At 36.9% G+C, this 144,179-nt stretch overlaps 1 protein-coding gene and 1 pseudogene across 1 annotated transcript; one reads left to right on the top strand and one right to left on the bottom strand.

The window, feature by feature from the left end:
* Positions 1–53,710: 53,710 nt before the first annotated feature.
* On the bottom strand, positions 53,711–123,979 carry LOC150004599 (endogenous retrovirus group K member 5 Gag polyprotein-like). Its single transcript, XM_090284912.1, has 2 exons — positions 123,818–123,979; positions 53,711–54,631 (listed from the first exon to the last, which is right to left on the bottom strand). Exons 1-2 carry the CDS (start codon positions 123,977–123,979, stop codon positions 53,711–53,713), a joined length of 1,083 nt encoding a protein of 360 aa, XP_090141038.1.
* Positions 123,980–137,829: 13,850 nt separating this feature from the next.
* LOC150004598 (interferon gamma receptor 2 pseudogene) lies at positions 137,830–139,196 on the top strand (annotated as a pseudogene).
* Positions 139,197–144,179: the final 4,983 nt, after the last annotated feature.

Genomic DNA, 144,179 nt, shown 5'->3' with positions numbered 1-144,179 from the left:
ATACTATAAAAATTGTGAATTATTGTGAAATTAATGCATGTATTTTAATATCTTCATTTAATTTCCAAATACTTTTATTAATTGAATTGCAAAATATTTGAAATATTTTGAAGTTATGCACAATGTCAAAAAATACAGATTTTTAATGGTGAATTTATTAGCACATACCTTGGAATCTTTTTGAAAATTTATTAAAAATTACATTTTTCTTGAAAAATAACCCTGAGTTAGGCCCTGGATGGATAACTCAGGTGCATAGTGTGTTGTTCTGATATGCCAAGGTTGGGGGTTCAATCTCCCATCAGGGCACATGCAAGAATTAACCAATGAATGCATAAATAAGCGGAACAACAAATTGATCTCTCTTTCTCTCTCTTTCTCTAAAATCAATAAATTAAAGAGAACCTTTAGTTATACAAAATGAAAAATTGTGTGGTAATTTTTTTTGCAGTTTTTAATATTCACATTACTTGTCATAAAGTCATCTGTTATCACATGATTTTTGACATTACTAAAATGAAATAAAAACTAGAAAAAGCATTAAAACTTTTGATGTTAATGTAAGAATTTAGAGATATAAAATAATTGAGCATGTGTAGTTCAGAAAACTGATATTTTGAGTGTTCAAGAAGAATATTTATGAAAGATTATATACATATATGGAAGAAATAAAAGCTGTATGTGACTGATGGTAAAAATTATACAGAAATTGTACATATATTCTGTCATTATTAATGGTATTGTTATCTTTGCCACATTTTTTAAAACTAAAAATATAATGCATGTAATGAAACATACTTATTAACTGTCATTGAAACGTCACTTCTCAAGGTCTCAGATTATTAAAGATAAAATAATTAAAGCTTTGAGTTTCATATAAAATAACTGAAATTACTCTTTTTTTTTTTTTTTTGGTTACCTTTGTCATTGACGTTTAGAAGAGTCCATATACCTTTAAATAAAGGTATAGTTCAGGTTCTCCTTAAGTAAAAAGAATGATATAGGTGGTCAGCAGGAACAATATAGGGAAAATTTCAGGAGTCAAAATTTTCTTGCAAATTTATGTGAATGTGTTGAAAACTGAAAATTAAAAGAGACATACAATCATGTGCAGATTTCTACTCTTTTATCACAATTCTGAGACAGCGTTATTATAGCTAGACATACCTTGCTGTGGTATCTTCAACCTAAAAGAAATTTTATATTCAATGACCTGACTGAAATTAAACAAGGCCGCGTATATATAACATGAATTGTTATGTTGACAAATAATTTACTTAGTACTACATTTATTATACTATGGTTTTCTTTGCTTGCTTTGGAAATGTTTGGTATTATTATCAATCATAAATTTTGTGCTGAAAACATTTCTTTTTTTAAAAAATTATTTATTTACTTGTTTGTTTGTTGATCTTTTTGTTTATTTATTTTTTAGAGAGAGGGGAAAGGAGAAAGAGAGGGAGAGAAACATCACTGTGTTGTTGCCTCTCACTCGCACCCCCAACTGGGGATCTGACGTGCAACCTCATCATGTGCCCTGACTGGGAATCGAACCAGCGACACTTGGCTCGCAGGCCGATGCTCTATCCACTGAGCCACAGGAGCCAGAGCTGCTGAAAACATTTCTGTCCTAGTATTATAGTATAAGAAGGATTGGTAGTTATACTTCTTTGAAGAAGCCACATTTTTGTTCTTGTGTTTTAAGAATATAACATTTAAAAATAGATGTAATAAATCTGAAAATAAAACATTTTCACATTGTGACTTGCATGTGCAAGCCTGAAGAAAAAACTCTCAAGTTAATAAAATATCTTTCCTCTAAGCACTCAAAATACTTTAGGAGTGCTCTCATTTATTGTACTATTCTTGTGTGAAAGACAATGGATTAATATTATGATGACATTTATTTTAAAGTGAAACAATTTTGTCAGTGGGATGCCACAAGATGTGTTCTTCTCCATACTGTAAACCAGAATCAGAATTAAGACAAATCTCACTGACTCCCAGGCTGTTGTTTAAGTCCACTTACTCTTGACACTTTTCTGGCAATATGAAATTTTTATTATTGACCCATAATATCTGGTGCAATAATTTTTAGTAATTTGTATCTCCCCAAATAAAATAAACCATCAATTATTACTTTATTACATTATTTAAATTATCTTTAAAATATAATTAATTTTAAATGTTTTATGTTTCTGTAATATGGATGAAATTTTTATTGTTTGTGAATATAGGTTTAAAGGATGGATTATATCTGCAAGGAAACATTGATCACAGTTGAATGGTTTAATTTTATCACAAAAAATATACCCAAGTTACCACTATAACATCATGATGAAGTAATAATTGAAATTTACAGCCTTGGCCAAAAAAGTATTGTTTAGTTTAATTGGATTTAGTTCCATTTGTTTACTTTTTTCCCTTTATTTCCCTTGCCCTAGGAGATATATCAGCAAAAATATTGCTATGCCAGATATAGGAAAGTTTACTGTCTATGTTTTCCTCTTGGATTTTTATGTTATCATGACTTATAATTTAAGTATTGTCTATTGTGAATTTATTCTGGTATATGGTGTAAGATGGTGGTCTAGTTTTGTTCATTCACTCTTTTTTTTCTTTCTTTGCATATACGAGCCCAGTTATCCCAACATCACTTATTGAAGAGACTATCTTTACTCCATTGTATGCTCTTGCCTCTTGTGTCATTTATTAATTGACTATAAAGTTATGGGTTTACTTCTGGGCTCTCTATTCTGTTCCATTGATCAATATGTCTTTTCTCATGCCAGTACCACACTGCTTTGATTACAGTAACCTTGCAGTATAGTTTGATATCAGGTATTGTGATCCCTCCAACTTTGTTTTTCTTTCTCAGATTGGTGAGGCTATTCAGGGTCTTTTTTAGTTCCATATAAATTTTTTAATATATATTCTATATCTGTGAAACATTTCATTAGTATTCTAATAGGTGTTGTGTTGAATCTATAGATTGTTTTGGGTAGTATGGACATTTTAATAATGTTAATTCTTCCAATCCATGAAGTATATGCTTCCACTAAAAAGCTTCTGCACCGCTAAACAAACCATCACAAAAATAAAAAGGGAACTGATTGTTTAGGAGAAGATGTTTGCCAATGATACAACAGACAAGGACTTAATCTCCAAAATATACAAGGAACTCATATAACTCAACACAAGACATAAAAATAACCCCATTAAAAAATGGGCAAAGGTCCTGAAAAGACCCTTCTTCATGAACATACAGATTTCTTATAGACATATGAGAAAATGCTCAACACCACTAACCAATAGAGAGATGCAAATTAAAATCACAATGAGATATTACTTCATACCTTCCAAAATGTCTATCATTAATAAATCAACAAGCAACAAATCAACCTAGTGCACTGTTGGTGGGAATGTAGATTGGTACAGCCACTGTGGAAGGCAACATGGAATTTCCTCAAAAAACTAAAAATGGAACTGCCTTTTGAATCAGCAATTCTACTGATGGGAATATAGTTGAATAATCCCAAAACACCAATCCAAAGAACCTATGCATCCCTATGTTTATAGCAGTGCCATTTACAATAGCCAAGTGCTGGAAACAGCCTAAGTGCCCATCAGTAAATGAGTGGATCAAAAAACTGTGGCACATTTACACAATGGAGTACTATGCAGCAGAAAGAGAGAAGGAATTTCTATCTTTTGTGCCAGCATTGATGGAACCAGAGGCTGTTGTGCTAAGTGAAATAGACCAACTAGTGAAAAACAAATACCATTAGATTTTACTTATAAGAATAATATAATGAATAAAATAAATTAATGAGCAAAATAGAACCAGAGAGTTACAAACATGGGACAGAGTGACAGCTGTAAGAGGGGCGAGAGAAGATGGGGACTTGTTGAAAGAAGGTTAAGGGATTGATTAGTCAAAGAACATATATGAAGGACCCATGGACATGGACAATGGTGAAGGGATTGATTATTAAAGTGGGAGGTGGCCTGGGTGCAGATGAGTAAAGGGGAAAAAAGTGGGACAACTGCAATACTATAAAAAGACTATTGTTTCATTTATTCAGTAGGCATGAATGAAGAAAAAGATTTTAACATAAAATAAAGATGGAATTAATCAACAATGATCTTTGTTCCAGGCTGCCTGTGTATACAGTTACTTACACAATTTTACATGACTTTAAAGGGTTTAAACAAAGGCACAAATAATACTACTATTTCCTAAGGGCAGTGGGTACTTACAGAGCATTCAATCTTACAGTTTTTTAGATGGAAATAATGGCATGTTTAGTATAAGTACATTTTTTGAGTCATTTATCAATCAGTCCAAGGCTGTGTAATACTATAGAGCCCTTGACATAAAATACTACCAAGGAACCTGTATAGGTGTACCCATGCAACAGGTAGACAAAATTCATCAGGTCTTATCTGTATATATTTGATCGGGTTTCTGGAAGGTTCAGATTAATGTGCTCTTTATATTGATGTCCCTGAACAAAAGAATAAAAACAAGCTTTGCTATTCTTAAAATATAATACAAAACAAATAAAAAAGCACATATATAAACCTCTTATCTTTACTTTTTAAATATTTCATCAAAAGTATTAATAATGGTACCGAAAATTTTCACGATATCTCAGACAACCTAAGTTCTGTAATTTTGGGTTTATTTTTGTGGTCCATCCTCCTTGCATGTAATTTCACCAAATCAGGGGACCATAGAGTTCCCCATTGACATAGGTTTTAATGTTACTTTATTAACTGCTATTAGGAAGTCCCTGAACAATTGGTTTGATAATCAAAATTATATACTGATGGTTTAACATCTTATTTTCTAGCAATAATATATGTTTCCTGGTGAACCACTAATATCAAATAGACATAACTTTTCTAGAACGTTTATTTTGGAAAGTATATTTCTTTCTTCTTAAATTTATTACTATTTATATCTCTCAGACTTGTCCTATAGAATAGAGTCAATGAATTCTGACGTTTTTCTCTTAAACTTTGGTCTGCAATATTTGTGTAACACAAATTTAAGATACTATTAGTGATCATGATTACATATATGTTCTCACTAAATTAATTTCCACTGGAAAGTAAGAGTTGACCATTGTTATCTTATTATAATAATATATAACATAACATTTTAGCACATAATTGAGTTTCAAGAATGTGCATTTTCTTGACTAATTGAACTTGAGAACCATTTAATATCTATCCTCAGCCAAAATTTAATATGTATATATCTATAGCCCATTTATGTAATGTAAGGATCTACAAACCTTACAATTGTCAGTCCTTTGTCTTATGACTGTTACCCTCTCCATCTCTAACATATGCCTATGCTTATGTTACCTTTTGCCAGACATAAAAATCCCCTCATTTCCAATATTAATGCTTAGTGTTAAGGACCACTAGTTCTGCTACCTTGCTATAAATTACAGTCCCAACATCAGTTACCAAGAGAGTTGCTGATAAAGCAGGATTATTCCATGTAGTCATATTTCCCATGCTGAAAACACAGTAATATTTTAATGCAAGTCTGGGTATGATGATCCATTTTAAAATCCCTCACTGGCTTTTCATTGTTATTAGGATAAGGTCCAAATCCATAGCTGTTTGCTCCCAAGCCTTGACTCAGTCTAGTCTCCTGATAATTCTCCAGGTCCTCCTCACAGAAGTCTTTAGCTTACTCTCTGGTCAATGGCCTGCTCTTCACCCCTCAAGAGCCTTTCTTCCCAATTTAAATACCTCTTTCCTGAAGATGTCAGCCCATCTTTCTCAGGCTTGGATAGGCACCTCACTGCAGTCTCTCAGAGTTCTCCCTCTGAAGCCTTTGCGTTCCTCATTCCAGCAGGAATTGTCTAACTATTCATGCAATTTAGTCTTAGTGACTTGTGTTTCTTCTAGACTCTCAGTGTCATGAGAGCAAGGTCATCTGTCTTGTTCTTCTTGAACTCTCTCTTTTGTGACCATGAAGTCTGGTATGTGGTCAATATTTAGTGGAATAAATGAAGGGAGATTCACTGTTATGCTGCAGAAGGCTAAATCAAACTGGGGAGTTTTCTGAACTGTGGGATTGTTTTGAAACTTAATATGCAAATTTGCACTTTGGCTTTCAAAGGGAAGAGATGTAGTAAAATTCCACATTCTCTTAACTGTAATTCCAATAGCCAAATTCCTGACATCATAATTGCTTTGCTGTGACTGATTTGGTAGAAAATCCTGACTTAAACTGATGGGAGGTGATCTAGAGCCTTTATCTGTTTCATGTTAGTGTGGATATTCATGCACAGTGTGTACAGAATTATCTCATATGTAGCATTCCTCTCAAAAATCAAAGAAAGTACTCTTAATTCCAACTAGCTCACCTAGCCCCCAAAGTTTTGGTTAAGGTATTTTGCACCTGAATATAGAATCATGTAACCTTATTGGCACTGAGTTGTTTTTTTTCCAACCACTCATCCTGAAATCACCAAGGAGTGCTCCAGGGAATAAACTTCTGGAAAAACTGGAAAGTGTGGCAGGGTGGAAATAGCTCTAGATTCCTTCACTTTCAACTCCTGAGTCAGGGAGGTGAGCAGAATAAGCCTTTTGATCTGGGTGGCCCACCAGTATGATTCAGTGCTTTGAGTTTTGGAGATTCTTTCTTTTTTATTCCTTGTGATTTCTGGCAGGTTGTTCACCAATAACACTATTTTCTTACATATATTTACTTTTACTTAAATATTTCCATAAGTATTTCAATGAGAAAACATAGAAGATAAATCATCAGCAGCCAGGTTCCACTCTCATATTCACTTATATTAAATTGTTTCAGAGAGAACTATTTAAGACAGATATGCAACAAACCATCTGATATAGGTTTAAGAGCTCTGTGACAAGATATATAATTTAACTTAAGCTATAATAGTGTAAAATGAAATACCCTTGGAGATATTGCTATAGGGCATAGAGTCTAAAGTAGACTGACTACATGATTTGAATCTGTGTTTATTACTTAACACCTTTGCAAAGTGGTCAGATTATTTTAATGTTCTGTCTCCTCATTTGCAAATTGGGGATAATAACTACCCTACATTACAGAGCTGTTTTAGGATTAAATCAAATAGAACTTTTGGTGATTGACATCTAAAGGTGTTAGCTGCACTATTTAGCTTTGGTGAATTTGACCAGTCACTTAAGGCATATGCAAAATCAATGGTGTATCCAAAGTTCATTTAATAAAGCAATACAATTAAACTTACCATGGTTATTTCCAATTAAAATCAAGTAAGATCAGAGAGATTTATTTATGTCAAGTATTTGTCATAATTATTAATGTATACTCTGAATATTTTAGTCAATAAAACATATGTATAAAATTTTAAATGGCCATTGACCAAGGATTATTAGTTTGTACATACCAGAGAAAATAATTCCAGATGTAAAAATATTCACTTAAAAATCTTTAAGTATTTGATTTAGTAATCTTTTTATGTCCCTATTAAAATCATTTGTTTATATTTGAATTGGCATCATTTCTAATCATATGTGATACTAGGTTAAAATATCTTCAGTTAAATTACATGAAATAAAGTAAAAGGAACATGACTATTGTACTTAAAACTATACACTGGATGTTTCAAATAAGTTTATCAAGTTTCTTAGATTTATTGTACATTCTGTCAAAAGTGATGTGATCCACACAAACTTCCATGCATATAGCAGTACTTAAATTTAGATAAAGTTCATTGTTTTGTTATTTAGCAAAGGTCTGCATTGAAGAATCATTGGTAGTACGTTATGGTAAGAGATGCTGCTAGATTTAAAAGACATAGTTTAAAACAAATTTTAAGTGACTAAGTGTCATCCTTTTATTATATTTAAAATTGTTGTCTATAGTAAAGAAGAAATATATATTAAGTAAAATCCTATTAACAAGAGTTGGCACTGAATCTTAAAGAAATCTTTACCATTTTACTGCATTTGATTTTAAATAAATTTTTCAAAATATATATTTTTTAGCCTAAGACATTAACTTAGAATAAACTCATGTGGTGATCTCAGACAAGTCGCTTTACTTCTCTGAGCTTCAGTTACCTGATCCTATATGACAATGCATTTCTTCAACCATTTATATTTCTGCTTCCGCTTTCATTTTTTTGATGTTTATTTATTTATTTATTTATTTAATTGTTTTTCAATTACAGCTGTCCCATTTTTCCTCCATTGCTACCCGCATCTAGCCCACCCCTTCACCCACAGTCATTCCCTACCCTGTTGTCCATGTCCATGTGTCATTTATACATGTTCTTTGACTAGACCCTTCCCCTACTTATCACCCTTCTTTCCCCGCCTCCCCCCCACCCATGACTGTTATTCTGTTCCTTGTTCAATTTTGTTCATTTGTTTGTGTTATTCACTAGTCTCCTGTATCAGGAGATATCATATGGTATTTTTCTTTCTTTGCCTGGCTTGTTTCGCTAGCATAATTCTCTCTAGTTCCATCCATGTTGTTGCAAATGGCAGGAGTTCTTTCTTTCTTCTGCATAGTATTCCATTGTGTAAATGTACCACAGTTTTTTGATCCACTCATCTACACATGGGCACTTAGGCTGTTTCCAGCACTTGGTTATTGTAAACAGCACTGCTATGAACATAGGGGTGCATAAGTTCTTTCGAATTGGGGTTTCAGGATTCTTTGGGTATAATCTTAGCAGTGGAATTGCTGGTTCAAAAGGCAGTTCCATTTTTAGTTTTTTGAGCTAATTCCATACTGTTTTCCATAGTGGCTGCACCAGTCTGCATTCCCACCAACAGTGCACTAGGGTTCCTGTTCTCCACATCCTCGCCAGCACTTGTCATTTGTTAATTTGTTGATGATGGCCATTCTTACAGGTGTAAAGTGGTATCTCATTGTGGTTTTTATTTGCATTTCTCTGATGGCTAGTGATGTTCAGCATTCCTTCATGTGTCTATGGACACTCTGTTTATCCTCCTTGGGGAAATGTTTGTCCTCTTTCATTTTTAATTCATTCTTTCCATCATTTAGTATTCTGAAATACCAGAAAGAAAAACAAAACATAATAATGTTTTTATTCTGTAATTTAATAACATTTAATATAAAACAATTATATAATATCATCCATATTAATTTATACAGAATAAATAATGTGTATGTATGGGAAATAATCTCTCTGCCCCATCTCCCAATAATTATTAGTTTTCATTTTATGTTAGTTTTCTCAATAAATCCTTTCCAATTTGTAATTAGGTTTAGATCTTAGTGTTCTGGAGCATAAGACCTGAGTCTTTCAGTTCAGCATTTTTAGTCAGCACATAAATATACAAATGAATGAATGATGCCTATTAGACACTCAATTCTAAGGTTGAAAATAGGATTCTATCCAAACCAGAAATACTCAATAATGATATCTTTTCATCTATCAAACCAATATGCTCTCTGTGTAATTTTTGATAGGGCCTAAGGCAAATGTAGAGATGAATTTCAAAATCTGATTTGTGCTGTACTTTTAAAATCTCACTCTTTATTTTGTTACTATATGGTAGATACTTCACATTAGATGTCAATTTCACAAAAAAAATGTGTTTCTTTTAATGATAGTAGAAAATATTTGAAGAATAGTTTTGTCTAAAAATTGGAATTAGGACTGTGTAGGTGAAGTCTCCTATTTCTCATGAATTTCCCAATTTTATTCATGGTTACCTAAGATAAATATGGTGACAATTTTTCAAGAATTTATCTCTGTTACATGCTTTAATGTCCCTATTGTCACTTCCTCTATTGAAAAAAAGAAAATAATATACTGTGTTAATAGGCAAAATACAATTATTAAAAATGATTTGTTAGAAAATAAACAATAAATACAAAAGACTTCAGTGGCACCAAATTTAGTTTCTTATTTATTGCTCTTATTTGTTCTATTCTCTAGTATATACATATTAGGCTTTTTGTGTTTTTATTTTGTTTAACACCCTAAATTTATAATAATCTAGTTCAAAAACTGACACCGACTGAACTTGAGTAGCATATAGGACCCTGCACCTCCCCTCACCTGATATTCACAAATACATCTCTACACAATAGTGGCCAATAACATACATTCATAATTATTTTTATTCTTTGTCTTTTAAATTCTGTAGTAATTAAAAGTGGAGTATAAATCAAAAATATAATAATACTGGCATTTGTATTTGCTATGTACTTACCTTTACCAGAGATCTCTGAGTTCCTAACTAGTGTGTAGTGCCTTATCATTCCAAATTTTAGGACTCCTGTTAGCAATTCTTATAAGGCAGACCTAGTGATGATTAACTACTCAGCTTTTATTTATTTGGAAAATTCTTAATTTGTGCCTCATATCCAAAGGATACTTTTGTAAGTGAGAGAATACTTTGTTAACAGATTTGTTTTCCCAGCACTTTCAATATGTCAATATGTCTTCTGGCTTCCGCCGTCCAATGAGAACTCAGCTGTTCATCATTTTTGAGAATCCCCTGCACATGATGAGTCACCTGTCTCTTGCATTCATGATTGAGGGCTGTAGTAGTTAACATTTATTTCAGCACCTTTCAAAATTATTTTTTGCAAAGACTGTATTCCTTATCATGACTGATCTTTGTTCCCTAGGGCTTTGTTCAACTAGAATTCTGACAGATTGTCTTAAACACAGGAGCTAAAAGTAACAAACAAAACAAAACAAACAAAAAACACCTCCCCCAGTCTTTTGCAGATTGTCTAAGTGCACTCATATCCCTTCTACACTGAGCCTGGCTTATGCTCACTCTGGGAGTCAGACTGAAATGAAAGATGAGTCTTCTCAGGTCCTTCTGTAGAATGCCTCTTGCTATGAGCAAGTACATAAACTTCCAAATTCCCCATGGACAAGGGTGCTTTTGAATGTCCTAATTTCACAAGACATTCTCCCTAGCTTTTGTTCCTGGGCCTTAAGCATTCAAAACATACTGAAATATTTTGCCTCAGGCACCTCAGATTGCAGTTTCATTTGCAATGTTTTCAAGTGATTGCCACCACTTTTCTGGTCTGAGTTCTAAGTTAGGTGAATAGAGACCAAACATACTAAATATTTAAGCCTTGTGTATGTCTTTTCCATATTTTCCATACAGAGTAAAACAGATAAAAACAATAATTTGTGGTAGAGCCATTCTCTGCTCCTCATGGAATCAGGAAAAAGCATTCCATTGGGAAACCAGGCTTCTGTTTTCAAGACTGGAGGGCATGGGGCAAAGACAAGTGAAAACACCACAAAGCCTTGATTCATCCTTCACTTGTTCTGCACCTGTGACTGTTTTTCCAAAGTTCTAACAAGTTGGTTTCTGCTTTATTTTAATGAAGAAAATGTGAGCAAGAGAGAACATGAGAGAGGACACAATTAGAAGGCAGCTCCATCCAGAAGTCATGGTGATAAAGGGACATCAATGACTTGTTCAAATATGCCCTTAACAACTAATTGGGCCTCCATATATTTCACTGGCTCAGCAGCAGCCAATTTGTGCTACCAAAAGAAAATTGACAACATATTCAATTCCACCAAGAGTCTTAGAAAGTAAAATGACCAAATTATGGGTACTTTAAGGCAATATAATGGATTTTAGAGGAGGGTCAATGAATTTACTACTGTCTTGTTCTACTTGTTCACTACTCTGAGTAAAGGAGCCTGGTGTGAATTGTGTCCTAGTGATAAAACATTTAATTCATTTGGATTATACTAATGGACTAAAGACAATCTGTGAATGATTTGACCCAATAATTTCTTTCCTGATATCTATTGTGTGTGATATCTCTGTTAGCCTCTCAGATGCACACTGACTGTACTTGGGTCTCTGAAGGTTAACTTGTATAAACCACATCAAAGGGCATCCATGGACTGAGGCTCCTTGTTTCATTTAGTCAATAGGTAAATCCTCCCAAAAATCTGTGAAAAACGATTTTAGGACATTTATTTTCTTGCTCCCTTATTTTTGGGTTGCTTATGTCCTTAAACCAAATAAACTTTCTCTTTCTTTTTCTAAATATATCTTTAATTATAGTTGATATGCAATATTATCTTAGTTTCAGGTGTACAACATAATGATTCATCATTATGAAGTGATCACTACAATAAGTTAAGTACCTCTCTGTCACCATCCATAGTTATTACAATATTATTGACTATATTTCCCTTCTTGTACATTATATCTTATGAATTATTTTATAACTGGAAGTGTTACTTCTTAATCCTCTTCCCCTTTTTCACTCAATCCTCCAACCACCTCCCTTCTAGCAACCATAAGTTTGTTCTCTGTAACTACGCATTTGTTCTGTTTAACTTTGTTTGCTCATTTGTTTTTTATTTTAGATTCCATTTATAAGTGACATCATATGATATTTGGCTTTCTCTGTCCAACCTATTTCATTAAACATAATACCCTCCAGGTCCATCTACATTGTTGCAAATAGCAAGATTTAATTCTTTTCTTTGTGGCTGAGTAATATTCCACTATACACATGTACCACATTTGTATTCATTTGTCATCTAGGTTGCTTCCATATTTTGGCTATTGAGAATAATGCTGCCATGACCATAGGGGTGCATATATCTTTTTGGGTTAGTGGGTTTTTTTTTCTTCAGATAAATATTCATAAATTGAATTGCTGGTTTATAAGGTAGCACTATTTTTTTTTAATTTTGAGGAACCTCCATACTATTTTTCCCTAGAGGCTGCACTAGATTATAATCCCACAACAGTGCACAAGAATGAGTCTTCTCTTCCCAGGGCAGCCTTCTGTGCAGGAAATTTCTTTTGAAGGTTTTAGAAGTGTTTCCTCCCAGGCTCATCAAAGAGGGCTACAGCTAATAATCACTCTTACTAGCATGATGGTCCTGGCTGTCTCATGCAGATTCCTGATATCTTGAGTACTTTATATTTAGTTAGTTTTTGAAACCCTCCTTCAATTATCCTAATTTTAACATGCTGTCAATTTTCAGCTGGGACCTTGACCAATAAGCATAAAAAGTACAAGTCTTTGAAACCTAACATATTTTAATTATCTATAAAGATAGCTACAGAAACAAAGACATAAAAAAGATAAACATCCAGCCTCCCTTTTAGAAGAGCCACATAAAAGTTTAGTACCAAAATGATAAAACACATTCTATACCTCATTGTGACTATATATTCACTCTTTAAATGAAAAGGTGTCTAATTGAAATTTATGCTTATATCTTCAATGTAATTATATTATCCATAACTATGTTTAGTGATTTAATAAGATATATGATACCCTGCCAGTATATTAAAAACAATATTAAGTTAATAAAATAAATGTATTTCTTCCTTGAATAGCATGTAAAAATACCAGTAGAATATACTTTCTACAAGTGATGTTACACTTTGAGCAATAATTAAACTCTATTAAATAAATAGCAATTCAGATATGTTAACTATTGTTTCTAAAGTAAAATAAAAGGAAAGAAAAATAACTTCCTCCACCATAGGGGTTTTTAAGCTCACATGAGTTTATCTCAGTTGAATTAGAATTTGAGATCCAATTTCAGAGTACAGTTGACAGGTTTAAAATCATATTCAAATAAATAAAATTAATATTTGAGATCTATCAAGATAATCATATTAAAATGGTATAAAATATGAAAGTAAGTTATGGGCAATTGTATAAGTAATGGTGTTTTATTTTTAAAAAACTAATGACAAATTGACTGAGTTCTAATGACAAATAAAAGTAGCACAGAGGGGGGAATAAAACATAACATAATGTGGGGTTAAATCGTGTCTAAAAATAACTTGTAAGCACCATAATAATCACTGATCCTCTTAATCATATAGAAGAAGAAGCTGTTATAAAACTTGAAAAAAATGCACATCCAGTGGAGGTCAGAAAACTGATCACCACTTTGTATAGTCCAGATTTCCTGAGTGCTGCTTATATTTTATTCCGCAGATTGTAGGTGTCTGGACTGACTGATGCGTGTTTAAATTTTACTGATAAAAATGCGCACTGGTTGAAATGTACCAGGATATTAATTTCAGTTCACATCCTGAGTCATCATTAATCATTTTTCTCTGGCATCACTCACAACAGATTCCCACTTCTCTTTGGCAGTGTCTATGGGAGACCCGTAATGACAGCTACTTAATAGCATGGATCACTCTTATGAGGCTGAAGACTCCTTGTGGGAAGCACCTCAATTATCTTGCTTGGCCCACTACTGAATACATGTTTTACACAGAGAAGGCACTAAATAAATTGTTAAAGAAAACATTGTATTAATAAAAGAGTAAGAATAATTATAAAATAAAAATATAAAATTTATTATTTTAGGTTATTCCCCCATTCAATTAATATTTTCTATCACTTGCCAGAAATAAAACTGACCTACTGGTATACAAGAGAGAATAGTTAGAGATTGAAGTAAGATGACTCTAATGGTAACCCCAACTCAACCAGTATATAACTCTGAAAGTGTATAAATATCACTGCATTTGATTTCCTGAGATGAGGGTTCTTGTAAAGTTCAGGAATCCAAATTAGGATTGGATTAAATATTCATAAAATGCTCTCTTGATAGGATTGCTATATTTTAATAAATGCAAATCAATTTATAACATATTAATTCAAATATATACATCCTGAGACCCCTGGCTGGTTTGGCTCAGTGGATTGAGCGTTGGCCTGCGAGCTAAGTGTCGCTGGTTCGATCTTCCAGTCAGGGCACATCAGAGAAGGAAAACTCTGATTCCAAAAAACCTCCGCTGCCTTGCGGCATACCTCTTCAGGGGAAAGGCTAAGGGAGTAAACCCCGACAGAAAATCCAGAGCCGGAGTCCCTAAGGCGGTTTGACGTTGTAGTCAACACCGGCAACTCCTGCGGCGCACCTGAAGCCAAGCTGTATTGACTCCGTCTTTCCCTTGGACCCTTCAGCTGCGAAGAGAGGGGGGGTCTGCTGCATGGGCAACAGCAGACCCTCCATATCACCCTGCCCAGGCTCTGTAGCTTCAGCTTCACTGGAGAGGACACTCCAGCGTCATTGCAAGATGTCGATTCAACACGGGAGGAGACAGATACCGTGTCACTCCCGAGTCGGACTGCACAACCATTCTCGGCGGTGCAGATAGACTCTTAAGAAGCTACACCATGGTCTCTCGAGACGGACGGCTGCCGACGACGACGACATCCTGAGATCACATTTTATAGATGTGTAGTATTTTATGGACTATATATTGCATGTTTAGCATATATTAAATGATATTGTTGGCTTGTTGCTGAAATATTGATGAATAAAATTATAAATACACGAATTTGATTAAATTTTATACAGAGTATGTGTATTTAAGTGTTGTGTATATATTTTAGAATTTTTAAAAAAATGTATATGGCTAACTTTTTAACTCATTTTCAATAGATAATCTAGAAGCACTTCCATTATCGATTCCTATTATCAAGGTCAGTGTCTTTACCTAGAGAATTTAAGCATACTAAAAACACTAAGAAGCTGGTTTTGAAAATTCTTTACAAAGACCGTTTTTAGTATGCATATTAGAAATCAAGATTTTTTTTTACAAACATAAAAAGCTGTATATTTAAAATCTAGTTTCACTTTATTGACCATTACTTCAAATATAAACACATTCCTTTCAATATTACCACTTAGTAATATCTCAGATTAATGGGAGAGATAACTAATCATTACATATTCTATATATTATCTGTTTTATAGTCTCCTCTTAGTGTTTACTTTTTAGCACAGATGGAAACAATAACTGTACTTCCAAATTTATAGTCAAATACCATCAGCTGAAACTTTCAATGTTCTTATCACTAGAAGACAGGTTTTCTGAGTAGCCTCCCCTCCTCCCCCACTGAGAAGCCTTATTGACTTAGGAAAATAATAACAGAATGTCTTTGGGGAGTAGTCAAGAGTAAGTTTTAATTTGTGGTTTCCTATGTGCACTTTATGTTCTGAGAAACAAATAATAAACACTGATTTTACCCTCTTCCTACCTCACTGCATCGTATTATAAAAAGAAGAATATCATAATATTGTAGAAGGGCCATAAAACAATTACTTCCACAATATTCTTGAGGAACACTAATTTTAAAGCCCTAAGCCTGTCAATAATGTATTTATCTTAGACTACTTGGGCTGCTATAACAAAATATTATAGACTGGTTGGCTTTAAAAACAGAAGAAAATTATTTCTCACAGTCCTAGAAGCTGCAAAGTTCTAGATCAAGATACTGGAGACTTGGTGTCTGGCGAGAGCCCTCTATTTCAAAAAGAGCCATCTTTTCACTGTGTTCTCACATAGTGGAAGGGGTAGGAAGCTCACTGAAGTCTCTTTTATGAGGTCACTAATCCCATTCATGAAGGCTCCACCTTCATGACCTAATCACCCCCTAAAGACTCCACTTTCAAGTACCATCACATTGAGAGTTAGGATTTAATATATTAATTTTGAGGAACACAAACATTCAGTCCTTAGAAATATTTTAGTAGGAAGCATAGTAGAAAACCTCTTTGGATTAAGCAATATAAATTATTTTCTTAGAAAATGTAACAGTGACTTAAAACAGTGATCATTTACTCTACAGTTAATGCTGGATTTCCTACTGAAGAACCCTTTGCCTTTCTCCATTGTGTGTGTCAGCAATTTTAAATGAGATGAAATTCAGTTTATATAACAATACCACACTGAGTTCAAAGAACCACCTAGACTGGGCGAAATTCAAGTCCCAGAGCCTAAAAAGAAAATGGGATATCAATAAAGCAGGTGAACTGCAGCTAAAGAGTTAATTGCATGAATATGGCAGAATTGATCTGATTATTCCAAAGAGCTGACAAATTACTGAAAAGACACAAGGAACAGAACGTAAGTTCACTTGTTAGAAAAATAATTCCTTTAAGGTTTGGACAATTTAAACTCTTCTGTAATGGAAATTTTTTTTTAATGTAGGTATCATAAGATACTTTCAGATTACCACTGACATTGTCAGAACTAATTTAAAACCATTTCAGGTTCACTAGATGTGGGGTTGATAAATCAGTACATAGAGTGTCGGCAGCCGTCCATCTCGAGAGACGATGGTGTAGCTTCTTAAGAGTCTATCTGCACCGCCGAGAATGGCTGTGCAGTCCGACTCGGGAGTGACACGGTATCTGTCTCCTCCCGTGTTGAATCGACATCTTGCGATGACGCTGGAGTGTCCTCTCCAGTGAAGCTGAAGCTACAGAGCCTGGGCAGGGTGATATGGAGGGTCTGCTGTTGCCCATGCAGCAGACCCCCCCTCTCTTCGCAGCTGAAGGGTCCAAGGGAAAGACGGAGTCAATACAGCTTGGCTTCAGGTGCGCCGCAGGAGTTGCCGGTGTTGACTACAACGTCAAACCGCCTTAGGGACTCTGGCTCCGGATTTTCTGTCGGGGTTTACTCCCTTAGCCTTTCCCCTGAAGAGGTATGCCGCAAGGCAGCGGAGGTTTTTTGGAGTCAGAGTACATAGAGTACATAGGTCAAAACACATTTCATAAACCATAAAAATAGTATTTCAACCAAAAGTATTAAACATCACAGACTGTTATTCTGTATTCACAGAGTGATTCAACAAATATATAACTACATTATATTTCTTTGGAGAACTAGTGAGATGATTTTTTTTCTCATGTATCTAACATAGAGTCATAGCTAATTTATAGTGCCTTAAGCTTACTTATTAATATGGACAAAAATGACCAGATCATGCAATATTTTTCAATCACTATGCTGTATTCATAAAAACACATATGTATAGAGTAGGTATTGGATTTTTTTTCTTCACAGCAAATATATATAATGATTTACAAAGTATATTAATTCCTCTGGGACATTAGAAAGTGATCGTTATAAAGGCATCTTCAATTTTTTAAAATATTACACTCAAAAAACCAAACTATTAAAAGAGGCTGAAACTCATTTAAATACCAAAAGTTCAGACTAAATTCCCTCAAGTGGTGGAAATTGTTAATTTAATTAACCCATTGCTCTGCATTATTTTCTTTTACTAAAATAACAGAAAACTTTAGTTGAACTGGTCAAATACCCATATAATTCACCCCAAACTACAGCCTATAAATATGTTGAAGGTATTTTTAGAATATGGGGAAACAGCAGTGGATCAATAGATGTATAAAATCTCTCCAAATTCACCCATCTTCAAACAGTCAAAATCGCTAAAAAATTTCTATGGGCCTTTTTTTCTTTTCTTTTCTTTTTCTTTTTTTCTTTTTTTTGGTCTGGTGGTTGGTGTGGTGGTGGTGGTGTCTACGGGTCTTTCTAATGATATTTTAAATTTTGTCTTAAAGCAAAAATTCTAGAAGCACCTAAAAGTAAGAACATCTGAAGAAAACACAAAAGAACAGCTTCTTAGCTGCAGAACATTAGGCTAACAAGGATGGGTGGTTAATCAATTTTTTCCTGACACATGGAAATTAAATAGTCATCTTTAATTTAGCAGAAAATGTATAAACGCCAGATGTTTCTATCCTGCTGTATACCATATAAAAAATGTTTCTTATTCAAATACCTAAAATTGAAGTTAAAGAACTTAGCAGGGTGAGTTTATCTTTATGTTAAAAATAAAGAAAATCCTGCCATAATGGTAGCATTTTAAAATTAATCTGAACAGATTAATTCACTGTTTTGCGCCATTAAGTCTTGAAAAGGCTATTAACAGTTAATTTTTACTGATCTATTTTTATTATATCTTTAATATATATTATATAAGGTACTTCAGTGAAACAGCACAAGGAACACTGAGAATAAAAATATGTAGATTATATGTTTGCCTGAAAACAAATTTAATGACTTCAAATCAAAAAGAACTTTTAGAGTTTACATTGTGATATGTTTAAGATGTATACATCCTCATATGGACAAACTAATAAGATGTCATTTGGTAAGATATGCTAAAATACAACGTTCAAATAATATGCCACAACTTAGGAATTTGGTTTATATGTGATGGTGTATCACTATCACCATCATCATTAATGATTTGAGGCATGTCTCTTACCTTCATAAAGTCTAAGAGCAACGTATTGCTGAATGATAATTATTGCAATCTGTTCTATATCACTAATTTACATGTATATTTTATTCTCCTTTATTATTCTTTGAATTATATTTGAATATACTTAGTTTCACTTGTTTTTTAGATTTACCATAATTGTGTATGTCATAGGTAGTGTTTGGGCACTTGCATCTTTACAGACTTCATTGTGTTGCCATGATTCATACATGTTATTATGTACTGTGGTAGCTCACTTATTTTCTTCACAACCACTTAATGATATTCTTTATTGACATATAATGGACATACAATATACTGGACATATTTAAATATACAATCTTATAAGTTTGACTGTGGATACACCTTTGAAACAATTAGCTCATTGTGATAGAACAGGAATGACTCTCAGAGAGCCCACCCAAGGACTATGGAGAACAAGGACTGGGGACTCAATTCCAGGGGCAGAAATGGAGCTGAAATCAAGAAATACCCCAACCCTACACTAGTGGAACCTGTAAACCTTAAGACAGCTGACTTTCAGAACTGCTGCTGAATAATGCTATACACTTGCAATCCTTGCCCTTTGTGAATGGTAGTGTCTTTAGGAGTTAAGCCATAAAATCACTGTACATTAGTTGTGTGGAAAGCAGATAACTTATCTTTTAACTCTATAGGTGTCCAAGTTAGGAAAAATATCTTCCAAGGGGACCCTTTTGGAGGTAGTATGAGAGTCAGGTCTTTGAGACTGATACAGTGATTGAATGGTTTATTAAATACCTTAGAAGATAATAAATTTTTAAATTTCTTTCTCACTACTTTAGGCAGAAAAGAAAATAATTAGGGTCAATGAGTAAATTATGGTAGATTATGTCCATTACCAGCCCCAGGTGATATCTCCCCACATCCTTGTCCTTTGTGCTCATTTTGTAGACTCTCTTAAACTCTTTTTCTTGGTTTTCTACATTTGTTTTAAGTATATAGTCAGGCAACCAGCTGGAGGGAGCTAAATACTTGAAGAAAGTGACTCTGCTTAGCAAAGCCAAGATCTCCTGGTTAAGAGTACCCTTATCATCCAGCTCAAAATTCTACTGACAAATCCCGAATGATGCAAAACAAAACATACAAAACAACCCACTAAATATTTAGAATAAATACAGAAAAATAGTTTTGTAAACTCAGGATAGGCAAAGAATTCTTAAACAGATTATGACTTGGACTGATCATAAAAGTCACCGATAAGTTAGACATTTTTAGAATTAAAAACTTTTTCATCAGAGGACAACATTAAGACAGTGATAAAGTATGCCAGAGCCTGGGAGAAGAAGATATATATATATATATATATACACACACACACACAAATATTTAATATATATATACAAATATTTAATTATATATATATAATATATATAATTCTACTACATTTATTATAATTTAATAAGATATATTTTATAATATGTGGTTTTATATTATGTATTGTCTGTGCATTATATATTTATAATTCATGTTATATAACATATCAATCCATGATATGTGTGTGTGTGTCTAATTCCTACTACACCTATTAAGCCCTAATATCCAACATATAAAGGACTACAAATTAAACAGAAAGTCTGAAAAACTAATAAAAACATGGAAACAAAAGCACCTTTTGAACTGTCATTTCACAATAAAACATTTGAGAAGGTTCTCAATTTCTCTAATCATTAATAAAATGCAATCTAACAACACAAAGAAATACCACCAAAGAAACTAAAACAAAAAAGACTGTAAATACTGTTCTAACAAAGTTGTGAAGCAACTTTTATAATGGCTGAAGGAATAATAAATAAAAATCATTTTGCAAAGGTTTTTTCTCTTATTTACATAAATTGATCATAGCATACCCCATGACACATAAATCTCCATTCCTCATTATATGTCCACATGAAATGCATACTTATGCATAGCAAAGATATATATTATATGTTTATGTCAGAATTATTCATAAAAAACTAAAATGAAATGTCTATCAATAAAAATAGAAGTTTCATCTTATCCATAAAACTAAATACAACAACCAGAATTATTAGGCTACTGATACGTACCACATGAATGAATCTCACAGACATTTTGTTGAACAAAAGAGAACTAAATAATATGAACTGCATGATTCCATTTATATAAATATTAATAATAAAAGTCTTTAATCCTTAAATAATAGAAATCACTAGAGTATACCTTTAGTAGTGGAGGCAGTAAAAACTTTGACAGGTTATAAAAAGGATTTATGCATTTTTAGCAAAATCTATTTCTTTATTTGGATGGCAGTAAAATTTAAGTTAAATTTGTAAAAAGATTGATATCCACACATGGTTTTGGGGTTTCTATGCTATTTTCTGTATGTTATAATTTTCTAAGTAAGAAAATAAACAGCTCTGTTAATACTATGCATTTACATTCTATCTAAACTCAACTTATTAAAGTGTTCTTTGCAAATTAGTTTCCTTATCTATAAAGAGTAAATAAAAACATATATTTTATAGTAATGTTAAAAATATGAGCAAAGTTAACCCATAAAATGCATTTATTCTGTTTTTCTACTAAAACGCAGATGTATATAACAATAAAATAAAATGTTATATATTTTATATAATAACATATATTTACTTTCTTAATTGCTTCCATCAATAAAATGTGAAATATTTGAAGTTGAAATTGATAGGGACACTAATGTTTATAAACAACTATTTTAGTTAATATGATTGTGTATTCTTGTGTAGTAACTTATCAGCCCTTATCCACTTGGGATGGCCAGAGACTCTCATTCAGTGTTTCTTCCACAGCATATCTGAGATTACATTAGGACCTGTTAAGCAAAAGTGTTACACAGACTATGTTAAATTTACTGACCCTAAAGCCATCTGTCTTGAACTGAAATGTTCAGAATTGTAAGTAGGTAGTTATTTATTTGATAATAAATGATGTAACATATAAATTAAATAAAATGGATAGCATAAGTGACCCCAAATTAGTCAGATAGAACCCTTCATTCTCCGAGTCCTGGGGCATAATAAAATTTGCTTAGCTACTGAAAAGGTTGATTGACCATATGTGCTCTGCATCTTTGACATAAAGTAATATATGACTCTAGAAAATGGACCAAATTAATTCAAAACTTAATGTACTTTTATGACACATTTATTCTGATGCCCTTGAATTATTAGTAAATATGTAGGATTTAAAAAACTACAAATACTAATAAAAAATCTCCTGTGTAGGCACCATCTAGCTTAATATACAAAACATTGTCAAAAGAGAACTGAAATGTGTTACAATCTAACTCATCCTCCTTGTTTTTGAATAATTTCAAAGTATTTTGGTATATTTTGGTATATTATCATTCACATAAAATATATTTACTTTTAATAATTACATACATATCGTGTGTATTAGGTATGTTATATATATATATATATATATATATATATATATATAAAATTCATATATGGATACTTGACTGATGACAATAGTCACCTTACAGATGAATGTGAAATACATAGTGTTGACTATTTTGTGTGGATTTTTATCTAGATTTAGAAGTTAAAACAAAAGCGTTCCAGTTGAAACACAAGCATATTCTAATTAAGGGAGACAAATATTTCTTGATTTGGGGGTAAGCAAAGATTTTTTTAACTTATTTGGGTGACATTGGTTAATAAAATTATATAGGTTCCAGGTGTACAATTCTATAATGCATCAACTATACATTGTATTAAAACATTAAGATGAAAGAAAAATTGCTAAATTTTACAATATTATATTAAATCATGAGTGAGAAATATCTGTGCTTTCTACTCAACTGTTCTATAAACCTGAACATGCTCTTAAGCAACAAGGGTAAAATTGGAACAAATGTAATAGAACAACAATAAAAAGAAGAAATTTAGCCCTGGCTGGGGTGGCTCAGTAAATTGAGCTCTGGCCTGCAAATTAAAGGGTCACTGGTTCGATTTCCAGTCAGGGCACATGTCTAGGTTGCAGGCCAGGTCCCCAGTTGGGAGCACACAAGAGGCAACCGCACATTAATGTTTCTCTCTCTTTCTTTCTCTCTCCCTACCCCTCTCTAAAAATAAGTAAATAAAACCTTTTAAAAAAAATTTCAAAGTCTATTAATTTAACAGAATATTTAATTAAAAAAGATAGATCTTGTGTTTATCAAAAAGCAACATGTAAACAGTGAAATGCAAGCAAAAAAAAAGTTTTATTGCCTATATGTGACATGCATAATTCCTACAAAGAGCAAATCCATGTTTGAACATATATCCAATAAAAAGTGCATGTATGTGTCCTTTAAAAGACATATACAATAGTATTCAGATGAACATTTTTTATAATAAGCCAAAACTGAACACATCAAATATCCACAACAGAAGAATGACTAATATTTTGGAATATATTAATACAATGAATTATTTTATAGCAGTGGAAATGAACAACTTACTGCTATACAGAACGATAATGATAAATTTCACAAACCTAAAATTGAACAAAAGCAGTTGGCTTTAGCAGAATATTGTCACCTCTAAGAAGATGAGTGAGAGTAGTGACCACAAAAGGTCATGGTAGTGGTTTCTGACATAATATTATAATAGTCTATCTTGGCCAGGGAGAAGGTTAAATGGGGGTCCACTTTATAATGATGCACTGAGTTCTGCACATTATTTGTGTGCTCTTCTGTGAGTATACTATATTTAAAATAGTTCATTTTTTAAACCGTGAGCACTGATGAATTGCACCATCTTTGTTTATCCTATTAACAGAAACTCAGCCCATAATAGCAGAACCATTTCATGTACCGTGTATATTCCAGTGATTTGGTTGTGACATTTGTACTGTTACATTCACAAAAATTATAAGGATGAAATCTAGACTTAAAGAAGAATGTCCAGGTGACTTAGTGTTTTACAGTGGAAAAGGACATTTAAGATTCATTGTGCTTGTGGTGAACAATATCTCAGGTTTTAATCAGTTCTTTTTCCTTCATTTCTTACAGGAAATTTGCTTTTGATGAACAAATTGTTAGACAATACATACACTGTCAAAACATTGTCTTCTAGGATGTTGAAGGGTCCATATTACAATTTTTTATTCTTTGCCTGTCTTCTCTACTCCACAGGGAAGAAGATAGTGTGTTTGATTCATTGCTGTGTTGAAAGGCTTAACAAAGTTCCAGACACAGAGTCCAAGTTTAATACACATATATTCTTAAATAAAAATTTAATGCAATGGAATTCACCTTGGAAAATTTGCTGCCAGATTCACAAGTGTTTTGAAATCATATGCAGGTAATTTAAAAAATCACATCAGCCAAGCCAAGTCAATCATGGTTTACATAATTCTAGCCTGAGTATAGACATGGACTTCCTAACTAGTACTGGCTTTTATTATGCTTTTTGAATATATTAGGTTTAATGTGAACTAAAACATTATTCATGCTAATTGTGTTTTCTTTATACTCCGCATATGCTTCCTGACAGGTAAAGACAAAACAACAATGTGATGAAACTCACTGAAATCGTCTAAAACTCTGTAGACAAGCCACTAAAGAATTCTTGAATGAGCATCTCAATAAACTTATCAATTTGTTTGTTAGTTTATTATGTTTATGCCTGAGTAATTCTGCTATTCTTGCAAATAGCTTACAAAAGTTCTTCTAATGAAGCATTTCAAATCAGTCAGGCATTCATCAATTAGATAAAGCTCTACCACTTTTCATATATTGACATGCATGCTGACCACTTCATGCAGCCACAAAATTGTGTAAATATGTCTTTGCAAGTACATAAATTGTTCTTTTTTGTGACATTAGTTTTAACTCTTTGTCCCAAAATAGAGAATAAGAAGAGGTATGCTTGCTCTGTGATAGCTAATAACATGCATTATATATCAAGTAATTAATATATACTGTTATGAATCAATTAATGCACTCAAATAATGTTATTAATAACAATTAAATATTAGTGTCCTTTCGAATGCCTAAGACTCCGTGTTTTGTTTCACATTTACATTTACATCTTCATTTTGTAGGAAAGGCAACTGAAGTTTACCAGTGTGGTATTTTCATCAAGGATATGGAACTAGACAGGAGCAGAGCTAGAAACTAATATTTGTCTATGAATGAATATTCCACCTAGTGGCAATACCACCACCATTAATATTTTTCCACCAAATTAACTGAATATTAAAAGTCAACATTAGGGCATGCAAGTGGCAACTGATTAATAAATATCTCACACATTGATGTTTCTCTCCCTCTCTCCCTCCCCCTCTCTAAAACTAAATAAATAAATGAAATTTTTAAGTAAGTATTATAATACACATAGGTATAAAATTTTGATTATTTTGACATTTCCCCTGATCATGATCACCTCTTGAATGGTTAAGTGGAACTGAAGAAATGTAAGCTATTTCCACATTAAACACATATGTAGAGATCCCTGATAAAGCTAGGAGGTTGTTCTGCAGAGCCTGAATCCCCAATCTCTATAGATATGATAAAAGTAAGTACTTTGGTTCAAAAATAACTTCTACACATTTTTTTTTTTACTTTTATCTTTCTATTTTAAATGAACATACAATTCGATATAAAAGTGGGTTTTTTAGGCATGCAATTTATGTGTTCTCTATACTCTTAGTAATCCATAGGTGTTGAGGGAAGTCTGAAAGATAGGTTTTGTTTTTCTTTTTTATGAAGGTGCATCTTTGGATAAAAAAATCTTACTAAATGTAAGGACAAAATTTTCTTAACAATACCTCACTGTAACTCTTAATAACAGAAAATAATGCATGGAATTGTCTTGGGCTATTTATCTTTTATTAGCTTAAGAAATATATTTTATTATTTACTTGTAGATTTACTAAAAGGTAATTTTTTACTAGACAAAATACAAATTTTGTGCTGAAATATTATTTTTTCCTGAGGAGAGTGGAAAAACATATTGTTTTTATATTAACTAGTTGTACAATGTTTTTTCATGCAGGCTTATTTAGGCTTTGAAAATGCACCCGAGTCTTCAAAATACCAGGTATATCTGTAATTCCAATTATTTGATTTTACATGCTAAACTTTATTTATGTATTCTGAAAGTCTGCCTCCTTAGATCAATGAAAGAAATCAAGTTGACTATTCAATAAATACAGATTAAATGTGTTGGGTGACATGGTCTGTCTGACTCCACTATTTTTCAAAATAAGCGTGTGCATTCTGGCAGAATTAAAATCCATACATTCCTACCAACACAAAGTAAAACTTTGGTTTTCCATAATTGACGGAGCAAAGTTTAGCTCAATCAAACAACTACCCAGCAGGCTCTCCTGGCCCCTTCCCTGACCAATCCTTTTTGACTTTTCTAGACCCATTCTAAGCTGGGCCACAAATTGGAGGTTAAATTAAGTTCACTCTGGAATTTTTCAGAAAAGCCATACAGTTGTTTTAGCTTTGATTCTTACTTTTATTTTTGGAACCAGGATTTGTTCTTTTCTGTTCCTATCTCTACTTGTTATCTCCCCCACTGAGTTTCTCTTTCTTCTGCAGCTCAGCTCCTTATGCCAGGATAAGATCTTTTAATTCACTGTTTTTTATCATCCAAACAATATATCTCTCTGTAATGGGAGCCCACCTGTGATTTATACCACCAGAACTAAAACTTAACTGTCCATGAAATTTATTGTATATTGTTTGATTCATTTACACAATGCTATGCAGACCCTGAGCTCAACTGTAAATTTACCTTCATATTGTTTTCAGAGTGAATCATTGGTCACAGTTCATATGCAAATATGAAGTTAGCTGGCTCTTCTCTAAGAATTTTTTATTGCTTCATAAAACTTAGAATTTGAGATGTTCTGATACTCCTTTCACCCTCTTGAAGGGTCATGTTTTATTCTTAGGAAATACATTTAGTTTTCCAGTCAAATTCTAGAAAAATAATTACGTTCAGCATCTTAAAAAGTTTTGTTTTTTTTTAATGAAAAAGTTTCCTGCCACACATCATACTAATCGTAAGTTGATTATCCAACATGAAATCTCCTACCAGGCATAAATTCAGGTGTGGCCTATTTCAGAGTTGAGTACTTAGAGCTGCTTAGATCGATGTCTGAACAACCAGTGCTTCACCTGGTGACTACTTTAAGAACTTGCTAATTGGCATGTATCACCCTAGTCTAGCTTCCTTTCTAGTCTGTTGTTCAATAGCCCATTAGCAACTATTGTATTCCATTAATGCCTATTTTTGTGAAGAACTAGGAAAGACTGTATTGTGGATAGCCTGTACTTTCTGAGAGCATTATTATACTAGCTCTAGAAAACATGAGGCTGGCTGGTAGTAAATATATAGCTATTTGAATTTGGGGGAAGATTATTTTAGCACCTGTATTTTCCTTGACTCGTTGTCATTGCAGGAAAAACACATTCTTGCAAATGCACTTATTAAATGCAATTCCATTCAGATTAAGGAGTATGTGTTTAGGTTCTTTCTGTTGGATACATGATTTTGTGATCTATAAGTATATAGTTGAGTTTTTCAATATATGATATTAAACTTTGAATAAAGATGATGACAAAGACCAGGTATATCCTTACCAGCTAAAGAAAAACACTGTCAGAGAACCCAAGTGTACTTTTATAAAATTAATGTTGGAAAGAGAGCAAGGTATTTACACCATAAATCAGTTTTTAGTTTCATTTGCATATAATGTTTATTTTACTGTTGAAATTTGTTAGCCACCCTATATTATAGCATTTACCTTAACAAACGTTATACTGTATTCAGCTGATAAGACTCTCACCATGTTTCCCAAAGTATAAAGTGTGTTTTCCCTAAGTGTTATTACTTCCTGTCCATTAATTTTTTACTATGAATTTTATTTATTTTTCATCTTTTTAAAAGTTTTGATTTATTTATTGTTTTTCTATTACAGTTGTCCCACTTTTTTTTTTTTAATGCTCTCCACCAATCCCGTCCTCCCCTCCTCCCAAAGTCAATCCCCACCTCGTTGTACATGTCCATGGGTTACTTATATTAGTTCCTTTACTAAACCCTTCCCCTACTTACCCTCCTTCTCTCCATCCCCTTCTATCCCCTGATAACTGTTACCCTGTTCCTTGTTTTCATGCCTCTGGATCAATACTGCTCATTTGTCTGTGTTGTTTATTAGTATCATGTATTAGGTGATATCATATGGTATTTTTCTTTCATTGCCTGGCTTATCATGCTAAGCATAATTCTCTCTAGTTCCATCCATGTTATTGTAAATGGTAGGAGTTCCTTATTTCTTTCTGCTGCATAGTATTCCATTGTGTAAATGTACCACAGTTTTTTGATCCACTCATCTACAGATGGGCACTTAGGATGTTTCCAGCACTTGGGTATTGTAAATAGCACCGCTATGAACATAGGGGTGCATAAGTTCTGTTGAATTGAAGATTCAGGATCTTCGGGTATATTCCTAGTAGTGGAACCACTGGTTCAAAAAGCAGTTCTATTTTTAGTTTTTGGAGAAAATTCTATACTATTTTTCATAATGGCTGCACCAATCTGCATTCCCACCAACAATACACTAGGGTTCCCTTTTCTCCCAATCCTTGTCAGCACTTGTAGTTTGTTGATTCGTTGATGATGGCCATTCTGACTGGTGTGAAGTGGTATCTCATTGTGGTTTTTATTTGCATCTCTCTGATGGCTAGCGATGTTGAGCATTTTTTTGATGTATCTATGGACCTTCTGTATGTCCTCTTTGGAGAAGTGTTTGTTCAGGTCCTTTGCCCATTTTTTTAATTGAGTTGTCTGTCTTCTTGGTGTTGAGACATGTAAGTCCTTTATATATTTTGGAGATCAATCCCTTGTCTGAGGTATCATTGGCCAATATGTTTTCCCATATGGTTGGTTTCCTTTTCATCTTGCTGATGTTTTCTTTTGCTGAGCAGAAACTTTAGTTTGATGTAGTCCCATTTCTTTATTCTTTCCTTTATTTCCCTTGCCTTACGAGATATATCAGTGAAATATTGCTACATGGGATATCTGAAATTTTCCTGCCTTGTTTTCCTCTAGGACTTTTATTGTGTCACGGCTTACATTTAAGTCTGTGATCCACCTTGAGTTTATTCTGGTGTGTGGTGTAAGTTGGTGGTGAGTTTCACTTTTTTTTGCATGTCCCTGTCCAGTTCTCCCAGCACCATTTTCCAGTTCTCCCAGCACCATTTGTTGAAGAGGCTCTTCTCATTCCATTTTAGGTTTCTTACCTCTTAGTCCGATATTAGTTGACCATATATACCTGGTTTATTTCTGGGCTCGCTATTTTCTTCCATTGATCAATATGTCTGTTTTTATCCCAGTACAAGACAGTTTTAATTACAGTGGTGTGGTAGTATCGTTTGATGTCAGTTATTGTGATTCCTCTGACTGTGTTCTTCTCTCTCAAGATTGCAGTGGCTATTTGGGGTCTTTTTTGGTTCCATATGAATTTTTGAAGTATTTGTTCTAGGTCTGTGAAATATGTCACTGGTATTTTAATAGGGATTGCATTGAAACTATAAATTGCTTTGGGGAATACTGACATTTTACTGACATTGATTCTTCCCATCCATGAACATGGTATAAATTTCAATTTATTTGAATCTATCTAAATTTTTTCCTAGTTTTTATCTGTGATATTTTATTGTTCTTTTACAGAAATACCTTCAATTTCTGAATATTGACTTTGTACCCTGCTATTATGCCAAATTCACTTGTTAGGTTGAATAGCTTTTTCATAGAGTGTATAGGGTTTTCTATGTACATTATCATGTCATCTACACATAATGACTTAATATACTTCCTTTTTTCCAATTTGGATTCCTTTTATTTATTTTACTTGTCTGATTGCTGTGGCTAGAACATTCAAGACTATGTTGTATAAGAGTAGAAAGAGTGGACATCCTTGTCTTCTTCCTGATTTCAGGGGAAATTCTTTCAATTTTTGTCCATTGAGTATGATGTTGGCTTCAGGTTTCTCATATATGACCTTAATTATGTTGAGGTATGCACCCTCTATTCCCATTTTGCTGACTATTTTTACATAAATGAGTGTTGTACTTTATCAAATGCTTTTTCAGCATCTATTGATATGATCATGTAATTTTTGTCTTTCATTTTTTTAATGTGGTATATTATGTTTATTCACTTGCAAATATTAAATCATCCTTGTATCCCTGGGATGAATTCCACTTGATCGTGATGTATGATCTTTTTAATGTATTGCTGGATCTTGTTTGCCAATATTTTCTTGAGGATTTTAGCATCTATGTTCATCAGTGATATTGGCCTGTAGTTTTCTTTCTTTGTTGTGCCTTGACCTGGTTTTGGAATTAGGGTAATACTGGCTTTATAGAAAGAGTTTGGGATTTTTCCCTCTTCTTGGATTTTTTTTGGAAGAGTTTGAGAAGGGTAGATGTGATTTCTTCCCTAAATGCTTTGTAAAATTCACCTGTGAAGCCATCTGGTACAGGGCTTTTGTGTGCCAGGAGCTTTTTATTACTGTTTCAATTTCACTCTTTGTTATCAGTCTGTTCAGGCTTTCTTCTTCTTGATTCAGTTTTGGAAGATGATATGTTTTTAGAAATTTGTCCATTTCATCTAGGTTGTCAAGTTTCTTGCCATACAATTGTTTGTAGTAATTCTTTACAATCTTTTGTATTTCTGTGATATAAGTTGTTATTTCTCCTCTTTCATTTCTGATTTTGTTTATTTGGGTCCTCTCTCTCTTTTCCTTGATGAGTCTGGCTAAAGGCTTGTCAATTTTGATTATCTTTTCAAAGAACCAGCTGCTACTTTTGTTGATCTTTTGAACTGTTTGTTTAGTCTCTGTCATTTAATTCTGCTATGATTTTGATGATTTTCTTCCTTCTACTCGCTCTGGGATTGGTTTGTAGTTGTTTCTCTAGTTCTTGTAGCTGTAGAGTTATATTTTTAATTTGAGATTCTTCTATCCTTTTCAGGTAGGCCTGTATTGCTATGAACTTTCATCTCAGGACTGCCTTTGCCGTGTCCCATAGGTTTTGGGCTGTTGTGTGTTCATTATCATTGTTTCCAGAAACTTTTGATTTCTTCCTTGATGTCATTGCTAACCCATTCATTATTTAATAGCATGTTATTAAGTCTCGATGAAATTAAATGTCTTTGAGTTTTTTTTCCTTGATGTTGATTTTTAGTTTCAAGGCATTGTCACCTGAGAAGATGCTTAATATATTTTTAATTTTCTTGAATTTGTTGAGGCTTGTTTTGTGTCCTATGTGATCTATCTTTGAAAATGTCTCATCTGCATTAGAAAAGAATGTATATTTTGCTTCTTTGGAGTAAAAACTTCCACAAATATCAACTAAGTCCTTTGATTTAGAGTGTCGTTTAATGCCTAAACATCCTTGATGTTTCTTTGCTTTGAAGATCCATCCATTGTTGACAATGGAGTGTTAAAATCTCCTACTATGAGTGTTTTGCTGTTGATATCCTTCTTGTAGTCTTCCAAGAATTTCCTTATATATTTGGGTGGTCCTATGTTGGGTGCATATATGTTTACCAGATTTATATCTTCGTGATGGATTGTTCCCTTAAGTATTATAAAATGCCCTTCTTTGTCTCTTTTTACAGCCTTTGCTGTGAAATTTGTTTTGTCTGATATAAGTATTGCTACCCCAGCTTTTTCATGTCCATTTGCTTGAAATATTTTTTTTCATCCCTTCGCTTTCAATCTGTGTAAATCATTTGTTTTGAGTTGTGTCTCTGGTAGACAGCATATTTGTGGGTCATGTTTTCGTATCCATTCTGCTACCCTATGTCGTTTTATTGGACCATTTAATCCATTTACATTTAAGGTTACTATTGACAGGTATTTATTTATTTTCTTTTGTACTTGTGTTCCTCTCCCTCTCTCTTTTTCTTCTTTTTCTTACAGCATTCCCTTTAGCATGTCTTACAATGGTGGGTGGTGGAGGTGTATTCTTTTAGTCTTCCTTTGTCTAGGAAATTCCTAAATTCCCCTTCCATTTTGAAACAGAGCCTTGCTGGGTAGAGTATTCTTGGTTTTAGGCCTTTGTTTTTCATTGCTTGGAATATTTTTTGCCATTCCCTTCTGGCTTGTAGTGCTTTTGTTGAGAAATCAGTTGATAGTATTATCGGAGCTCCCTTATATGTTATTTGCTGCTTTTCTCTTGCTGGCTGTAGGATTATCTCTTTGTCTTTGAATGTTGCCATTTTAATTATGATGTGCTTTTGTGTGGGCCTTTTTTGTTCATCTTCATTGGGACCCTCTGTGCTTCCTGGACTTGCATGTCTTTTTCTCTCATCAACTTGGGAAATTTTTCTGTCATTACTTTTTCAATTAGGTTTTCTATCCCTTGCTCCTCTTATTCGCCTTCCTTTATCCATATGATACAGATATCATTTCATGTCATTTTGGCTTGCAGTTCTTTTAAACCCTCTTCATTCCTTTTCGGTCTTTTTTCATTTTTCGCATTGTTTGGGAATATTTGTCTATGTTGTCCTCTAACTTAATGATCCAATTCTCTGCTTTCTTTAGACTGCTTTTGATTGAATCTATTGTGTTCTTCAGTTCAGAAATTGTATTCTTCATTTCTTCCTAGTTCTTATTGATATATCTATGTCTTTTTTTATGCTGGTGTAGTTCTCAGTAATTTTCTTGTAGCTTCCCTGGGGTTCTTTGTATTTTCCCTGGACTTCTTTGTAGTTCCCCTGGACTTCTTTGTAGTTTTATTTGTTTGTTGAGTTCATTGAGCTTCCTCATTGCTGTTGTTTTCAATTCCATGTCTGATAGTTCACTTGCTTCTATTTCATCTATCCCTCCTTCTGGGAATTCCTCCTTTCCTTTTGGTGGTGTGTTTCTGTTTGGTGGGGTGTTATTCCACCTCCCCATTTTGAGCATTGGTCTTGTTTCTGCTTCTTACGTTGATCTGCTTTTATTTTCTGCCTTTGTGATGTGACCTTCTTGTTTACAGTTGTTGAGCTGCTTCCTCCAGCTGATGCCACTTGGAGGTAACCAGTCTGCTTAGGTGATTTCTCCCATAGCACTGGGGATGATTCTGTACTGAGACCTAGTCCACTGCTTTCCTATCTCTTTCTCAAGAGCCAGTGCCCAAAACTTATTACAAAGTACCTCTAACTCACTTCACTCTCCTTTGGCCTCAGCCAGGGGAGAGTGCACTCCCTCGCGCCGGACACAGAGGGTTGACCCATTGCATACCGGTGTGGGCAGCTTCAAGACTCTTTGGCACACTGGAACAGGGCCAGCACTGGGCAGACCTGTTGCTTGTCTGTTCTGGTGGATGGGAAGCCCTCTGCGCACCAGCAGATGGGTTCATTTTTCTCCTGTTAGGATGGGCCAGGGGTGCCTGGGCACGGTGGCTGGTGGGTTGGTTTCATGCATGTTGAGGCAGTCCTGGAGTGCCTGGGCATGCTGGCAGGCAGGTTGGTTGTGCACCTGGGCGTTCAGACTGGGAAACTTCCATGTACACGCTCATGCGACCCAGGGGGAGGGTTGGGGAGTAGGCAAGTGAGCTTCTGCGCCTGTGTTCCTCAAGAATCTCGCCCTACCCCAGCCTCTCCTCCCTTCTCTGCAAAAAACAATCAAAAGAGAAAAAGGAAAAAGAAAAACACATTCATACACACACAACAGTACACTGTTCCTTGCCTCTCAGAGCCAGATGGCACCTGACCCACTCCTGGCTCTGCCAGCGGGCAGAGCCTCACTCTCCTCCTGACTCCTTTCTGGGGAAACCTAGGGTTACTAAAAAGTCTTTGTGCACTGCCAGCCACAGCTCCTGGAGCCAAGCCAGCCAGAAATCCTGTCTTGACCCTTTCCTGTCCACTATCCTCACCAGACAGGTCGTTTCCAAATGGTCTTCTCTGATCCAGCAGCGCCAAGGCTCAACTCCTGCCAGTGTCCAGATGTCAACTGAGATGTTCTGTCTGCAATTAACCTAAACTACAGTCAGGTGTCTTGGGAGCAAGCTAGCACAGCATCCCCTCACTCCTCCACCATCTTCCTAATCCCCGTGACAAATATTTGATTTCCAAGAGTTTGAATGTCAATGATTGTCTGTTGCAAATGCTGAGTACTGTACATGAAAGTTCTTCTCCTTATTAGTATTGCATACACTTTTCTCCACCTTTTCAATCTTAATTCTCACTACTTCTAATGCACTATTGAGGATTACAGAGGATCAGAAAAGTGCACAATGATCATGATCATGCTGTTGTTAATGCATGTTCTATTATAAGTCTTTTTGGGGAAAAAGCACATAAGTGCTCACTGTTTGTGCTCCAAGTGGACATTCATAGTAGAGCCAGCCTACTAATTAAATTAATCTCCCTGTCCCTGTCATCACCATTGAAGATTTGTCTTGCCCAGAAGGATGCCTTATACATTTTTGCTGCCACTTGGCCTTCCTTTTTTACTTTCTACAACTCCCTTTAAAGAAACAGTTTTGTTCCATTTATTTATTTTATTTATTCACTCAAACAATCGTTTATTCAAAAGATGTTATAAAGCACCTACCAAGTTTCAAGGACAGGGAGATGAATCAACAAGGCAATCTTATTTTTCATACAGTAACAAGAGTAACTTTTATTTAATATAAATCAAGTCATGTTACTACCTTGGTGAAACCTGTTAATAGCTTTTCATCTTACTTTAATTGAAAAAAAAAACTTTAATCATTGTCTCCTGCATTAAAGAACCGTAAAGTTGCTGCTAACTATTCAATATAATATTCTTCACTCTTCCCTCCCACTTACCAAGATCCAGACCCATACACCCCATAGTGCTCTACATTCTATTTGTCTTTCTAGAGAGAGGGGAAACTTTGCATTTCTCTATGTACAGATTTTTGCAAGGGTATCTTCTAAATACCAGTGAACTATCTGCGAATGTGACTTTTTAGAAGAGATTTCTTCTTCAGCAACAAATTTAAATTAGTTACCTCTCTCAATAACATTTTATTACATCATACTTTTGCATTTTCTTTAGCACATAAATGCTATTTAAAGTTTTCTTCTTATTTATGTGTTTATTTTTTGTCTTGCCCATTAGACAGAGAAAAGTTTGAAATTATTTACCTCTACATACTGGGACCTTCACTCCTAAGATCTAAATCTCAACCGTGAAGGAAGCCCTTCTCAAAGTCTGTTTCTTCCTTGAGTACTCTGCCTTAGTTGGAGAAGTAGTACCTACTCCCTAATTATGGTATTCTTTTGGATTCCTTAGAGTTCTTGTGGCAGGATAAAAATATCCCCTAAAAGATGTCTACCCCTAATCCCTGAAACTAGTGAATTTGTCACCTTTCATGGAAAAGGGAAATTTAAAGATGTGATTAGGGTTATCAGTTCTGAGACAGGGAGATTATCTGGATTTTGGGGTGTGTCCAATATAGTTCCAGTAGGCCTTCAAACCAGAGAAATTTTCCCAACTGCAGTAAGATAAAAAGATGATGATGGAAGAAGGGTCAGAAAGAAATTAAAAATGAGGATTAAACCATAACTGGCTTTTGCAGGGAAGGAAGAGGGTCATGAACAAAGAGTGTAAGAGATCTCTAGAAGCTGGAGAAGGAGAGGAAATAGATTCTCCACTGGGGAATAGAGCCCTTCTGATACCTTCATTTTAGCTCAATGAAACATAGGTCAGACTTCTGACAGAACTATAACAGTCAATTTTTATTGTTTCAAGTCTCTAAATTTGTGATTATTTATTAGAGCAGCTATAGAAAATGAATAATTTTCTGTAATGTTAAGCTGTAATTCCCCTTTCAAAGTTAATAAGTCTTTGTATTAAATTAAATTTTTATATTATTTATATTACTTTTTTCTATTCCAAGTAGTGCTATTTCTGTCTCCTGACTAAACAGAATAGGTGTTAGGAATGGTTCCAGGAGGTAGACTCTCAAAGATGGAATTTTAGTCTTGGTTTGGTGGTAGTCTTATCTTTGAGCTCAAGTGACCTACATCCTTTCCAATGGAAAATGGGATTCTAATAATCTGTGGCATGCAGTGGGATCTAATTAATGACTCTGCCCACTCTCAGTATTTGTGATGATGTGCCAACTTAAGCAAGTGTCTTGATACTCAAGTGGCTGCTGCACTTCACTGTTCTGGCTATGTTGGTCACAACAAGTACTCCAGTATCTTCACTGAACACCGACAGAAGGAAAGCGTCAAGCTCATGTCCTTTCACATTCATCTAAAATCCTGGTCTGGAAATTGGAGATCTTCTCAGATATCCCATATTTCTCAGATAGATATTATAGTAATATCTTATTGATACTGATGCAGTTAATAGATATTCTAGGTTAAAGATATTAGGTTGTGGAGTTGAAGGTGACACTACCACCTTACTTGGTTGCTTGACTAAAATTTGAATTTACTTACGGTCTACAATAAATGAATTAGTATTACCAAACTCTCAGGAATAACATGATAAGAAAATTAAAAAGTCTTGAGGGCAAAAAAAGTAAATTTTACAAGAATTAAAGCCTAATTTTTCAGAAAGGACATGCAGATGGCCAGTAGAAACTTTTTAAAAATATGGTCAACATCATTAATCATCAGAAAAATGCAAATAATGTACATTAAACCACATTGAGATACCACCTGTCAGAAAGGATATCATCAATAAAGCAACAAATAACAAGTGTTGGAGAGGATGTGGACAAAATGGAACTCTCATCCTCTGTTGATGGAAATGTAGATTGGTGCAGCCATGTGGAAAGCAGTATGGAATTACCTCAAAAAATTAAAAATGGAACTAAAATGGAATTAAAATGGAGGTGGACTCAGTGATTCCACCTCTGGGTATATATCTGAAGAAACCCAAAACAGTAATTCAAAAAGACATATGCATCCCTATGTTCATTGCAGCATTTTTTACAATAATCAAAATGTGAAAGCAACATAAATGCCTATCAGTAGATTTCTGAATAAAAACATGGTGGTATATATATATATACATGTGTGTGTGTGTGTGTGTGTGTGTGTGTGTACACGGGAATAGTCCTCATCTATAAAAAAGAATGGTATCCTACCACTATGACAGCATGGATGAACCTAAAGGGTATTATGCTAAGTGAACTAAGTCAGACAGAGAAAGAAAAATACCACATAAATTTACTTATATATGGAATATAAGGAACAAAATAAATAAACAGACAAAACAGAAACAGACTCATGGAAACAGAGAATAGAGTGATGATGATTGGGGAGCCTTATAAAAAAAAGGTGAAGGGATTAAGAAACACTACTTAGGCCCTGGCCTGTGTGGCTCACTTGGTTGGGGCATTATCATTCCATAGAACAAAAGGTTGCAGGTTCGATTCCCAGTCACAGCACATGCCCAGGTGCCCAGGTTGTGGGTTTGATCCCTGGTCAGGGAACATATTAAAAGGCAGTCAGTAATGTTTCTCTCTCACATAGAGGGTTCTTTCTTTCTCTCTCTCTCTCTCTCTCTCTCATTCTCTCTCTCTCTCTCTCTTTCTCTCTCTCTCTCAGCAATCAATAAAAAAATGTCATCCGGTGAAGATAAATATGAATAAATAAATAAATACTAATTGATATTAGTTAGTCACAGGAATGGGAAGTATGGTCAATAATATTGTAATAACTATGTATAGTGCCAAGTGGTGCTTGAAATATCAGGGAAATCACTATGTAAAGTAAATGATTATCTGGCCACTATGCCATACATCTGAAACTAACACAAAATAGTGTTGAATGTAAATTATGATTGAAAAATAAAATTGAAAAAGTAATTAAGATGGTAAATTTTTATGTATTTTACCATAACTGAATTTTTTTAGTATAGAAAATTATTAAGATGGTAAAAAAATGAAAGCATCAAGGATATAGAAATGTTGGCACAGATTTACCATATGTGACTTTCACACTCACCCTGAATACATCATACATCTTCCAAAGAGCACAGAAGATACTCATTTTACTAAGACATGAAGTAATGCATTAGTGAGTCAAGCATTTTTATTCTTGATAGTTAATTTCTTTTATAAGCCAGACATGGTTATTGAAATGCTATTTTTAGATAAATCCTCTGATTTTGATTGACTCTGGACAGCACAGGCTGAGTAGCAACCTGTAACTATTAAAGACAAGGTGGGCACATGACCTACTAAGGGCAGCAGCAATGCACCAATGATCAGAATAAAAGAGATGAGCACCCCATGAAGCAGAAGTCAGTAGACTGCAATGCAGACCAAATCACATTCTCCTCTAACTAAACTATTTGGTTTCTGAGAAGGAAGATGGCATCTTGGAGAGTCTGTGGAGTGTAGTAAACTTAATCAGAGGATGACTCCACCTGAAGCCACTATTTCAAATGCAGTATCTATATGGGAGCAAATTAGCAAAGACACAGGCAGATGCTATGCAGCTATTGGCCTAGCTAGTGTATATTTCTCTGTACTAATCTACAAGAACTTCCAGAGGTGTATTGTTTTTACCTGGTAGGTCCAATGGAATACCTTCATAGTGTAGGCTCAGAATCACATAAAGCCTCCTGGTTTCGACTACAATATTGTCCACAGAGATCTTCATCACCTTAACATTCTATAAATGTCACATTGTTCCACTACATTAATAACAGCTGACTGGAGCTGATAAACAGGAAATTAGAAAATAGTTTATCTGCTTTAGTAATACTAGAGAGTGAGAGAACCTCAGGTTTAGAGCCTACTGCTTCAGTGAGGTTTCTCGGGGTCTGTGATCTACTTTTTATGTAATTAAGAAAATAAATACCTAAAACAATATGCATATGCATGTCACAAAGTAGAAACATTGAAAGGATAACAAAAAGTTTAATTCATTACAAATAAAAATGCTCATGTTGAATAAAAAATAAATTAGATGTGATTCTTAGATTCTAGACTTGTAGAGGTTGTTTTTTAAAATGATAATCCCTTTGTTTATGGAGATATTATGAAATGGTCACATTTTTACACAGCTTACAGAAATATAAATTAGACTAATTGTTAAAATATAAATCAAAAGTATTTTAAAAAGTGTTATAAGTCAATATTGGATAACTTTTTATATTTTAAAAAGTATTACTAGTACTATATTGAGGATAGTAAACATATCCTTAAAGAATGTTGAAGCAAAAATTAAAGTAAAACAGCACAGAAATTATGGACTTAATGTTAGTATTTACTCACTTTTTAGTAACTTTTAAGACAAGCAAATTGCTAATTCAGCCCTACTCAGTCTGAGTAACTGAGAATGAGCCACAATATATTAGTTCCAGATTCAAACCATTCTCTGTCATCATTCCTGCTGAACTTGGTCCCATATCTTACCTTAAAACTCTTAGCAATTTTCATTTCTAAGCCTCAATGTAGCTCCTGCTCATCACTTTCTACTAACAGATTGATTTTAACTCTATCCAGGAATATTCACTTGTCAAATACAGTAACTTTCTTCAACCTTAACAAATATTCAGGAATTAATGTGAAATCCACCTGACTCCAGCTGTCTTTGCCTTACAAATTGCTCCATCCCTGTTTCCAACTAGATCAAACTAAAAATGCAGATGTACAGTTATTGAAAGTTAGACCCAGGGCCAATAGAGTCAGATAAAGACAATTCCTGTAGTAGACCTATAAGAAAAAGGCATATATTTTGTCTGGGCCAATGAGACCTGTGCCTTTGTGTACGGATTGATAAATAGAGCATAGATGGATTTTCACCCCACTATCAATTTTTCCAGCCATGTGCAGAGCACAGCTTGCATGACTGTGAACTGTGCCCAGGCTGGCCATTCTACTTAGCTAGCACTCCCTCGGTTTCAGGTCCCCTTGTTTTGCTGGAGTATACTTCCTCCCCCTCCCCAGTTGGCCCATCTCCTGGCCAAAACTATGGGGTTTTGATGAGCAAAGTTTCTAAATGAATTTACCATAAGAACTCCTCAAGGGACTTCCGGCCAAGATGGAGGCCTAGACTGACACACTCCATCTCCCTCCACAACTAAGAAGGACAACAACTATCACAAAACCAGAAATAACCAGAAGTTCTAGAAAATAAAGCTTCGTGGAAGTTCAACATATGAAGTTATAAACAAGTGGTGCTTGTCTGGATGGGTAGGAGGGGCAAAGCTAGGCAGAGAGGTCAAGCAGTGCTGGCGGCAACAGCAGCGGTGATGACGGCAGGATGGCGGTAAGCACAGACACCCATATTTAAGGGGAGGCGGGAACACCCCTAGCTGCAGACTAAACCCATCAGCTCACGATTCCAACATCAGGGAAAGCAGACCTCCATTGCCTCAGACTGTGAGGCCCAGAGGGAGTGGGGATGGAGGAGGAGGCTCCCGGTCTCTCATCAGAGAAAGAATGGCAGGAATCCGTCTTGGACCCTGCCCCCACGCAAAGCACCACAGTGTGGTGAGAAGGGTCGCCTGGTAGGCTCTACCCCCTATAACATAGGAGGTGTGACAGCCCCACCTAGGAAGCAAAAAAACTGCCAGGATTGCAGAGTTAATGATAGACATCCCAATCACGCAGCTGACCAGAAAGCAAATACATGAATTAATGGATGAGTAGATAGATAACCTTTCTGAAGCTCAGTTCAGAGCTATAGTTAACAAGACAGCTTACAGAAATAACAGCAGGACTTAATCAAGATGGGGAATGAAAACTAGTCCTGCTGAAATGAATGAAAACACATATAAAACAAATGGTGAGGGAAGAAAAACCAGGGATAAAATCAACAAAATCAGAACATAGGGAAGGAACAAACATTCAACCAGTGCAGAAAGAGGAAACAAAAAGTGAAGAAAATGAAGAGAAGCTCAAAAACCTCTTGGGCAACTATAAGAGAGCGAACATCTGAATTATAGGGTTGCCAGAAGGTAAAGAAGAAGAACTAGAAATTGAAAAATTATGTGAAAAAATAATGAAGGAGAACTTCCCTAACTTGGGGAAGGAAATAGACTTACAGGTCCAGGAAGCACAGAGAGTTCCTAAACAACTGGACCCAGGGAGAACTACACCAAGACACATTATAATCAAAATGTCAAAAATTGAAGATCAAGAGAAAATCTTAAAAGCAGCAAGAGAGAAGAAGAGAATTATGTACAAAGGGGTCCCAATAAGACTATCAGCTGATTTTTCAAAGATGGATCTGCAGACAAGAAGAAACTGGCAAGAAATATTCAAAGTAATGAAAAGCAAAAACCTACAGCCACGGTTACTCTATCCTGCAAAGCTGTCATTCAGAATAAAAGGGCAGAGAAAGTGTTTCCAGGACAAAGTAAAACTGAAGGAGTTCATTAGATCCAAACCACTGTTATATGAGATGTTAAAGGGACTGGTTTAGAAGAAGGAGGGTCAAAACTATGAACACTAAAATGAAAACTGTATCACAACAGCCAAGAACAGAAGCTAGGGAATTGAAACAAAGGCAAACTAAGTAGGCAATGAGAGTGGAAAATGAATTATAGGTATGGGGAACATATTGTGGGGAGGTCAGCAGGGAGGGAGAAGGGGGAAAAGGGAGGGAGATGATGCAGGAATTAAGAAGCGTAGTAGGAGGGAGTGGAGTAGACAGGAAGATGTTGAGAAGAACTATATGCACAACCAATGGGCATAGACTAAAGGGAGGGGGGACTACTGGAGGTAGGGAGCGTCACTGGGTGGAGAGGAGCAGAGGGAAAAGAAATTGGGACAACTGTAACAGCATAATCAATAAAACATATTTAAAAAATAAAGAACCCATCAAGTATGGTTCAGGTCTGTATTTTCTCCTACCTAAACCAAGACTGCAAGATATTAAACTTTCTGCAATTGATGTGTGCCTTTAGGGGTCAATTAGAAATTATTAATTTCCAAGATAAAACCATAAAAATGTAGCAAGGACAAAATATGAGCATCATTCATTCAGTGCATGAATAAAGGTGACCCTTTTGGTCATAAATGCAAAAAGTCTGAACAAGCCATACTGAAACTGAAAGATTACCTCAGTTTGCTTGTAACTATGTTCACTTGAAGTAATAAAAATAGTCACCTAATGAATATCTTATATGAGGACTCAGTCAATTAAAATCCTTGAAGGTACATGAAAACTTTTACTGCTTAGTCAGTATTTTGATCTTCATCGATTTCGGAATGTACCTTTAATATATTTGTATTTTTTGAGGAAGCTATCTGTACTGTTTTTACCTCTAAACTTTAAAAATTATATGCAACATTTAGCCATTAGAATTTTATTGACTGTGGATTGATGTCTTTTTTCTTAATGAAAAATGAAGACTATTTTGACAATTTTATCTCATTGCTAAATTTTTAGCTTCTTCTACTATAGGTTCCTACTGATAAATAATTAATTTTATTAATTACTAATTAGATTAAAATATAACAGTTCTTTATGTCTTATGCTTACATCCATAAAATAGTCTAAGAGATATCTCTAGAAAGTACTATGTGTCTATACTTAAAGGTAAGCAGTTGGATGAGACAAATTCTACTATGAGTTATAATTATCCCATAAAGTTAGAGTATCATTTGGAAGATACAAAACGTTATGACATGGAGACAGTGTTCTTTATACGGTCAGTTCCAATCAATATAACTAATAAACCTAGCAATAAGACTCTTCTTACTGTACTTAATGTTGAGAACTTTTTCTAATTTCACTTTTTTTTAATGAAAAAATTTTATTTTATTTTTCACATGACATTATACCTTTGTCTTTTTATTTAATTTTATTTTTGTTTTTCTGTTACAATTGTCCCACTTTTTCCCTCATTGCTAGCCCCACCCAGCTCACCCCTTCTCCCACAGTCCTTCCCGACCCTGTTGTTTATGTTCATGGGTTATTTATATTAGTTCTTTTGCTAAACCCTTCCCCTTCCCCCTCCCCCCTGATAACTGTTACTCTGTTTCTTGTTCAATTTTGTTCATTTACTTGTGTTGTTCATTAGTCTCCTGTACTGGGTGATAGCATATGGTATTATTCTTTCATTGCCTGGCTTATTTCACTAAGCATAATTCTCTCTAGTTCCATCCATGTTGTCTAATTTCACTTTTAAATGTTTCTTCTCTTGGTTCCTACCCTTAGTCTGCCTGGCCATTCTTGTCTGTTCCAAAAATAAATATTCTTAGTTTTAGAATTTGGACATATATTCTTTCCAATAAAAGTAACTTATCACACTAAAAGAATCAAAGTAAATTCAAGATTAGCATTTCTTATGATTACTTATTTCTGTGTAACACACTGCTCCAAATTATAGTGATGAAAGAAAAATTTTCATATCTCACAATGTTTTAGGCCAGAAATTTAAGCAAGTAAGGCTTATCAGTGGTTCTTCTTTACCATATGGTATTGACTATGGTCATTAAGTGGTATTCAGCTGTAAGCTCCACAGGTCTGGACTGTCCAAGAGAGCTTCCTTGGCTAGAAACCTGGGTATGGAACCCTCCACGGTCTGGACTGTCCAAGAGAGCTAGCCTTGGCTAGAAACCTGGGTATGGAACCCTCTTCCTCCCCATCATGTCTCAAGGCTTCTTCATTTGTTATTGTCAGAAGGAAGTCTAATTTCTCACATGGTGGCCCAAGACTCAAATGATTTTAGTCTCCTTAACAACCACTACTGCAACTGGCATAACTCCACTTTCACTATACCACATTGGTCAAAGCATCATATGGAAGCCCACACATAAGGAGAGGGAGCAGAATCCACCTCCTGATAAGAGAAATGCCATCTTTAATCTGACATAGTATTTCAATATTCTGATGGCATCTGCACACTGCACACTATGCAGTGATACTTTCCCCAAGCTTCCATTTCCTTTGGGCTGTGCATCTAAACATATTTGAGTCACAGGAATGGCTCCTGATAGAGTATGCCTGCCAAGTCACTTCTCATGAGACATAATATGATAAACATTTACCTTAATTGCTAGAAAATTATTTACCTAGAAACAAATTCAACATACTATGTTTCTGCCCTATGATACCTGAGGGCTATTGCTGATGTGCTCAGTGGCAGGTTGGCTCTCTGTTTTTGTTTTCCTGCCTTTGAACACATCAAGGAAAAGGATCACAGTATCACTGCCTGATCAATGGGCTCAGTAAGTCTCCTGGAATAGTCAGAGAAGTCCTAATTCCAGGACTGCTCTACCTCTTACTTGACTCTTTGAATGCCCCACTTTGCTCACAAACCAAGAGTTTAGAGGATGATTTCATCAATAGGCCTTTATCAAGATAGAATCAGCTACTGACAATTGGGGTTAGTAATGATTGCCATTTTTATTTTGTATTCATATTACTATAACAATGAGTCTTTTATCCAAATCATGGTAACAAAAATCTTTTCAAAGATTTTGCCCAAATTTTCAAAGATTTTGCTGAACTGCTACCTCACCCCTCCAACAAAAACAAGTGCAGGGTATTTAATTAAAAAGTACCAATATTACTGGAAAAACCTTAGCCTTTCTTGATTAAAATAAATTGAATAAAAAAAGTTTTGTTTTGTTTTTTGAGTTTAAATAATAAGAAAATTTATTAATCCACTTAACAAAAGATCTAGACATACTGGTTCCAAGTCTTATTAATTCAGTGGCTCTACAATGTCAGCAAGAATACAACTCTTCATTTTTTGATGACCTGAACTTCTTTTTAAAAATTATTGTTCTTCTACAGTTGTCCCAACTTTCCCCTGTTGTTCTCCCTTGCCCCACAGACCACCCTGTTCCCACAGTCAACTCCCACCCTGCCACCCATGTCCATAGGTTATTTTTACCTGTTCCTTGACTAGTGTCTTCCCCTTCTTTCCTGCCTTCTCCTCTCCCTGCTCCCTCTGGTCACTGTCAGTCTGCTCCTTGTTTCCATGCCGCTGGTTCTATTTTGCTCATTTGTTTTCTTTGTTCATTAGTTTCCTGTATTAGGTGAGATTATATGGTATTTGTCTTTTTCTGCCTGGTTTATTTCATTAGAGTAATTCTCTCCAGTTCCATCCATATTTTTGCAAATTACAGGAGTTCCTTCTTCCTTTCTGCTGCGTATTATTCCATTGTCTAAATGTACCTATTTTTTAATTTTATTTTTTGATTTTTCAATTATAGTTGTCCCATTTTTCCCCCATTGCTCTAACCCACCCAGCACACCCCTTCTCCCACAATGATATCCCTTCCCATTGTCATTGTCCATGAGTCCTCCATACGCATTCCTCAACTAAACCTTTCCCTCACTTATCGCCTACTCTCCCACCCCCTCCCACCTATTGGCTGTTATTCTGCTCCTTGTCCTATTTAGTTTGTTTGTTTATGTTGTTCTTTAGTTTCCTGTATTAGGTGATATCATATAGTATTTTTCTTTCTTTGCCTGGCTTATTTCACTAAGCATAATTATCTCTAGTTCCATCCATGTTGTCACAAATGGCAGGAGTTTCTTCTTTCTCTCTGCTGCATAGTATTCCATTGTGTAAGTGAAGCACAGTTTTTTGATCAACTCATCTACACATGGGCACTTAGGCTATTTTCAGCACTTAGCTATTGTAAACAGTGCTGCTATAAACATATGGGTGCATACGTTCTTTTGAATTAAGGTTTTAGGATTTTTCGGGTATAGTCCTAGCAGTGGAATCGCTGGTTCAAAAGGCAGTTAATTTTTAGTTTTTTGAGGTAATTCCATACTGTTTTCCATAGTGGCTGCACCAGTCTGCATTCCCACCAACAGTGCAGTAAGGTTCCCATTTCTCCACATCCTCGCCTGCACTTGTTGTTTGTTGATTTGTTGATGATGGCCATTCTGACAGCTGTAAAGTGGTATCTCATTGTGGTTTTTATTTGCATCTCTCTGATGGCTAGTGATGTTGAGCATTTTTTCATGTGTCTATGGACCTTCTGTATGTCCTCTTCTGAGAAGTGTTCATTCAGTTCCTTTGCCCATTTTTTTAATTGGGTTGTCTGTTTTCTTGATGTTGCGTCATATAAGCTCTTTAAATATTTTGGAGATCAGCCGTCTATCTGAGATATCATTGGCAAATATGTTTTCCCATATGGTTGGTTTCCTTTTCATCTTGCTGATGTTTTCTTTTGCTGAGCAGAAACTCTTTAATTTGATGTAATCCCAATAGTTTATTTTTTTCCTTTATTTCTCTTGGCATAGGAGATGTATCCATAAAAATATTGTTACGTGGGATATCTGTAAGTTTCCTGCCTATGTTTTCCTCTAGGACTTTTATAACATCATGGCTTACATTTAAGTTTTTGATCCATCTTGAGTTTATTCTCGTGTGTGGTATAACTTGGTGGTCTAGTTTCATTTCTTTGCACGTCCCTGTCCAGTATTCGCAGCACCATTTGTTAAAGAGGCTCTTCTCAATCCATTTTATGTTCCTCCCTCCTTTATCAAATATTAGTTGACTGTAGATTCCTGGATTTGGTAATGGGCTCTCTATTCTGTTCCACTGATCTATATGTCTGTTCTCGTGCCAGCACCAGACTGTTTTGATCACAGTGGCTTTGTAGTATTGTTTGATGTCTGGTATTGTGATTCCTCCTGCTGCGTTCTTCTGTCTCAAGATTGCTTTGGCTATTCAAGGTCCTTTATGGTTCGATATGAATTCTTAGAGTATTTGTTCGAGGTCTGTGAAATATGTCATTGGTATTTTAATAGGGATTGCATTGAATCTGTAAATTGCTTTGGGTAGTATGGCCATTTTGATGATACTGATTCTTTCCATCCATTAACATGGTATTTGCTTCCATTTATTTTTATCTTCCTTAATTTCTTACTTCAGTGTTACGTAATTTTCAGAGTACAGGTCTTTTATCTCTTTGGTTAAGTTCATTCCTAGGTACTTTATTTTTCTTGTTGCTATAGTAAATGGTATTTTCATTTTTGTCTCTGTCTCTGATATTTTATTGTTGGTGTACAGAAATTCCTTAGATTTCCGTATATTTATTTTGTACCCTGCTATTTTGCCAAATTCACTTATTATATTGAGTAGTCTTTTAGAGGAGTTTATAGGGTTTTCTATGTATACTATCATGCCATCTGCATATAATGATAGTTTTACTTCTTCTTTCCCAATTTGGATGCATTTTATTTCTTTTTCTTGTCTGATTGCCGTGGCTAGGACTTCCAACACTCTGTTGAACAGAAATGGAGAGAGTGGATAGCCTTGTCTAGTTCCTGATTTCAGGGGGAATGCTTACAGTTTTTGTCAACTGAGTATGATGTTGACTTCAGGTTTCTCCTATATAGCCTTAATTATGTTAAGGTATGCTCCCTCTATTCCCATTTTGCTGAGTGTTTTCATCATAAATGGGTGTTGTACTTTATCAAATGCTTTTTCTGCATCTATTGACATGATCATGTGATTTTTGTCTTTCATTTTGCTTAGGAGATGTATTATATTTATTGATTTGTGTATATTAAACCATCCTTGCATTCCTGTTTGCCAATATTTTGTTGAGGATTTTAGTATCTATGTTCATCAGTGATATTGGACTGTAGTTTTCTTTCTTTGTTGTGTCTTAACCTGGTTTTGGAATTAGGGTAATACTTGCTTCATAGAAAGAGTTTGGGATTTTTCTCTCTTTTTGGATTTTTTGGAATAGTTTGAGGAGGGTAGGAGTTACTTCTTCCCTAAATGTTTTGTAAAATTCACCTGTGAAGCTAACTGGTCCAGGGCTTTTGTGTGCCGGGAGATTTTTGACTACTGTTTCAATTCCCTTCTTTGTTATTGGTCTGTTGAGACTGTCTACTTCTTCTTGATTCAATTTTGGAAGATTATATGTTTCTAGAAATCTGTCCATTTCTTCTATGTTGTTAAATTTTTTTTTTTGCCATAGAGTTGGTTGTAGTAATTTCTTACAATTCTTTGTATTTCTGTGGTATCAGTCATGACTTCTCCTTTTTCATTTCTGATTTTGTTTATTTGGGTCTTTTCTCTCTTTTTCTTGCTGAGCCTAGCGAGAGGGTTGTCGATTTTGTTTATTTTTTCAAAGAACCAGTTCCTAGTTTCATTGATCATTTGAATTGTTTGTTTGGTCTCTATGTCATTTAATTCTACTTGATCTTGATGATTTCCTTCCTTCTTCCTGCCCTAGGCTTTGTTTGTTGTTGCCATTCTAGTTCTTGCAGCTTTAGGGTTAGATTTTTTTATTTGAGGTTCTTCTATCCTTTTCAGATATGCCTGTATTGCTATGAACTTCCTTCTTAGGACTGCTTTTGCTGTGTCCCATAGGTTTTGGGCTGTTGTGTGTTCATTATCATTAGTTTCCAGAAATTTATTGATTTGTTATTTGATGGGATAGTTAACCCATTCATTATTTAATAGCATGTTATTCATTCTCCATGAGTTTGTGTGTCTTTGATTTTTTTCTCTGACTTTGATTTTTAGTTTCAAGGCACTGTGGTCTGAAAAGATGCTTGATGTGATTTTAATTTTCTTGAATTTGTTGAGACTTGTTTTGTGTCCTACCATGTGGTCTATCTTTGAAAATGTTTCATGTACATTTGAAAAGAATGTATATTTTGCTTCTTTGGGGTGAAAGGTTTTATATGTATATCAGTTAAGTCCATGTGGTTTAGTGTGTTGTTCAATGCCTGTATATCCTTGGTGTTTCTTTGCTTCGAAGATCTGTCTTTTATTGATAATGGAGTGTTAAATTCCATTGTTATGAGTGTATTGTTAATATTCTTCTTGTGGTCTTCTAGTATTTGCTTTATGTATTTGGGTGCTACTATGTTGGGTGCATATATATTTATCAGTGGTATATCTCCTTGATGGAGTGTTCATTTAAGTATTATGAGATGTCTTTCTTTGTCTCTTCTTATTGCCCTTGCTTTGAAATCCATTTTGTCTGATACGAGGACTGCTACCCCAGGTTTTTTTTTCATGTCCGTTTGCTTGGAATAATTTTTTATATTCCTTTACTTTCAGTCTATGTAAATCTTTTTTTTTTAGGTCTGTTTCTTGTAGACAGCAAATATGTGGGTCCTGTTTTCTTATCGATTTCGTAACCCTATGTCTTTTAATTGGAGCATTTAATCCATTTACATTTAAGGTTATTATTTACATGTATTTATTCATTTCCCTTTGTACTTGAGTTCCTCTCCTCTCTTTTTCTTCTTTTTTCTTAGAACATTCCCTTTAGCATCTTTTGCAATGCTGGTTTGGTGGAGATGTATTCTTTTAGTCTTCCTTTGTCTGAGAAACTCCTTATTTCACCTTCCATTTTGAATGAGAGCCTTGCTGGGTAGAGTATTCTTGGTTGTAGGCCTTTCTTTTTCATTGCTTGAAATATTTTTGACCATTGCCTTCTGGCTTGTAGTGTTTCTGTTGAGAATTTGGTCAATAGTCTTATCGGAGCTCCCTTGTATGTTATTTGCTGTTTTTCTCTTGCTGCTTTCAGGATTCTCTCTTTTTCTTGAATGTTGCCATTGTAATTATGATGTGCCTTGAAGTGGGTTTTTTGGGATTCCTCTCATTGGAACTCTCTGAGCTTTTTAAACTTGCATAACTTTTTCTCTCATCAGGCTGGGAAAATTTTCTGTCGTTAGTTCTCCAATCAGGTTTTCTATTCCTCGTTCCTCTTCTCCCTCTTTAATTCCAATGACTCTGATGTTGTTGTTCCTCATGCTATCCTGTAATTCCCTTACCTCTTCTTCATACTTTTTCAATCTTTTTTCATTTTGTTGTATTGTCTGGGAATTTTTTTCTACATTGTCCTCTAGTTTACTAATCCCATCGTCTGCTTCATTTAGTCTGCTTTTGATTGACTCTACTGTGTATTTCAGTTCAGAGATTGTATTCTTCATTTCTTCCTGGTTCTTGTTAATAGTTTCAATGTCCTTTTTTATGCTGATGTAGTTCTCTTCAAGTTCCCTGTAATTTTCTTGGAGCTGTTGGTCCCTTCCTAGGAGGTTGTCATAGTTGTTTATGAGGTTGTCGAGTATATTGAGCTTCTTCACCATCATTATTTTGAATTTTGTGTCTGATAGTTGAGCTATGTCTATTTGATCTACCTCTCTTTCCGGGGATTCCTCTTATTTTAATTGAGAGGTTTTTTCTGCATCTTACCATGTTGGATTCTTCTTGTTTGTTTTTGTTTTTGAATTTGTCTGCTCTCACTTCCCACCTTTGTGGTATGAGATTCTTTATAGGAGATCTGGGGATTTCAGTGGTGCAGTCTCTTTGATCTCCTGAACCTGATGTTCTTGGTGTACCCTTTATGTCATTTGTTTATGCTCTCTGGTTATATTTCAGATGCTCTTTGATAGGATCTTTTCTCTGGCTAGTTGATTGAGAGTCACTCTGTCCACTTTGTCTTTAGTTCTTCTGTGGAGGTGCTGTTAAAAACATAAGCACACAGCCCCAGTTGGAGACCCACACCCTCAAAAATACCCCCACCCTCTATCCCACTATCATCAGCCAATGAGTCAGTGTTAATATAAATGTAGAGAGAGTAGAGCTTTTATAGTTAGGAAGAATAGAGAAGAGTTGTTTTTAAGGTGGAAAAATATGATTTTTGAGGGGGGGATGATAGATTAATAATAGTTGAGACTATGCAAGACAGTAGGTAATATTTACATTGTATGTTAATAACGATAAAAGAAAAGGATGAAAGAATGTAGAATACAGTAAGAAAGTGGCATTGTATAGTATTAGATTTATATAGTAGTCAATTCTATTTATTTAGTGTGAAAGGGAGGCTAAACTAGACACACAAACAAATAAAAATTAAAGAGGAAGGATGAGAAGGAGAGATTGAATGAAACAAATTAAAGATAAAATTTTCTAAGGAAAAAAATTTTTTTTAAAAAGTCAAAATTTAAATTGAATTTAAAGTTAAAAATAAAAAGTTTAAAAAGATTAAAATAAAATACAAATAAAAAACGAAAATAGAAATAAAAATTAAAAAAATATATAAAATAAATGTTTTTACTCAGTTCAGCCTTTGTGTGTCATCTTCTTTTTCTGCATCTACAGCTGGTCTAATGAGGTGGGCCAGAGGTTCCTGTTCCTTGCAGCAGTGGTTTGAGCCCATGGTGGCCAGTGCGGCGCGTTCCTTTGGCGCCTGTTGGGAGCCAGCTGAGATGCTTTTGGTTGCGCATGCCCATTCTCACGCAAGGCGGCCTGAGCGCTAGCCTCAGGGCTGTAGAGCTGTGCTCCTGGAGTTGGTCTCTTGCTTCTTGGGGTGGGGCCCCGGACACTTGTGCACAGTTGAAGTGAGCATCTGTGAGTTGCTGCCGCCCGCTGTTCCCGCGCTGCAGCCACCCTCAGTTTCTGTGCCACAGCCGCCAGCTGTTCCTGCACCTGCCTGGGTGGGCACAAGCAGAGCCTGAACATGTGGTTTGTGCTCCGGCCTGGCGCCCACCAGAGCTGCCCAAGGGTGTATGCGCAGTCTTTTATGTGCTCAGTGGGGCCTCCCTGCACCCATTGGGGCACTGATCTTATGTTTCTTGGGGTGTGTCTGAGGGGCACCTTGACGTGCGGCCCCTTGCATCTGGGCCAGTGAATGAGGGCACTTCTCTATGCATGCCCACACAACCCAAGGGAAGGGTTGGGGAGTGGGTGAGCGCACTTCTGCACCTGGGCTCCTCAAGAATTTTCTATCACCCCCAAACTTTCCTCCCCTCTCCGCAGTTCACAAGAGAAAAATATAAAGGAAAATTACGTTCTCACGTGCACAGCAGTATGCTGTTTCTTGTCTTTCAGTTACAATGCCACCTGATCCAGTCCTGTCTCTGCCAGAAGGCAGAGATTCGCCCTCTCCCCGATTCCTCTCTGTGGAAGCCTGTGGTCGCCAAAAAGCCCTTGTGTACTTCCAGTCACAGCTCGGGTAGCCACCCCAGTCAGAAATCCCCTCTTGTTCCTTTTTCCTCCGCTATCCTCACCAAACAGGTCATTCCCAAATGGTTTTCTCTAATCCAGCAGTGACAGGGTTTGACTTCCTGCCAGTGTCCAGCTGCTCACTGAGATGTTCTGTCTGCAATTGATCCAAACTACAGACAGGTCTTGGGAGCCAGAAAGCGCAGCCTCCCCTCAATCCCCCGCCATCTTTCAGTCTTCATTAATTTTCCTAAGGTCATGTACAAGTCTCCGTTTTACAGATTTTGGGGAAGTACAAAGATTGGAGTATTCCAGGGGCTATTAGAAGGTTCTGTATGCCCTGCCTCAAGTTGTTGTTGAACTAATTTGTGAAGTTTTTCTAATTTCTCCCCCTTTTGTGGCCACTGGTCAACCCACACCTGCGTGTCTTTAAGCCAGGTGAGAGGTAGAGGAGATTTGGGGACAGTGGCCATTATGGAAAATGTGGTAGGGTAATTTTCATTTCCCATTGAGTAAGAAGGTCTCTTCCCCATACATTTAATGGGGCAGTGAGGAAATAGGGTTGAATATACCCCTCTTGTCCATCTGGGCCATAACAGTGAAGTGACCAGGCGCTTCTCTTAGGCTGGGCAAGACCTCCTATGCCTGTTAGGGAAGTATCAGCCTCTATTAGTGGCCATTCTGAGGGCCAGAATTGGTTAGAAATCACTGAAACATCAGCTCCAGTATCTAATAGTCCAGGGAAAACTTTACCCTTAATTTTAACCTCAATTATAAGTTTATTTAATTGAATAGAGGTTGTCCAAAAGACAGATTGATCATTTGCACTTCTAACAGTCCCCTCTCCCTGTACAACATTCTGGATTTTAGGTACTATACGGGGGAGGAGAAGGAGCTGTGCTATACAGGTGCCTGGAGGGATAACATGATATCCTGAAGCCTGCAGCATTATTTCAATTCCTCCTTCATAGTCTGAATCAATGATACTTGGTTAAACTAAAATTCCTTCAGTAGTGACACTAGATTTTCCTATAATTAGTCCTATTGTGCCTTTAGGCAATGGTCCCCATACCCCTGTAGGAGCCAGAGAAATTTGATCTTGTTCCTTTAAGATTAAGTCCCAGGTGGAGACCAGGTCCATTCCTGTGCTTTCCCCTGCGGCAGTGCAGAGCTCTGCAACTCGGCACCTCCCTGAATCCAAAATAACTGGCTGCCTATCTCTGCAGAGCTCGTGTTGTGGGTTGGGGCGCCAGAGCTCGCGCCCCCCTGTCCGTTTCCCTGTTGTAAGGGGTTGCCATCCTTATTGAATTTTGATCGGCACTGATTGGCCCAATGCTTGCTTTTTCGGCAGCGGGGGCACATCTGATTAGGAGCTCTTTGTTTTTCTGAATTTTTAGGCACAGAATGGCATTCTCGCTGCATATGGCTGAGCTTGCTGCACCAAAAGCATTTCTGGCTTGTAGAAATGGCAGCAGCTAGCAAGGTAGCCTTGTGTTCCTCAGTCCCTATATTTTTGCATGCTTTTAGATATTGCCCTATGTCAGTAAAAGTAGATTTTACTGGGGTTAGTGCATTTTTACAATAATTATTGGCATTTTCATAAGCTAACTGAAGCAATAAGGTCTGAGCTGCCTCCTGGCTTTCTACCTGCCTCTGAATTGCTTGCTGAAATCTATCTATAAAATCCATATACGCCTCCGTGGCCCCTTGGAAAATGTTTACAAATGAGTTGGGACCACAAATGTTGGATTCCAGGACTCACCTCCATGCCTTCAAGGCGATTGCTGAGCCCTGGACAAAAACCTGGGGATCTAAAGCAGTTTGCGCTTTGGCTGTATGTAAGTTTGCGCCAGTGCCGGTGAGCATTTCAAATTCAATATATTCAGTTAGCCAGATTGTGTACTGAGCTGGAGTGAGAACGGTTCTAACTAAGCTTTTCCAGTCACAGGGAGTCATAGTGTACCCCTCTGTTATTGCCTCAATTATTCCAGATGTAAAAGGGGACTGGAGCCCATTCTCTTGAACACTCTTTCTTAGTTCTTTGAATACTTCAAAAGGTGAGGACTCATAAGTTACTTGTCCTCTCTGGTCTTGCTTTATAATTACAGGAAAAGCTGATATAGCTTTCCAATCACCGGCTTCTGCTGCTTCCTGCAGGCAGCTGTGCATAGCCATGGGGATTTCATTAACTAGAGGCAGAGGCAGAGGCTCTGGTGCTGGTGCAGGCCAGCTTTCAGGTTCTTTGTCCCAGGGCGGGAGAGGCACCATGGGCAGGGTGGTCCTAGCTTCCACCACCCCTGTGGGTGGCGGATTTAATGCTTTCTTGGCAAAGTTCTCATCATACATATTTAATCTCTTCTTCTCCTTCTCCTGAATATTTGAGAGAGCGGGATCATCCTCCAAACTGGAAATTTCCTCTCTGCTTACTTTGCTTTTAGTTTGTACTGAAGGAATATGCAGGGGAGTTAAAGCTGTATGAATTATACTCCAAATAACTAAATTCTGATGACCTATGGGGATCCCGTCCTCCTGGAGACATTTAAGTTTCTGTCCTACTCTTTCCCAGACCTCTGAATCATACGACCCTTTATCTGGGAACCAGGGGCAGTGTAGATTCACTGCTTGTAATAGGTTGAGCAAATTCTTTATTTCCACCTGACATTCTGCAGCTTTTAAAAACTGAAAGAGCCAGCAGAAATAAGCATTCTGTTCTTTAGAAAATAGAAAGAAAATAGAAACAGAATTTTTATGAAAGTTTTTTAGCTCTCTCTCCCTCTCTTATATATAAATCCTAAGTTGGGAAGCGCCACGGGGATAGGGCTGTGATTGTTTTTACAGTGTGCCTAGCGTTGCGTGGACTTTGTCTTCCGGCTGGCGGGAAACCTAGTGTTTCTGACCCGGTCCAAGTTCCAGCTAATCCTGTCATGGGAGTCTTGTATATCGGCGAGTAACCCTAGCGGGCATTTAACTACCTGTCCCGTGCCCGCAGTGGTGTGGCAATTTTTTGAGAGGAGAGTGAGTGAAAATGTATGTGAGTATATAGAAAGGAACAGAACAGCTGAGAAATTTTTAGAAAAGAAAGAAAATTTAGAAAAGAAAAGAAAGCTCCCTTCCTTTAATTAAACACTCCGGCGACCTTACCAATGAAGACAGTGCTGCTGTCCCTCTGTTTGGGATGATTTGGCCAATTTTTTCCTCTGTCTAGGCGTGCTGTCCACAGTCCTCGGCTTGTAGCCTGTGGCGCTTCAGCGAGTCCTCGTGCCCCACGTTGGGTGCCACCTGAGAGAGACTCTAGGTCCCTCGGAGTGGATGAAGAAACTACTCAGACACTCTCCATCTGAGGAAGGAAGGGAGGGGGTTTTCTCTAGTGAAAAATTGCCCCAATTTCTTTATTAGCCAGGGTTTTTATCCACTTTCCACATGCAGAAGTAATTAAGGAAAATATGCAGCACTTCCCCAAATGGTAGGGAGTGAAAGAGAAGTGCAGATCAATACAGGGTTGAAACATCCAGGTATTTTACACAAGGTCAAAAGCACTTCCTCTTACTTCATTGTTATGTTCTTCATATTTTACTGACAAGGATTTGAGGTTTTACAGAGAAAAACAGAGCAGGTTCCCTTTTCCTTAAAAGCCACTTTGGATTTCTATTCTATCTTTAAAATCCCCCCAGAGGGTGGGATTCAGAGCAGGACTGGGAGACAGCCTGCTGGCTAAGGGCCCAGCTCGGGGCGGCTCCACACAGTGGTCAGAGTCTCTTAAACCAAGCTTGTCTGCTTCCCACATCTCTCCATGTCTGTCTGTCCCCCACAATAATTATGTTATCTTCTTGCTTTATTACGTCTTTTATTAATATATAATGTCTTTCTCTGTCTTATGTAAATTATCTTATTAAAAGTATAGTTTGATATTAATATGGCCACCATTGCTTTCTTCTGATTATTTGCATGAAGTATCTTGTTCCATTCTTTTACTTTCAACCTATTTGTGTTTTTGCATCTCTTGCAGATAGCATACAGGTCAGTAATTTTTCTTATCCTTCCTTCCAGTCTTTTGATAGTTTAATTCATTTACATTTAAAGTAATTACTGATGTAGAGGGACTTACTTCTGTCACTTGTTTTCTGTTTTCTATATACTTTATAGCTTTTTGTCCCTCATTTTTTATGTTACTATATTTCTTGAGTTTATTTTTATAGTAAACATTTTAACTCCCTTTTTTATTATTTTTGTGTATGTTCTATAACTACTCTTTGTGATTACCATTGGAATTACATTTAATATTCTAAAACTATAGGACTCCAATTTTAATTTTACCAATTTAACTTTAATAACATACATAGTCTACTCACTTAAAGCTCAGTCACAACACTTTTCAGTAACTGAAGTCACATTATGTGACCAAAAACATAAACTAACAATTGTTTTTCAGTGCTTGTAACTTCTGAAACAATGTCAACAAGTGGATTTGCCTTGCTTTCTTATTTGATGTTAAACTGATGATGGCATTTTTTATTTAGGGGTAAGTACATGGTTAAATGATTATGAACAATTCATTACTAGCCTTTGCAAATAGCCCAGTCTGGGTTTAGTTAGAGTTTCATTTTATATTTGATATTTACTTGTCATCATTTGATATTTTCTGAGCAAGGTATAATTTTTAATTTAGGTCCTATATATATTTGGTACCTACAAATCTAAGAATGAATGATTTTTAAACTATTTCATTTTGAATGAGAAGACTGGGATTTATTCTTAAAAAGCACATCATTTTCTCCCCATACAACTCTTCTTCAGTATGTCTGGTCATCCTTTTCTCTTTTTCTCACTTCAGTTCATACATTAAAATGTGTGTGCTGTGTTTCTTTTTTATTTTTATTGTGTTTTTTCCATTCTCATTTAGTCCCCTTATACCACCTCCTCCCACAATCACAACACTGTTGCCCATGTCCATGTCCCTTTTGCTCAATCCCTCCACCCTCTAACCTCTCCCTGCCACCATAGCTGTTCATCCTGCTCTCTATGTATGAGTCTGTGTTTTTCTTGTTAGTTCAGTTTTTTCATTAGACTCCACATATGAGTAAAATCATATGATACAGTATTTCCTCACTTATCATGGGTATTATGTTCTAGACTCCTCTGCGTAGCAGGAACCTTACATTTATTCTACGCTCTTAAACCTACGTCACTTTAACAACATACATATACAGTACCACAAAATCACGCAATATAGCAAAAATTCCACGATAAAAAATTAAATATAATTTTTAAAAAAATGCCACGATACAATGAGGCCACAATATGTGAACCATGATATAGAGAGGGACTACTGTAATTGTCTTCTCTGACTGGCTTATTTTACTAAATATAATGTCCTCCAGGTCTATCTATGCTGTCACAGAAGATAAAATTTTCTTCTTTTTTACAGCTGAGTAGAATTCTATTGTGTAAATGTGCCATAGTTTTTTTTTAATAAATGTTTTAGCCATTTCTTATACAATAAAAAAACATGAAGAAAATTATAATATTTATGTTCTAAATGCCCATCTTAAGAAATATATCATTACCCATATAAACCCACAAGCTCTTATTTGAAATCCATCATGTTTTTAAATTTCAGAACAGTTCAAATTTTGAAAAGCCTAATATTGTGTATATTCATCATATTACATAACACTTCCAGTCAGGTCTGGGACCATAACTAGTTAAATACATTACTATTTCTGCAACCTAAATGTTTAACTATTTAGCCTAAATGAGATAACTTTAGACTATAACTTTTCATAACAGGTCAGATCAGATCAAATTTTCTTTTTCCTCCTAATGAGTTTTGGAATTTTGCAATTGTAATACGGATGGATGTATATAACAAATGTGGTCTGTGAATCTTGTCCTGATCACCATTTTCCTTGCTGCTACTATAGATATCTATTTCTCAAAATTAGGGGTTCATAATACTCAGGCATTCCTTTACAACTTTGCTATAAGTCTTTATTTTCTATATATTGTCTTGTGTTTTACTAATATGAGGGGCAAATTTTCACATGACAAATGTTATTGGAATCTGGAAATTGATTTTCTCTAACATATTCAGTGTCCAAATGCAGCTTGTTTACTACGTTTGTTCTACCCCCCCCCCCCCCACCACCACCACCAGTTTTATTGAAATATAATTGCTATATAACATTGTACTAGTTTTAGGTGTAATTTTTTTTTTTGTGATGAGAACTATTAAGATTTATTCTCTTAGCAACTTTCAAATATACAATACAGTATTATTAACTATTGTCATCATGTTATACATTATATCCCTATGAGTTATTTATCTTGTAACTAGAAGTTTGTTTCTTTTCATCACCTTTACTCATTTTCCTCACCCCAGCCCCTCACCTCTGATAACACCAATCTGTTTTCACTAGTTTGTTTGTTTTTTCTCTGTCTGTTTTATTTCACATGCCTTAAAGATTCTTTCATTTTTGTGAGTCATGTTTGTGGGAATTCTTCAGATAGCCTCTATAAGAAACTTGGCAATGTATTCTCTTTTTTCAAGAGAGATACCTTCTCTGACCTCATTCATTCACACCTCTTATCCCAATCTGCATCATTTTACATATGCAATGTGGTTTTCTTATTTTTAATGATTTCCAGGGGTTAAAATGGCAACATTCTTATTCAGCTAATACTAGAAGTGGCTTATTTATTCACTAATATTTATTGAACCTAACAGATCAGTTGTTTCTGATATTTGGCTAAAGTTAAAATTATTCAGATAATATATATATTTTTTTAGTTATTGTTTTTCAATTACAGTTCTCCCATTTTTTCCCCATTGTTACTCCCACCCAGCTCATGCCTTCTCCTACACTAATATCCCACCCCGTTGTCCATGTCCATGAGTCATTTATACATGTTATTTGACTAGACCCTTCTCTTACTTATGCCACTCCTCTCCCTCCCTTCTCCCCCTATAACTGTTATTCTGTTTCTTGTTCAATTTTGTTCATTTATTTGTGTTGTTCATTAGTCTCCTGTACTAGGTGATATCAAGTGGTACTTTTCTTTCATTGTCTGGCTTACTTCATTAAGCATGATTCTCTCAATTTCCATCCATGTTGTCACAAATGGCAGAAGTTCCTTCTTTCTTTCTGCTGCATAGTATTCCATTGTGTATCCCACAGTATTCCATTTTTAATCGACTCATCTACAGATGGGCACTTAGGCTGTTTCCACCACAAAGCTATTGTAAACTGCATTGCTTTGAACATAGGGGTGCATAAGTTCTTTTGAAATGGGGTTTCAGGATTCTTTGGGTATAATCCTAGCAGTGGAATCACTGGTTCAAAAGGCAGTTCCATTTGTAGTTTTTTGAGGAAATTCAAAACTATTTTTCATAGTGGCTGCACCAGTCCGCATTCCCACCAGCAATGCACCAGGGTTCCCATTTCTCAACATCCTCGCCAACACTTGTTGTTTGTTGATTTTTTGGTGATGGCTATTCTGACAGGTTTAAAGTGGTATCTCATTGTGGTTTTTATTTGCATCTCTATGATTGCTAGTGATGTTGAGCATTTTTTCATGTGTCTATGGACCCTCTGTGTATCCTCCTTGGAGAATTGTTTGTTCAGGTCTTTTGCCTATTTTTTAATTGGGCTTTCTGTCTTCTTGGTGTTGAGATGTTTAAGTTCTTTATATATTTTGGTAATCAATCCTTTGTCTGAGGTATCATTAGCAAATATGTTTTCCCATATGGGTGGTTTCCTTGCATTCTTACTAATGTTTTCTTTTGCTGAGCAGAAACTCTTTAGTTTAATGTAGTCCCATTTGTTTATTTTTTCCTCTATATCACTTGCCTTAGGAAATGTATTGGTGAAAATATTGCTACATGGGATATCAGAAATTTTTCTACCTATTATTTCCTCTAGCACTTTTATGGTGTAATAGCTTACCTTTAAGTGTTTGATCAGTTTTGAGTTTATTTTGGTGTGTAGTGTAAGTTGGTGGTCTAGATTCATTTTTTTGCACGTTCCTGTCCAGTTCTCTCAGCACCATTTGTTGAAGAGGCTCTTTTCACTCCATTTTATGTTCCTTCACCCTTTGTCAAATATTAGTTGACTATAGCAACATGGGTTTATTTCTGGGCTCTCTATTTTGTTACATTGTATATGTTTGTTTTTATGCTGGTACCAGACTGTTTTGATCACAGTGGCTTTGTAGTATATTTTGATGTCTGGTATTGTGATTCCTCCTGCGGTATTCTTCCATTCTCAAGATTGCTTTTGCTATTCGGGGTCTTTTTTTTTTTTCCATATAATTTTGAAGTATTTGTTCTAGGTCTGTGAAATATGTCATTGGTATTTTAATAAGTATCGCATTGAATCTATAAATTGCTTTGTGTAGTATGGACATTTTAATTATGTTGAATCTTCGCATCTATGACCATAGTATACACTTCCATTTATTAGTATCTTCCTTAATTTCTTTATTCAGTGTGACAGTTTCCCGAGTACAGATTTTTTATCTCTTTGGTTAAGTTTTTTCCTAGGTACTTTATTTTTCTTGTTGCTATAGTAAATGAGATATTTTTCCCTAGTTTCTATCTCTGATACTTTATTGTTGATGTATAGAAATGCCTTAGATTTCTGTATATTTACTTTGTACCCCGCTATTTAGCCAAATTCACTTATTATGTCGAGTAGTTTTTTAGTGGAGTCTACAGAGTTTTCTATGTATACTATCATGTCATCTTCACATAACTATAGTTTTACTTCCTTTTCCCAGCCCTGGCTGGTTTGGCTCAGTGGATTGAGCGTCGGCCTGCGAGCTAAGTGTCGCTGGTTCGATCATCCAGTCAGGGCACATCAGAGAAGGAAAACTCTGACTCCAAAAAACCTCCGCTGCCTTGCGGCATACCTCTTCAGGGGAAAGGCTAAGGGAGTAAACCCCGACAGAAAATCCGGAGCCGGAGTCCCTAAGGCGGTTTGACGTTGTAGTCAACACCGGCAACTCCTGCGGCGCACCTGAAGCCAAGCTGTATTGACTCCGTCTTTCCCTTGGACCCTTCAGCTGCGAAGAGAGGGGGGGTCTGCTGCATGGGCAACAGCAGACCCTCCATATCACCCTGCCCAGGCTCTGTAGCTTCAGCTTCACTGGAGAGGACACTCCAGCGTCATCGCAAGATGTCGATTCAACACGGGAGGAGACAGATACCGTGTCACTCCCGAGTCGGACTGCACAGCCATTCTCGGTGGTGCAGATAGACTCTTAAGAAGCTACACCATCGTCTCTCGAGACGGACGGCTGCCGACGACTTCCTTTTCCCAATATGGATGCCTTTTTTTTCTTTTTCTTGTCCGATTGCTGTGACTAGGACTTCCAACAACTATGTTGAACAGGAGTGGAGAGAATGGACAGCCTTGTCTTGTTCCTGACCTCAGGGGGAATGCTTTCAGTTTTTGTTCATTGAGTATGGTGTTGTCTTCTGTTTTCTCATATATAGCCTTAATTATGTTGAGGTATGTTCCCTCTATTCCCATTTTGCTTAATGTTTTTATCATAAATGGGTGTTGTACTTTATCAAATGATTTTTCTGCATCTCTTAATATAACCATGTGATTTTGGTCTTTCATTTTGTTTAGATGTTGTATTATATTTATTGATTTGCAAATATTAAACCATCCTTGCATCCCTGGGATGAATCCCACTTGATCATTGTGTATGATCTTCTTGATATATTGCTGGATCCTGTTTGCCAATATTTTGTTGAGGATTTTAGCATCTATGTTCATCAGTGATATTGGTCTGTAGTTTTCTTTCTTTGTTGTGTCTTGACCTGGTTTTGAAATTAGGGTAATGCTGGTTTCATAGAAAGATTTTGGGATTTTTCCTTTTCTTGGATTTTTTGGAATAGTCTGAGGAGAATAGGAGTTATTTCTTTCCTAAATGTTTTGTAGAATTCACCTGTGAAGCCATCCCATCCAGGGCTTTTTTGTGCCAGGAGATTTTTTATTACAGTTTCATTTTACTTCTTTGTTATTGGTCTGTTGAGGCTTTTTACTTCTTTGTGATTCAGTTTTGGAAGATTATGTGTTTCTAGATATTTGTCCATTTTCTCTAGGTTGTTAAGTTTCTCGCTATACAGTTGTTTATAGTAATTTCTTACAATCCTTTTTATTTCTGTGATATCAGTGGTGACTTCTCCTCCTTCATTTCTAATATTTGTTTATTTGGGTACTCTCTCTTTTTTTTATGAGCCTTGCTAAAGGCTTGTCGATTTTGTTATTTTTTCAAAGAACCAGCTCCTACTTTTGTTGATCTTTTGAATTGTTTGTTTAGTCTCTAAGTCATTTGATTCTGCTCTGATCTTGATTTCCTTCCTTCTACTCGCCCTGGGCTTTGTTCTTTTTTTGTTGTTGTTGTTTGTTTGTTTGTATTGTTTTAGTTCTTGTAACTGTAGGGTTATATTTTTTATTTGAGATTCTTTTATCCTTTACAGGTAAGCCTGTTTTGCTATGAACTTTCCTCTCAGGACTGCTTTTACTGTGTCCCATAGGTTTTGGGCTGTTGTGTATTCATTATTATTAGTTTTCAGCAACTTTTTTATTTCCTCCTTGATGTCATTGTTAATTCACTCATTATTTAATATCATGTTATTCATTCTCCATGAGTTTGAATGTCTTTGATTTTTTTCCTTGAAGTTGATTTCTCGTTTCAAGGCATTGTGGTCTGAAAAGATGCTTGATATAATTTCAATTTTCTTGAATTTGTTGAGGCTTGTTTTGTGTCCTACCATGTGGCCTATCTTTGAAAATGTCCCATATGCATTTGAAAAGAATGTATATTTTGCTGCTTTGGGGTCAAAAGTTTATATATATCAGTTAAGTCCATGTTGTTTAGTGTGTTGTTCAATGCCACAATATCGTTGGTGTTTTTTGCTTCGAAGATGTGTCTGTTGTTGATAATGGGGTGTTAAAGTCCCCTACTATGAGTGTGTGGCTGTTGATATCCTTCTTATAGTCTTCTATTATTTTCCTTATATATTGGATGCTCCTATGTTGGGTACATATATGTTTATCAGGGTTACATCTTCTTTTTTTTTTTTAGTATATTTTATTGATTATATTGTTACAATAGTTCTAATTTTTTCCCCTTTGCTCCCCTCCGCCTAGCACCCCCCTTCCCCAACAATCCCCTCCCCAAGTCCATGACCATGGGTCGTACATACAACCTCTCCTGCCTCACCCTTTCATATATTCTTCTTCTTTTTTTAAAAAACAATTAATTAATTAGTTAAATATTTTAACAATAAAAAATAACAATCCCTCCGTCTCAGACTTAAGACCCTTTACAATCTTATAAAGGACAATGGACGAAGGTCTCGAGCTCCTCTAGCTGCTTCAAGCTGGACATGGTCGTCGTCCTACCTACCCTTGGGTCAAGAAATCCCTAATAAGAGTGGGGGTGTGGAGGGGAGGGTGGCCTTCCTGCAAGGGGAAGGATCGTGCAGACTCCAGGTTGGTTGGCTGTCTCTGGACAACGGCATGCTTGGTTTAACAGGCTGGCATCCTTGTTGTATTCTGAGGGCAACAAGGTTAAAGGACATCATTCAATCCGTAACCACTAGATGACAAAAAACAGGTATTAATTTTTCAATGTCCCACATTAGGGAAAAGAAGGGCTTCTTTGGAGGAAGGTATGCCAGGTACATCTCACCTGTCCAAAACCCTTTTGCCCATTATACTTAGTTTAGACTGAGGGAAATATTTTAGGTTTCCCCCCTCTCAGGCCTCTGGGCTCTTTCTGTCCAAGCCATTAGGATAGAAAAGAGAAACCAGTTTTAAAGTGAAGTCCACAAACCACCCCGTTCTTCACCAACCCAGACACTTAGTTCAGCCAAACCATTGAGTCTCAGGAGGCAGCAATGCAGACAGGATTAAGTGAGGCCTATACATACAGACAATCACTCAGGTAATGAGATCATAGGCTTATGCCCTTTGAAAACAGAAAACACATGTTAATTTATGTAACATAACCCCCATACAAGTCTCTAAATCTGTAGGACTCTCTTATCGGAAAGATATCTAGTTGCAAGGCACTTAACATTCCTCTTGCCTGTAAATTAAACATCTTTGATAATGCCACAGAGATAGTTTAACTTTCAAATGAAAACAAATTTTAAATGAAAAGAAACTTTAAAGACGGTTAGCTGCTCTACTTTATAGTCTACCACTGGGCATTGTGAGCTTCCTTGAATCGTGATTTTTCTCCCTAAGATTACCCTCCTTGTCATTAAAGGGACTGCATTAAGTTCATTTTTAATTTATCCTGTTCATTTGCATAAACATAACAAGAGCAGCAAATGATCACTTATGATCTTTAGTTCTGCTTTTCTGGAACTTACGCAAGGAACATTTAGGGTGACCTTCAGTCTGCCTTTCAGGGCACAGAAGCTAAGCCACATACCTGGCATTCAGCCTTGCCTGTACACACCTGTCTTTTCCAGGTCCTCCTGGTTTTCCATTGTGCCTTAACGTCCCTTCTAGCCATCTTTCAGGAAAACAACCTTCATTCCTTCCCTGGAAAGATTGCTATGGACCGCTCATCCATCCAAGGTACCAGGCTTTTTATCTCGTAGACTTTTAATACCTTTGAAAGTCAGTCCCAGTTGCTCAGGGCTTTTTGGTAACAACCAAAGCCCAAGCATGTCTCCTTTAGGCATGACATTCCATTCAAAGTCTTAGTTAAAAAAAAATCCTCTATTAACAACTGGTCTTATCAGTTTTATGCAAAGAAACTTAGGTCATTACTTACTTCTTTAGAATGCCAAATTCTGGAGGGATCAGATAGGGAGAAAATATATACAGTGTGAAGAAAAATCCTTGTCCTTCTAATATTCACTGAACTTGCATTTCTATTCTTTATATTTTTATTTCCCCCCCTAAAATTTTTTCTGTTTGTTTTTCCATTACAGTTTTCTCACTTTTTTCCCCCTCTTGCTTCCCTGCACCCTGCCCCCCCTTCTTCCACATTCAGTTTCCACCCAGTTGTCCATGTCCATGGGTCATTTATACATGTTCTTTGACTAGACCCTTCCTCTTCTTACTACTTCTCTCCCTCCCATCTCCCCCTTTGTTACTGTTAGTTTATTCCTTGTTTACATACCTCTGGTTCAATTTTGCTCATTTGTTTGTGTTGTTCATTAGTTTCCTGTAATAGGTGATAGCATAAGGTAATTTTCTTTTGTTGCCTGGCTTATTTCGCTAAGCATAATTCTCTCTAGTTCCAATCATGTTGTTGCAAATGGTAGAAGTTCCTTCTTTCTTTCAGTACTTATTCATTGTCATTTTCCCCCTTTGTACTCGTGTTCCTCTCTGTCTCTCTCTGTTTCTTCATCTTCTTAAAGCAGACCCTCTAGCATCTCTTGCAATGCTGGTTTAGTGGAGATGTATTCTTTTAGCCTTCTTTTGTCTTGGAAACTCCTTATTTCACCTTCCATTTTGAATGAGAGCCTTGCTGGGTAGAGTATTCTTGGTTGTAGGCCTTTGTTTTTCATTACTTGGAATAAATTTTGCCATTCCCTTCTGGCTTGTAGTGTTTCTGCTGAGAAATCTGATGATAGCCTTATTGGAGCTCCCTTGTATGTTATTAGTTGTTTCTCTCTTGCTGCTTTTAGGATTCTCTCTTTGTCTTTAAATGTTGCCATTTTAATTATGATGTGTCTTGAAGTGGGCCTGTTGGGGTTCATCTTCATTGGGGCCCTCTGTACTTCCTGGACTTGCATGATTCTTTCTCTCCTTATGTTAGGGAAGTTTTCTGTCATTAGTTTTTCAAAGAGGTTTTCTATTCCTTGCTCTTCTTCTTCTCCTTCTGGAATTCCTATGATACGGATATTGTTACGTTTCATGTTGTCCTGCAGCTGTCTTAGAGCCTCTTCAGTCTTGTTCAGTCTTTTTTCGTTTCGTTGCACTGTCTGTGAGTTTTTGTCTACATTGTCCTCCAGCTCGCTGATCCGATCTTCTGCTTCCTCTAGCCTGTTTTTAATTCCTTCTACTGTGTTCTTCAATTCAGAGAGCGTATTCTTCATTTCCTCCTGGTTCTTATTGATAGCTTCCATGTCCTTTTTGATGCTGGTGTAATTCTCAGTAAGTTTCTTATAGTTCTTCTCGAGTTCACTGTAGTTTTTCTGGAGTTCTTTGTAGTTTCTGCTGAGCTCATTGAGCTTCTCCATAATCCATGCTTTCAATTCCATATCTGATAGTTTGCTCCCCTCTATTTCATTTAGCACTCTTTCTGGGGACTCTGCCTTTCCTTTCAATGGGGGGTTGTTTCTCTGTCTCCCCATTTTTGTGACTCCTATTGTTTGTTGGTGCTTCTTAGAATGATCTGCACTTCCTGGATCTGCCCCTGGTGGCATCAGATCTTCAGGGTTACATCTTCTTGATGGATTTTTTCCTTAAGTATTAAGAAATGTCCTTCTTTATCTCTTTTTATGGCCTTTTCTGTGAAATCCATTTTGTCTGATAAGTATTACTACCTCAGCTCTTTTTCATGTCTGTTTGTTTTGAATACTTCTTTCCATCCCTTCTCTTTCAGTTTGTGTACAGCTTTGTTTTGAGTTGTGTCTCTTGTAGGCAGCACATTTGTGGGCCACGTTTTCATATCCATTTCTTTACCCTATGTCTTTTAATTGGAGATTTTAATTCATTTACATTTATGGTCATTAATGACAGGTATTTATTCATTTCCCTTTGTACTCGTGTTCCTCTCCGTCTCTCTCTGTTTCTTCATCTTCTTCAAGCATTCCCTTTAGCATCTCTTGCAATGCTGGTTTTGTGGAGATGTATTCTTTTAGCCTTCTTTTGTCTGAGAAACTCCTTATTTCACCTTCTAGTTTGAATGAGAGCCTTTTTGGATAGAGTAGTCTTGGTTGTAGGCCTTTGTTTTTCATTGTTTGAAATATCTTTTGCCATTCCTTTCTGGCTTGCAGTGTTTCTTTTGAGAAATCAGTTGATAGCCTTATTGGAGCTTCCTTGTATGTTATTTTCTGTTTTTCACTTGCTGCCTTTAGGATTCTCTCTTTGTCTTTGAATGTTGCGATTTTAATTATGTTGTGCCTTGGAGTGGGCCATTTGGGTTCACCTTCACTGGGACCATCTGTGCTTCCTGGACTTGCATAACTTTTTCTCTCTTCATGTTACAAAAATTTTCTGTCATTACTTTTTCTGTCAAGTTTTCTATCCCTTGCTCTTCCTCTTCTTCTTCTTGTATTCTTATGATTCTAATGTTGTTTAGTCTCGTGTTGTCCTGCAGTTCTCTTCAAGCCTTTTCATACTTTTTCAATCTTTTTTCATTTTGTTGTATTGTCCGGGAATTTTTTTTACATTGTCCTCTATCTCACTGATCTGATCCTCTGCTTCATTTAGCCTGCTTTTGATTGATTCTACTGTGTTCTTCGGTTCAGAAATTGTATTCTTCATTTCTTCCTGGTTCTTATTAATAGTTTCTATGTCTTTTTTTAATGCTTGTATAGTTCTCCTTAAGTTCCTTGTAGCTTCCTTGCAATTCTTTATCATTTTCTTGGAGTTCCTTGTAATTTCCCTGGAGTTTGTTGTCGTTTTCTTTGACATTGTCAAGTTCATTGAGCTTCTTTATAACCATTCTTTTGAATTCCATGTGTTATAATTCACATGTCTATTCAATCTATCTCTCTGGGAATTCCTCTTTTTCTTTCATTGGGAGGTTGTTTCTATGTCTTCCCTTGTTTGATTCTTCCTTTTTGTTTTTGTTTATTAGATTTGTCTGCTTTGATTTCACACCTTCGTGGTATGAGCTTCTTTATAGGAGACCTGGGGGTTTCAGTGGTGCAGTCTCTTTGATCTCCTGAGCCTGATGCTCTGGGGATGCCCTGTATGCTGTTTGTTTAAGCTGTCTGGTTGTATTTCAGTTACTCTTTGGTTGATCCTTCCCTCTGGCTCATTGATTGAAAATCACTCTGCCCACCTTGTCTTGAGTTCTTTTTGGAGATGCTGTAAAAACATAAACACACAACCCTGGCAATAAACCCACACCCTCAAAAATATCTCCCACCCACAATCCCACTATCAGCCACAAATGAACCAGTTAATATAAATGTAGAGAGGTTCAGACTATGATACTATAGGAGAAACAGATAAGAGTTGTTTTAAATGAAAGATAGACAATTTTTGAGAGGGAAGATGATAGAATAATAATAGTATCAAGTAAGATTAAGGGTATGTGAGACAGTAAATAATATTTACATTGTATGTTTAAAAAGGGAGGGAAGAATGCAGAATGAAGTGAGAAATTGGAAGTGTATAGTATTGGTTTACATAGCAGTTATATGCTATATGTTTAGTGTGAAAGGGAGGATAAACAAAACAGACAAATAAAGAAACAAACAAAAATTAAAGAAGAAGTATAAGAGGGAGAGAAGGTAGGAAACAGATTAAAGGAATGGTTTTTTTTTTTTTTTTTTTTTTAAGAAAAGAAATAAGAAAAAAGGGGAGAGGGGAAAAAAGAGTTTTTACTCAGTTTAACCTTCAGGCGCAGTCTTTTCTGGATTCACCCCTGGTCAAAATTCCATGGGTTTCAAATCTTCTCTGGCTGGCTGGCTGTGAGGAGATCCAGCTTGATTCTGGCGTTGCTAGTCTCTCACTCGTGGGCCTGCTGCTGCTCTGCTGTGAGCTGCACTTAGTTGAGTCTCCTCCCCCCTGGTCCTGTGGCACCCTCTGCCCTCCTCAGGCTTGTATAGCAATGCTGTTATGCTGGTGGGCCAGCATGCACATGCCAATAATCTTCGCTAAGCCTCATGTCCTGTCTCCATTCCCAAGCTGCTGCTCTGGCTGGTGTTCCTGCCTGTACGCCTGTGCATTATCTGCCCACCTGGGATCTCAACCGAGTTTGCAGTTCCATTACAGCTTTCCCATATGGGCCCTTCTCTGTGGCTGAGTTCTTATTTGTTTGGTGGGGCCCTGGTGCTAGTACCCAGAGCACAGAGCTGTCAGCACAGGGTTGCCAGCCAAGGGAGTCCCCACCTAGACTCAGCTCATACAGTTTCTCACAGTCCAGGCTGTTCACTATCTTCCCACACCTCCAGCTATTTCAGCCAAACCTTCTCACTGACTCCTTCCAGGACTTTGCTGGTCATTGTGCCTTTGGCAGGGGGAAGCCTCCAAGCAGATCTCAGCTAATGAACTGGTCATCAGCTTCCCCTTTTGGGTGCTGTGAGGCAGAGTAGCCTGGCTGGGAGGCCCAGCAACTCAACCTGGTGACTCAGCCTGGAGAACGAGGCCAAACTTTCTGCCCTCCTTCATGCCACTCCCACGCTCCCTTCCATGTTCATGCTATCTGAAATCCATACTCACTCACTCCTCTCCATGTTTGCACTCCAAATCCTTCCACAATGGGAGCAAGCAGACAACAACCCTACCTACTCCACCGCCATATCCAAACCTATATGTGCCATAGTTGTTTTATCCACTCATCTACTGATGGACATGGGCTGGTTCCAAATCTTGACTATTGTAAATACTGCTGTAATGAACATAGGGGTGCATATATTCTTTCATATTAATGTTTTGGGCTTCAGTACCACTGAGAAAAGAAAAGAAAGGAAGGAAGGAAGAAATAAATTTATCATTACAAAACAACTATAAATGAAACTGAAGTTTTCTCAGTGGAGAGAACTACCAGCATTTCAGACATAATTACTGCACTTATATTCACATCCACCACAGACATCTCCCTGGAAAGGAATGTATGTGTTCCCATGTATCTGGTCCTCCAGAACTTAATGCCTACAATGATGGCATTTCCTATCAGGGTAACCAGGTAAACAGTAAATCAAACAAAGAAAAAAAAACTCACTCAATTAGAGCAACTGAAAGAACACAAAATGAAAAAAAGTGAATATAGGTAAAGGGACTTATGAGACAATATCAAGCAGACTAACACTGGCATTATAGTGGTCCTAGATGGAGAAGAGAAATATAAATGGGCAGAAAAATTATTTAAAGAAACCATGGCTAAAAAACTTCCTTAACCTGGGGAAGGAAACAAACATCCAGATCCAGGAATCACAGAGAGTTCCAATTAAGATGAACATAAAGAAACCCATTTACATTATAACTAAAATGTCAAAAGCTTAGACAAGGAGAGAATCTTAAAAGATGCAAGAGAATAATGACTTCTCATATACAAAGGAACCCCCATAAGACTATTAGCAGGTTTTTTTTAGCCAAAATTTTGCAGGACAGAATGGAGTGGCATGATATATTCAAATTGAAAAAAAAAATTCAAGCACTCTGAAGTTTCCTTAAAAAACTAAAATAGAATTACAATATGATCCAGTAACTTCACTTCTGGTTATACATCCAGAGGAAATAAAACCATAATATCAAATATATATCTGTATGCTCATGTTCATTGCAGCATTATGTACAGTAGCCATTTTTTGGAAACAACTTTGTCTTTCTGTAGTAAAATAAAAAAAAATAAAGATATTTATATACAGAATACTATACAGTTGTAAGAAAATAAGAACATTCTGCCATTTGAAATTACATGTATGTACATTATTCTAAGTGAAGTAAGTCAAAGACAAATGCTGTATTTCACTGATATGTGATATCTGTCTGCTTCTCCTTTTAATCAATCTTATAGATACTATCTCCTAATTCTAGTATTTATTTAAGCTATAATAACTGATACATAGTCTCTAATACTTACTTACTTTCATCAATGTTATTCCTGTCAACTCATCTAGATATTTCAAATTTCTTTTGGTTAGCCTTGGAATAATACATAAACATCATTAGGAAATGCTTGTTCATTGATTGCTTTCGGGTTGACTTTAATGTGATTTATCTCCAGACATATGTGTTTCCAGTAGACACTAAAGTAATCTCAAAGGGAAGGATCTATATGAAGTCAGAGCCAACCAGAAAGAGGAGACACACCCAGAAAGTACTGAGATTCCCATGTCTAGAAGGGTTGAAAGAGATTTTGATTGATGTCTTCAATTATGAACAAGGATTGGAGTGGATGGTTTGAAGTACCATTTAATCTTTGAGATTCTTGGGAAAAGAAGAAATCATGCTTATTCTAAAAACAAGCACATTTGATTGGCTGGGAAAATTATTTAAAGAAATAAAGCCCAAAACCTCTGGGTTGGGTCTGAACCCTCCAGCTTATTATAGGCTCCACCATTCCCTGACATTTTAACTCTGTCTTATTTACCTATTTATGCTTCCTGCTAAGCCACTCTAAGTATTTACACTTTTGTTCCTTCTTGTACAGGTTTTATAGTTGCCTAAACCATTTGCAGTAAAATTGAGAGCAGGATATCTTGTCTGTCCAGTTTATTGTATCACTAGCATGGAAAAAAATGCCTGGGATACAAAAGGTCTTAAAATTAATTTTCAAAAGAATCAATATAATACTTCTTTTCTGTCATAAATCCTTGGAAAAAGGCTATTCCAACTTTTATTTTTAGGAATGACCATATGTTTTCTTACAGAAATGACTCCAATTAGTAATCAGAAAACATTAAAAAATAAAAGTTGTATCTTTCTTAGTTCAGATATTCTCTTTTAATATTTTATTTATTTTTATTTTTAGAGCGAGGGGAAGGGAGAAAGAAAGAAGGAAAGATAAACATCAATGTGAGATAGAAACATCAATTGGTTGCCTTTAGTATGTACCCCAACCAGGGACTGAACCTACAACCAAAGCATGTGCCCTGACTGGGAATTGCACTGGCAACCTTTTGCTTTGTGAAATGATGCCCAATTGAGCCACAGCTGTCAGGGCTAGTTCAGATATTCTAATAGAACCTGCTACTTATTTTAAATGGTTTGAACTAAAAAATTTCTCTCCAGTCCCCAAGCATATTGAGTCCTGAATAGTGAGAGTGAAGCTTGGATAAAATGGTAATGATATAATCAGTTTTAAAAGCCATTGAATTTAATTGAGTGGCTAAAATTACTGCACTGTGACAACTGTCTGTTAACTAAGACTGTGCTCTTAGAAAGTTGTTTTAAATAAATCATGTCAGTGCAATCGCCAATCTGGCAACTTGGGGAATGTTTCAATGTGAATAATTTGCAAAGGTCTAATGGTACTTATCGTTATCGGCAGCCGTCCGTCTCGAGAGAGACGATGGTGTAGCTTCTTAAGAGTCTATCTGCACCACCGAGAATGGCTGTGCAGTCCGACTCGGGAGTGACACGGTATCTGTCTCCTCCCGTGTTGAATCGACATCTTGCGATGACGCTGGAATGTCCTCTCCAGTGAAGCTGAAGCTACAGAGCCTGGGCAGGGTGATATGGAGGGTCTGCTGTTGCCCATGCAGCAGACCCCCCCTCTCTTCGCAGCTGAAGGGTCCAAGGGAAAGACGGAGTCAATACAGCTTGGTTTCAGGTGCGCCGCAGGAGTTGCCGGTGTTGACTACAACGTCGAACCTCCTTAGGGACTCCGGCTCCGGATTTTCTGTCGGGGTTTACTCCCTTAGCCTTTCCCCTGAAGAGGTATGCCGCAATGCAGCGGAGGTTTTTTGGAGTCAGAGTTTTCCTTCTCTGATGTGCCCTGACTGGAAGATCGAACCAGCGACACTTAGCTCGCAGGCCGACGCTCAATCCACTGAGCCAAACCAGCCAGGGTATCTAATGGTACTACAGGTGGATAATATCTGTAAATATGTAAATAAATAATGTTCTTTTTGGCAATCTGAGTTCTGAAATATTTTGGTAACCTCAGCTCCACTATTTAATTACGTGTGTGAATTTGACAATTACTTAACTATTCTGTTTTGTCATTTATAAAATAAGGTTAATGACTGAGAACTGCATGAGTTAATTCATAACACATTATAATTCATAATACATAATAAATACCCAGATAATGTTCTCTGTTTTTATATAATAGCCTTGAGAAATGGGAACATATGGTTTACTGACAACATCAGTTTACAGAAGTACTTTACACATTTTAGCATACATCAACACATCCTGTTACCAATATGAATTATTCCTACAATATGCTTCTGGAAACCTCAATTAAACAAGCACTTATGGGACACAGGAGACAGACACTTAAGACCAATTCATATATTCTTTTCCAAATAATTGGAAGCTGTTTCATCACCCAAGTCAGAGTATCAATCTCTCACTCAAGTCAAAATGTCAATTTTGCTAAAAAACTATTGTACAACTTGATTAGTTTTAAAAATGTAAAATGTATTTATGATCATTTCTCAAAGAGTTTATCTGATTTTAATTGTTTCAAAACTGAGTTAAGAAATGATTAAACTACTTTCACAAAAACTGTTGTTGAAGAATGTAAATGATTGAACTATATACCAGAGAGAGAGAGACAGAGACAGGGACAGAGATTCTAAATAAACCATTTTAAAACAGAATATTTGTGGAAGATTTTTTGTCTGTCTTATTCGGTAATTCATCAGAGATAATACATCTTTTATATAAAACATTTCTAAATAGAAATATTCTTTATATTAAAAAGCAAACCACGAGACAAGACTAACTAGGCTGTCAAAATGTCTCTAGTCTTCCTTTAAATACAATACACTTTTCCCTCAGGAAATTACCTAATCCTTTTTAACTGTACATATCACTAGACCAAGAGATTACCTCTCCTAGAAAGTTTTATAGTTTCAGAATAAATAAAATTTTAGAAAAAAAGTTTGCCTAAAACTGAATAATAAATTTGATTAAAAAGTGATTGACTGAAAATACCTAATTTCTCATAATACAGCCAAGGGTACATGTGAAACCTGCTATCAAGTCTGGGTATTTCCACTCACATGTCCAAATACACTGCAACAATGTCACTTTAAAAAAAAAGTTAGGCTCCCAATAATGCCATCAACAAAAATTGAGACTCAATGTCTAAGGGAAAGCTGACATCTCTCTTTGGTGCTAATGCATGCAAAATTTTGGATATTGAGTTCTAAAAAGGATTGGAGAATGAAGATGCATGATGTTTCCAGATAAAACAGAAAAATAACCCTTCTTTAATAATATGAAAAAAATAAAATGTATTTTTATATTATATTATATATTATATATAGAAAAATGGTTTTATGAGTTTTTAAATTTAAGTATAGTTGGTATAAACAAATCTTTTAAAGGCTATTTAGTTTATAATGGTAATTACAAAATGGAAACCCTTTTGGAAGAAACTATGAAACATAACCTAGCATTATATATAATGAGAGCTTACTTTTGGAGCATTATGACTATATAAATTAGTTATGGTTTGAACATTTCAGAATAAATCAGTACTAATAGTGTTAGAAACAAGGTCATAGTGACTCCCAAACCAGTAGCAAAGTCATTGGTAACAAAAGGCAAATGTAATTAAAGGCTCTTAAGGGCAAATGTAATTAAAGGCTCTCTGAGAAGGGAGTGGATCGTCGGCAGCTGTCCGTCTCGAGAGACGATGGTGTAGCTTCTTAAGAGTCTATCTGCACCGCTGAGAATGGCTGTGCAGTCCCACTCGGGAGTGACATGGTATCTGTCTCCTCCCGTGTTGAATCGACATCTTGCGATGACGCTGGGGTGTCCTCTCCAGTGAAGCTGAAGCTACAGAGCCTGGGCAGGGTGATATGGAGGGTCTGCTGTTGCCCATGCAGCAGACCCCCCCTCTCTTTGCAGCTGAAGGGTCCAAGGGAAAGACAGAGTCAATACAGCTTGGCTTCAGGTGCGCCGCAGGAGTTGCCGGTGTTGACTACAACGTCAAACCGCCTTAGGGACTCCGGCTCCGGATTTTCTGTCGGGGTTTACTCCCTTAGCCTTTCCCCTGAAGAGGTATGCCGCAAGGCAGCGGAGGTTTTTTGGAGTCAGAGTTTTCCTTCTCTGGAAGGGAGTGGATAACATTAGCATATTCACAAATCACAATAGGGGCATTTAGATGAACGCGTTAGATTGTACCTCCGGAGTATCCAGTCATGGAGAAACAGGGAAGGAGGAGAGGGGAGGGGAAACTAGTTGCGTTAGGGTGGGGAAGCTAAGACTATAAAACCAGGTTCCTTTGTCTACTTGGGGCGCACATTCTCCTGGCTATGAGGGTGCGCCCGGCTCTGCAGACTCGTGAATAAAGGCCTCGCTTTACTGCTCAAGTCCTGTGTCCTGGTTTTTATTGTGAGCGTTTCTCACAATAGTAATACTTTGGATAAATACTAATATAGTGCCAGGTATAATAACGTATTAATGTAAGCATCATTATCAAAAAGGAGGGACTGAATTCCAAGCTCTATACTGAGAGCAAATTACCTATTCTTATCACATTTGACATCCACAAAAATCTACAAATTTCTCCCTAGGTCTCAGGTCATAGTATCAAAAATTTTAATGTACACAAGTTTATGGTGATTATACATGGATTTCAATGTAGTTTTTATTTGTCAAAGTATATTCCCATATATGATGTCTATTCATTAACTAAACTCATAAATATGAATCTTACTTTTTTATTTTAAGTGACCTTTTAAATTAATCAACCAATTTATAGTTTGGAACACACAAAATAAAAAAGTTTATATTAGAAAATATTTTTCTTCATATTTTATTTTAAGTTTAAATTATTAAAGTGAAAAAGTAAAAAATGCTATATGGTAGCCTTCATGAACTATGCAAGCTTCCTCTCTTATTTTAAAGTATATTTTATTGATTGTGGTATTACAGTTGTCCCAATTTTTCACCTTTACCCCTCTCTGCTTACTACCCCGCTTCCATCCAGCAATCCCTCCCTTTAATTCATGTCCATGGGTCCTGCATGTAAGTTCTTTGACTTCTCTATTTACTTTACTATTCTTAACCTCCACCTGTCTATTTTGTACATACCAATTATGTTTTTTATTCCCTGTACCTTTCCCCCTACTCTTTCCCTTCTCCTCCCCACTGATAACCCTCCATGTGATCTCCATATCTATGATTCTGTTCCTGTTCTAGTTGTTTGCTTAGTTTTTGTTTTTTAGATTCAGTTGTTGGTAGTTCTGACTTCATTTTCATTTTAATGTTCATAATTTTGATCTTTTTTTTAACATTTCATATAATAAAGGCTTGGTGATGATGAACTCCTTTAGCTTTACTTTGTCTGGGAAGCACTTTATCTGCCCTTCTATTCTAAATGATAACTTTGCTGAATAGAGTAATCTTGATTGTATAATTTTCTTTCAACTTTATTGAAATATAATTGACATACAAGAGGTAACCCCTCAGAAAAATCCAAAATTATCTTCTGGAGGGCTGTTTACTTGTAGTACAGGCTTCCCCCACTAGGTGAGTGTTCTAGGAACCCATCTGTATCAGTGTGCCAGCTGGCATTGTTGTGAGATGCTGCATTTGGTTTCAGTGGGGTTTTTTTTTTGAAGTCTTTCAATGCATTCTCCCAATTCATGATGGGTTATTTAAGAGTAGCAAACCTACCCATACTGCACTGAGTGTTCAGCAGTTTTTGACTAAAAATGGCATGACCCCCATGTCTGACCCTTTTTATTCACCTAATCTTGCCTTGAATGCCTTTTTGTTTTGTTTTGTTTCCCTGGATTAAAAAAGTTCTCAAAGGGAAATGTTTTGCTGATGTGGAAAAAAATGGCAGAAGCACTAAAAGACATCAAAATTAATGAGTTCAAAAACTGTTTTGAGCAGTGGAAAAATAAACCGCAATAGGTATATTGCATAAAATGGAGAGTACTTTCTAGGTGACTTAAGTTTAAACATGTAAGAATAAATACATAACTTTTATAAATAAATCCTGGGTTTTTTGGCTCCCCCTTCTTATAATGTGTAAATTTAAGGTGTACAACATGTTGATTTGATTACCATTATAGGGTTATTTAATACCTTTATCATGTCATATATTACCATTATATTTTTCTAGTGAGAACATTTAAGATCTTCTCTCTTAACAGCTTTCAAGTATATAGTTGAAAGTACATTATTATTAACTGTAGTCACAATGCTGTTCATTAGATCTCCGGTATTTATTTTCTAAATATAAATGTAATCCACATATTGTGTGACCTTTTGTGACTGGCTTCTTTCATTTAGCAGTGTTTTCAAATTTCATCCTGTCATAGTGTACCAGTATTTCATTCTGTTTTTAATGGCTGAATAATACACCATTGCATGAATATTCAAAAATTTTTATCCACACGAGTTGACAAACATTTGAGTTTTTCCTTTTTTGTGATATGAATAATGCTGCTTAAAAATTCATTTACAACTTTTTGAGTTCACTTGGCTATTTCTCTCATTGTATCATTTGGTAACTCTACTTCATATTTTAAGAATATACTAAATTATTTTTTTTAAGGCTTGTACCACTTCACTTTCTGAGTAATAATATAAAAGGGTTCCAGTTCTCTCACAGCCTCATTGGACTTACAGCCAGTTTTGTGGATGTGACATGGTATCTCATTTTATTTCTGATTGTATTTCCTAATGACTGGTGATATTGAGCATCTTTCTGTTTGCTCACTGGATATTTTGATATCATGAAGGAAGTGTCCATATTCAGAAACTATGCTCATTTTTCAGTTTGTAATATAAAACCCATATCCTGAGCCATACCAGTCAGGGCTATTATGCCCATTTTTCATTAGATTATTTGCCAATTCATTGTTACAAAAAAATTTTAGTATATTTTATTGATTATAATGTTACAGTTGTCCAAACTTCTCTTCCATTTGCTCCCCTCTGCCCAGTATCCTCCTCCAACAGTCCCAACCCCCTTAGCTCATGTCCACGGGTTGTGCATATACGTTCTTTGGCTTCACCTTTTCCTATATTATTCTTAACATCCTCCTGTCTATTTTGTACCTACCAATTATGCTTCTTGATCCCTGCACCATTTACCCATTCTCCCCCTCCGCTGTCCCAGCTAATATCTCTCCAAATGATCCTCATACCTATCATTCTATACCTACTCTGGTTGTTTGCTTAGTTTGTTTTTATTTTATTTTATTGATTTAGTTGTTGATAGTTGTGAGTTTGTTGTCATTTTAATGTTCACAGTGTTTATCTTCTTTTTTTTAAATAAGTCCCTTTAACATTTCACATACTAATGGCTTGGTGGTGATGAACTCCTTTAGCTTTATCTTGTCTGTAAAACACTTAATCTACTCTTCCATTCTAAATGTTGGCTTTGCTGGATAAAATAATTTTGTCTGTCGGTCCTTCCTCCTCATTACTTTAAATACTTATTGCCAGTCCCTCTTGCCTGCAAAATTTTTTTTCAGAAATCAGCTGATAGTCTTACAGGCACCCATTTGTAGGTAACTCTCTTCTGCTACTTTTAAGGTTCTCTCTTTCCTTTTAACTTTTGGCATTTTAATTATGATGTGTCTTGGTGTGGTCCTCTTTAGGTCTAGCTTGTTTGGGACTCTCTGTGCTTCCTGGACTTGTATGCGTATTTCCTTGGCCAAATTAAGGGACTTTTTCTTCATTATTTTTTCACATGAGTTTTCAATTTCTTACTCTTCCTCTTCTCCTTATGGCACCCCTATGATTTGGAGGTTGGCACATTTTAAGTTGTCCTAGAGATTTCTAATCTCGCCTTCTTTTTCTCAATTCTTGTTTCCTCATTCTGTACTGATTGACTGTTTATTTCTTCTTTATGTCCCAAATCACTTATTTGAATCCAAGTTTCCCTTCTTTCACCTTTTGTTTTGTGTGTATTTTTCTTCATTTTGCTTAGTATAGCCTCTACTTCTTTCATTGTGTTTGCTGTACTCAGGAATGTCTGTGAGCATCATTATCATCAGTGTTTTGAACTCTTCATATGTTAGGTTGGCTGTCTCCTTGTTGCTTAGTTCTCCCATTGGAATCTTGATCTGCTCCCTCTTTGGGGCCATACTTTTCTGTCCTCTCAACTTGACAGCTTCCTGTGCTTGTCTCTGTGTCTTAGGTAGAGATGCCACACCTGTTACATTGCTATGTATTTGTCAGTGAGAGGTGACCTGTTTCACCACATTGTGGCACTGTAGGTCCGGGAGGGTTCTAAGAGGGAACAGTGCTGCTTGCTTAGCACTGCCCATTTTCCAGGCACTTCTCCCACTTTCCATATGGGACTGCCACTTCTCTAGCTGTTGTCCTGGTTGTGGTACCGAAAGTGTATGGGTGTGTGGATGTTCTAGGACCATAGAGGCCCTCTAAACAAGTGGACTCTGCTGAGAGTCCATCAACTTCTTCCTCTGCCCCAAACCCCACTGGTTCTCACAGTGAGAGGCAATGTGGTTTTATTTTCCCTGGCACTGGAGCCATGAGCTATGTGGTTTGGTCTGGTCTGGTCTGGGGCTGGTATCACTCCCCACGTGTCCTTCCCTAGTTTTGGAATATGTGACTGTGCTTTCTGCCAGCAAGGCAAAGTCACACTGCCTCACTGCTGTTGCCACTTCCGCCACCACTGCCATGAGTTGCGTAGTCCTGTCTGAGGTTTGGATCACTCCCTTGCTGCCCCTCCCTATTTTTTAAAAATGTGTGGATGCCCTTGCCACTGGACTGAGCCACTGCCTTGTTACTGCTACCACAGTTGCCACCACACTGGATCCTCTCCACCCCAGCTTTACTCCTCTGACCTGTCTGGATGAGTATTTCTCTTAATTTCTTTGTTTGTTGGACTTACATCCATTTCAGTTTGCTGGTATTTCTGGTTATTTTTAGTTTTGTGGTAGTTGTATTTCTTCTTAGCTGTGAAGGGAGACTCAGTGTGTCTACTTATGCCTCCATGTTTGCCAGAAGTCCATCGCCATAAATATTAATGTTAGCTCTGATACAAGATGGCACATGTGTTCCTTTCTCATCTAAGTTAGTCAAAAGAACCTTTCTAGATGATTCCAGACTGGTGAGTGGATTTCAAATTTTTTATGCCTGAAATGAAGTTTCATATATTTATTTAGCTGAATACCTTATAGGAAGAGTGTCAGGCATCTTTGGTGTATACAGATCGGATAATTTTCAATATGTGTTTATTGGCATTCTGCCTTGACACAAAATATAAACATTTTTATTTTATATAGAAAAATAATCAAAGCATAGAGCTGCGTGGGTTTGCTTTTTTTTCCATCTCAACTTATAAACAATGAATTCAACTGTTCACATGAAAAAACATAAAAAAAAATTATTCTTCAACCAAACCATTACTGAATTGACTTTGGAGGTCTAAATTTAATTTCTAATTTTCTTTTTATTTGGTATCCTTTTATGTCACATTCAAAAGAGTTCAAAATAGAATTTTAAAATTTTTATTTGCTACAGAGCACTCTATATTTATTATGCCAACTGTGAGGGATAAAAGGGGTCTAGAATTGCAGCCATACTTTTGGCCATCTTCATCCTGCACCTCAGAGACCCGAAGCAATTTGAATACCTACATTCACAGTAAAATTCCCTGTGACTTCCAGAAATGTGAAGAATAATAATTAATTTAATTCTACTACTTACTTGCAGTATGTTTTTGGAAAATACCATCTAACATTTCTGAACTGTTATATAAGATTGTTTTGGAGGAGAATCAATATAATTCTAAGTACTTTAAAATTTTTGCTTACTATTATCTTCATTGATTTGTTCTTCTTGTCAACTTAAAATCAATTTAAATAATTATACTTCCATGTTAATAAATTCCAAATATATCTTGTATAGGTGTGATGCCCATCCCTAATCCCCAACCCCATTCACCAGAAGCCTATTACCTGCCAAGTATTTCAGAATCTGATTTATGCATAGTGTGAGTTGAGCCCATAAGGGATTAAACAATTTAACTAACAACACTCAGTTTTAGTGAACATACATCACTTCAATATACACTTTTCTTTCTTTCTTTCTTTCTTTCTTTCTTTCTTTCTTTCTTTCTTTCTTTCCTTCTCTCTTCCTCTCTCCCTCCCATCCTTTCTTCCTCCCTTTCTTCCTTCCTTCCATCTTCCCCTTTATTTCAATTTCAATATGACAGCCTAGAACTGCTTTTTGACCTGAGGAATACTAGTTTACTATAGCAAAGACCAATCTGTGGTGTCTCTTGGTTCACCAAATTACATCTAGATTAGAAACTATAGTACAAAATTATTCTTAACTCTCCAAAGAGAAATTCCATAAACACTGATCTGTTGTGTCAATGACTTTACCAAATTAGGGTCATAGACTATTCTGCAAAAGAATTAGTCATTTTCTGGTCTTGTGGCATTTACAACTTCAAATCCTTCTTATAAGTTATTTTGATTCTATCTTATGGTAATTAATACTGACAACCTTATGACTGTCTTAGTAGATCAGATGAATGACCTCAAGAACAGAGCCCCTTTTGTGTGCCCTAAATCTTGGCAAGGCTCAATCTCTCAGAGCCCACAGAAGGACATCCTCCATTTGCTAGGAACTGTGATTGAGAAAGGTGCAGTTGAGTGGCTGCACAGTAGTTAGACTGAGAGCTGATGAACACAGGCTTTCTAAAAATCTTTTCAAATTACCTCCCACATTACATTGGTGTTAATGATTGTGCAAATCTGTCATTCCCAACCACTACGCTTAGATTAAAAAGGAATTTTCAATACTTTGGGGGAAATATTTTTATCCATATTAAGAATAATTCTTTCAATATCTATGTTCTAGTTCCATCTCTCAGCAAAATCCCCCAAGATGAGCTGTTCTGCATTTGTTTCTCAATGCAAAAAAAGACAATTTCTCAGCAATGCATGGTAACTTTGAGGAATGTGTAGAATTAAAGTGGAAAATGTATGCAACAGCAAGATGAATGGACTGTCTCATCCACACACAATAACCCATCCTTAATGATTAATTTTCCTCCATATAAATTGAGGAATATGACAGGGACATGGAATGCTTTTCCCTTACAAGGAAAAAAAGATACCAGCAAAAATATGCTAATCATATTAGGCTGATGTATCCATTTGTAGCACATCATTTTTGGTCTATGTTAGAAATCTGCCTCTTTATTGCTACTGTGAAATTAAAAGATAGAAATGAAGATTTTTTAAAATAAAAATTTCTTATCTTTATGTTGCTGGAAGGGGGCTGGGGGGACTCTGTAACTATAAATTCGGAACCAAAGACAAGAAGATAAATAAGAGTTAAGAATTAGCTGTGGATATTAACTTTGTAATGCTTTTATTAGTTTGTCATAAGATTATTGCTAGCTGAAAATTATACTAGTAATGAAGATATTTGCTTTTCTCTGGCTATAAATATATATAGTTCTCTTATTTTGCATGAGCCAGGCTTTCATCTTTTATCTGTTTTCTTAAAACACTTGCCCTGAGAACCAAGAATTAAATAGAAGCTATTTCTATTTCTCTTCATTCTTTTCTACACACAGAGTATTCTTTTTTTTATAATTTATTTGTTTGTTTATTTTATTTTATTTTTAGAGAGAGGGGAAAGGAGAAAGAGAGGGAGAGAAACATCACTGTGTGGTTGCCTCTCACTCGCACCCCCACCTGGGGACCTGATGTGCAACCTAGTCATGTGCCCTGACTGGGAATCAAACCAGCGACACTTGTCTCGCAGGCCGTCGCTCAATCCACTGAGCCACAGCAGCCAGGGCCACAGAGTATTCTTTGATGTCAATTCTAAAGCTGATTCCTTTGATTGGTTAAACTCCCAATTTACACTCTAATCAGGTTTTATAAAACTGTAGTCCTTCATTAACATTATGTATATGAACACCAAGGTTCAGCTAATGAGCTAGGCTGAGTCAGATCCCCATATATTTTTATGTTTTTTCCCCTCAGTCTGTCTTTATTTCAAATTGAAAACTCCCTTTACTTAGCCAATTTTTTAAGTGAACTTCATAAATTTCCTCATGCAAAGCACAAACAGCAGAATTTATTTAAAGTAGAAAAGTTTTTCTCCCAAAGCACTTCTGTAGATTTTGCTGTAAAGGGAAATGAGTTTTGAAGAGGCAGACTGCTTTGCCTTGAAAGAAATTAAATTCTTGAGTCCCCATGCATACTGCACACGTGCCTTCCATGTGATTTCTACCTGCATTATTATCACTCAGTCCTGGAAAAGCTCAGGGGCAAAACAAGGTCAGGGAGATACAAGGAGGGCAACAAATATTGAGATGAACTAAAAATGACTTAATTTCCATACATATTTCATCCAAAGAGGAAGCACTAAGAGAAAAGCGTTCACTCATCTTCCTTTTTACCAAAGATTTCCCTGCAGCCACACTTCAGTTAAGTGAGAGTGAAATAGGTTTCTTGCATTGAGATCAGTTAACTTTTTTCAGATATGTTACCACAAGGAATTTTTTATTTGCCAGTGGCTCACTTGTCAATTTCAGATACCAAACAATAATATTAGGGGGTAAGTGAAGAGCATTTTACAATTAAGTTATCAGAGGCTGTGACCATATTTGTGTCATTTACTCCTTGGAAAAAAAACACCAAAAAAAGATTCATTTTATTATAATTAATGAGTGAAAAGTTGGCTGAGAGGTTACTTAATTTGAACAACATCTAGAAATGATCAATAAGGAGTAGTTAACATTGGTTTTCAGGTTTCAAACCCATGTTATTCCCAATAGATCAAACTGCTTTGAAAGGTCCCCTTGCATATCTTTTTATGGACAAATATTTGTCTATGTCCTGAAAGATGGAAGGTCTTTCCTGAAGTCCCTCAGGCCATAGGGAGTACTCTTTAGTGAGCCAACTCTTTAAGGCTCCATTTTATTTGTGAACTTGTGGCAGGAATATTGTGCATCTAGGGTTGAGCAATACTGTTCTGTTTTGTTTTTTCAAATTTAACCTTTTAATTTAAATTAAAAATTAGTGCATATATAACCATTACAAAAAATACCAATAAACAAAAATAAGAAAATAAAAATTAGCCATCTCTCTGCATGGGTGCTTTTTTTAGTTAACTTTCAAAAACTAATTTTAGACTTTTTTTTTTAAGTAGCACAAATAGTAATGAGAGAGCTCCCAGATACCCTTAGCTAATTTTCTTGAATACTAGCATCTTCTATAATTATAGTATCACTATCAAAACCAGAAAACTAAGATTGGCCAATATTATTGATTAAAAATCAAATTTTTAAAATATTATTTTTAATTACAGTTTTCGTGTTACTTCACTGATTTATCTGCTAATGTCTTTTTGTTATCCCAGATTTTATAACAGGGATCCCACATTGCATTATTTTCATGTCTCCCTAGTCTCCTCCAATCTGCCTTTCACAAACTAGACCCTTGGAAGAACACTGGTCAAGTACCTCAGTTTTGGTTTTTCTAATGATTTCTCATGATGAGGATGAGGTCATGTGTTTGGGGCCAGAACAACAGAAATGAGTGCCCTTCCTAGTTCATCTTTGTTTATATCTTATTACTGGGAAGTTAATATTGATTTATTGATTAAAGTAGTATCTGCTAGGCTTACTCACTCTAAAGTCACTATTTTCCCTTTGTAATTGATACATCTTTTGAGGAACATTATTTTGAGACTATGTAAATATTATCTTTCAAAAATCAGCTCACTAATTTTAGTCTCCATTAGTGGATCCTTTTTACTTATTGTATTATTTTTTCATTAGCATTACATCCCCTTATACCTCCCTCACCCCTACCTCCAGCAATCACCACACTGTGGTCCATGAGTCCTTTTCTTTTTTGCTCATCCCTCCACCCCCTACCCTCATCCTCCTTAGCTGTCACCCTGCAATCTATCTTTGAGTCTGTCTCTGTTTTGCTTGTTTGTTCATTAGATTTCACATAAGTAAAATCATATGGTATTTGTCTTTCTCTGACTGGCTTATTTCATTTAACATAATGTTCTCCAGGTTCATTCATACTATTGCAAAGGTAAAATTTTCTTCTTTTTTATGGCTGATTAGTATTCCATTGTGTAAATGCCCCATAGTTATTTTATCCACTCATCTACTGATGGAAATTTGGGCTGCTTCCATATCTTGGTAATTGCAAAAAATGCTGCAATGAGCATAGTGGTGCATATATGCTTTTGAATTAGTGTTTTGGGTTCCTTCAGATATATTCCAAGAAGTGAGATTTCTGGGTTAAAAAATATTCATTTTTAACTTTTTGAGGTATATCCATACTGCTTTCCACAGTGCCTGCACCAAATCTACATTCCCACCAACAGTGCAGAAAGGTTACTCTTTCTCTACATCTTTGCCAGCACTTGGTATTTGTTGATTTATTAATAATAGTCATGTGACAGGTGTGAGATGATATCTTACTGTGGTTTTAATTTGCATTTCTCTGATTATTACTGATGTTGAGCATCTTTTCATATGTCTGTTGGCCATCTGTATGTCCTCTTTAGAGAAGTGTCTATTCAGGTCCTTTGTCCATTTTTTAATTTGGGTTCTTTGATATTTGGTGTTGAGTTGTATAAGTTATTCATTAATTTTAGATACTGACCTCTTTCAGATATATTGGTGAATATGTTCTCCCTTAAGATTGGGAACAAAACAGGGAAGTCCACTCTCACCTCTCTTATTAAATATAGTACTAGAAGTCCTAGCCACAGCATTCAGACTAGGAAAAGAAATAAAAGGCATCCAAATTGGAAGGGGAGAAGTAAAACTATCTTTATTTACAGATGACATGATACTGTACATAGAGAACCCCAAAGATTCTACCAAGAAACTACTAGAACTGGTAAATGAATTCAGCAAAGCAGCAGAATACAAAATTAATATCCAGAAAGCAGTGGAGTTTTTATATACCCATAAAAACTAACAGAAAGGGAAATTAAGAAAACAATACCATTTAAAATTGCTTCAAAAAGAATGAAATACCTAGGAATAAACCCAGCCAAGGATATAAAAGAACTGTACACAGAAAATTATAAGACACTGAAGAAAGAAACAGAAGATACAAATAAGTGAAAGCACATTTGTGTTCATGGATAAGAAGAAGTAATAACCTTAAAATGTCTGTACTACCCAAAGAAATATATAGCTCCAACACAATTCCTAGAACAAATATTTCAAAAATTTATATGGAACCACAAAAGGCCCTGCATAGCAACAGTGATCCTGAGAAAGAAGTACGAAGTTGTAGAAATTATGTTACTGGATATCAAACTATACTATAAGGCTATAGTAATCAAAACAGCATGCTACTGGCATAAAAACTGACCTATAAATCAATGGAACAGAATAGAGAGCTCAGAATTAAACCCACACCTTTATAGCCAATCAATATTTGACAGAAGAAGTAAGCCAATACAATGGATTAAAGACAGTTTATTCAATAAATAGTGTTGGGAAAATCGAACAGATATGTGCAGAAAAATGAAACTAGACAACCTTCTTACACTGCACACAGAATAAATTCAAAATGGATCAAACACTTAAGTGTTAGACCTAAAACTATAAAAATCCTAGAAGAAAACATAGGCAACAAGATCTTGACATAGCTCATAGCAATATTTTATCTGATATATCTCCCCAAGCAAGGGAAAGAAAAGAAAAATAAACAAATGGTACTACATCAAACTAAAATGTTTTCACACTGCAAGCAAAAACATCAACAAAATAAAAAGACAATATATTAGTTGATCTTGCTTGCAAGAATTATTACTATGGTGTTTGCATTTCCCTCATCACTTCAATATTTATCAATTTGAATTCTAAGAAACATTTACCGAGTTATCCCTTCCCCTTACTTATGTACCTATTAAAGTCTTTATATATGAATATCTCAGTCTAGATTCACATGTAATTACTCAATAATATTATAATAAAACAATGCTCCCCAAGAAATTCCCATAATCTATGAATATGTTCCCCTACATGGAAAAATAACTTTGCATATGTAACTCAGGTAAAGCCAGACCTTGAAATGGTGGTGTTATCCTCCATTATCCACTAGGTACAATCTAATCACATGAGTCCTTATAAGTGGAAAACAAAGGAAGGATGGGTCAGAAGGATGAAAATGAAGGACAACCTGTTCAACTGGTGTTGAAGATGGAGGAAGAAGTCACAAAACAAAGAATTAAGTGGCCTCCAGAAGCTGTAATCAGGCTCTCACTGACCAACCATCAAGAACATGGGCATATGAGCTCTATAACAGCAAGGGACTGAATTCTGCTAGCAACACAAAGAGCAAGGAAATGGATTCTCCCCTAGAGCCACCAAAAAGGCATGAAGTGATGTGGACACCTTGATTCCCTGAGAGAAATGTGTCAGACTTCTGACCTACAGTGTTGTAAGACAGAAAATTTGTGCTAAGACCCTAATTTGTGGTAATATGTAAGAGCAACAATAAAAAACTTTTCTTCATCAAATTGGTCAAGCTTTGGAAAGGGAAGGAAACTTCATATGAGCAAGGCATTTTGATCATTTTGATGATTGAGAGCATTTTCCTCATTTGAATTTACTATGCAGTCAGTCAACTTTATTAGCAGGGAGGTGAAATAATAAGTCTGATAATTCCATACTAATAGAATTCATCTTAGATTACCTCTACATATTCAGAAGAAAACAATAAAATGTTGTAATTTAGACAGCCATTATAATTCTCTTTTTAAAACTTTTTGTATTACTTTATTGTGATTTCAGCTGTACAGCCTAGTGGTTAGAAGTAAAGTGTTCCCCAGATATTTCCAGAACCCACCTGGCACCATACATAACTATCATAATATTATTAACTATATTCCCTGTTCTGTACTTTACAATGTCATGACTATTTTATAACTATCAATTTTAACTTCTAATCCTTCACTTTTTTCACCCAGACCTGTAGCACCCCTCCCCTCTGGCAATCATTAGTCTACTTTCTGTGTCTCTTAAGTCTGGTTGAATTTTATTTGTTCATTTATTTTGTTCATTAGATTTCACATATAAATCAAATTATATAGCATTTGTCTATCTCTGACTGACTTACTTCACTTAGCATAATATCCTCTATATCCACTAATGCTGTCACAAATGGTAATATATTATTATTTCTATGGTCAAGTAATATTATACATATATATAATCACAACTTTAATCCACTTGGCTATTAATGGGCACTTGGGTTGCTTCGATATCTTCTTGACTAATGAACCTATGGATGCATATATCCTTTAAAATTAGTGTTTTGGGTTTCTTAAGAAATATACCCAAAAGTGGAATGGCTGGGACATATAGCAGTTCCACTTTTAATCTTTGAGGACTCTCCATATAGTTTTCTTTCTTTCCTTTTTTTAATATGCTTTATTGATTATGCTGTTACGGTTGTCCCAATTTCTTTTCCCTTTGTTCCCCTCCACTCAGTGATCCCCCTCCCTCCAGTTGTCCCCCCCCCCTTAGTCCATGTCCATTGGTTGTGCATATAGTTCTTCTCAACATCTTCCTATCTACTCCACTCCCTCTTACTATGCTTCTTAATTCCTGCACCATCTCCCTCCCTTCCCCCTCCCTGCTGACCTCCCCCCAATATGTTTCCCATACCTATAATTCTTTTTCCACTCTCGTTGCCTACTTAGTTTGCCTTTGTTTTGGTTCCCTAGCTTCTGTTGTTGGTTGTTGTGATACAGTTTTCATTTTAATGTTCATAGTTTTTATCTTCTTTCTCCTAAACAAGTCCCTTTAACATTTTGTATAACAGTGGTTTGGATCTGATGAACTCCTTCAGTTTCATTTTGTCCTGGAAGCACTCTCTCTGCCTTTCTATTCTGAATGACAGTTTTGCTGGATAGAGTAATCGTGCTTGTAGGTTTTTGCTTTTCATTACTTTGAATACTTCTTGCCAGTCCCTTCTGGCCTGCAGAGTTTCTTTTGAGAAATCAGCTGAGAGTCTTATTGGGACCCCTTCGTATGTAATTCTCTTCTTCTCTCTTGCTGCTTTTAAGATTCTCTCTTTATCCTTAATTTTTGACATTTTGATTATAATGTGTCTTGGTGTGGTTCTCCGTGGGTCCAATTTTTTTTGAACTCTCTGTGCTTCCTGGACCTGTAAGTCTATTTCTTTCCCCAAGTTAGGGAGGTTCTGCTTCATCATCTTTTCACATAATTTTTCAATTTCTAGTTCTTCTTCTTCACCTTCTGGCAACCCTATGATTTGGATGTTGGCCCGCTTATAGCTGTCTGATAAGTTTCTGAGCCTCTCCTTATTTTCCTCACTTCTCGTTATCTCTTTCTGCACTGGTTGACTGTTCCTTCCCTATGTTCTGATTTGTCAATTTGATCCCTGGTTTTCTTGCCCTCACCACTAGTTTCATATGTGTTTTTGTTCATTTCAGCAGGACTAGCCTTCATTTCTTCTCTGTCTTGTTTAAGATCTGCTGTTACGTAAGTGCTTTTATAACCAAAGCTCTGAACTGTGCCTCAGAAAGATTTCCTATCTACCGCTTCGTTAGATTAGAAATTTTCTGTCTGGTCAGCTGCGTCACCAGGATCTCTGTTATGATCTGTGCCATCTTGAACAGTTTTGTGTATACCTTTGCTTCCTGGGCGGGGCTGTCACCCTCCTATGCTATAAGGGGCAGAGCCCCATGCACTCGTCACAACTGGGTAACCAGTCTCACCAGTCTCACCACGCTGTGGCGTTTTCTGCAGGGATGGGGGGGGTCCAAGATAGATTCCTGCCGTTCACTCTCCACTGAGAGACCAGGATCCTCCTCCATCCCCACCTCTTCCGGGCCTCACAGTCCAAGGCAATGAAGGTCTGCCTTCCCCGGCTTTGGAATCATGAGCTGACGGGTCTGGTCTGCAGCCAGAGGTGTTCCCCAGGTGCTTCTCATCTCCCCTTAATTACGAGTGTTTGTACTTACCGCTGTCCTGCTGCCGTCGCTGCTGCTGCCTCAGACAGCACAGCTTGACCTCTCCTCCCTGGCTTTACCCCTCTTACCTGTCCGGATGAGCACCACTTCTTTATAACTTCATATGTTGGACTTCCATTTATTTTCTGGAACTTCTGGTTATTGCTGGTTTTGCGGTAGTTGTATTCCTTCTTAGTTGTGGAGGGAGACAGAGCATGTCAGTCTAGGCCTCTTTCTTGGCCGGAAGTCTCCTGTGTTTGTTTGCTTCTATGCCCCAGGTAGAACTGTCACTCCTGTTATATTGTAGCAGAGGAGCCTTAGGGATTTGTCAGTAATGGGCGACCTGTTTTGCCACGTTGTGGTGCTGTATGCAGGGGAGGGGTCTGAGAAGGAACAATGCCATTTACCCAGCATTCGCACCTTTTCCAGGCACTTCTCTCACTTCCACTCCAGACTGGTGCCCCTCTAGCTGCTGCCCTGGCCATCATTCCCAGAGTGGGTGGTTCTGTGGACATTCTAGGACCATGGGGGCCCTTTAAACAAGCAGATTCTGCCGAGAGACCAGCAGTTTCTGCCTCCGTCTCAACCCCATTGGTTTGCAAAGTCAGAAGCAATGAGGCCTGATTTTCCCCGGAGCTTGGACAGTGAGCTGCTCTGCTGAGGAGCTGGGAACACTCCCCAGGTGTCCCTCCTGACTTTTTAAAACATGTAACTGCATTTTCTGCCAGCCTGCTGCTGTTGCTGCTGCTGCCACCACCACACCACGTACTCTCCGCCACTCCTACCTGTCTGGATGAGTATTTCTTCTTTATATCTTTGTTTGCTGGACTTCCATGCACTTTGATTTTCTGGAACTTCTGGTTGTTTCTAGTTTTGAGGTAGTTGTATTCCTTATTTGTTGTGGTTGTAGACACATCGTGTCTGTCTACGCCTCCATCTTGGCCGGAAGTTTCCATACAGTTTTCCACAGTGGCTGTACCAATCTGCATTCCCACTAACAGTGCACAAGAGTTCCCTTTTCTCCACATCATTGCCAGCACTTGTTTGTTGGTTTATTGATAATAGCCATTCTGACAGGTGAGAGGTGATACCTTATTGTGATTTTAATTTGCATTTCTCTGAAGATTAGTGACATTGAGCATCTTTTCATGTCTATTGGCAATCTGTATATCCTCTTTGGAGAAGTGTCTATTCAGGTTCTCTGCCTATTTTTTAATTGGATTCGTTTATCTAGTGTTAAGTTGTAAGCACTCTTTATAAAGTTTGGATATTAGCCCCTTATCAGATGTATCATTGGCAAATAATCTCCTCCATTTAGTAGGGTCTCTCTCTCTCTTGATAGTTTCTTTTGCTGTGAAAAACCTTTTTTAGTTTGATGTAGTCCCATTTGTTTATTTTTTCTTTTGATTCTTTTGACTGAGGAAATATATCAGTAAAAATATTGCTAAGAGAAACTTCAGAGCTTTCACTTCCAATGTTTTTTTTTTCTAAGAGTTTTATGATTTCGAATCTTAAATTTAAATCTTTACTCCATGTTGAGTTTGTTATTGCATATGATGTATGAAGGTGGTTTAAGTTCATTTATTTTGCATGTACCTCTCCATTTTTCCCAGTACCGTTTATTGAATAGACTGTCTTTACCCCCATTGTGTGTTCTTGCTTCCTTTGTGAAATATTAACTGACCATTTAGGTATGGGTTAATTTCTGGGTTCTCTATTCTGTTCTATTGTTCTGTATGTTTTTGTTATGCTACTATCATGCTGTTTTGCTTATTATAACTCTGTAATATAATTTGATATCAGGTTGCATGTTATTTCCAACTTTGTTCTTCTTTCTCAAAGATTGATGAGGCAATGAGGTCATCTGTTGTTTTGTATAAATTTTTAGAATATTTTTTCTAGTTCTGTGAAATACACCATTGGTATTTTGATAGGAATTGTATTGAGTCTATAGATTGCTTCATGTAGTATGAACATTTTGATCACATTAATTCTTCCTATCCATGAACATGGTATGGTATATGCTTCCATTTATTTGTATCTTCAATTTTTTGTCTTCAGTGTCTTATGATTTTCTAAGTTCAGGGTTTTTACCTCCCTGGTTAAATTTACTCATAGGAATTTTTTATGCAATCCTAGGTGAGATTTTTTTCTTCATTTCCATTTATGATAGTTTATTATTGTTGTATAAAATTCAGCTAATTTCTGAATATTTATTCTGTTTCTCTACTTTACTGAATTTGTTTATCTGTTCTAGTAGTCTGTTGGTGGAATCTTCAGGGTTCTCTATATACAGTGTCAAGTTAGCTGAAAATAATAACAGGTTTACTTCTTCCTTTCCAATTTGGATGTGTTTATTTATTTATTTCTTGTCTGAATGGTGTGGCCAGGACTTCCATCACTGTGTTGATTAAGAGTTGTGAAAATAGATGCCCCTGTCTTATTCCTGATCTTAAGGGAAATCTAAAAGCCCCACACTTTTCAGCCCATATGATGGTGCCTCTATTTCCTAAATTATGTACCTCAGCTTCCTCATCTGTAAATAAGTGTAACAAGATATTCCCTCGCCCACTTAACAGGGTTCTGGGGAGAATCAAAATAAGATTGAGTCAGAGAAAACCCAATGAAAACTCTGAATTACAAGAGTTCGCTCTTACTAGTATGGATAACAATTAGTAGCAGACCAGCACTCCCAAGTTATAGTCACTCATATTGGATTACCACCCAGGCTGAAATACTTATATGTATCATTCTCTTTCATATTCCGTGGCACCCTCACTCTTCTTCCAAGGTGACAACTAGATAATATGATAAATTAATGTCAAGGGGCTAATGAGAAAATTATTAAAAAGTGCTCAAAGCACTCCACTTTCCATTCTTCCTCCCTCCCTCTTTTCCTCTATGTTGTTCTTCTTATCTTCTCCTCCAATTTTCAAGATTAGACAACCATTATAATTCTTAAAAACTTAATCTAAATTACTGAAGTACAGAGTCATTGGTCCTTGGAGTCATTTTCCTACTTTATTAAAACCACATTTTCTGTGTGTGTGTTTCTGCTTTTATTAGGTCAGAGACTAATTGGAAATCTAGCAGTAAGTCAGAACTTGGGATAGAGAATTGTTTAAGAACTAGGTGAGAGGCAGAGGATAAGATACCCGCTAGCCCCTGTCTGACTCAGTTGATAAAAGCTACCCTAAAGTGGCCCTAAATCTTCCTTATCTGTTCAGGATAACCAGCATGTCTCCAATGGTGATGAATTATTAGATTTTTACAATTCATGGCTTGAGACGTAGTACGTATTCTCAAACAAAGAATACATTAACATTAATTGTTTTAAGTAATTTATTAACAATGTCTAGTCCTTATCAAAAATTGGGTTTTGCATGAGGATGGTATGGAGGATACAATGACACTTAAATAGGGAAGTGGAAAGGTTACCTGAAAAAGTAATATACTACACTACTGACCAGAAATGGTCTACACCATGATTTGTCTGACCCTGTCATTATGAGGATCTCATATGACTCCAGACTCCTCCTGCAAAACTTTACTACTCTGACAAAAATGCATTTCTTAACTTTTCTGAGGACAGGAAACTCTGTGTTATTTAACTTTGATTTCCCAGCTCAGTTCCTCACACATAGCACATTCTCCATATATGTTTGTGGAATAAATAAATGGATATAAGGATGAATAATGATTTTAAACAGTGTGGGTGCATGCAGAATATCTACCATAGAAAATGTTCTCCACAACAACTCAAGCATCCAAAAACAAAGAACTCACATTTTACAATGCCAATTACCGGTATAGGTCAATACCTTATATGCAAAACTTTGTGTTTTATATTTTATTTCCTTTCATAATGTGCTGGTATGATAATTTAAATTTTAAAAATATTCATATAACAGAATAAACCATCTCCATTGATATTAAAAATATGAGAGTTTAAAAAATAAAAATAAAGTTAAATAGTGAAAGAAAACTTTTGAAGACTTTTTCATGCTGAGAAAATAAACCTAGATGTGAGATGATTAATAAAAACGGATACCATAGGCACCACATAAAAAAAGAGATCATGTCAATTTGATGTTAAAGCAATATGCTGTATATGATCATTTTTGCTTGACAATAACTTTTAAAAAGTCTGATTTGAAAGGTGCAGTGAAATTTCTGGATTCAAAAGTTGACTAATCTTTTAGGATTTATTTTTACTCAATAGCTTTCTCCTTCAACCTTTTTCTTCCTCTCTTTTTATTAAGCTACTTTTCTTGTCAACAGATTCCACAGAAGGTGTTTGAGAGAAACAATCCATAAATACTTTTGCTGTTTTCAGTCCACTACATTGTTAAGAATATGAATGGGGACAAATAAGCAGTGTAGAAAAGAAGTCAGACTGGGCATTACTTGATCACTGTCAGTGTTATTTCCTATCATTGTTGTTTTCAGGATTTAGGGCCTGGTTAGCTGCCCAAAGAAATTTCTCATTCCAATAGTCTGTTCCAAAAACAAGTACTAATATTTAATGTTTAGTCAGCTATTTGTGTTTGGCTCAGAAACAAGTATGTACACTTAAAATTAGCATTGATGAGTTCATATGAGTTGCTAACATCCATCACCTGAAAAGTACTTTCCCTTTCTCAGTATCTATATCTTTGTTTCTTCATTTCTATCTTTTTTGGGAGTTTCACTGTTTCTTGTTTACATCATAGAAGCGAAAATGCATATATACCAACTTATTTTTCTGTAATCACATTATATAGTGATTTATAAATCTTTCCCCATGTGGTAATACTTAGGCCTGTTGCTAACCTGAGCAACTTCCATTAACTTGAAATTTCTCATATCCATTTCCTAAAACATCTTCACTCACCAGAGTTTGTTGGCCTCTAAATTGCCTAAGAAATGTATTTTCCTACAGCAATTACTTGGTGCATAAAATAAAATACAGCTTTAAATAAGAACTCTCAGTTTCTCTCTGCCTTTGCAGATTTATGAAAATTTATGTTCCTGTCATTTTCATGGTATTTCAGGAAGAATGTAGGTAAACAAATATACTTGGCTTGCCCTTTTTTATTTGAAGTCCTGCTGCTAGTCTAAAAATTGTCTGTATTTTCAGTTTAGAAGTTGTGTCTGACATGAAATATAATCACACTCATTCCTTAATTTCCTTTCCCTCCAGCTTTGAATACTGGATCAATCACTTCAGCCACTGTCTTATCAAAACTGCAACTCCCTTGCTCCTTTACTCTGTTAGTATCTTCCCAGATAAACAGCAGCACTGTCTCTTTTCCTACACCCAAGTGATACAGGTCATACAAATAAATAAATAATAAATAAATAAATAACACAACTATCTCAATAGTGTAATAATCTCAGAAACACCAGTTAGTTCCACAATATTGACCAGCAAGTAAAATGGGTCTTTTTAATAATTTTTCTCTTTACATCTCCAAAAGTAACACTTCAAACATTTGTTAATACCTTCTAGCTTCAATCTATGCTATACTATCTCTTTTCACTTTCTTATAAATTTAGTTAAGACTTACTTTCACAGAGAAAATAAAATTCAGGAAAAGATGCTCATTTTTCAAGAGATAACAGTTAAAATCACCTTTCCCAAATGTACTTCCTATTCTATTACCAAATGTTATAGATACTTCTCAGGCCTAATTTTACTTCATTTTTCAGCAACACTGAAAAAAGTCTCTCCTCTTTATTTCTAGAAAGGAAGCCTTTCTGTTCTTGCTTCCTCACTTCTTCCTCTACTTTGTCTAATTCTTCTCTAATGTCAGTCCCTGTTTCTCTTGTTAACCAATAAATGTTGGAATACTACTGGTTTCTTTCCTGGGATCTCTGCATTCCCATCACCCACTAGCTTCCATCATGATCTCATCTACTTTTCAGACACAAACTGCCGAAATTTAATCTGTATGAGTGTTCAAATCCAGACCCACACACAGAAGTGTCCTATTTATTCCCATACTAACATTTAACTTCCAGGCTACCATTGTCTCTCACCTAGACTCTGGCTAATTAATTTTCAAAATCTGTAATTTTTTTAGTAATACTTGTTGCAAGTATTAGCATTGTATTATGTACAGAAGTTTTTCTATTGCTTTATATTTTTTGGCTATAGTCATTGCTTATTAATATGCTAATTTAATCACCTCATGATATTAAGGGAAGCAAATTTACATGTACATGACATCATGTTTTCTCAGACTCTATTATTATGAAACTCAGACTTCAATCTTCTTCAGGTTGAGCATACTCTTACATGCAATTTTAAAGTTCTCATTCCACTTAAGAATAACTTCTTGAGCAATTAATTTTAAACATTAATATTTAAAATCCTTTCAAAGCTTTTAACATAAACATATAATTTTAAATGTTTAAGTGTATTTTCCAGGTTGATACAGAGGGTTAAACTGATGAAACATTCAAACTCCATGTCATAACATGGCTGTCAGGTCGGTGTGGTCTGTGGGAGGGAGTGCGGCTTCTACCATGGCTTCTACCACAGCTTCTACTGCAGCTGTGCAAGCTCCGTGCACCATGTGGCTCATCTCATCCCAAAATGTTCCTGCCTCCAGCCCAGTTCTTTCATGGCATCTGAGTTCTACACTACCCATTTGTTCATTGTCAAAACATGGTGGTGGCTGGACTGCCCACCAGATTTTTGACAAATTAGCCATGTGCAAATTAACCCAGTCCCAACGTCCACCATGGGAAATGGGAGTGGACTTTGTTTGTTCCCAGAAGAAACGTTGATGGACCGAGCATGACTGGGGAAATGTAAATAATTTTTTGAATATATTGGTGGGTAAAACTCATCTTAACCAAAATGTATGTTTGGAAAGATGTGAAGACAGCATCTGCAAACGCAAAGCAGGAAACTCCAGCGGGCTCTTGAGGTGCACCAGGAGTTCTGCTCTAACCCCTTTTCCTTATTTTTCTCAATAAACCTAGGTGTGAAACTTAGACTGTTCTCCGGGTGATTTCTCAGAGCAAAGGCATCCTGACACTCCACTTCAGTTCGCACTCAGTGAAGAAAACAGTAGGTTGAATGCCCAAAGTTAAGAGCTATATTCAGGCAGCTAGACAGCACACAAGTGTCTTTAGTGTGATGAAGCTCTCACAGTGTCATTTTTGCAGAAAGGAGATACAGTAGTCCCTCGCTATATCACAGTTCACTTATTGTTGCCTTATTGTATCATGGAATTTTTTAAAATATCATATTTATTTATCACGGGTTTTTCACTATATTGCAGGATTTTGCAGTACTGTATATGTATGTTGTTAAAGTTACATAGGTTTAAGAATGTAGAATAAATGTAAGGTTCCTACGTCGCGGAGGGGGTATGGAACGTAATACCAACAATAAGTGAGGGAACACTGTAATCCTCAAACCTCATAAAGACTACTAAATGTGTATCCTTATTCATATATTTTTGATTAAAGAAAATAAATACACTAGTATTTTTCATCTATTTTTAAGTTAGTGCCTAACTAATCTCAAATAATTTTCAAATACCCTGCTACTGATTGCCAGTAATTCCCAAAGACTGATGCACATGCTATTGTATTACAGGAGGTGATGGAATAGAAGTTCTCTATTGTTTCCAAATAAGTGGTTGCCAGACAACCTCTTAAAAATTGCATATTTGAAATACTGGTTGCGTATTGCTTCTAGGAGGCAAGCTTTGAAATGGATGAAACAAAAACCCTTTAAAATGGGAAAGTATATTTCCTGATCTCCTTCCTTTCAGCCACCATACATGATTATGATTATTATAACTTAGCCATTACAGACCTTTTCAAATGGATTGTGCTTAAGCTAAAAACTATAATTACCACCATATTCTGAATTAAGAATCAAGAACAAAGATTTCATCAGTGAGGGTTCTCAGCCACTCTACTTTCTGTTATTCTGAACACTAGAAGATGAAATGGTCAAGCCCAATAACTTTGCATACTGAGTAGTTGTTTCACACAACATGAGGCACTGGTATAGGCTGGAGACTTAAACTGCCCCTGGGAAAGGCGGAGCTACTGGCAGTTGTGAGAGGGAACTTTCCCAGGTGTCATTAAAACTGTGTATGATGTTACTATGAACAATGAATCAGACACCAGCTTCTGTGCTTGGAGGAAAGCTCTCGTTCAGGAAAGAATATTAAATTCAGAAGATAATACCATAGAGAAAGTTTTTATTGAATGTCCTTTTGCCATTTGCTGATTTTTTTTTTTTCCAGAATGGGAATAGACTGTGGTTTAAGTGACATTTTTTACATTGAAGTTTTTATTTTCCAAATACTTTGTGTGGCATTTAACAGCAGACTTATATACTCTAGGGCATTTGATAATAATGAAATTTTAATGCATATCTAAAAACTTCTTTCTTGGATCTTTCACAATAAAAAATGTTCCTAAATTACTATTATATTTATGGAAGTACTTTTAAAAGTATTCTTTCTAAATAACCACCAAGGATTGTCTTGTTACGATTAGTTTCAGTCTGAAAGTGCAGTAAAGTATAATTTTCTATACTAATATATATTTTTCAGGAGTTATAAGTGATAGTAAGATAGTTTTTAAAACTTCAGTCCCCTGATGAGTTATTCTGTTTTCATATCACTTTAATATATTTAAATTATAAGAGGTAAGGAAGAAAAGCAAACAAAATACAATAGAATCTCTATACTTTTATAATTCCATCTCAGTTATTTCAAAAAACTGAACTTAAAAAAAATAAACTTATTCCAGAGAAAGTACAAAATATCAATGTTATGTTGACTGTAGTGTTATGTTTGCCTAAAAGAAAAAAATTTTAGTGTTTTATAGTTAAACAATCTAATAAAGTTAAGAGCATAAGCACTGCATTAAATTAAATTTTTGTTAGAATTATTCTTAATATACAAAACCTTATTAGCTGAGCAAATCGCACAGATTTATGTATATGCAAATGAATCACTTTCTTTTAAATGTGACATAATCTGTGACAAAAAATATAATCAAGCTCTTTTATGTAATATAAGAATTTAGGGCAGTGAATAAGAGTGAGCATAAAACACTGGAACATTCACTGATTTAGACACTTTTAGTTTTGGTTTGTTTATTTCCATTTTACGACAGTAACAGCAGCATTCTTTGCAAAATGTGTGTGTGTGTGTGTGTGTGTTACATACCATTGTGTTGGCCTCGAATTCTGGGGACCCCTTCAATGAGTGACATCCACAATGTTCTTTCCTCAACAGCCCTGCTCAGCTTCTGCGGTCATCATGTTCAAACTATGTTCCTCATATATGCATGCCTGTCTCCAAATCTCTTTCTATAAGGACACCAGTCATACTGAATTAGGACCTACCCTAATGACTTAATGTTAACTTGAATAATTCTAGAAAAACCCTTTCTCCCAATATACCACATCCTGATGCACCGTGGGTTAGAGTTCAACATAAAAATTTTCAAGGGATGCAATTCAATCCATAATAGTAAAATTTTACCCTGTCATTTTAAATACTTCTAAGATCTTAACGGGAAATTTGAGGCTTTCCTTAAGTGGATAGTTAAGTCCATGTACTATTATCCTGGCTTAAAAATGTGACAGTAATAAATAACACTTATACATTTCTATTCATCACTTTTCACTTTGGAACCCCTCTCACATCCTAGTTAGAATATCATGTAATAAGTTTCTTACATTTTTATCTGCTTTGTAAGTCTTTCCAATATACTTCAATATTAAGTATGTACTTCCAAACACCAAACACTAAGGTTGACATCCTTAGTCTGTGAAGTGGCTCCTAGGAGTGAGTAGGCAGTGACTGCATAATATCCTAGAAGGGCCTCACATTTGTCCCTGGTGGACCAGAGTCCAGAAAGAGTTCTTTGACTTCTCAGTCTCTAGGTTGGGGGTGACACTGGAAACCAGGAAGGCCCCTACCAGCTCCTCTTGGAGGAAGTAGGAGAAGAGGATACGACTCCTCTACCCTATTCAATAGGCCTCACTTGGGCAGAGTTAACTTCCTAGTAAGGCAAAGACAGGGCATTCAGAAACTGAACCCACCACACAACTGTTCTTATATAAAGGGGAAGCCGACTTGTCCAGTGTAACCTCTCCCAAGGGCTCATGTCCCACTCCTGGGTTTGGGCAACCGGATCCTGACCCAGGAGCCCACTGGGTTGCACGGTAGACTCCAGAACTCCTTTGCCCCCTACAGCGACCCTCCACCCTGACTGCCAGCACTTCCGGAGAACTGATCTGCTTCCAAGGTGTCAGTCTGAATCCAGCCAGTGTACCAACAGGTAGCATGAGTACCCTGTGCCTTCCCAGATCTAACAAGCCCAGAGACGTCCTATGGCTCCAATGGCCTGGAAGCCTCCATTAGCAAGGCCCAGCCAGGCACTGCTCTGGCCCCAAAGCTGTTCTCGAATGTACTAAAGGTCACACAACTCAAGAGGACTTGTGCCTTTGAGGCCCTCAGGAACCCAGTGGTAGAACAGGCTTCGTCAAGAATATTGAAGAAGATCTAATTTGTCTCTATGTTTTTTTTAAAGATTTTATTTATTTACTTTTAGAGAGGGGGAGGGAAGGAGAAGGGGAAGGGAGGGAGAGAAACATCAATCGACTCTTGCATGCCCCCAGCTGGGGACAGGACAACCCAGGCATGTGCCCTGATTGGGAATCAAACCGGTGATCTTTCGGTTCGCAGGCCAACGCTCAATCCGCTGAGCCACACCAGCCAGGGCTGCTTCTTTGTCTTTAAAATTCATCATTTGAACAGTTCTGCCAACATTGGGCTATTCTGTGGAAATTATGCTGCGTGCTTTCCAGAGCAGATAACCTCTTTGGGAGGGACGAGGGAACAACTAGTTGTTTTAGAGCTTCCAAAACTGTTAGTTGAAATAGCTCAATTTATACGTTGCTTTCAGCTTCATTTTCTGGAATTGACAGACTTTTCTAACTGCCTCTCCGAAGAGGCGGCCCGTCAGCTGTTTGATGACGCTTTCCCAAGCACCTGAGCTACAGTCGGGGTGTTGAGGGCGGGAGGTGAGCTTCCAGAACAGCTGAGGAGCCTTTGCCCACAGGCTGGCCTGGAGCAGGGGCTGCCTCTCCCTCTGGTTCCTTCTCCTCAGTGGGGACTTGGGGTTTGGAAAGGGATTCCTCAAACGGCTGCAAAGTCCCCAGCTGTCTTGAGAGTTTTTTTGTATCACTTGTCACACTCTCACACTAGTAACCCTTACCTACTGACTAGCTGGCAGCTGTGCTTTAGCTTTCCCAAGAGTTTTTAAAACTTATTCTCAAAAATCACTATTACCTTGCCCATATTTTCAGAGAATCTTTACGAGCACTGTGTGTTTAATGCCTCTAGTGTATAGTAGTCATCAAAAACCCCTTTTTTGGATAACAAATGTAAGTCAGAATTGCCTTTAAAATATTTTTAAATTAAAACATTACAGAAATGCATAAAGCAGAAAGTAGAAGTTCTTCATACCCTTGCCCCCCCCCAAAGAGAATCACTGCCACTATTTTGTTGAATGTTCCAACTTTTTTCCTACACACACATAACATATGGTTTCTTTTTTAAAACATGGGATCTTTTTATTTATAGAAAAGCTGGGAAAGATAGAAAAGAGTAAGTGAGAACATAGCCTCAGGGGCTGGTTTCGGAGGTCTTTGATGCTGCCTTGTCCCCGTGCCACCCAAGGAAACGTGTAGTCCCAATACAAGTGTGTGCTGGTACGGCCAGGGCAGCTTCAAGACCCTCTTCTCCCTCTCTCTTCCCACGAGATTACCAGCCCTCAGCCCCTCCATTCAGAAAACAGTTAGCCACCATTACTGTTTACTATAGTGAACATTCTTACCACATTTTCTCCAGTTTTTAACTAAATTGGAATCATATCCATTTAGGGCTTTTCCAGTAGTCATGTCCAAGTCCCGGTGCAAGACACATGTGGAAAGCCCTTCCCATTGCCCAGGTTTTGTCCCTAGTAGCACTGTTTCCAAGAGACTGAAATCACATGTCAGGGAACTTTGTTTTAACTCAACCCTGGGAGATGCTTTCACTGTGCCGGTGGAGAAGCTGAAACGGAGGGACAATGACTTGCTTAAGAGCAGAATAAAACTTTGCCTTAGCTAGACTGACATATACATGCCTTAATGCCCAGGGTCACTGGCTTAATTGCTGAAGTTCACTAAAACATTTGGAAAAGAGAAGAAAGGACATTCCCAGATACTGAATTCTTCCTTCTCTAGCCTGGTTATCAGTTGCTTAGTACCATTTAGTACCAGTTGCTTAGCCCTGGCTGGTTTGGCTCAGTGGATTGAGCGTCGGCCTGCGAGCTAAGTGTCGCTGGTTCGATCTTCCAGTCAGGGCACATCAGAGAAGGAAAACTCTGACTCCAAAAAACCTCCGCTGCCTTGCGGCATACCTCTTCAGGGGAAAGGCTAAGGGAGTAAACCCCGACAGAAAATCCGGAGCCGGAGTCCCTAAGGCGGTTTGACGTTGTAGTCAACACCGGCAACTCCTGCGGCGCACCTGAAGCCAAGCTGTATTGACTCCGTCTTTCCCTTGGACCCTTCAGCTGCGAAGAGAGGGGGGGTCTGCTGCATGGGCAACAGCAGACCCTCCATATCACCCTGCCCAGGCTCTGTAGCTTCAGCTTCACTGGAGAGGACACTCCAGCGTCATCACAAGATGTCGATTCAACATGGGAGGAGACAGATACCGTGTCACTCCCGAGTTGGACTGCACAGCCATTCTCGGCAGTGCAGATAGACTCTTAAGAAGCTACACCATCGTCTCTCAAGACGGACGGCTGCCGACAGTACCGACTTCCAAACACCAGGAAACTTTTAATGTTTAAAGTATAAATAAAATCAATTAAAAAAAAAAGGACTGACAGTAACTAGGGGGGAGGAGGGAGGTTATGAAGTGGGTAAAGAAGGGAAAGGGTCTAGTCAGGGAACATGTATAAATGACCCATGGACATGGACAACGGGATGGGGATTGACTGTGGGAGAAGGACCGGGTGGGGGGGGGAACTATGGGGAAAAAAGTGGGACAACTGTCATAGAAAAACAATAAATAAATAAACAAATGGTGTACTAACTCAGGGAGTGTTAGAATATTCTACAAACTAAAGATCTTTTTATATAACAAGGAAATGTGTTATTCACACATTATCTCTACAAGAAAGAATTGTCAACCATATATTTACTTTTAAAAAGTTAACATATAACCTGGCTGGTGTGGCTCAGTGGATTGAGCGTTGGCCTGCGAACCAAGTGTCACTGGTTCGATTCCCAGTCAGGGCACATAACTAGGTTGCACATCAGGTCCCCAGTTGGGGGCACATGAGAGGCAACCACACAGTGATGTTTCTCTCCCTCTCTTTCTCCTTTCCCCTCTCTCTAAAAATAAATTTAAAAAAAAACAAATAAATAATTTTTTAAGTCAACATATAATAATACATATCATTTCACAACTTTCATGAAATGGTTGAGTAAAACAGACTGGTCTAAGGTTACTTACATGCTGTTAAATTTATTTTGAATCTCATGTGAATGATATCTTTAATTTGTAAACCTCTCATTTATCTAGCTTTGTGTTTTACATAAATAGGGAAGTTCGCATTTCAAACAATATTTGAAAATACTGTAGCATAAGCATAGGATGTCAGGGGTTTAAGGACACATATGTTCAATTCCTGACACCATCACCTAACCCCTGGATGACCTAGGGTTGTGTGTTAATTTAAATAAAGATATATTTTATTGGCCTGTGAACTTCTGGCCAAGATGGAGGCCTAGACAGAGGCACTGCATCTCCCTCCACAACTAGGAAGAAATAGAACTACCTCAAAACTAGAGACAACCAAAGTTCCAGAAAACTGAGCTGCATGGAAGTCCAACAAACAAAGATATAAAGAAACACTCATCCAGACAGGTAGGAGGGGTGGAGCCAGGGTGGAGAGGATGCAGTGTGGTGGCAGCAGCAGTGGCAGCACCAGCAGACTGGTGGAAGGTGCAGTCAAACATTTTAAAAAGTCAAGAGAAACAACTGGGGAGCATTCCTAGCACCAAACCAGACCACACAGCTCATGGTTCCAGTAGGGAACAATAAAGCCTCATTGCATCTGACTGTGCAAACGAGTGGGGGTTGGTCTCTCAGCAGAGTCTGCTTGTTTAAAGGGCCCCCATGGTCCTAGAATGTCCGCAAACCCACCCATACTGGGAACAGTGGCCAGGCAACAGCTAGAGAGGCAACAGCCTCATACAGAAGTGGGAGAAGTGCCTGGAAAAGGGGATAGTGCTGAGCAAGCAGCATTATTCCCTCTCAGACCCCTCCCCCACATACAGCACCACAACAGAGTGAAATAGGTCACCCTGTACTGTTGAATATCTAAGGCTCTGCCCCTTACAACATAACAGGTGTGACAGCTCTGCCTAAGACTCAGAGGCAAACAAACACAGGAGCCTATCAAGATGAGGAAACAGAGAAGTATGACCCAAAAGAGGGAACGGATCAAGGTTCCAGTGGGAAACTTAGTGATGAGGAGATAGTCAATCTAACAGATGAGGAGATAGCCAACCTAACAGATGCAGAATTCAAAACACTGATGATAAAGATGCTCACAGGCTTGACAGATATGCTTGAGTATGGCAAATGCATAAGGGAAGAAGTGAAGGCTATGCTAAGTGAAACGAAGGAAAATCCACACAAAACCAATGGTGAAGGGAAGGAAACCGGGGTTCAGATCAGTGATTCGGAATATAAGGAAGAAAAACAGTAAACCAGTACAGAATAAGGAAATAAGAATTGAGAAAAATGAGGAGAGGCTTAGGAGCCTCTGGGACAACTTTAAATGTGCCAACATCTGAATCATTGGGGTGCCAGAAGAAGAGGAAGAGCAAGATATTGAAAGATTATGTGAAAAAATAATGAAGGAAAACTTCCCAAACTTGGTGAAAGAAATAGACATACAAGTTCAGGAAGCACAGAGAGTCCCAAACAAGCTAGACCCAAAGAGGACCATACCAAGACACATCATAATTAAAATTTCAAAAGTTAAAGATAAAGAGAGAATCTTACAAGTAGCAAGAGAAAAGCAGAGAGTTAACTACAAAGGGGTACCTACAAGACTATCAGCTGATTTCTCAAAAGAAAATTTGCAGGCAAGAAGGGACTGGTAAGAAGTATTCAATGGGATGAAAAGGAAGGACCTACAACCAAGACTACTCTATCCAGCAAAACTATCATTTAGAATGGAAGGACAGATAAATTATGTGCTTTCCAGAGAAGGTAAAGCTAAAGGAGTTCATCATCACAAAGCCATTATTATATATAATGTTAAAGGGACTTATTTAAAAAAAAGATCAACACTATGAAGATTAAAATGACAACAAACTCACAACTATCAACAACTGAATCTAAAAAATACAAACAAAAACTAAGTAAACAACCAGAGCAGGAACAGAATCATAGGCGTGGGGATCATTTGAAGGTTATCAGTTGGGAAGAGGAAGGGGAAGAAGTGGGTAATGGTACAGGGATCAAGAAGCACAACTGGTAGGTAGAAAATAGGGGGGAGTTAAGAATAATATAAGAAAGGGTGAAGCCAAGGAACTTATATGCACAACCCATGTACATTAACTGGGGAGGCGGGGGGGGGGTGGTTGCTGAATGGAAGAGGGGCACTGGGAAGAGGGGAGCAAATACAAAAGAAATTGGGACTACTGTAACAACATAATCAATAAAATATACTTGAAAATAAAAATAAAATAAATAAATAAAGCTATATTTAAAGTATTTAGAAGAGTGTTTGGTCCAAGGCACAATCTAAATGTGTGTTAGTTGTTTTACTCTTGAAATAAAGCTTGATTTTTTAACTTCAGTCTTTAATTTTGTTTGTCCTTCCAATTGTGCAGAGGTCACATACAATTGCACCGTGGCTACATGATGTAAAATGCCTTCTATGTGAACTTCACTTTGAAGATGGCATTGAGAATATATTTTCTGAAAATAAAACAAAGAAATAGTAGAAGATGATAATTAAATGCCTTTAGGGAAAAGTTTCCTTTTTTGATTTTTAAAAAGAAAGCAGCTATAAGAAAGAAAAGAAACCTTTTTATTACCGCTTAACTGCTAATAATATTTGGTAAGAAACAAGGTCAGGTGTTCTCCTACAGAAGCAACATAGGCAATAAATACTATGGTTTATTAAAAAGATAAGAACCTTGGCAGAAGAGGTTGTATACCTAGCATATAAGCATAACTTGTTTGATTTTAATCTCATTCTATTGTACTTGCTATAAATGTCAAAGACATGGCATAAATGTAAAGATTTTAAAAGTTCTAGTAACCTGAGATAAGCTGGGCAGGGTTAGAGAATGGGATAAAGCTTTCAATGCTCAATGATATTTAAGGCTGAAAACATATTTGGATATAGAATTCAGAGGCTTTATCTTGGAACAGAGAGTTAAGATGAAGCTGGTGAAAAAATTAAAATTAAATTTAGTAATAAGTCATTCTAACAGGATGGCAGACAATGTTTCTATCTTTAATTGAGAGATAAGCCAAATAAAATCAAATAAAAAATTTTAAAACTTCTCAATTCTTTTAGAAAGCATAAGAAAGCAGCTGAATGGTACTTCTCAAGTATTGACACTGGTACACGTTTGATCGGCAACAACGAGACACATTTTCATTATTCAGAGTTGCTGTTTTCATTTCTTGGTTTGTTGATGAAAGCACTCATATTTTTGTGTTCCTGCTATATCATAATACAAATCTTGGGCATACACTTTCACAGAGAGCTTCACAGAGTTAACTTTTTTTCCTAATTAAGAAATTGCCTTAGCCCTCGCTGATTAGTGCTTAGGCCAATAAGGCATCGTGATTGCATGCTGCCTTCAGTAAAATAAGCCCATGGTCAAGGTTAGAGGTTGCCTGAACATTAACCTATAGGAGATCAGCAAATGTGTTTGAATGCATAAATTATTAAGTGGAAATGCTAGACCTTGTGTGCCATAACTGTTATCTTATTGGTTGCCACATTAATTAAAATGAACATAGTCTCTTAGATGATTTACATTGACTAATAATGTGTCACACACACAAAGTTAAGGTTTATTTCAGTTCATTTTGTCACTTTGTGCTATGGACTATTTAAATCTTGAGAACTGAATTGTTTTAATATGCTGAAGCTAGTTTTGATTGATAAATTTTTATTTCATTTTACTTAGTGTTTCTTTATAGTGATCATCAGATGAAAACTGACCCATTGACAGATCATTTGCCTAATGTAGTTTTTGCAGGCACTCAAATATGTCCTGATAATTTATGTGAGGGTACACTCTTCATGCCCATGACTATCTCCCTGCTCAGCTTCCTAAAAAGGTAGATGACACAGTCAGCTTCCCTTTCACGCTCTGCCACCCGTGGCATTGTATGGACAGCACCTTCCTGCTCTTACACTTTGTGACTAAGCCTGTTCATGGTCAGCCTTCACTCCTCGACTTTCATCTAGGAAAAAAACTGTCAGAGGGCCCCTTTATTAAAACAGCAAATAGTGTTAGCAAGTGACCTAAACTGAGCTCTGCACAGAAAGAAGGAAAATAACTGGGGATGTCACAGTCCATATTGGCTGGTACCACTTGTAAAGAAAGGATTGAAGAGTCTCTAATCTGAAAAAGAGACCACATTCCAAGTTTTAAGGAAAGGTTTCTAGAAACTTTCTTTCTATGTATTTATCACTTCACTGTGATCCTACAGGTTTTCCCCTACTTCCTGTTTCTGACACAGCCTCCTAGAAGGGGATTCAATTTTTACATCCCACCTGTACAACATCACTAATTTCTCTCCTGGTATTTTCTCATTACCACAAACCTCAGCAACTATGGCTGGTCTCTGTCTGCAGCTCTGCCCAAAGAGAGCATGGGATCACAAAATCAATAACTTCCTTTGGGTTTTCATGAGAATGAGACCAAAATCATAATAACTTATATTGTTGTAACTAGTATTTTAATCTATTCTCAAACTATATTTGAGGTCATTATGCTTCTTTTTCCTCATTGGTCCCTTTGATCAGTTATGAAAGTAAAGAGCACAGGTGTAATTGTCACTCACTCCTACATTAATTTTTTTATAATCTGCTTTCATGCTCAGAAAAAAAGTCTCTAAACTGTCACTCTTTAAAATGGACATTAAGATGGACTTAAATCAGAAATGTTGTGTGTATTACATAAAATTTGACAGTAATGGGACTGAATTACAGAAAAAACATTTTCACTATTATAGATTTAAATCATACTCATTGAAGAAAATATGTATTCTTCTTTGTTTTCTATATATGGACATATATAACTTACATAGTTCTCAATATTGTATTATATATAAAGTTGTACACCCTTCATTTTCACTTGAAATTTTATTGCAAGAGCTTCCAGATATCAGTTACAGCTTCTGTAAAACTTACCAAAATAGTACTGTCTCTTGATGGCTCTGGGTTCTTGTGGCTGCCTTCTGGCAGCACACTAACAGCTGTTTTCAAGAATTGTCTATAGTTTATTAGTAGTAGAGCTTTGAGGAATTGTTTTTTTTCTAGTGTCTCTAGACACACGAAGCACTACCTAATTCCTGTGGCTTGACTTCTGACAGCCACCACTCACTACATCCTGTTGAGCCTGTTGCTTTTAGTGACAAGTGCTATGCTGTATACTTCTATCAAATCCTTGAAGACTGTGCCCAGGAAACCCTTTGTATAATGATACTAAATTATATATTCTTACTTCTCAGTTTTCTTTTGTCTTGACTAAAAACTCCTGGCTCAATATTTTTTCATCTCTTGGTAAGACTTACTATCCCTTGAAGAGTGTGTCTTTCTTCCCCAATTTTTCTTTGTGGAGCCAACAATGACCTCATGAAGATTTCCTATTGAGTAGATTTGGAAATAACTCCACATTTATTTTCCCTTGAACTCTCTATTTCTCATCTTCCTGATAAAGCACTATGAGTAAGTGGAATTCAAAGTATATCCATGATTTTCTCAAAACTCGCCAAAGTAGATATGTGAACTAACATCTATGAATTGTCTGATTTTACAACTAGTTTATCTACCAAAAAAAAAAAAAAAAACATTGCCCTAGAAGGTCAGCACTTTAATGACAGTTTCATATGGTCTCTGAAATAGCCTGCCATGCATCTCTGTAAGTGATCTTACATTGAGAAATGCAGGAATTTATAAGTACTTTGCTCCTAAGATTTGAAGGGAAAAGCAAGTCAAATGAATAACTAGAGAGAAAAGAGAGGCATGCAGACACATCTCAGTTTGCACATTAGTGGTTAAAGCTGCCAAGCATGAATGATGCATTTTAATTAGGTGTAGGAGAATGGACATGTGAAAGAGCCTAAAGTCAGCAAAAGCGGATATTTGGTTCACTGATATATTCTGGACACCTGAAAGAGTGTCTGGCACACAACAGGCATACTCAGTAAAATTTTATCAAATGAAGAAATTGAGGTTTAAAAGAATTTAGTTCACTGAGAATCACTCAGAGAATCTTGGCAGTTATTCTTTCCAAAACCCCTCCTCTTGGCACTTGTTGCCTTTTGTCACTTGAAATATGGTTCTAACTTTGCTTAAAGAGGGGAAGAAAAATCGCCCCATTTCTGTTTTTCCCACTGGACCAATAGCCACCCACAAACATCTGAATAATAATCCCTAAACATCTAAGCATGAATTTTGCTGTATACATTGTCTACCTTGGCATGAAATCTTTGAAAAAACATGAAAAATAATGAAAAATTGTTTTCATTTTCCAAAATATTTCTACCCTTCTGACCTTGCCATGTAAAATGAACCCTTTCAAATACCATGCTCATTATTTCTTATGAGACTTATTGCAAGTAGACAGTCTCAGAAATTGCTGTCACATTTCATATTAATACTAAAGAAATAATTTATTACATAGAGAACACTCAAATCTAGTAATGGTTGCATATTATTACTGTTGAATTATTACCTAAAAAATTATATTCACTATTAATGTTACAAGTTGTCCTGATATTCTTATACTATATTCATAAATGATAGTTGCCTTTGAGAGTCTAGGAAATAGTCACCTTCGATTGAGTTAGAGTGAGAAAAAATTTTGACTTGTTATTATACTATTTGTGCTCCTTCATGAAAAAGAAAAATTGTTTCTGACAAATTCTTTTACTATGTATAAATTCATTATATTTCTGTTCACATTGAAAATTATTACAACAGAGTCTCATTAAGTAAAACTAAAAAATGTGTTATTTTTGTATATGTAAATCAGAGTGGCTCATTGAGATATTTTCCCTTAATAAAAAAAAACAAAAAACAAATAAAGACAATAACAAAACAAAAGCTTCCACTAAAAAAAAAAAAAATGCTTATAAAGATATTAAAATGAACCAGAGTGAAGATTTTCTCTGCTCCACCAGATTTTGTAAAATAATGTAAACTCCACAACTTCCAATGAAAATAGTATTTTAAACCTAGAGTCTTATGTCTATTCAAGCCAGACGATCTAATAAAGACATTTTTAGTCACACAAAGACATAGACTTCTGCATGCCTGTTTCTCAGTCCATATCTGTTTCATCTTCCTCCCAGGGTATTTGTTTCTTCTCTAAGGCTGTGATCATTTATGGATCCAATTATTGATATCAGCTCAATTAATTTCTCTCTTAGCTAAAATTTCTATAGTGAGAGGAACTATTTGACGTGATGTAGTTCAGGTTCCTGACTCTGGTTCCATTAACTGTCGGATAAAGCACAGGCCACCTGGTAGCAACATGCCCACCCGAACTACAAGAAATAGGAGAATAGGGGAGCGCATATTATAGAAAGGAGTGAAGCAAAAATGACTGTATCTGATAGATCTGACAACTTGACCTACAACTTGATTATAAAAGATAGCATAGACTTTGGTACTGGAAACATAGGGATTTGCTTATTCCTAATGTTCTTAATTTCTAATATTCAATGATAATAACCTCTAACTTGAGGCATTACTGTGAAAATATATATGAAAAAACACATCCTGTTCCAGCCCCATGTCTAAAATATAATAGTTAACTAACAGGAGTTTTCTTTCCATATATAAATCAACTAGTTAACTTAAGGACAAGGAAAAATCACCTGATCCTGAATACATTATTTAAGTGCTTAAGAACAGCAGGATTGAGGTAGAGGGACTCTCTTGTTGGAGAGAAAATACATAAAATCAAAATTTACCCTCACTGGCTATCAATGCTACCCCAAAATTGTCCCAATTAACAAAAACATTTCTATTATCGACTTAGGGATTCAGGAGCTTCTGAATTTGGAGATAGACAAATGATAGATAGATGGATAGATAGATAGATAGATAGATAGAGAGATAATAAACAGATAAGAATAGATAGTTAGATAGAAAGATAGAGGATATGTAAATAAAGGAAGATATATATTTTTATATATTTGTTCTACAGTCTTCTCTAATGTTGTCCACTCTACTTAGTCTACTTGTGTTCCCACTGACAAACAATATGACTCCTCCACACATTGGTTCCCATAACACATGAGCTACATCTAATTTAGATGCATGTGCTCTTGGTATTCTAAAAGTGCATAATGGGCATTTTTAAAATTTATTTTTTGTTGTACATTTTTCATTACCATTTATTCCCATTTTAACCCCTCCTCCTCAAAATCACCACACTGTTGTCAATGTCCATTAGTCCATTTTTCTTTCTGCTCAATCCCTCCACTCACTAACCACCCCCCTGCCAGAGCTGTCATCCTGCTCTCTGTCAGTCTCTATTTTGCTTGTTAGTTCAGTTTGTTCATTAGATTCCATATGAGAGAAATCATATGCTATATGTTTTTCTCTGACTGGTTTATTTCACTTAGCATAATGTTCTCCAGGTCCATTTGTATTGTCACAAAGGATATAATTTTATTCTTTGTTATGGCTGAGTAATATTTCATTGTGTGAATGTCTCATAAATGTTTTATCCACTCATCTACTGATGGACACTTGGGCTGCTTCCATATTTTGGTGATAATGAATAATGCTGCATTGAAACATAGAGATGCTTATATTCTTTTGAATTAGTGTTTTGGGTTTATTCAGATAAATTCTCAGAAGTGGAATTGCTGGGTCCAAAGGCAGGTCCATTTTTAATTTTTTGAGGCACCTTCATACTACTTTCTATAGTGGCTGCATCAATTTGCATTCCCACTAACAGTGCAAAAGGATTCACCTTTCTCTACATCCTCATCAGCACTTGATGTTTGTTGATTTATTGATGATAGCCATTCTGACCTGTGTGAGGTGGTATCTCATTATGGTTTTAATATGCATTTCTCTGATTAGTGACATTGAGCATCTTTTCAAATGTCTACTAGCCTAATAAAGAAAGAAAGAGGACACAAATAAATAAAATCAGAATGAAAGAGGGGAAAAAACAACTGACACTAAAGAAGTACAAAAGATTTTAAGAAAGATATTATGAACAACTATATGCCAACAAATTGGACAAAGTGGATAAATTCCTACAATTATGAAATCTTCCAAAACTAAATCAGGGAGAATCAAATAATTTTAACAGGCAGATTACACCTAGGGAAATTGAAACAGTAATCAAAAACCTCCCAACAAACTAAAACCCTGGACTGGCTGGTTTCACAGGTGAATTTTGCTAAACATTCCAAGAAGAACTAACACCTCTTCTTCCCAAACTATTCCCAAAGTTCATTTTATGAGGCTGCATTATCCTAATTACAAAACAAGATAACGACATAAGAAAAAAAAGAAAAGAAAATATAAGCGAATATCCCTGATAAACATAGATGCTAAAATCCTCAACAAAATATTAGCAAACTGAATATAGCAATACATCAAAAAGATTATACACCAAGATCAAGTAGCACTTATTTTGGGAATGCAAGTTTGGTACACCATTCACACACACAAAAAATGTGACACACCACATAAACAAAATGAAGGATAAAAACCACATTATCACAACAGATGCAGAAAAATCATTTGATAAAATCCAGCACCCATTTATGAAAAAAAACTCACAGCAAAGTGAGAATAGAGGAAACATATCTAAACATATTAAGGGCCATATGCAACAAACCCACTGGCAGCATCATACTCAATGGGAAAAACTGGGAACAAAACATGGTGTTCACTTTTACTTCTCACATTCAACGTAGTACTGGAAGTCCTAGCCATAGCAGTTAGACAAGAAGAAAAAAAAGGTATCCAAATTGGAAAGGAAGAAATATTGTAAAACTGTTTTTACTTACAGATGACATAGTACTGTACACAGGAAATCCTAATTGTTTAACCAAGAAACTACAAGAACTGATAAATGATTTTAGTAAAGTAGCAGGATACAAAATTAATAAACAGAAATCAGTTGCATTTTTATATGCCAGTAATGAACTATCATAAATGGAAAATAAGGAAACAATACCAATAACAAATGCTTCAAAAAGAATAAAATACTTAGAAATAAATCTAACCAAAGATATAAAAGATCTGTACTTGGAAAATTATAAGACATTGAAGAAAGAAATTGAAGAATATACAAATAAGTAGAAGCACATGCCATGTTCATGGGTAGAAAGAATAAACATCATTAAAATGTGCATATGACCCAATGCAATCAATTGAATTTTTTAAATTTTGGTTTTATTTATTGTTTTTCTATTACAGTTGTCCTACTTTTTTGCCCATCACTTCCTCCATGGACCACCCTTTCTCCCACAGTCAATCCCCACCTCATTATACATGAGCACAGGTTATTTTTACTAGTTCCTTTACTAAACCTTTCCCTTAGTTACACCCCTTAGCTCTGTACCCCCTCTCTCCAGGTAACTATAAGTCTCTTCCTTGTTTACATGCCTCTGGTTCAATTTTGCTCATTTGTTTGTGTTGTTCATTAGTTTCCTTTATTAGATGATATATGGTATTTGTCTTTTGTTGCCTGGCTTATTTTGCTAAGCATAATTCTCTCTAGTTCCATCCATGTTATGACAAATGGAAGGAGTTTCTTCTTTCTTTCTGCTGCATAGTATGTCATTGTTTAAGTGTACCACAGTTTTTTTAATCCACTCATCTACAAATGGGCACTTAGGCTGTTTCCAGCACTTGGCTAAAGTAAATAACACTGCTATGAACATAGGGGTGCATAGCTTCTTTTGAATTGGGGTTTAAAAATCTTTGGGTATAATACTAGAAATGGAAATTCTAGTTAAAAAGGCAGTTCTATTTTTAGTATTTGGAGGAAATTCAATACTGTTTTCCATAGAGGCTGCACCAGTCTGCATTCCCACCAACAATGCACTAGGGTTCCCTTTTAATCCACATCCTCACCAGCACTAGTTCTTTGTTGATTTGTTGATGATAGCCATTCTGAATGGTATAAAGTGGTATCCAATTGTGGTTTTTGTTTACATCTCTTTAATGGCTAGTGATGTTGGCCATTCTTTCATATGCCTATGACCCCTCTGTATGTCCTCTTTGGAGAAGTGTCTTTTCAGGTCCTTTGCCCATGTTTAAAATGGGTTGTCTGTATTCTTGGTTTGGAGATGTATAAGTTCTTTATATATTTTGGAGATCACTCTCTTGTCTGAGATATCATTGGAAAATATGTTTTCCCATATGGTTGGTTCCCTTTTCATCTTGCTAATGTTTTCTTCTACTGAGTAGAGACTCGCTAGTTTGATGTAGTCCCGTTTGTTTATTCTTTCCTTTATTTCCCTTGCTTAGGAGATATACCAGAGAAAATATTGCTACATGGGATATTTGAAATTTTCCTGCTTATGTTTTGCTCTAGGACTTTTATGGTGTCATGTTTTAACTTTAAGTCTTAGATCTATCTTGAGTTTATTCTGGTGTGTGGTGTAAGTTGATGGTCTGGTTTCATTTTTTTTGCACATCCCTGTCCAGTTCTCCCAAAACTACTTGTTGAAGAGTCTCTTCTCACTCCATTTTATGTTCCTTTTCCCTTTGTCAAAAATTAGTTGACCATATAGACCTGGGTTTATTTCTAGGCTCTCTAGTTTGTTCCATTTATATATATATCTGTTCTTATGCCAGTACTAGATTGTTTTGATTACAATGGCCTTGTAATGTCATTTGATATCAAATATTGTGATTTCTCCTACTGAGTTCTTCTGTCTCGAGATTGCTGTGGCTATTCACGGTCTTTGTTGGTTCCATATGAAGTATTGAAGTATTTGTTCTAGATCTATGAAATATGTCACTGGTATTTTAATAGGGATTGCATTGAATCTGTAAATTGCTTTGGGTAGTATGGACATTTTACTGATGTTCATTCTTCCCATCCATGAACATGGTATATGCTTCCATTTATTTGTATCTTCCTTACATAGATGTAGTGCTGTATGTAATCAAGTAACACTGAGGTAATTCCAGCAGACAGAATTATTGGATGAATGGGGGGCTGCCGCATGCTCAGGCAAGTCAGCCAAGAGCAGCACAGAAGTCCATCCTTTTATTGAGTTTAACATGATACTAAAAATAGATCAATGAGAACAGGCTCAAGGTAGAGAATTTTAAAATTTTTACAGAGCATAATCATTATCCAGAAGTTAAGCAGGATAACATATAATGAGGCTTTAACTTCCTAAAGATTTATAACTTTGTCCTTAGGTCTGGTTTCATATAAGAGTTATCTATAAGGCAAGGAGATGGAGTACTCAGCAAGGTCTCTTTGCATGCAGGATACCATGGCTCAGCGGCCTGATACAGCTTTGCACCTGCAGGCATCATCAAGGCCAGCTTGCTTATCTGAGACACAGGACACCCGGGCTGAAGGACATGGGAACATATCCTTCGTCAGAGGCCTGATTTCTTCTAACAACCTTAATTTTTTTCTTTGGTGTTATGTAGTTTTCTGAGTACAGGTCTTTTATCTCTTTGGTTAAGTTTATTCCTAGGCACTTTATTTTTCTTGTTATTACAGTAAATGGAATTTTTTTCTAGTTCCTATCTCTGATATTTTACAGTTGGTGTACAAAAATGTCTTCGATTTCTGAACATTGACTTTGTACCCTGCTATTTTACCAAATTCACTTATAAGGTTGAGTAGTTTTTTCATGGAGCCTATAGGGTTTTCTGTGTGCACTATTATGTCACCTGCAATTAATGACAGTTTTTCTTACTCTTTTCCAGTTTGGGTACCTTTTATTTCTTTTTCTTGTCTGATTGCTGTATCTAGAATTTCCAAGACTATGTTGAATAGGAGTGGAAAGAGAGGAACCCTTGTCTTGATCCTGATCTCAGGGGGAATGCTTTCAGTTTTTGTTCATTGAGTATGATGGTGGCTTTGGGTTTCTCATATATGGCCTTTATTATGTTGAGGTGTGCTTCTCCCATTCCCATTTTGCTGAGTGTTTTCATCATAAATGGGTGTTGCACTTTATTAAATTCTTTTAAGGCATGTATTGATATGATCATGTGATTTTTGTCTTTCATTTTTTTTATGTGGTGTATTATGTTTATTGGTTTGGAAATATTAAACTAACCTTACACCCCTGGAATGAATCGTATTTGATAATGGTGTATGATCTTTTCAATGTGTTGCTGGATCTGGAATGCCAATATTTTGTTGAGGATTTTAGCATCTTTGTTCATTAGCCATATTGGCCTATAGATTTCTTTCTTTGTTATGCCTTGACCTGCTTTTCGAATTAGAGTAATATTGGCTTCATAACAAGGGACTGGGAGTCTTCCCTTCTCTTCAATATTTTGGAATAGTTTGAGAAAGGTAGTTCTTCCTTAAACATTTTGCAAAATTAACCTGTAAAGCCATCTGGTCCAGGGCTTTTGTGTGCCAGGAGTTTTTTGATTACTGCTTCAATTTCCCTTGTTATCAGTCTATTCAGGCTTTCTGCTTCTTCTTGATTCAGTTATGAAACATTAAATGTTTCTAGAAACTTGACCATTTTATCTAGGTTGTCACATTTCTTGCCATACAGTTGTTCGTAGTAATTTCTTATAATACTTTGTATTTATGTTATATCGGTTGTGATTTGCCCTTTTTCATTTCTTTCCTTGATTAGCCTAGCTATAGGCTTGTCAATTTTGTTTACCATTTCAAATAACCAGCTCCTAGTTTTATTGATCTTTTGAACTGTTTCTTTTTTTTTTATACAACTTTTATTTTGTTTTTCAATTACAGTGGTCCCATTTCCCCCCCGTTACTCCCCCCACCCAGCCCATCGCTTCTCCCACAATCATATTCCCCCTGTTGTCCATGTACATGAATCATTTATACATGTTCTTTGACTAAACCCTTCTCTTACTTATCCCCCTTCTCTCCCACCGCCCTCCCTCATAATAACTGTCATTCCGTTCCTTGTTCTATTTAGTTCATTTGTTTCTGTTGTTCCTTAGTTTCCTGTATTAGGTGACATTGTATGGAATTTTGCTTTCTTTGCCTGGCTTATTTCACTAAGCATAATTCTCTCTAGTTCCATCCATGTCGTTGCAAATGGCAGGAGTTCCTTCTTTCTTTCTGCTACATAGTACTCTATTGTGTAAATGTACCACAGTTTTTGAATCCACTCCTCTACAGATGGGCATTTAGGCTGTTTTCAGCACTTAGATATTGTAAACAGTGCTGCTATGAACATAGGTGTGCAAAAGTTCTTTTGAGTTAGGGTTTTAGGAATGTTTGGGTATAATTCTAGCAATGATATCGCTGGTTCAAAAAGCAGTTTTATTTTTAGTTTTTTGAGGTAATTCCACACTGTTTTCCATAGTGATTGCACAAGTTTGCATTCCCACCAACAGTGCAGTAGGGTTCCCATTTCTCCACATCCTCGCCAAAACTTGTTTGTTGATTTGTTTATGATGGCCATTCTGACTGGTGTAAAGTGGTATCTCATTGTGGTTTTTATTTGCATCTATCTGATGCTTAGTGATGTTGAGCATTTTTTCATGTCTATGGACTTTTTGTATGTCTTCCTCAGAGAAGTGTTTGTTCAGTTCCTTTGTCCATTTTTTAATTGCATTGCTTGTTTTCTTGATGTTGAGTCATATTAGCTCTTTATATATTTTGGAGATCAGTCCCTTGTTTGAGCTATCATTGGTAATTATATTTTCCCATATGGTTGGTCCCTTTTCATCTTGCTGATGTTTTCTTTTGCTGAGCAGAAACTCTTTAGTTTGATGTAGTCCTATTTGTTTATTTTTTCCTTCATTTAAACTCTTGCCTTAGGAGATGTATCCATGAAAATATTGTTACATTGAATATCTGAAATTTTCCTGCCTATGTTTTCCTCTAGGACTTTTATGTTGTCACGGCTTATATTTAAGTCTTTGATTCATCTTGAGTTTATTCTCCTACGTGGTGTAAGTTGGTGGTCTAGTTTTATTTTTTTGCATGTCCCTGTCCAGTTCTTCAGCACCATTTCTTGAAAAGGTTCTTCTCACTCCGTTTTACGTTCCTTCCCCCTTAATCAAACATTAGTTGATCATATAGGCCTGGGATTATTTCTGGGTTGTCTATCCTGTTCCATGTGTCTATATGTCTGTTTTAATGCCAGTACCAGACTGTTTTGATCACAGTGGCTTTGTAGTATAGTTTGATGTCCAGTACTGTGATTCCTCCTGCTATACTCTTTTCTCTCAAGATTGCTTTTGCTATTCAGGGTCTTTTTTGGTTCCATATGAATTTATGGAGTATTTGTTCTATGTCTGTGAAATATGTAATTGGTATTTTAATAAGGATTGCATTGAATCTGTAAATTGCTTTGGGTAATCGTCGTCGTCGTCGGCAGCCATCCGTCTCGAGAGACGATGGTGTAGCTTCTTAAGAGTCTATCTGCACCGCCGAGAATGGCTGTGCAGTCCGACTCGGGAGTGACACGGTATCTGTCTCCTCCCGTGTTGAATCGACATCTTGCGATGACGCTGGAGTGTCCTCTCCAGTGAAGCTGAAGCTACAGAGCCTGGGCAGGGTGATATGGAGGGTCTGCTGTTGCCCATGCAGCAGACTCCCCCTCTCTTCGCAGCTGAAGGGTCCAAGGGAAAGACGGAGTCAATACAGCTTGGCTTCAGGTGCGCCGCAGGAGTTGCCGGTGTTGACTAAAACGTCAAACTGCCTTAGGGACTCCGGCTCCGGATTTTCTGTCGGGGTTTACTCCCTTAGCCTTTCCCCTGAAGAGGTATGCCGCAAAGCAGCGGAGGTTTTTTGGAGTCAGAGTTTTCCTTCTCTGATGTGCCCTGACTGGAAGATCGAACCAGCGACACTTAACTCGCAGGCCGACGCTCAATCCACTGAGCCAAACCAGCCAGGGTAGTATGAACATTTTAATGATGTTGATTCTTCCCATCCACGAGCATAATATTTGCTTCCATTTATTTGTATCTTCCTTAATTTCTTTATTCAGTGTTATGTAATTTTCAGAGTACAGTTCTTTTATCTCATTGGTTAATTTTATTCCTAGGTACTTTATTTTTCTTGTTGCTATGGTAAATGGTATTTTCATTTTTGTTTCTGTCTCTGATATTTTATTGTTGTTGTACAGAAATGCCTTAGATTTCTGTATATTTATTTTGTACCCCGCGATTTTGCTAAATTTGATTATTATATCAAGTAGTTTTTTAGTGGAGTCTATAGGGTTTTCTATGTATACTATCATGTCATCTGTATATAATGATAGTTTTACTTCCTCTTTCTAAATTTGGATGCCTTTTTCTTTTTTTCTTGTCTGATTGCTGTGGCTAGGACTTCCAACACTATGTTGAATAGGAGCGGAGAGAGTGAACATCCTTGTCTTGTTCCTGACCTCCGGAGGAATGCTTTCAGTTTTTGTCTATTGAGTATGATGTTGGCTTCAAGTTTCTCATGTATAGCCTTAATTATGTTAAGGTATGCTTTCTCTATTCTCATTTTGCTGAGGGTTTTTATCATAAATGGGTTTTGTACTTTATCAGATTCTTTTTCTTCATCTATTGATATAATCATGTAATTTAGGTCTTTCATTTTGTTTAGGTGATGTATTATATTTACTTTTTTGCGAATATTAAACCATCCTTGCATCCCTGGGATGAATCCCACTTGATCGTGGTGTCTGATCTTTTAAATGTTTTGTTGGATCCTGTTTGCCAATATTTTGTTGAGGATTTTAGCATCTATGCTCATCAATGATATTTGCCTGTAGTTTTCTTTCTTTGTTGTGTCATGACCTGGTTTTGAAGTTAAGGTAATACTTGCTTCATAGAAAGAGTTTGGGATTTTTTCCTCTTCTTGGATATTTTGGAATAGTTTGAGAAGGTTAGGAGTTAGTTATTCCCTAAATTTTTTGTAAAATTCACCTGTGAAGCAATCTGTTCCAAGGCTTTTGTGTGTTCGGAGATTTTTTATTACTGTTTCAATTTCCTTCTTTGTTATTGGTCTGTTTCAGTTTTGGAAGGTTATATGTTTCTAGAAATTTGTCCATTTCTTCTAGGTTGTCAAATATCTTGCCATACAGTTGTTTGTAGTAATTTCTTACTATCATTTGTATTTCTGTGGTATCACTCCTGATTTCTCCTTTTTCATTTCTGATTTTGTTTATTTGGATCTTCTCTCTTTTTTTCTTGATGAGCCTGGCTAGAGGCTTACCGATTTTGTTTATTTTTTCAAAGAACCAAACCTACTTTTGTTGATCTTTTGAATTGTTTGTTTAGTCTCTATGTCATTTAATTCTGCTCTGATCTTGATGATTTACTTTCTTCTCATTGCCCTAGCCTTTGTTTGTTGTTGTTGTTCTAGTTCTTGTAGTTTTAGGGGTAGATTTTTTATATGAGATTCTTCTATCCTTTTTAGATATGCCTGTATTGCTATGAACTTACCTTTCAAGACTGCCTTTGATTTGTCCCATAGGTTTTGGGCTGTTGTGTGTTCATTATCATTCGTTTTCAGAAATTTCTTGATTTCTTCTATGATGTCATTGTTAACCCGTTCATTATTTAATAGCATGTTATTCATTCTCCATGAGTTTGGGTGTCTTTGATTTTTTTCTCTGAGGTTGATTTTTAGTTTCAAGGCATTGTGGTCTGAAAAGATACTTGATATGATTTCAATTTTCTTGAGTTTGTTGAGGCTTGTTTTGTGTCCTATCATGTGAGCTATCTTTGAAAATGTCCCATCTGCATTTGAAAAAAATGTATATTTTGCTTCTTTGGGGTGAAATTTTCTATATATATCAGTTAAGTTTTTGTGGTTTAGTGTGTTGTTCAATGCCTGTATATCCTTGGTGTTTCTTTGCTTCAAAGATATGTCTATTGTTGGTAATGAAGTGTTAAAGTCCCCTACTATGAGTGTGTTGTTGTTAGTATTCTTCTTGTGGTCTTCTAGTATTTTCTTTATATATTTGGGTGCTCCTATGTTGGGTGCATATATGTTTATCAGTGTTATATCTTCTTGATGGATTGTTCCCTTAGCTATTATGAAATGTCCTTCTATATCTCTTTTATTGCCCTTGCTTTGAAATCTGTTTTTTCTGATATGAGTAATTCTACCCCAGCTTTTTTTTCATGTCTGTTTGCTTGGAATACTTTTCTTCATCCCTTCACTTTCAGGTTGTGTAAGTCTTTTGTTTCAGATGTGTTTCTTGTAGACAACAAGTGTATGGGTCATGTTTTTATATCCATTCCGCTACCTTATGTTTTTTAATTGGAGCATTCAATCCATTTATATTTAAGGTTATTATTGACATCTATTTATTAATTTCCCTTTTTACTTGTGTTCCTTTCCCTTGTATGTCATTTGCTGTTTTCCTCTTGCTGCCTTTAGGATTCTCTATTTGTCTTTGAATGTTGCCATTTTAATTACGATGTGCCTTGGAGTGAGCCTCACTGGGTTCATCTTCATTGGGACCCTCTGTGCTTCCTGTACTTGTGAGATGTTTTCTCTCCTCATGTTTGTGAAGTTTTCTGTCATTACTATTTTCAATCAGGTTTTCTATCCCTTGATCCTCTTCTTCCCCATCTGATATTCCTATGATATGGATATTGTTTTGTTTCATGATGTACTGCAATCTCTTAAACCCTCTTCATTCTTTTACAGTCTTTTTTGTTTTGTTACATTGTCTGGGAATTTTTTTCTATGTTGTTCTCTAACTCATTGATTTGATCCTCTGCTTCATTTAGCCTGATTTTGATTGCTTCTACTGTGTTCTTCAGTTAAGAAATTGTATTCTTCATTCTTATTGATAGTTTCCATGTCCTTTTTCATGTTGGTATAGTTCTTTGTAAGTTCCTAATAGCTTCCCTGGAGTTCTTTGTAGTTCCACTGGAGTTTGTTGTGGTTTTCTTTGAATTTGTTGAGTTCATTGAGCTTCCTCATTATCATTGTTTTGAATTTCATGTTTGATAGTTTGCTTGTCTCTTTTTCACTTAACCTTCCTTCTGGGGATTTCTTCTTTCCTTTGTTGGGGTGTTGTTCCTGTTTGGTGGAGTGTTTTTTCACCTCCCTATTTTACGTAGCTGTTCTTGTTTGCTTCTCCTTCTTAGATTGATCAGCTTCTATATTTTGCCTTTTGGTGCAGCCTTCTGTGGTAGGAATCTGTGTGATTCATTGGTTCCGACTCCTTGATCTTGTTAACCAGATACTCTTGGGATGCCCTCTATGACTTTTATTGGAATCTTTAGACACATTTTGGTCTTGGTTGTTGTGTTGCTCTTTGTTGGTCCTTCCATTAGCTGACTGAGAGTCACTCTGCCCACTTCTTACAGTTGTTGAACTGCCTCCAGCTGATGCCTCTTGGAGGAGCATAGTATGATTATGAGACTTCTCCCATAGCATTGGGGTTGAATCTGCCCTGGGATCTGGCCTGCTGCTCCCCCAGCTTTTTCTCCAGGACCAGTGTCCAAAATTTTCCAAAGTTCCTCTAGTTCCTTTCACCCTCTTTTGGTTGCGGCCCAGGTTGAACATCACATGTGTGATTTTTCCCACCAGCCAGAGGTGGGAAGATTCAGCAGGCAGGTGCAAGGGCCAGGAAGCGTTCCCCTGTGCCTACAGGTAGGCCGCGCTTGTTGAGGGTGTTCCTCAGTGCCGTGGGCAGGTGCATTGAATGGGGGTGTTCACCTGTGCCTGCGGGCAGACCAAGGGCATTTCCCACACTGGCCAATAGTGTTCTCATGCTTCAGCAGATAGGCGAGCCTGGGGCGTTCCCTTATGCCAGCAGGTGGGCCACTCTGACCCAGAGCATTCCCCTGCACTGGAAGGTTGGCAGGCCACAGAGCGGCGGATTTAGCGGTGGGCACACTGAGCGTGCGCCCTGTGCCCCAACTGCTGAAGGGCTCCGTAAAACCCCAACTTTACACTTTTTTCTAATAACACCAAGTTTGGTTTCATATGTGTAATTTTAATTATGTACAAGTTATAATCAGTGGTAAAACGTGATAGTATGTTTATATTTGCTTATTTTCATTACTTCATTACTATGCTGCATACTATACACATACTATGCTGCATAGGCCTTGCATGGCTGTGCTACCATTCACCAGAGTATTAGAATTGTATTTGCTACTTTGTATGTACAAAGGTTCTCCTGCAGTGCAGACTGACGATATACGCAAATATGAAGGGGTATAAATTAGTTTGTGGATATGTACTTGTTTCATTAATGGTTTTAAAAATAGTTTTCTGTGCGTAAAAAAAAATATTCAGGTAAGTTGAAATTATGCTAAGATAAAATTAATTCCAGGATTTTTGTAGTTTAGGAATAATTTTTTACTTTTAATTAATCATTAACTTATTGCACTATAACAAAAAATCTCCAGTATTCTAATCATTTAGACTATTAAATTTTATATTTTTCTTTTCATTGGTAGCTAGAAAAGTGAAACAACATAAAAACTTTGTGATTATTCTTATGCTATTATTAATTATACATCTATTCAAATTGTATTGGAAATAAAACATTAATAGTATATAATATTTTAATTTATTTAAAAATGTAGTTAACATGTACTTTTATTTTCCCTATCTCTCTCTTTTTTTTTAAGGGGCCCAATATTTTCTTCTGCACCCTGGGCCTCAACCAACCTTAATCCACCTCTGACGCTGGGGACATTCCCCTGAGCTGGCTAGTGGGTTGGGGGCATTCCCCTGCACTGGCAAGCGCTTGGGCTGTGGTGGTGGGTGGGAGGGCTGAGTGAATCCCTGCAAGTGGGCTCCTGTGTATGCACTCCTTGAGGATCTCGCCATGCCCATAGCCTTTCTTCCATGATCTGCAAAATACAATCAATAATTTTTTTAATCACAAAAAAAGAATGCTCTCCCAGCCTCCGAGAGCCATATGCCAGCTGGCCAACTCCTGGCTCTGCCAGCGGGCACAGGCTGAATCTCTACTTCCAACTGCTCTCAAGGGAGACCCAGGGGAACTGAAAAAATTTTGTGCTCAGCTGGCCACTGCCCAGGAAGCCAAGACAACCAGAACTTGTGCCTCTTCCATGTTTCCTCCTTGAACCTCACCAGACAGGTCATTCAGAGGCAGCTTCCTCCACCACAAGCAACTCCAAGGTTCAACTCACACCAGTACCCAGATGTTAACTGAGATGCTCTGTCCACATTTGGCTGAAACTATAGACCAGTCTTGGGAGCAAGCAAGGGCAGCCTCTCTTTACTAATCTGCCATCTTCCTCCCTCCTTTCCTTGTGCAATCTATTGATTTAATGCAAGTTATCAAGATACCAATGACATATTTCACAGAACTAGAAGAAATATTTCAAAAATGTGTTTGGAATCAAAAAGGCTTTGAATAGCAATGGTATTCTTGAGAAAAAAGAACAAAGGTGGAGGAATCATGCTACCTAATATCAAACTATATTATAAGGCAATAGTGATCAAAACTGCATGCTACTGGCATAAAAAGTCACATAGATCAATGGAACAGAATAGAGCACTCAAAAATAAACACACAACTTTGTAGTTGATTAATGATTGACACAGGAAGCAAGCACATACAATGAGTTAAAAATAGTTTATTCAGTAAATGGTGCTGGGAAAATTTGACAGATACATGCAAAAAAAATGAAATTTGACCACCGTCTTACATCACATTCAAGAATAAATTCTAAATGAATTAAAGATTTAAGTGTTGGACCTGAAACCATAAAAATCTCAGAAGAAAACATAGGCAGTGATATCTCAGACACTGCTTGTAGCAATATTTTTTCAGATTTATCTCCCCAGGCAAGGGAAACAAAGGAAGAAATTAGCAAATGGGATTCCATCAAACTGAAAATGTTTTGCACAGCAAAGGAAAACAGCAACAAAATAAAAAAAAACAACCCACTTAATTGCAGAATGTATTTGCCAATATATCTGATAAGGGGTTAATATCCAAAATTTATAAAGAATTTATAAAACTCAACACCAAAAAAATAAAAATAAAAACCCAAACAACAACAAAACCCAACCAAATTAAAAAACAAGAAAAGCGCCTGAATACACATTCTCCATAATGGGCATTTTCTTTAATTATCCAGACTTTACTCATGTTGTCTCCCAAATCAACTTTAAACTGTTTAAAGAAACATTTTTCTGAATACTAAAGCCTCTCCTCCTTTCAACTTTCTCTGAAATTTTGTATTCAATTACCATGTGACTTATTACTCTAGTGTGTTTTTCTCTAGTTACTTATCATGTATTAATTTGTCTTCCTAACTACAACATGAGAAGACAAGTCTACATTGCACCAAACTCATCAGCACAAAGCTCCTAGGTTAAAGTAAGGTGCACTGCATGTACTCTAGTTTTTATTTACCCTACAGTTTCTTTAAATTTTTAAATATATTTTTTAATTAATTTATTGTTGTTCTATTACAATTGTCCCACTTTCTCCCCATTGCTCTCCCCTGACCTGCCCACCCTACCTCCTCTCCCACAGTCAATCCCCACCCTGTTGTCCATTTCTATGGGTCATTTATACTAGTTCCTTGACTAGGACCTTCCCCTTCTTTCTCCTCTTCTCCCCCTCCCTTCTCCCTTCTGGTCACCGTCAGTCTGGTCCTTGTTTTACATGCCTCTGGTTCTATTTTGCTCATTTGTTTCTTTTGTTAATTAGGTTCCTGTACTAGTCACCTAGTATGATATTTGTCTTTCACTGCCTGGCTTATTTCACTAAGCATAGTACTCTCTGATTCCATCCATTCTGTCACAAAAGGTAGGTGTTCCTTCTTTCTTTCTGTTGCATAGTATTCCATTGTGTAAATGTACCCCAGTTTTTTGATCCATTCATCCATTGATGGGCACTTAGGCTGTTTCCAGGACTTGGCTATTGTAAATAGCACTGCTATGAACATAGGGTTATATAGGTTCTCTTGAATTGGTGTTTTGGGATACTTCAGGTATAATCCCAGCTGTGGAATTGCTGAGTTAAAAGGCAGTTTCATTTTTAGTTTTTTTGAGGAAACTCCATAGTCTTTTCCATAGTGGCTGCACCAGTCTGCATTCCCACCAACAGTGTACTAGGATTCCCTTTTCTCCACATCCTTGCCATTACTTGTTGTTTGTTGATTTGTTAATGAAGGCCATTCTGGCCAGAGTGAGGTAATACTCGTCGTCATAGGCAGCCGTCCGTCTCGAGAGACGATGGTGTAGCTTCTTAAGAGTCTATCTGCACCGCCGAGAATGACTGTGCAGTCCAACTCAGGAGTGACACGGTATCTGTCTCCTCCCGTGTTGTATCGACATCTTGTGATGATGCTGGAGTGTCCTCTCCAGTGAAGCTGAAGCTACAGAGCCTGGGCAGGGTGATATGGAGGGTCTGCTGTTGCCCATGCAGCAGACTCCCCCTCTCTTCGCAGCTGAAGGGTCCAAGGGAAAGACGGAGTCAATACAGCTTGGCTTCAGGTGCGCCGCAGGAGTTGCCGGTGTTGACTACAACGTCAAACCGCCTTAGGGACTCCGGCTCCGGATTTTCTGTCGGGGTTTACTCCCTTAGCCTTTCCCCTGAAGAGGTATGCCGCAAGGCAGCGGAGGTTTTTTGGAGTCAGAGTTTTCCTTCTCTGGAAGTAATACTCCGTCGGCAGCCGTCCATCTCGAGAGACGATGGTGTAGCTTCTTAAGAGTCTATCTGCACCGCCGAGAATGGCTGTGCAGTCCGACTCGGGAGTGACATGGCATCTGTCTCCTCCCGTGTTGAATCGACATCTTGTGATGACGCTGAAGCCACAGAGCCTGGGCAGGGTAATACGGAGGGTCTGCTGTTGCCCATGCAGCAGACCCCCCCTCTCTTCGCAGCTGAAGGGTCCAAGGGAAAGACGGAGTCGATACAGCTTGGGTTCAGGTGCGCCGCAGGAGTTGCCGGTGTTGACTACAACGTCAAACCGCCTTAGGGACTCCGGCTCCGGATTTTCTGTCGGGGTTTACTCCCTTAGCCTTTCCCCTGAAGAGGTATGCCGCAAGGCAGCGGAGGTTTTTTGGAGTCAGAGTTTTCCTTCTCTGATGTACCCTGACTGGAAGATCGAACCAGCGACACTTAGCTCGCAGGCCGACGCTCAATCCACTGAGCTAAACCAGCCAGGAGGTAATACTACATACCTAGAAATAAGTATGTAATGTTGATTTTCCGTTTATCATAACTACTGAAATGCTCTTCAGGTGAAAACTCCCTCAACACTTAATAGCCCAAAATAGTTCATGGCTCTATACATTGCAGATTAAACTATGCTTAGTTCATTTTACAAAGGACATGAAAATTACTCAGACATAATGATTCATAGAGTTTACTTACTTAAATCTTCTTTTTCCTGTTGATTATAACTAACCATAATATGTTCACAAATAGAAATAAATCTATTATAGTTCAAACCACAAGAAATAACTCTTGAATAACAGCCTGTCATCCCATAAGTACAGTAATTGCAAGAATTTGAATATACTGTGTGCATAATTGTGTAGCAGCATTTCAAATGAGTTATAGTATTTTCCCTTAATAATTTGTAATGATGTTCAATAATAAATAATAACCTGTAGGGCAAGTATAAATGGAGGTGATATGTAGAGCAGTAATTTACCAGAAATTCAACTCTACTGGCTAAATTCATCTATGCTGATTGCTTTTGCCTGTACAGTTTGCTTCTATAGATAACATAAATTCCAATCCTACTCCCTAACCTAACAAGCTCAATTGACTTCTCTATTTACACTGCTTATTATTAGACACTACAAAGGGAGACTCTATATTCAACCAACACTTCAATCTGTAGCATCAGCACCTTCCAAAAGAGAAAAACATGACTACTTCATGTAATTAAAGGCACTGTTATAACAGATATTATAACAGATAAGGGTCTAGTCTTGTAGCACTTAAATCTTTTCATAACTGTATTATTAGGTGGTATAACCAACAAGACTGAATATTTATACTTTACAGAAAAATTTTCATGGAAAAGTAAGAATTTTAGTTTTCTAATATGGTCTAACATACATCTTTTAGAATTTATATAATTTCTCATCATTAATAATACATTTGTAGAATTTCATAAAAATTTTACATTACAGGTGAGTGTTTTATGATTTATTTCAGTTTTTGGAAGAATCTTAGGAAGAAAATGAAGAAAATTAGTCAAAAATATGTTTAATTTTAAAAAGTACCACATTTCTCCCAAACTAAACTATTACTGGTGACGAGTACCAAATACTTTAAAAATAGTCATTATTTGTAACTAAGAATGCAATCCTATAAATACACTTAATTTTTGTTTTTCTTTGGTGTGCACAATGTTAAAATACCTCCACATCACCTATATAAATGTGTGTGTGTGTGTGTGTGTGTGTGTGTGTGTGTGTGTGTGTGTGTAACAGCTTCTAAAGCCCACTTCCCCTGTTTCACTATTTAATTATTTCAGGTTACCCTAGTTGTGGTTGAGCTGGGACTGAACATCAAGAAAAAATATCTGAAAGGAGATGAAACTTCCCACCTGATGTTCCATCTAACAATTTTTTCATTATGTATATTACAGTTTCAGTTGTTTTCTTTTTAATATTTCCCCCTACCTCTCACTGTCAAAACTCTTCATACATCTTAAATGCAGACAACACCTTATTATAACCAAAAATAAAATATAAAGTGAGGATTTTTATTTAGAAATGAGCCACTGCGTTCCAAATGGTGAAGGACTGGTTTACACTTCAACAGTGGCGGTCCTCACCATTCACTGAATGTGACAACAAATGGCTTGCTACTATATAACCAACCACCCTCAAGCTTCGGCAGTTTGACAAAATGAATGCTTATTTCCTAGCACAGAGCAATCCGTGGTGTTCCTATATTCACACTTGTTCAGGGACTGAGACTGATGCAGAATCTTATGATGCTCCATCCCTGCTGCAACATCCTTCATTGCTGTTTTTGCTTTTAGTAAGTCTGGTCCCTTTAATGTCTCTCATGAAGCTCTCTGTGATCTGCATTTCGATGATTTTTTTTTTGCTCCAGTCCTGTGACTCTCCTCATATTCTTTGCACTGGCCTCCCTGACCTTTTTCTCTCTGGTACTCTTGGGTTTCTTCCTTCAGATTTTCCTTCTATGCCCATTGGTTCTAGTTATAGAATCTGCTTTTTTCACTTTTATGTGGATAAGTGCTATAAATCTTATATCTTTCAGTCTAGATGGCACTTCTGGGAATTTCAAAAGTGACTCCTCTACGTTTTGACTTTGTGCTTACCCTAGCATACTGTATTTAATACCATAATGGCATGTATATTATATTGCAGTATCTTCTTTGCTTCTTTTATACACTTGAGAGAATAAAATGTTGGAAGACATGGACTATGTTTTGTACCCCAGGATATAGTACATGACTAGCCAACAATAGCCATCAATGTAAAAATATTAAATAAATAACTTGGGAAAATTATTCTGTACTGGAATTCACAAGTTCCACATTAATTAGTGTTAGTACTAAAAACAGAAAAAGAAAAAAATAGGAGAAAATATATGCAACTTTTAAAATTTAATTTCAAGTAAAAATAAATAAGGCATATCATTAATTTTTATTTGTTTTTTTAATTAATTAATTAATTTGTTTGTTTGTTTATTTTATTTTATTTTATTTTATTAGAGAGAGGGGAAAGGAGAAAGAGAGGGAGAGAAACATCACTGTGTGGTTGCCTCTCACTCACGCCCCCAACTGGGGACCTGACTTGCAACCTAGTCATGTGCCCTGATTAGGAATCGAACCAGCGACACTTGGCTCGCAGGCCAATGCTCAATCCACTGAGCCACAGCAGCCAGGGCTATCATTAATTTTTTAAAAAATTAACAAAAGATAAAATGATTTGCATTAACATTTAATGCTAATGTCCATTTTAAAACATTATACATAAAATTTTAAAGTAGAAGGTGAATGAGGAACATTTTTGCAACCAATTTGATTGACAAATCATATTTTTTAAAGTATATAAACTTTTTACAAAGGATTAAAAACACCTAAACATATGGAAAAATTGACTTAAAAATTATAAATCTTAAGAAAAATGTTTCCAAGGTGATAATCTTCCCTGATAGTAAAAATATGAATGAAAATAAATACATTTGCTTTTTCCCATTAAACTGGCAAAAAAAGAGGAGAAATAATAGTGGTAGGAGGAAATATGCCCATGTGCATTACAAAACTAAAAAATATGTTTATAATTTTATTATAGATTTCCAAATGGAGAAATTTATTCTATGTAAACAATTGAGGTTGTATTTCAAAATAAATGTCATATTTTTAACATAGCATTTATTATAACACATATTTGGAAACTAAATTTTCAAAAGTAGATATATGATTACTTAAATAAAATATAGTGTATAATATGAAAAAGATATTGTTTAGTGACCTAAATATTTTTTTCTATACTTAAGAGAATGTGGAATATTTTTTATTTGTGGAATCTGCCTTTCTTTCAGTTGCCTGAGTTGCCTGGAAACTCTCTTTTGCCCTAGAGTTTTGCCAGCTCTGAGGAGCACTGCCTAGGTCCTGGCTGAATCCAGAGCTACAACGATAAGTAATGAAGTCAGATATGGCCCTGCCTTTCCTTTCCATTTTTCTATAAACTGTCTACTTTCACTCTTAAACTCTGGTCTTTTGAAAGACTAAAAAAAAGAAACCCCCAAATTGATGTAGTCTTTTTCTATGTTTTGGGGTGCCACAATCCTTCTCAAAAGAATAAGGTTCAGTATACTTGATAGAAAAGATAAAATGTAGAGAGAGAGAGAGTGGAAGGATAATACCCCAAAACATTATCATCCACATTTTGAAATGATTTCCCACAACCAAGATCAAATAAATATTAATTTTTATTTTTTCTATTTTTATGGCACCATTAATACTAACTTGCATGAGATCTTTGTGATAGATCTTGAGGAAATAATCTGACATATGCTGAGAAAATCAACTTTCCAATACCCTTTTTCATTAATTTAAAATGTCAAATCTATCAGATATAAAATAATGCCTAGCACAAGGCACTGTACTTATATTTACAAGGTTTAATTGTGTTCCATTGATCTAGTTTTTTGTTATATTATATAGTTTTCATTAGAAGTCTTTATAGTAGGTTTTTCTATTCATTATTATAAATCAACATAATTATACCATTTGGTATAGTGCAAATGTTTGGCCAATGCTGATAACAAAATTATAACTTTTGATCATCAAGTTAAAACTAGGAGGTTTTCTGAGAAAGGATTTTAGGTTGCAGTTTCATCTTTATAATGACTATTATGGATGTGCTCTCTCTTTGGCCTATATTAATCTTTAATTTTAATATGCACTGTGATTAATATGACCTTATGAAGCCCTCAAGGAATGTCTCCTTCTTCCTTCTTTTTTGGCTACAGATTTTATGCAGCCCTCTCTGGTAAATTACACTCATTTAAAATCTATAGAGTTTATTCATTTTAATGCAGGGCTTGTGTGACAGCTGTTCTGCAACCCTAACAAGGGATTTCTGCATTTGATGCAGCTTTTTGTGAATAACTTTAGTTGCCTGAGGTTGCCAATGGTCTGAAGTTGGACTCTTAACTCCCTTGGATTGGCCTGAAACTTTCACCATTAAACTAAGCTTGAGGGCTTCAGGAAATCAGAGCTAGAAGGTCACATACTATGCAATAATCCAGTTGGAGAGGCAGCTCCATGGGACCACAGGGTTAAGTGTAATTTTGTTAGAACTCTTGATTTATCAGGCAGAATTTCCCAGTGTACCTGTGCCACACTGGACATCATTTGCCTGATGCCAACATACACTTTTTAAAAGGTATTAGAATTACTTTAAAATGAGTACCACACATTGCCCAGTGATAGTATGACAAGATTCTAATTTTAATACACTGATCTAAAAATCTAGTCACACTTCTTTCTTCCAAACTCCAACTCATGATACCCTTCTCCCAAATAAAGTGTGCCTAGAAAACCAGCATAACTGAGCCCATCTGTAACAATAACAAAGGAATAGAGATAATAGCATTGAGCATGGCACTGAACAATTGAGTTGCATTTATTACAAGAATCCTAACAGTTAGACACAGCTAGCACCCACCTTCATTTTAGAGATGAAGCAATGGAGGTCTAAGAGGTATAATAATTGATCATTATCACTGCTGATATGTTGTGGACCTAGCACTACAACACTGGCCTATCTCTCTTTAAATATCAAGCACTGTATAAATTTTTAACAAAATATTTAAAGGTTGGCTACTAAGTACCCTGTCTCTGAACTAAATTTGATTTCAACCAAATCAGAAAAATAAGGTTTTTTTCTCTTTTTCTGAATTCTCACCCAAGGATATGTTTTTTTCTTTTAATTATATTTTATTATATTATTGCAGTTGTCCCAATTTGTACCCCTTAGACTCCCTGCACCCAGCACCCTCCACTCCCTACAGCAATCCTCACACAATTGTTCATATCCATGGGTCATGCATACAAGTTCTTTGGCTACTTCATTTCCTATACTGAACTTTACATCTCTATGGCTATTCTGTAACTACTTATTTGTACTTCTTAATCCCCTTATCTTGTCACCTATTCTCCCACAACCGCTTCCCATCTGGCATCCATCAAAATGCTTTCTGTATCCATAATTCTGTCTCTGTTCTTCTTGTTCGCTTAGTTTGTTTTTAGATTAAATTGTTGATAGATATGTATTTATTGCCATTCTATTGTTCATAGGTTTGATCTTCTTTTTCTTAAATATGTCCCTTTAACACTTCATAATATAATGGCTTGGTGAACTCATTTAGTTTTTTTCTTGTCTGGGAAGCTCTTTATCTGCTCTTTAATTACAAATGCTATATTTGCTTGGCAGAGTAATCTTGGCTGTAGATCCATGCTTTTAATGACTTTGAATATTTCTTGCCCATCCCTTCTAGCCTGGAAAGTTTCTTTTGAGAAATCAGCTAACAGTCTTATGGGAACTCCTCTGTACGTAAAAAATGGCTTTTCTCTTGCTGCTTTTAAGATTCTCTCTTTATCTCTAACATTTGGCCTTTTAATTATGATGTGCCTTGGGCCTGTTTGCATCCATCTGGTCTGGGATGCTCTTTCATGTCTATTTCCTTCACCAAATTAAGGAAGTTTTCCTTCATTATTTATTTAAATAGATTTCTAATTTTTTGCTCTTTCTCTTCTTCTTCTGGCACCTTTATTATGTGAATGTTGGAATGTTTGAAGTTGTCCCAGAGGCTGCTTACACTATCCTCATTTTTTGTATTTTTTTCTTGTTGTTCTGATTGGTTGTTTTTTTGTATCCTATGTTCCAAAGCATTAACTTAATTCTTGGCTTCATCCACTCTATTATAATTTCCTTGTAAATTATTCTTTATTTCAATTAGTGTATCCTTTGTTTCTGACTGGAACTTTTTTATGCTATTGAGTTCCTTAAGCATCTTTATAACCAGTATTTTGAACTCTGCATCTGATAGATTGCTTACCTCCATTTTGTTTAGTTCTTTTTCAAGAGTTTTGATCTGTTCTTTCATTGAGGCCATATTTCTTTGCCTTCTCATTTTGGCAGCCTCCCCGTGTTTGTTTCTATGCATTAGGTAGAGCTGTTATGTCTCCCTGTCTTGGTATTGTGGCCTAATGTAGTAAGTGTTCTGTAGGTTATAGTGGCACAGCCTACCCCATCACCCAAGCTGGGTACTTGAGGTGTGTCCTTCATGTGGGCTGAGTACATCCCCCTTTTATAGTTGAACCTAGATTGTTGTTAGCAGGTCAATAGGAAGGATTTACCAAGGCCAGTTAGCTGCAAGGACTGGCTATAACCACTGACCACCAACCTCCACCTCCCATTTAGGATCAGCTGTGCAGGAGCAGGGTGGTGGTACTCTGACGTGGTCTGTAGCTATCCACTGAGTGCATAGGATCTGGGGGTTCCCAGGTGGTGCAGGCCAAATAAGCCCCCACTGTATTCTGCCCAGGGCCACCTTGCATGAACTATAAAGCAACTGAAATGACTGTTACTTGTGCTGAGCTTGGAGATTCCCAGGTGAAGCCAAGCTGTGAATCTAGACTGGCTGCTGCTAGTGCCAGGCCTGAACCAATTAGCAAGAAGTAAGGGGACTAGAGGCTCACTGAGGCCAGCTGTTGCTTGTTTGATAGGATTTAGGAAGTTGTGAAGCATGAGCCAAGATCAGCCAGTCATGTGGAAAAGTCATGGTTAACAGTTTGGGTGGGCCCATAAATTGGGCAGGATGGCATCTCAGGGGATCTCCAGGGTGGTGTCAACAGTTTAGGCAGGTTTATGGAGTCTCACCTGCCTGTCAGCTCTGTGGCTCTATGTGGGGAGGGCTCAGAAAAGGGACAATGGCCTCTGCCCACCTTTCTATCTGAGAGAAAACTGTCCTCCTACTTGATGCCAGATACTTCAGTTCCTCCCTGTGTGGCACTGGTGCCTTTCAAGCTGCTATGCTGGTACTGGAGCTCAGAACAAGTGAGTCTGAGTAAGCTTGTGTATGGGTTCTTTAAGGGGAACTGCTTGAGATTTTAGAAGTTTCTTCCACCGACTCAATCCCCACTGGTTTTTGCAGCCAGCAGTTATGGGCATTTATTTTCCTGGCACTGGAACTCTGGGCTTGAGGGACCTGGTGTGGGGCAAGGACTCCTCACTCCTGAGATATCCCTCCCAAAGTTTTATCCACCACATGTGGATGTGAGGCCAACCCATTCTGTATCTCCAACCCTCCTACCAGTCTGGATGGATGTCGCTTCTTAATGCTGTAGTTGTCAGACTTCCATTCTACTCAATTTCTGATGGTTCTGAGTGGTTGTGTGAGGAGACGAGCTGTATTTACCTGTGCCACCACTTTGACCAGAAGACCTCCAAGGATATGCTTTTGATGATTTTATAGAAAGAAGAAAGGAGAGACAGAGAGAAACATTGATGTCAGAGAGCAACTTTAATCTGTTGCCTCCTCTATGCACTCCAACTGGGGATCAAACCTGCAACCCAGGAATGTGCCCTGATTGGGGATTGAACCCAAAATATTTTGGCGTATGGGATGATGTTCCAACCAACTGAGCCACCTGGCGAGGAAAGAAAAAATAAGTTTTATAACCTTTTCTTAAATGTCTCTTTCTTTCTCAATAACACTAATGCCTTGCAATTTTAATATTCTTTTCACTATTTAATTTCAAAGCTTTTGTTGAATTTTAGGCCTATTCCCTTTAGGGAGTACCAAATAAATGCTTGACACCAAATGTATACTGGTCACATATAGCTATTGTACACCATAACCCTATTCCAACTGAAAAATATTCTGAGTCCCCTGGATAAGTATGTATTGAGACTGACACTGTTTTCTTTCCTTTTATGAACTACTCGTAAATAATGAAGTTTCAGGGACAAAATCTGAGGTCACACACACAGGAGATAATGACTCAGAAGTCTCATTTTCCTGGCTTGACAAAAGCAGAAAATGAAAGGAAGCTCGATTCTCAGTGCTGGGCAGAACTACTTCCACTTACAATAAAAGCAAACCATGCTACTTCAAACCAGGGCCGTATGCTAGAGCACTTAATTGATGTCATATTGGGAAATATATCACTGATACAGAAAAAAAATGTAGAAAAAAGAAAATGAAGAAAAATTAGATTGAAATAAAGCACTGACTTTATTACCCAATAGTGTAATATGTTTACAATTTATTTGCAAGCATAAGAACTTAGAATATGAGTAATGGCTCATCATTGCTCTGTTAAGAGTCACAATGATGTATGTCTTTGTGTGCATTTGGTCTCACTGGCCAAATACTTTGTGATCCTGGAAGTGTCACTGCTTCCATTTCCTTCTATTCTTACAGCAATTCTCCTATAAATATATTTATTTTTTAATCACCTTCCACTATGCCATTCTTTTTCATTCTCAAGACTGCCTAATTAAGCAATATGTCATTACATTCAGGAAATATGGCTATGGCATTCTATTCTTAGTTCCTTTGATATGACCCTGACCTTGGCTCTTTAAGCCAATTTGAATCTTCCTAGAACCTTCTTGGCCCTAGTTCCTTCCACCTCTGATCTGCTCTAGTCTTGACTTTGTCTCCACCTGACTCCAAAACCACTGCCACCAACACCCCAACTCTGGATGCATTTGGATTTGCATCTCCAGCATATTCTGAATCATTAGATTTTTCCAACAGACTTCAACATCAATTGTACCCTGATTTCTTAGGCTCCTTGCTTCTCTCAGCAGGAATCCCAGACATCTTGTCCAGTTCTATGGAACTGAGGATCAAATACCTCATTTGAATTAACTCAACATTCCGGTCAGGTCACCTCCAACACACATTTTCCCCACAATCTCCCCTGTGAACTATCACTCAATTTCATCATTTTTCATTGAAGCCCCACTTTTTACAAAATATCTTCCTGCTAAAATATTGAAGTGTTTTCTGATTACACCTCTGCTTTCAAATCTGTTTAGACATTTTATGTCAATCAGGGTTCCAATACAGAAACAAAACCAATATGACATACACATTAACAAATTTATTGCAAGGGACTAGCTTTCATTATTGTGGGGATGGCTATATCAGTCAGAATTCTGAAATTGGCCATTAGGAAGAGCAGACTGAAAGTCCTGGGCAGGAGCTGAAGTTGTTACCTGGAGACAGGATTTTTTCTTCCTCTGGGAAACTGTATTTACACTCTTACAGCCCCTCAATGAATTGAGTCAGGCTGGCTCAGATTTTCTAGGACAATCTATTTAGAGACTAATTATAAACTTTAATCACATCTACAAAACACCGTCATAGCAACCCCAACATTAGTGTTTGAATAATTGGGGACTGTAGCCTAGCCAAATTGATAAAAACTGACCATCATAATATTCCAAATTGAATGAATGAGTGAATGAATGAATAAAACCCCATTCACTTGCTGGCCTGCCTTTATGGTTGCAGAGAATTAGCTATTATGAGCAGGAGGAGAATGGAATTTGGAGATGCTAAAAATGACCAACTCTAGCCCAGCACAAAAACTACTGGTTTCTTGTCCAGAGGAATTCCTCTGCTATACCAAAATGCCCAGCTCATTAGCTTCCTGATTTGACCTAAATATTAGATCTTGAGATCTTTACTCAGAATTACATCTCCACTAGAATTGCCTATTCTACCCTGAAGTCTAAATAACAATCTCCCTAAAGATTCAACTAAGAACCCCATGTAGGGTGAAATTGGCTTAGATAGCAGTTTGTTCTGGACTCCCTCATCAGGTAATGGTTAAGGTACTAATTTATCAATTACAGTAGTAATTTACTATCCACACCTTATATTATTATTAATCTTTAGAACTATTCCCCCAATTAGATTATTATAATAGGTCTATATGCAATTTTTTGTTCCCTAGATGCATAATAGGTCAACAATAATTATGACCACAGTGGCCTGTGTCAAACTAAGAGAAAATTTTCATAACTTACTATTTCACTAAAAGACCATTCTGATGGCTAAGGGAGCAGAAACTGATTGAGACATCAATGCATTCTCCGCAGCCCAGTGTGTGCTGTGGAATCTGCATTTCCTTTCTCAGCTCCTGTCTCCTTTTCTCCCCTTCTCACTGCACATGCGGCCCCCGCCGCTGCTCTGGCTGCTGCTGCCTCTCGCCGCCGCGGCCCCCACGGCAGACTCCCCTTCCCAGCTGCCTGCCCCTCAGAACCCGAAGATCCACCTGTTCAATGCCAAGCAGGTTCTGAGCTGGGAGCCGGTGTCCCCGAGCGGCGACGAGAGGCTGGTGGTGTACCGGGTGCAGTTCAAATACCCCCAAAGCAGCACGTGGTCGGACGCCAGGCCGCCCTCCGTCGCGGTGAACTGTTCAGGGATCGCGGCGACCGAGTGCGACTTCACCCCGACCAGCCTCTCGGAGGGCTTCAGGCCGCACTTCAACGTCTCTCTGCGCGTCCGAGCTGAGCTGCGCGAACGCACTTCCGCCTGGGCAACGGTGCCGTGGTTCCAGCACTACCGCAACGTGACCATCGGGCCTCCAGAAAACATCTGGGTGACCCCAGGAGCAGGCTCGCTTATCATCCGATTGTCCCCACCCTTTGACATCAGCAATCCCACCATGGCCAGTTTCTCATATAATGTCCGTTACGGGGAAAAGGCGGGACCCAAAAAGATGAAAGGCTCCTTCAGGAAGAACGTCATTGAGTTGAAAGACTTAAAGCCCTTGCGCGTGTACTGTTTACAAATGCAGGCCTACCTGGTCTCTAGTTCACCAGAAATGTCCAGAGCCGGGCAGTTCAGCAACATATCTTGTCACGAGACCACAGCAGACGCCGCCACCAAGCTCCAGCAAGCCATCCTGGTCACCATGGGGACCTTTCTGTCCCTGGCCGGGCTGGCCGGGGCCTGTGTCGTCCTGATCCTGAGGTACGGAGGCCTGGTCAAGTACTGGGTCCGCGCCCCGCCAGGCATCCCGGCACAAATAGGAGAGTATTTGAAGGACCCGGCTCAGCCCATCCTGCAGGCCCTGGACAGCAGCAGCTCACCCCAGGAGGACGTCTGGGACTCGGTGTCCGTCCTGTCGGTTCCCCAGGAGTAGCAGCCGCTCCCCGATCCCTGCAAACCGGAGCCCTGGGCGTCCCCCTACCCGCCTGCGGGAGCCGGACTCAGCCGTGCGCTGCTGCCCAGACCCCGGGTGCCCGCCGCGCACGGGGGTGCCCAGGCCCGAGAGACTGGGGGTCTTACGGGAAGACGTTTATTTGCCTTAAGAATTTTCTAATCACTCGGTTTTCTAGAATGATTCTACAGAAAAAAGAAGATTTCTCTTGAACACTAAAAAGAAATGCAAATATTTGTTAGAAAAATGGCTCTGGTACCCCGATCTCTGATCATTGTTGGTCGTTCCCTTAGGCAGGTCCCCGCTAGGACACCAAGTGGCCCGTCACATTCAGTCTCTCGGCTAAAAATGTGATTAACCCTGTAAATATTTTCCAAAAACTCTGATTCCAAAAAAAAAACCTCCGCTGCCTTGCGGCATACCTCTTCAGGGGAAAGGCTAAGGGAGTAAACCCCGACAGAAAATCCGGAGCCGGAGTCCCTAAGGCGGTTTGACGTTGTAGTCAACACCGGCAACTCCTGCGGCGCACCTGAAGCCAAGCTGTATTGACTCCGTCTTTCCCTTGGATCCTTCAGCTGCGAAGAGAGGGGGGGTCTGCTGCACGGGCAACAGCAGACCCTCCATATCACCCTGCCCAGGCTCTGTAGCTTCAGCTTCACTGGAGAGGACACTCCAGCATCATCACAAGATGTCGATTCAACACAGGAGGGGACAGATACCGTGTCACTCCCGAGTTGGACTGCACAGCCATTCTCGGCGTGCAGATAGACTCTTAAGAAGCTACACCATCGTCTCTCCAGACGGACGGCTGCCGACGACGACGACTGCACATGACCATGATAGAGGCCTGTTCTGCAGTTCTCACCCAGGCTCTCAGCTCTGCTGCACTGCCAGATGCTATGTTTTAGCATGACTCATAATGGAAAGACCCAGCTAGGGTCCTGTTGCCTCAGTTCACTAATGTGTTTCTCCACACATTGGCTTAATTCCTTTTGATGTTTCTGGGAGTTATTTACAAGTGTGGGATTGAGGAATAATTCCCTAAAGGCATAACAAATGACACTTGCTTTTCAAAATTTTGTTTGTTTGTACAGTGATTTAATGAAACACAGCTTTCAACTAAAGTAGCATGCTTTCTAGGATACCAAAGCAGGAAAACACTATTTGCATCTTTTTATTAACTCTGACATAACATAATCCTTGTGATCTATTTCTTAGGATAGCCAGGCCTTAACTTACAACTGAGTTGTATTATAAAATTAAACTCCCAGTCATTTTTTTGGAAACTAGAATGTCTTTTCCCATTGAAATATGTTATTAACAATATTAGTTTACTGAAATAAGTTAAAAATAATGTCAAGGTAGACTTAATTCAGCACATTAGGAACAGTATATTGGAAATAGTTTTTCGATAAACTATTGAAAATGTAGTCATCATTCATAGCCTCAGTTTCGCTTTGGAACACCCAGAACTTACCTTTTCTCCATGGAAGGCACTGCATAACCACATGGACTTTTTGTAATTGTAGAATTCACCCACTGGATGTTTCTATGAAGGATAGATACAACCGATATATTTTCTAAATGAATAAGTTAATTAATGAACAAGCAAATATCCCTTTTCCTATTACCATGACAGAGGAAAAAAAGGTAATAGTTACCACTTTGGGTATCAAGCGGCAAGAGCCACAGGGAATGTTTGGGTTACATACTCAAACTAAATACTTCCTGTTTGCTAAAATTAATTTTTTTAAATCTAATTCTCCTTGACATTGTGTGGATAAACTCACCCAAAAATCTGATAATGAATCATTAGATGTTGGTGTGATAGAAATTGTATATATTTAAATAGTTTTTTCAAACGAAGACAGGTCGGGTCGGCAGCCGTCCGTCTCAAGAGACGATGGTGTAGCTTCTTAAGAGTCTATCTGCACTGCCGAGAATGGCTGTGCAGTCCGACTCGGGAGTGACACGGTATCTGTCTCCTCCCGTGTTGAATCGACATCTTGTGATGACGCTGGAGTGTCCTCTCCAGTGAAGCTGAAGCTACAGAGCCTGGGCAGGGTGATATGGAGGGTCTGCTGTTGCCCATGCAGCAGACCCCCCCCTCTCTTCGCAGCTGAAGGGTCCAAGGGAAAGACGGAGTCAATACAGCTTGGCTTCAGGTGCGCCGCAGGAGTTGCCGGTGTTGACTACAACGTCAAACCGCCTTAGGGACTCCGGCTCCGGATTTTCTGTCGGGGTTTACTCCCTTAGCCTTTCCCCTGAAGAGGTATGCCGCAAGGCAGCGGAGGTTTTTTGGAGTCAGAGTTTTCCTTCTCTGAAACGAAGACAACTATTAAAGATTCTACCAGGAGAGTTGACCCTGTCTATCCTTCCAAAAATCTTCAATCTCTTTCTCTTTGCATTTTAGAAGACTTGACTAAAAAATACAAAGCTCTTAAAAATCTGCTTGAAAAACAAGATAAAACAAGAGGAAGCTTCCTTGCCTGCTGCAAAGGAAGCAAATCCTGACTTTTACATAAAAATTCCTGAGACTAATTACATCAAAGACATATTTAATAATATCATTTAATAATTTTCCCAGGTTTCCTATGAGTAATTTTAATATATACCTTTTAACCTATACCTCATATTCCATATACATAATTATTCTGCTTGCTTATTATACCTTTTAAATTACAATGATTAATCATACACATTATATAATTGAATTGTGAAAAAATGACTAATCGTCATTGTATTATTGTTTAATTATACTGTATATTTCATTTTAACTAGAAAATGCTAAGCGCCTTAACTCATGGATGGGTTAACTTCATTGTCATATGGGTAATTAGCCTTGATTTTATTATAGGTAAAGAAATTAAGGACCAAGTTAAGTGACTTATCCAAGGTGAAATAAGAATATTCCCTGTCCTCTGTCTGAACCAAGAATAGCTTAAAATGCAGAACTTTTAGCCATTTTCCAAAAAAACCAAACCAAAGAAAAACAGGTATTTTTCCCAATGAATATAATTTTTGTAGAACATGTGCTTTTTTTCCCAGAATCATATATATATATGGTTCACATAAGGTTTCAGAGAATATGGCCCATGAGGATGTCAGATAAGCACCTAAGCCAGTCTAACACAGCTATCACAGTCCCAGCCTCTGAGCCTACACAGTTCCCCACAGCCTGGAACAGCTCCAGGGGTCTTACTTCATAGATGGCTTCCAGACAGAGATTGTCACCAGCTAGCAGTACCAGAGACCTGTGATCTGGGACATAATTACACCATCTTTTCTTTTCTGTTATAATACACATCCATACTGTGCAATGGAAAGCTAAAAAAATGGTAAATACTATTTTAAATAACAAAATAGCTTTATCTACTCCCTAAAAAGTAGTTAAATCTCCTCTTAAGTAAATTTTATCTGGTTTAGTGGAGTCCATGATGGATCTTTTGATTGTTATATAAATTAAGACTACAACCTTAACTAGAAAAAGATAGAACACAAGAATGAACAACAATAGTAATAGTCTCTGTTTTAATTTTGTGTATGAGGCAATATTCATAATTCCTAAGAGATAATATCTTATTGCTCAAAATTAGAATACAGTACTGCACACCCTACTAGTTTAATTGTGGGGAAGGTAGGGCAGTTGATATATTTGGCCAAAGGGCTTTGCAGGAACCCTTCTAGATTCTACTGATTGTAGATAGAACACTTTAATTATTTTCTCCAGCAAAACACCAAACAATGAGTGGAAAACATTCCTAATGTAGATTTTTGGAAAGTTGTTTGAAGGAAAACAGATGCTGAACAGCAAAAATTAAAAAAAAAAAAAAATCCACCACAGAGTATAATCAACACCCATGGGATTTTTATGCTTTTATATCTAGAAAGGTTAATATTATTTCAAAAAACTTAGATTTATATGTTTATGTGTGTGTGTGTTTAGATAAAAATCTACCAAATAGAAAGATACAGCTCAGTTATTCCTGACAGTACCTCTTAATAAAGAGACACAGGGACTTCTGACCAAGATGGAGGCTTAGACGGACACGCTTGGTCTCCCTCTACAACTAGAGAGGAATACAACTACTTCAAAACAAAAGATAACTAGAAATTCCAGAAAATAAATCTACACTGAAGCCCAACGTATGAAGTTATAAACTAGCGGCGCCCTTTGGGCAGGTAAGAAGAGCGAAAGGGGGCGGTGCTGTTTGCAGTCACACCAGGGACAGCGGCAGGGAGAACAATCCCAGCAGCAGGGAGAACAATCCCGGCTGCAGTCGAACCCCGGCAGCTTGCAACCCCAACGCTGGGGAAAGCAGCCACCACATCGCCTTGAACAGTGAGGCCCAGAGGGCGGGAGGACGGATCCCGGTCTTCTAGCAGAATAACTGTGTGAATCCATCTTGGACCCCCGCCCCCACACAAAGCGCCACAGCGCAGCAAGAAAGGTTGCGGAATGGCGCCAGTCGCTGGGTTGTGACGACAAAGGGCCACAGCGCGGCGAAAAAGGTTGCGGATTGCCGCCGGTCGCTGGGTCATGACGAGTACACAGGCACTGCCCCCTACAGCCGGCCCAAGAAACCAAAACGCATCTGTCAAAATGAGGCAGACAACTATAGAAATCCCGGTGGCGCAGCTCACCAGGCAACAGATGAAGAATCTGACAGATGAACAAATAAGAAACCTGTCAGAGGTTCAATTCAGGGCCATTGTTATCAGGTGGCTTACAGGATTAACAAAAGATCTGGAAAAAGATGAGAAAGAATCGAAAAACACTCATAATGAAAGGAACAAAACCACATACGAGACAGATGGTGAGGAAAAAAAATCCAGAGTTCATATCAACAAACCAGAACATAGAGAAGGAACAGTCAACCAGTGCAGAGACAGGAAATGGGAAGCAAGGGTGAGAGGATCAGAAACCTTTGGAACAGCTATAAAAGGCCCAACATAAGAACCATTGGTTTGCCAGAGGGCAAAGAAGATGAACTAGAAATTGAAAAATTAAGTGAAAATATAATAAAGCAGAGCTTCCCAAACTTGGGGAAGGAAATAGACTTACAGGTCCAGGAAGCACAGAGAGTTCCAAAACAACTGGACCCAGGGAGAACCACTCCAAGACACATTATAATCAAAATGTCAAAAGTTAAAGATAAAGAGAGAATCTGAAAAGCAGCAAGAGAGAAGAAAAGAATCATGTACAAAGGGGTCCCAATTAGACTATCAACTGACTTCTCAAGGGAGACCCTGCAGGCAAGAAGGGACTGGCAAGAAATATTCAAAGTAATGAAAAGCAAAAACCTACAACCACGAATACTCTATCCAGCGAAATTGTCATTCAGAATAGAAGG

This window comes from Furipterus horrens, unplaced genomic scaffold (assembly GCF_987537825.1).
Source record: "Furipterus horrens unplaced genomic scaffold, mFurHor1.1.pri manual_scaffold_7, whole genome shotgun sequence".
Taxonomy (NCBI): Eukaryota; Metazoa; Chordata; class Mammalia; order Chiroptera; family Furipteridae; genus Furipterus; species Furipterus horrens.
This window is presented reverse-complemented; position numbering and strand designations above follow the sequence as displayed.

Bases quoted from the DNA above. Each gene is read 5' to 3' on its own strand.
- LOC150004599 (XM_090284912.1), bottom strand. From the start codon at position 123,979: ATGGCGAGATCCTCAAGGAGTGCATACACAGGAGCCCACTTGCAGGGA. The intron at 54,632-123,817 runs GTTGGTTGAGGC...TGGCTCTTTCAG, and splicing joins AGCGTCAGAGGTGGATTAAG to TTTTTAAAAGCTGCAGAATG.